This window comes from Trichoderma ghanense (assembly GCF_004382785.1).
Source record: "Trichoderma ghanense strain CCMA-1212 chromosome Unknown scaffold_12, whole genome shotgun sequence".
In the NCBI taxonomy this organism is placed as follows: domain Eukaryota; kingdom Fungi; phylum Ascomycota; class Sordariomycetes; order Hypocreales; family Hypocreaceae; genus Trichoderma; species Trichoderma ghanense.
In genome coordinates this window covers 266-133,741 of record NW_027395675.1, presented here as the reverse complement: position 1 = coordinate 133,741, position 133,476 = coordinate 266, and the positions used below count along the sequence as shown (strand labels likewise).

The 133,476-nt window shown below is 54.4% G+C and overlaps 34 protein-coding genes across 34 annotated transcripts; 15 read left to right on the top strand and 19 right to left on the bottom strand.

Annotated features, from left to right (window-relative positions):
- Positions 1-341: 341 nt before the first annotated feature.
- On the top strand, positions 342-1,490 carry CCMA1212_008406 (Pre-rRNA-processing protein IPI1; the record flags this gene model as incomplete). Its single annotated transcript, XM_073705540.1, has 3 exons — positions 342-399; positions 457-529; positions 583-1,490. Exons 1-3 carry the CDS (start codon positions 352-354, stop codon positions 1,488-1,490), a joined length of 1,029 nt encoding a protein of 342 aa, XP_073555947.1. The 5' UTR covers positions 342-351.
- Positions 1,491-3,163: 1,673 nt separating this feature from the next.
- Positions 3,164-5,180, top strand: CCMA1212_008405 (ATP-dependent RNA helicase DED1; the record flags this gene model as incomplete). Its single annotated transcript, XM_073705539.1, has 5 exons — positions 3,164-3,423; positions 3,475-3,668; positions 3,720-4,161; positions 4,361-4,710; positions 4,768-5,180. The coding sequence occupies 5 exons, from the start codon at positions 3,164-3,166 to the stop codon at positions 5,178-5,180; spliced, it is 1,659 nt and encodes a 552-aa protein (XP_073555946.1).
- Positions 5,181-5,671: 491 nt separating this feature from the next.
- Positions 5,672-7,577, bottom strand: CCMA1212_008404 (Putative aldehyde dehydrogenase; the record flags this gene model as incomplete). The annotated part of the gene is made up of 2 exons (XM_073705538.1): positions 5,672-7,442; positions 7,501-7,577. 2 exons carry the CDS (start codon positions 7,575-7,577, stop codon positions 5,672-5,674), a joined length of 1,848 nt encoding a protein of 615 aa, XP_073555945.1.
- Positions 7,578-9,246: 1,669 nt separating this feature from the next.
- On the bottom strand, positions 9,247-13,986 carry CCMA1212_008403 (Phospholipid-transporting ATPase DNF1; the record flags this gene model as incomplete). The annotated part of the gene is made up of 3 exons (XM_073705537.1): positions 9,247-10,144; positions 10,207-13,406; positions 13,483-13,986. The coding sequence occupies 3 exons, from the start codon at positions 13,984-13,986 to the stop codon at positions 9,247-9,249; spliced, it is 4,602 nt and encodes a 1,533-aa protein (XP_073555980.1).
- Positions 13,987-19,928: 5,942 nt separating this feature from the next.
- Positions 19,929-21,808, top strand: CCMA1212_008402 (uncharacterized protein; the record flags this gene model as incomplete). The annotated part of the gene is made up of 2 exons (XM_073705536.1): positions 19,929-21,149; positions 21,203-21,808. The coding sequence occupies 2 exons, from the start codon at positions 19,929-19,931 to the stop codon at positions 21,806-21,808; spliced, it is 1,827 nt and encodes a 608-aa protein (XP_073555944.1).
- A 375-nt stretch (positions 21,809-22,183) lies between these two features.
- CCMA1212_008401 (uncharacterized protein) lies at positions 22,184-23,039 on the bottom strand (the record flags this gene model as incomplete). Its single annotated transcript, XM_073705535.1, has 3 exons — positions 22,184-22,334; positions 22,409-22,931; positions 23,006-23,039. 3 exons carry the CDS (start codon positions 23,037-23,039, stop codon positions 22,184-22,186), a joined length of 708 nt encoding a protein of 235 aa, XP_073555979.1.
- Positions 23,040-24,262: 1,223 nt separating this feature from the next.
- On the top strand, positions 24,263-25,956 carry CCMA1212_008400 (putative magnesium transporter NIPA8; the record flags this gene model as incomplete). Its single annotated transcript, XM_073705534.1, has 2 exons — positions 24,263-24,304; positions 24,409-25,956. The coding sequence occupies 2 exons, from the start codon at positions 24,263-24,265 to the stop codon at positions 25,954-25,956; spliced, it is 1,590 nt and encodes a 529-aa protein (XP_073555943.1).
- Positions 25,957-26,768: 812 nt separating this feature from the next.
- On the bottom strand, positions 26,769-27,625 carry CCMA1212_008399 (uncharacterized protein; the record flags this gene model as incomplete). The annotated part of the gene is made up of 3 exons (XM_073705533.1): positions 26,769-26,875; positions 26,964-27,129; positions 27,224-27,625. 3 exons carry the CDS (start codon positions 27,623-27,625, stop codon positions 26,769-26,771), a joined length of 675 nt encoding a protein of 224 aa, XP_073555875.1.
- A 333-nt stretch (positions 27,626-27,958) lies between these two features.
- Positions 27,959-28,300, bottom strand: CCMA1212_008398 (uncharacterized protein; the record flags this gene model as incomplete). Its single annotated transcript, XM_073705532.1, has 1 exon — positions 27,959-28,300. A coding segment is annotated over one exon (342 nt), but the record flags the coding sequence as incomplete, so codon positions are not given.
- Positions 28,301-32,459: 4,159 nt separating this feature from the next.
- On the top strand, positions 32,460-33,594 carry CCMA1212_008397 (Transcription factor of morphogenesis MCM1; the record flags this gene model as incomplete). Its single annotated transcript, XM_073705531.1, has 3 exons — positions 32,460-32,705; positions 33,025-33,159; positions 33,304-33,594. The coding sequence occupies 3 exons, from the start codon at positions 32,460-32,462 to the stop codon at positions 33,592-33,594; spliced, it is 672 nt and encodes a 223-aa protein (XP_073555869.1).
- Positions 33,595-36,548: 2,954 nt separating this feature from the next.
- Positions 36,549-37,189, bottom strand: CCMA1212_008396 (uncharacterized protein; the record flags this gene model as incomplete). The annotated part of the gene is made up of 2 exons (XM_073705530.1): positions 36,549-36,657; positions 36,717-37,189. The coding sequence occupies 2 exons, from the start codon at positions 37,187-37,189 to the stop codon at positions 36,549-36,551; spliced, it is 582 nt and encodes a 193-aa protein (XP_073555868.1).
- Positions 37,190-38,658: 1,469 nt separating this feature from the next.
- On the bottom strand, positions 38,659-39,278 carry CCMA1212_008395 (uncharacterized protein; the record flags this gene model as incomplete). Its single annotated transcript, XM_073705529.1, has 2 exons — positions 38,659-38,903; positions 38,990-39,278. 2 exons carry the CDS (start codon positions 39,276-39,278, stop codon positions 38,659-38,661), a joined length of 534 nt encoding a protein of 177 aa, XP_073555867.1.
- A 4,726-nt stretch (positions 39,279-44,004) lies between these two features.
- CCMA1212_008394 (uncharacterized protein) lies at positions 44,005-44,223 on the top strand (the record flags this gene model as incomplete). The annotated part of the gene is made up of 1 exon (XM_073705528.1): positions 44,005-44,223. One exon carries the CDS (start codon positions 44,005-44,007, stop codon positions 44,221-44,223), a length of 219 nt encoding a protein of 72 aa, XP_073555866.1.
- A 770-nt stretch (positions 44,224-44,993) lies between these two features.
- CCMA1212_008393 (Zinc finger protein 740) lies at positions 44,994-46,081 on the bottom strand (the record flags this gene model as incomplete). The annotated part of the gene is made up of 2 exons (XM_073705527.1): positions 44,994-45,095; positions 45,170-46,081. The coding sequence occupies 2 exons, from the start codon at positions 46,079-46,081 to the stop codon at positions 44,994-44,996; spliced, it is 1,014 nt and encodes a 337-aa protein (XP_073555873.1).
- A 951-nt stretch (positions 46,082-47,032) lies between these two features.
- On the bottom strand, positions 47,033-47,254 carry CCMA1212_008392 (uncharacterized protein; the record flags this gene model as incomplete). Its single annotated transcript, XM_073705526.1, has 1 exon — positions 47,033-47,254. The coding sequence occupies one exon, from the start codon at positions 47,252-47,254 to the stop codon at positions 47,033-47,035; it is 222 nt and encodes a 73-aa protein (XP_073555872.1).
- A 4,909-nt stretch (positions 47,255-52,163) lies between these two features.
- CCMA1212_008391 (uncharacterized protein) lies at positions 52,164-52,671 on the bottom strand (the record flags this gene model as incomplete). Its single annotated transcript, XM_073705525.1, has 2 exons — positions 52,164-52,516; positions 52,665-52,671. The coding sequence occupies 2 exons, from the start codon at positions 52,669-52,671 to the stop codon at positions 52,164-52,166; spliced, it is 360 nt and encodes a 119-aa protein (XP_073555871.1).
- A 6,340-nt stretch (positions 52,672-59,011) lies between these two features.
- Positions 59,012-60,928, bottom strand: CCMA1212_008390 (uncharacterized protein; the record flags this gene model as incomplete). Its single annotated transcript, XM_073705524.1, has 4 exons — positions 59,012-59,069; positions 59,192-59,422; positions 59,519-60,497; positions 60,568-60,928. The coding sequence occupies 4 exons, from the start codon at positions 60,926-60,928 to the stop codon at positions 59,012-59,014; spliced, it is 1,629 nt and encodes a 542-aa protein (XP_073555870.1).
- A 2,505-nt stretch (positions 60,929-63,433) lies between these two features.
- Positions 63,434-67,204, bottom strand: CCMA1212_008389 (putative serine/threonine-protein kinase HSL1; the record flags this gene model as incomplete). The annotated part of the gene is made up of 5 exons (XM_073705523.1): positions 63,434-63,654; positions 63,713-64,003; positions 64,067-65,754; positions 65,814-66,536; positions 66,600-67,204. The coding sequence occupies 5 exons, from the start codon at positions 67,202-67,204 to the stop codon at positions 63,434-63,436; spliced, it is 3,528 nt and encodes a 1,175-aa protein (XP_073555978.1).
- A 2,787-nt stretch (positions 67,205-69,991) lies between these two features.
- Positions 69,992-73,677, top strand: CCMA1212_008387 (Structural maintenance of chromosomes protein 5; the record flags this gene model as incomplete). Its single annotated transcript, XM_073705522.1, has 5 exons — positions 69,992-71,275; positions 71,367-72,257; positions 72,317-72,389; positions 72,456-73,191; positions 73,305-73,677. The coding sequence occupies 5 exons, from the start codon at positions 69,992-69,994 to the stop codon at positions 73,675-73,677; spliced, it is 3,357 nt and encodes a 1,118-aa protein (XP_073555970.1).
- Positions 73,678-74,968: 1,291 nt separating this feature from the next.
- CCMA1212_008386 (Tip elongation aberrant protein 1) lies at positions 74,969-79,729 on the bottom strand (the record flags this gene model as incomplete). Its single annotated transcript, XM_073705521.1, has 4 exons — positions 74,969-78,602; positions 78,661-78,928; positions 78,995-79,370; positions 79,418-79,729. 4 exons carry the CDS (start codon positions 79,727-79,729, stop codon positions 74,969-74,971), a joined length of 4,590 nt encoding a protein of 1,529 aa, XP_073555971.1.
- Positions 79,730-80,125: 396 nt separating this feature from the next.
- Positions 80,126-80,380, top strand: CCMA1212_008385 (uncharacterized protein; the record flags this gene model as incomplete). The annotated part of the gene is made up of 1 exon (XM_073705520.1): positions 80,126-80,380. One exon carries the CDS (start codon positions 80,126-80,128, stop codon positions 80,378-80,380), a length of 255 nt encoding a protein of 84 aa, XP_073555972.1.
- A 2,412-nt stretch (positions 80,381-82,792) lies between these two features.
- On the top strand, positions 82,793-87,874 carry CCMA1212_008384 (Target of rapamycin complex 1 subunit mip1; the record flags this gene model as incomplete). Its single annotated transcript, XM_073705519.1, has 4 exons — positions 82,793-82,799; positions 83,306-83,811; positions 83,968-87,572; positions 87,655-87,874. 4 exons carry the CDS (start codon positions 82,793-82,795, stop codon positions 87,872-87,874), a joined length of 4,338 nt encoding a protein of 1,445 aa, XP_073555973.1.
- Positions 87,875-91,142: 3,268 nt separating this feature from the next.
- On the top strand, positions 91,143-93,514 carry CCMA1212_008383 (Long-chain-fatty-acid-CoA ligase 1; the record flags this gene model as incomplete). The annotated part of the gene is made up of 4 exons (XM_073705518.1): positions 91,143-91,638; positions 91,761-92,182; positions 92,240-93,363; positions 93,422-93,514. The coding sequence occupies exons 1-4, from the start codon at positions 91,193-91,195 to the stop codon at positions 93,512-93,514; spliced, it is 2,085 nt and encodes a 694-aa protein (XP_073555974.1). The 5' UTR covers positions 91,143-91,192.
- Positions 93,515-94,387: 873 nt separating this feature from the next.
- CCMA1212_008382 (Ubiquitin carboxyl-terminal hydrolase 4) lies at positions 94,388-97,537 on the bottom strand (the record flags this gene model as incomplete). Its single annotated transcript, XM_073705517.1, has 2 exons — positions 94,388-95,263; positions 95,363-97,537. The coding sequence occupies 2 exons, from the start codon at positions 97,535-97,537 to the stop codon at positions 94,388-94,390; spliced, it is 3,051 nt and encodes a 1,016-aa protein (XP_073555975.1).
- Positions 97,538-99,549: 2,012 nt separating this feature from the next.
- CCMA1212_008381 (Vacuolar protein sorting-associated protein 27) lies at positions 99,550-102,007 on the top strand (the record flags this gene model as incomplete). The annotated part of the gene is made up of 4 exons (XM_073705516.1): positions 99,550-99,623; positions 99,686-99,818; positions 99,908-101,024; positions 101,082-102,007. 4 exons carry the CDS (start codon positions 99,550-99,552, stop codon positions 102,005-102,007), a joined length of 2,250 nt encoding a protein of 749 aa, XP_073555976.1.
- A 1,265-nt stretch (positions 102,008-103,272) lies between these two features.
- Positions 103,273-104,180, top strand: CCMA1212_008380 (uncharacterized protein; the record flags this gene model as incomplete). Its single annotated transcript, XM_073705515.1, has 2 exons — positions 103,273-103,849; positions 103,978-104,180. 2 exons carry the CDS (start codon positions 103,273-103,275, stop codon positions 104,178-104,180), a joined length of 780 nt encoding a protein of 259 aa, XP_073555977.1.
- Positions 104,181-104,474: 294 nt separating this feature from the next.
- On the bottom strand, positions 104,475-105,460 carry CCMA1212_008379 (uncharacterized protein; the record flags this gene model as incomplete). Its single annotated transcript, XM_073705514.1, has 2 exons — positions 104,475-105,360; positions 105,417-105,460. 2 exons carry the CDS (start codon positions 105,458-105,460, stop codon positions 104,475-104,477), a joined length of 930 nt encoding a protein of 309 aa, XP_073555842.1.
- Positions 105,461-106,681: 1,221 nt separating this feature from the next.
- Positions 106,682-108,194, bottom strand: CCMA1212_008378 (Mannose-1-phosphate guanyltransferase; the record flags this gene model as incomplete). The annotated part of the gene is made up of 4 exons (XM_073705513.1): positions 106,682-107,578; positions 107,754-107,900; positions 108,050-108,093; positions 108,188-108,194. 4 exons carry the CDS (start codon positions 108,192-108,194, stop codon positions 106,682-106,684), a joined length of 1,095 nt encoding a protein of 364 aa, XP_073555841.1.
- Positions 108,195-112,174: 3,980 nt separating this feature from the next.
- CCMA1212_008377 (uncharacterized protein) lies at positions 112,175-113,049 on the bottom strand (the record flags this gene model as incomplete). Its single annotated transcript, XM_073705512.1, has 2 exons — positions 112,175-112,521; positions 113,019-113,049. The coding sequence occupies 2 exons, from the start codon at positions 113,047-113,049 to the stop codon at positions 112,175-112,177; spliced, it is 378 nt and encodes a 125-aa protein (XP_073555846.1).
- A 2,450-nt stretch (positions 113,050-115,499) lies between these two features.
- On the top strand, positions 115,500-116,104 carry CCMA1212_008376 (uncharacterized protein; the record flags this gene model as incomplete). The annotated part of the gene is made up of 2 exons (XM_073705511.1): positions 115,500-115,690; positions 115,996-116,104. Coding segments are annotated over 2 exons (300 nt in total), but the record flags the coding sequence as incomplete, so codon positions are not given.
- A 1,302-nt stretch (positions 116,105-117,406) lies between these two features.
- Positions 117,407-117,651, bottom strand: CCMA1212_008375 (uncharacterized protein; the record flags this gene model as incomplete). Its single annotated transcript, XM_073705510.1, is given in 2 exon segments — positions 117,407-117,632; positions 117,647-117,651. 2 exon segments carry the CDS (start codon positions 117,649-117,651, stop codon positions 117,407-117,409), a joined length of 231 nt encoding a protein of 76 aa, XP_073555848.1.
- A 3,958-nt stretch (positions 117,652-121,609) lies between these two features.
- CCMA1212_008374 (Dynein light chain) lies at positions 121,610-122,351 on the bottom strand (the record flags this gene model as incomplete). The annotated part of the gene is made up of 7 exons (XM_073705509.1): positions 121,610-121,674; positions 121,774-121,843; positions 121,919-121,945; positions 122,001-122,035; positions 122,121-122,154; positions 122,215-122,237; positions 122,303-122,351. 7 exons carry the CDS (start codon positions 122,349-122,351, stop codon positions 121,610-121,612), a joined length of 303 nt encoding a protein of 100 aa, XP_073555847.1.
- A 3,237-nt stretch (positions 122,352-125,588) lies between these two features.
- Positions 125,589-128,697, top strand: CCMA1212_008373 (uncharacterized protein; the record flags this gene model as incomplete). Its single annotated transcript, XM_073705508.1, has 4 exons — positions 125,589-125,597; positions 125,821-126,099; positions 126,167-126,970; positions 127,201-128,697. The coding sequence occupies 4 exons, from the start codon at positions 125,589-125,591 to the stop codon at positions 128,695-128,697; spliced, it is 2,589 nt and encodes an 862-aa protein (XP_073555844.1).
- Positions 128,698-129,775: 1,078 nt separating this feature from the next.
- Positions 129,776-132,509, top strand: CCMA1212_008372 (Conidiophore development regulator abaA; the record flags this gene model as incomplete). The annotated part of the gene is made up of 3 exons (XM_073705507.1): positions 129,776-130,199; positions 130,274-130,504; positions 130,594-132,509. The coding sequence occupies 3 exons, from the start codon at positions 129,776-129,778 to the stop codon at positions 132,507-132,509; spliced, it is 2,571 nt and encodes an 856-aa protein (XP_073555843.1).
- Between the last annotated feature and the right edge of the window lie 967 nt (positions 132,510-133,476).

The following is a 133,476-nucleotide window of genomic DNA, read 5'->3' as shown; positions in this document are numbered from 1 at the left end:
GTTTTGCTAGAGGTCCGGCATGCGATTCCTGTGCAAGAGCTCCAGAGTCCGGTATGTTAGTAAATGCGACCAGAGGCGTCTCTCGGGGTGCGACACAGCTGCGGCGCATTGACGTATTAGCCCACAAGCGCATCGCGGCACCTCGGGATTCTGCCGCGCGCCACCGCCAAAATTTGCAGACCCACGTCCAACGTTCCTTGCGCCTACAGCAGATGTGAAGGATAGAAGAGCCATTCATCAACCAAGAACGTTGTATCTCATTGTAAAAGAGTTCAAACCAAAGTCAGAATATTATCTGATACTTTATTCATCTACCCTTTACAGAGACTGTTACACTGAAGAGTCGCCAAGATGGGTTCCAGCGCCAGGAAGAAGCAGGAGAAGAAGAAGGATTTTCAGGTACAGACGCTCACATGTTCTGCTCGTATGAGTGCCATGTCGCTAACGAAATGCCAGAAACCCAAATACAAGGTTGGAAAGGCCAAGCCAAAGGCCTCAAATTTCACAGACACAAGCTTCAAGTCCAAAGGTACATGACATTTCAACTACCGTCGCCAGCACCCTCACTGACGTTCTACCCAGCAATTGTTATGAACCAGCAGTCGCTATCTACGGTCGCCCCAGATGTCGTTCAGCAATTCAAGCACAACCTCTCTCTAGCTTCGTCGTCACGGTCTGACAAGCAGCGGCGTGACGCCTTGGCATACCTCACCAGCCAGCTCTCCTCCCATCCGCCAATCAATCCCGTCGGGACAAACATCCTCCTCTCAAAACTCCTTCCTCTCATCTCAGACAGCTCAACGCCCGTTCGAAGTCAGCTGTTGAAGCTCCTACGAGTGCTCCCCGAAGAGGAAGCCAAGCATAGCACCGAGCAGGCCATCATGTTCATCCGGGCAGGCATGACGCATCTGTCGGCCGATATCAGCGGCGACTCACTTGGAGTGATGGAGTGGCTTCTTGACGTGGCTGAGGATGAGCTCGTCACCATCCCTGGCGGGTGGGTCAAGACTCTGAGCACATTCTGTGTCACTATGGGCTGGTCTCTTTCATCCGCCGCTCATGGCTGGACCTCTGCTGCTCGAAGTAGTCTTCGTGCCAAGGACGCTCAGACACTCGCACGCCAGATATCCATCCTATCCAGATTTCTTCAGGCTGGACTCAGATCGGAGACAGCAGCTGTTCCCAGCACAGAAGAATACTGGGACAGCTTCTATGGACTGCCCCGTTCTTCAAACGCCTTTGAATACCTCAATTTGTTTGGTTCAAGGCGGGACGAGGAAGGGGAGATGTATCCGAATCGAGAAGCAAGGCAGCAGGTCTTCTATCGGAGATTCTTCGAGCCCGTCACAAAAGGAATCGAAAAGGTCAAGAAAGAAGGCGGAGCGGCAGGGAGAGCAGCTGTTGGGCTTGACCAAGTGTTGAAGGATGGGATGGGCGATTATGCCGCCTCCGCTGGGATGGATGCTCAAGATTTGTTGAACCTGTGGTAGAGCCAGGTTGTATTAGCTGATACCCTTTCTGTATGCGTATGCCTTCTTGGAAATACAGACCACCACCCTCCCTCGGCTTCCTACAGCATATCCACTGAATGAAACTGTGATGTTTATCCATCTGATAGGAAAGATTTTTCGTAGCCTTGAGAGATCTGGTCACGCTGGCAATCTCTTTTACCTTTTGTCACTTGACCATGCCGTCATTGATGTACGAACCCGCTCAGAGCGGGCGGTGGCAGTAATGCTATCGAGGATCTTCAGCTCAGAGCCTGTTATTGCGACGAGTACAAGCCGATATTGTAAGGCAATATTGACCGGAGGTCTGATGCCTAGGTGCTAGAGCTTACTGAGCAAAACTTGGGGAGTGATATAGCTGTAGAGGAGAGTAAGATCTCCATCTGACCCTCAGTCCGGCGCATCTCCCCTCATCTTCTGGAAGACCACCTCTAGTACATTGCGCGACAGATAGCTTCTCGAAGGGTTTCCCAAACAAAGAAAATAAGATAACAGACAGAGGAGAGTGGTGTAGGGCATCAAGGAATTCATCAACTATGCATGCAGCTTGGCTTCCTGCAGAAAATCACACCGACCAGCAGTGTGTCACCAAGGTAAACCCCCCTGATGCAGCAACGGGCGGCGAATCTTGGAGTCACTTCGTCCAGAGACTGAAACCTGTGGTCTCTACCTAGTGCTTTGGACTAGACAAATTGCAGTCACTTGCTCTATGCTGCAGTCCTGAGCAGAGGTTCGTTATCAAGATTGTTGCTATAGTGGATTCTCTCCGTCCTATAGGCTTCTCCTTCCCCTATTTTCCTCGCTTCGTTCATCTCTAGGCATCCTCCTCGCCCCGAAGCCTCCTCCTCAGTGCTGTTCATTCACTAAAGGCTGCACATTCTCTAGTGGTTTCTTCCTTCTTCGAGAGGACCTTGAGGGCACGTGCCGTTGCTTCTGCCACTGCTTCCTCAGGCAGAACTTCACCGCCCGCTGGCTTTATCAAGGCCAGCTGCTCCTTCTCTCTATCTCCCTTTCCTCTCCCTCCTCCTCCTTTCTTTTCCTTAGCCATTCTCATCTCTTGAGCGAAGAGGTCGAGATTCCATCCACGAAAGCACCGGCATTCGGGCTACTTTTCATCAAGGCCGGCTGCTTCTCTCCTATTCTCTTACTCTGTTCTCTTTGTTTTCTTTTCCCTTTCTCAACTCACTTGTCTCTTGAGCAGAGAGGTGCTCTGTCAACAAAGCTCTGGAATTCTAGGCTATAACTCATCAAGGTAAGTGGTTCCATCTCGTCATCCCCTCTCCCAGTCGCTTTTGAAAGTTAGACTGGTGTGATCTGGCTCTCTCTCAGGAGCATGATATTATCCTATCATCCTGCTCTTCTATGCTAGTCTGTCTGTTTCCAACCCTTTGTGCTCCTTGAGGCACATATCTGCTTATGCTCTGTTTGTGTGTGATTCCTCAAGTCGTCACATCTCATCGCCAAGGGCACAGGTTTCTTCGCGTTTCTCATTTACCCATTTTCAGTTGATCTTCACTCACCATTCAGATGCTTCTCACTTTCCGTAACACATGTTTTCCTAATCAACGTCGCTGCTCAACTGGATATCCTCTCTAACGCTTCCCCGTCTCTAGTGTTTCGAAAGCCTGCACGTTATCCAGGGCATCCTATCAATGATGGCGATTCCTGAGAACGGCTCGGTCGTTGGCGATGGCGGCCAACCTGCCCCTCCCGGCTGGGTCGAGCCCATTGCGTTCGACTACACGGCCATGGCCGATCCCCAAGCAGGCTCCACCTGGGACGGAAATGCTCGTGTATACGTCTGGAGTGACGAATACGGCGACGTCGGTCCTGAGATTGCTGAACTCGAAGCCGAGTTGTTTGGATCTCCTGAAGACCGCGATCAGCGTCTCGGCGGTGGTCTTGATTTCTCCGCGTCAGTCTCCTCTCTCCATACAACCTGGCCATGCTAATCCAAGACACACAGTATCGACAGCATCGAGGTCATCCAGGAAGGTCCCCAGCGGATCGAATACATCAAGACCTTTGAGGATGCCGGACTTCATCCCGTGATGGCGAAGAACGTTGATCTTTCGGGATATCAGGTCCCGACCCCAATTCAGAAGTTCACGATCCCGGCCATTCTTCAGGGCTATGATGTGATTGGCATCGCTCAAACTGGTGAGTCTATGTCTCTGTTATTCTGATGTAAGTGACTAACATGTTTGCCAGGTTCTGGAAAGACTGCTGCCTATTTGATTCCAATTCTGAGCAAGTTGATGGGCAAAGCGAAGAAACTTGGAGCTCCTCGTCCCAACCCCCTTACGTTCCAAGAGGGTATTGACAACGTGACTGCGGAGCCACTTGTCGTTGTCGTTGTGCCAACTCGAGAGCTGGCCGTACAGATCTTCAACGAGGCCAGAAAGCTGTGTTACCGATCGATGCTCCGACCCTGTGTGGTTTATGGCGGCGTTCCGATTCGTGAGCAGCTGGGACTTCTCTCCCGCGGCTGTGACGTGCTGATTGGTACCCCTGGCCGTCTCAAGGACTTCATCGGACGCCCTGACAAGGTGACTCTGCGTCGCCTCAAGTACATGGTGATTGATGAAGCCGACGAGATGCTGAACCAAGATTGGGAGGACGAACTCCGCCCCATTCTGTCTGGAGGAGGCAAGTGATCTCTTCTCGAAGCCTATCGTTATTGCAATTTACTAACGGGTTCTCAATACAGAGCAAGACGAAGGCAATGTCAAATACGGACTCTTTTCCGCCACTTTCCCTCGTGCTGCTCGTACTCTCGCCAAAGAGTACTTGTCTGCGTCCCATGTGCGCTTTCGAGTTGGTCGAGCTGGAAGCACGACGGTGAATATCAGGCAGATGGTTATTGAGACCACCCGGGAGAAGAAGAACGAACTTCTGCTCACGCTCCTCGAGGAGATGAATGGGGTCCGCACCATTATCTTCGTCAACAGCCGCCAGGCAGCCGACACTCTCGATGACTTTCTCTACAACATGAAGCTCCCTGTCACTTCCATTCACAGTGACCGAACCCAAGTCGAAAGAGAGGCAGCCATGCGAGCCTTTCGGAGCGGCCAAGCCCCCATCCTCGTTGCCACTGGCGTCACGGCTCGGGGCATTGATGTTCGCAATGTGATGCACGTCATCAACTATGACTTGCCGTCTATGGAATATGGTGGTATCGAAGAGTATACTCATCGAATCGGTATGCTTCCACCGCTTGGAATATCTCTCAGTCGACACGGACTAATCTTTTGACTAGGTCGTACTGGTCGCATCGGCCATCGAGGAGTGGCAACCTCCTTCTTTACCGATCGCGATGAGCCTATTGCAAGCGTCCTCACCAGGACCTTGTTGGAAACCAAGCAGGAGATTCCCGCGTTCTTGCAGCCATATGTCCCCGAGGACTACGCTGAAGGCAGCAAGGTGAAGTTTGAGACGGAATCAGACTTCGACCCCAATGACGTTGCGGGTGCTGGAGATGCTGCGGGCGGTGTCTGGGGCGGAGACGACACTGGCAACGCCGGCAACGCTGACTCCGGCGGCGGTGCATGGGGCAGCGGCTCTGCGGCCAACCCTGATGCTGCGAACGCTGGAGCCAGTTGGGGTCAGGAGACTAACACCAAGTCCAACGACAACTGGGGAGCGTTGAACCCCGGTTCTACTACGTGGTAAGGGCGGAATACTCTTTACTAAGCTGCCGTCATCAACTCTTTCGGAACGGATTTTACTAGGGCAAACGGGCAAACACAGGGCACAAGGGATAACGGTTATGGAATTCTAAGTCTACGGTATTTCAAGTCTAATGAGATAGTGAATGGTCTAGAGACCGTCTTGAATTTACCTCAAAGTATGTATGAATTCTCGATGATGGTTGACGCAAACATTGACTCGTGATCTGACGTATTGTGACACGAACTCTCCTTGGAGATGTATCGCAGTCAAAGACAAGAGCGATCATTCACACTCACGTCGTGCACTCGTAAGGTGATCAGGTCACGATTATTTCCCTCCTTTGTTACTCATGTCTATTAAGTTGATCAATATCTTCGAGGTGATATTACATGTACACGGGTGGGAGGGGGGTAGATCTACTCCTATCCAGTTATAGCAAGCCCAGTATTGCATTCCAATTAAAGTATAAACGTTTCTAGATGCATGGACATCTACATGTTCTTCAAGATCTTGGACAGGCCCGCAACCTTGGTGGCCAAGGCCCCATATCCCAACTCGACGACGCCCTGCGTGAAGCGCCAGGAGCGGTCCTGGTTGGGGACGGGATACTGCACGGGAGGCGGGATGGCCGTCTTGATGCCGAGCCAGCCGAAGCGGTCCTCGCAGACGGCCTTGATGTTGCAGAGGCCGCGCAGGCCTTCCTCGCCGGCGAAGCGGCCGTAGCCGGAGCCGGCGACGCCGCCAAAGGGCAGCTGGACGGCGTAGTAGGCGGCGAAGTCGTTGACGGCGACCATGCCGGCCTTGAGGCCGCTGACGATGGGCTTTAGGGCGGGGTCGCGCTCGGAGCCGTGGACGGAGGCGCCGAGGCCAAAGTCGGGGGCGTTTGCGACGGCGAGGATGTCTTCTGGGGACGAAGACTTGGCGCGGAGCATGGTGAGGACGGGGGCGAAGCACTCGTTGCGGGCGATGCGCATGTCGGGGGTGACGTCGACGAGGAGGGTGGGCTGGAAGTAGTGGCCGCGGGGGTAGTCGGGGTGGGCGAAGCGCTTGCCGCCGGCGAGGAGGCGGGCGCCCTGGGAGACGGCCTCGGCGATGAGGTCCTCGAGGCGGGCGAAGGAGGCGTCGGAGATCATGGCGCCCATGTCGGCGTCCGGGCCGAGGCGGATGGCCTTCACGCGGGGCTCGAGCAGCTGGACGAGGCGGTCGTAGACGGGGCCCGAGGAGATGACGCGCTCGATGCCGATGCAGTTCTGGCCGGCGGCCTGGAAGGTGCCCCTGAGGACGACGTCGACGATGCGCGGCAGGTCGCCGGCGGCGGACTCGAGGACGATGAAGGGGTCCTTGCCGCCGAGCTCGGCGACGACGGGGGTGAGGCTCTTGGCGGCGCTGGCGGCGACGTGGTGGGCGACGGCCTGCGAGCCGATGAAGGTGATGTGGCTGATGCCCGGGTGCGACGTCAGGTGGCCGGCCGTCTCGGGCCAGCAGACGACCGTCTGGACGAGGCGCGGGTCGTGGCCGTGGGCGGCGAGGGCGCCGCGGGCGATGTCGAGGAAGTGACCGCTGGACCAGGCCGTCTGCTCCGAGACCTTGACGAGGATGGCGTCGCCGGCGAAGAGGGCGCTGACGATGGGGCCCATGAGGTTGTGGAAGGGGTAGTTCCAGCTGACGAGGGCGGCGACGACGCCCAGGGGCTCGTAGTGCACCGTGTTGCGCTTGTACGCCATGAGCAGGTTCGTGGGCCGGCGCGACGGCCGCAGCGCCCGCTCGCCGTGGGCCAGCGTCCACTGGATCTTCTCGACCGTGACGAGGATCTCGCCCAGCTGCGCGTCCACCATGGTCTTGCCGCTGTCCAGCCCGGCGACGCGGCAGATCTGCTCCGCGTTGTCCATGACGTACTTCATCAGCGACCGCAGCACCGCCTTCCTCTGGTCAAACGTCGTCGCGGCCCAGGCCCTTTGCGCTTCCGCGGCGGCGGCGACGGCGGCGTCGATGCCATCCTCCGTCGTGGGCTCGACGGCGCCGAGGAACTGGCCCGTGGCGGGCGCGTAGCACTGGATGGCGGAGCTGCCGGGGATCCTGATGCTCGCGTGCTCGACGACGGTGGAGGTGGATTCCTTGTTCGAGGGGAGGGCAGGCGGAGGGACGACGTAGTGGCGCGGGCGCGAGGCCGTGGCTGCGATGGCGGCGGCGCTGGCGGCGCGGACGATGAGGCCGCAGATGAGGGTCGCGACGAGGGCGATGGTCGCATGGATCGCGGCTGGTCTTTTGGCGTGTTAGCTGTGGTTTTCATGGTTTTGAGGTCTGGCGGTGTTATACGCACGAGATGTCGAGCTGGGCGCCCAAGCGGGTGCTCAAGGCGCCGACGAGCGACACGAGCTGCTCCACGAGACGCTCCATTGTCTGGTGCTTCCGCCTTGCAACCGCCTACCAAGAGGACTTGCAAGCAGAAACAACAAGACAGGAAACAAAAGACAGAAAGGAACAGGAGGAGTGTGAAAGCTCCTGGAAGAAATCAGGCGATGCGCCACCAGAAAGTCGTTCCAAGTTCAGGTACCGACTGCGGGGCTGATCCAGGGGTTCCCTGTCGGCAAATGAATTGGCCAATCGTTGGCGAGAGGCGTCACTCAGCCTTGTTTGGTTTGACGACGTTCCGGCAACTTCAACTTCACATTTCGTCTCTGACGACTTGCACTCCATACAAACGAGTCCATGTAATCTGCTTCATGAAGCCTCAACACGAATGCAAGAAGTCATCCAGTTTGGAAACAGGGAAGCAACCGGCTAAATATATGTAGAGTATCGGTAGAAAACATGAAGTTTTTCTCATTTCCACCTTGAGAATAGCTACAACGCAAAGATTCGATATACGCTCGTAGGCACAATCAATTTCTCTCCAGTTAGCCTGACCTCAGTCGTCCCTCCTCTCCTCTCTTCTGCATTCATCCCTCACATTGCTCAATACCTCTCAACCATTCAAAGAGTGCACCAGTGAGGTGGCCTAAAACCCCAGAGAGACGGGGGAAAAAAGCTCAAAGGGACATACTTTCTTCAGCACGCTCACCTCTTCCTCCAGCCCAGCCTCAACCACCCTTACAATCACGCACACGTATTCGCAATCGGCAATCCCAAATGGTGTCCATACGAGAACTCACACCATTATAGGCAAACGAAATGGAAAGTAAATATAATGGTGCTTGTTCGCTACCTTGCTCTCAAGTCTAGTATGCAACAAACAAACGAAAGACCCTAAGCCACCAACAAGTCAAAAAGACCAGAACGAAGCATCTCAAAGCAAGAGTCACGAAGACGAGAAGAAAGAAAGAAGAATATATATCTCAAACAGTAGAAACAGTAGAAACAGAAAAAAAAGAGAAAGTAAACAAGCAAAAACACAGAACCCCATTGTTCTCCTGATTTCCTTTCTAACGCCATGCATAAAAAAAGACAAAGTGACGAAAAGGCAGGTCTTCCTTCCCTCCCCTTGTTTTTTTTTCCTGTCAAGGAAAATAGTCAACTCCTCCCCTTTCTCTCCTTTCCTTCCCAGTAGACATCGTTTCTTCCTTCGTCTCGTTTCCTCTTTCACCTCCTACCGATAAGACGGCAGGTCGTATCGTGTGTCTGTGCACGCGTTACACAGTCACACATATCAGAGTCTGTCATTGTTTTTAGGCTTTTTGTGTGATTTTTTTTTTGTCTTCCATTTGCGTGTGGTTGCAAACTGTGCGGCGCGTTGGGTCAATGCACGCCCATATGCGGACGTCATCAACCAGAGGGCGGTGGTGAAAGGGAGGCGGCGATTCATAGATCGCTCATGCAGATCGTCAACAGCATGACATGAATGGGCCCGATGCAGACGGTGCAACACAAAAACATCTTGACGGGCGGGAGGTTGTGGTGTCTTGTGTTGCTTTGTGTCTTGACAGTAGAGAAAGAAAAAAGAAACAGATATGAACTAAAAGTGGGAATATAGAGACTGTATCGTGATGTAAATATACAACGAAAAACAAAACAGGGCGCATTATGTTCATCTCTCTCTTCTCTCTCGAAGCACACAGCCCAGCACATTCTATACATTAGCGCTCTTGGTCAATGATAGCCCGCGCAACCGTGAGGTGAGGCCTGTGGGAGCGTGCGAGCGACTCGACTCGATGCGAGACAGCCGTGCAGCAGACGTGAAATCGCTGCTGGCCTCGTAACTGTATCGTATGCGGTCCATGGACTGTCGCATGCGATCATATGACGGTCTCGCACGGTCTATGCTCGGCCGGTTCTGCTGCGCTGGTACTTCAAGAGAGAAGCGGTTGCCCGTATAATTAGTGCTGTCGCTGCCGGTCTGGCTGTGGTAGTTTTGCGTGGTTGTGCGCGTCACCGTCGACGGAGGGTAGATGGGTCGCAGGTCCTCGTCAACGCTGGCATACTGGGCGTGCTTCGCTCGTGAGCTGCCGGACGACTTGGACTTCTGGCTCTTCTCGTCACCGACCGCTTCTACCGTGGTGGTCTCTGGCTTGAGATGAGCAAAGGCGCCCATTCTATCCTGCTCTCGGATGATATCCACATCGTAGGGGAAGAAGACTTTCTGCAAGGACTTGATGGCAAATCGCGGGAAGAGGCAGATGACGGGAACGAGCACGAAGACGGCCCAGAAGGTGGCCTCGCCGTATACCTCCTTGGCAGCCCCGTAAAACTGGTCAGACGAGGTAAACGATGTGTAGATGCCGGTCCAGAAGAAGATGAAGATGTCACTGAGTGCCACAATGAGCAGCATGAGCCAGTCCCATCGATACGTGTTCATCAGGATGTAAGCGTTAATGGTCAGGACTGCAGGGTGCGCGACGTAGGCTCCGAGTCGGTATCGGTCATCTATCCCCAGGCCGTTCATCGTCACTGGCCGTGCAGGTCGGAAGAGCAGATATGGAATGTAGAAGACCATGACGGACTGATAGATACCGTCCAGCATGTATAGCCTATGCATGGTTAGCTCCTTATTCTGATATGAAAAGGGGGTTAAGTAGAAGGAGGAACCCACCAAAACTTCTTCTGTGTCCATTCTAGTCGTTCGATGCCACGGCGATACATCTGCGGCACGGCCAACGAGACGGCATCCGAGACATCCTGATCAAGCACGCCCATAATGGCGACCGGGACCGAAGTGAAGAACAGGTTGAACATCAAAATGTAGGTATAATCGAATAGATATGTCATGTCGAAGTTGGTGTAGATGGAGAACCAGAAAATGCTAAACGTCCACACCATGTTCTTGTAGAAGAAGTTGGAGATGGACTCGGCCAAGCGGCGGTATGACCAGCGTCCATGAACCAGCACCAGCCGCTGCAAGAACCGGAACTGCGCAATGGCGTAGTCGGAAGACATGGCGGCCTGTCGACCCTCGACACCAGCGATACCAACGCCGACATCGGCTTCTTGGATCATGGCAACATCGTTGGCACCGTCGCCAATGGACAGAGTCATGACATCCAATCCGTTCTTGACCATGGACACAACGGCGGCCTTCTGCGCGGGGCTGACACGGCAGCACAGGACGGATCGGCATTGCTTGCAGAGAAGGAGGAACTTTTGCTTCAGGCGCTCGTCCAAGGCCCATCGGAGAGAGAAACCGTCAATGACCAATCCGTGCGTGGGCGCGGGGGGCTCGTGGCTTTTCTTGGCGGCGGCAAGGTCGTCGTCGTCGCCAGTCAAGCCAAACGCCTTCAGGCCCTCATCCAGCATCTTCTCGATAAGGGCGACAAACTCCTCCTCGGCACCCTCGCCTTCGGCGGCATCCTCCTCCACCTTGACATGGATCAGCTCCATGTCGTTGTTGAGCAGGTTGCAGGAGAAACCAATGTTGATAGCAGTCTCGACCTTGTCACCGGTGAGAACCCAGAGCTTGATACCAGCCTCGCCCAACAGTTGGATAGTATCGGGCACACCATCCTGGAGACGATCTTCAATGGCGGTGCCTCCGAGGAGCATGAGGTCTTGTTCGATGAGCTCGGCGACGGCTTCAAGCTTCTCTTCGCGGTTTTCGAGGGCAGAGGCAGCGATGTCGTGTTGCTTCTTCCATTGGCGATATTCCTCTTCGGTGAGTTCCCTTTGGGCGATGCAAAGGGTACGCAGACCCTCGCGAGCAAACATTTCGAGGTGTTCGGCGGTAATACGACGCAGCTCCTTTTGTTCCCCCCTCTTGAGTCGAGCGTAGATGACGGAGTCGGCGCCCTTGCAAAAGAGCATAATTCGTCCATCGGGCATTCGGACAATAGTGCTCATTCGCTTTCTGGTAGAGTTGAACTCGATGGTGTTGAGGAGCGGGTAGTGGCGCTCCTCGCCCATGACATTAACATTGATTCCATCCGAAGAGTTACCCAACACAGTAAAGCCCATATCACGAGCGGTAGCGACCAGAGCTTCTTCGTCGGGAGACTGCGCCTTGAACGTCATTCTAGGCGGATCGCCGGGCGTGCGTTCAGCCATGACCGTGTGGCAAAGAGCCAAAGCCAGCATGAAGTTCTCGTTGGCCTGCTGCTGCTCAGTTCCATGGTGGCCAGCCAAGTCCGCAACAAAGTCGGGGGCAATAAAGGTCAATGCATCGTCGTGCAGATACGGGTTGTCGTAGATCTTGCGGAGGCCCTGCAGCGCTTGCACCTTAGCTTCGGCGATTTCTGCGAGAATCCTCTCCGACTCCTTCTCAACGTCGACACCAAGACGCTTCTGCATGCCAGCTTGGGCTTCGGTCCAGGCCTCGCCATATGGCTGTCCGTTGATGGTAGCCTTCTTGAATTCCATGACGTTTTGTGTAAGCGTTCCAGTCTTGTCCGAGAAAATGTACTCAATCTGGCCGACGTCATCGGAGATGTTCCAGGACTTGGGAATGCAAGGCTGGTCGATCGGCTCGTAGTACATTTCGACGTCGTTGAAGATGAAGACGGCCTGCAGCGTTCGCACGATTTCGAGCGTGATGTAGAGCGAGATGGGGATCAAGTTCTGGAAGACAATAATGGCGGCCCAAAAGGTGACGAAACCAGTAACGCCGGCGCTTCCGCCTATGGAACCGAAATCGAAGAAATGCTGGGAAGCGTCATCCTTTGCCCAGGACACGCCATTGACAATGGCCGCAAGCAAGCACATGATGGAGAGGATGACGAAGTTGCAGATGACGGTCCAGTTCATTTCTCGGGCAATGCGGGCACGCTTGCTGGGGGTGACACCAGCGTTCATCATGATCTTGGTGTCGTGCCCAGTGAAGACAACAACGCCCAGGATCCATTCGGTGTTTCGCAGATTGCAGCCTCGCAGCAGCAGGTTGTCAATGGTAATCGGCTCAGTCATCTCCTCGGGCTCCTCGTCCGAGTAGCCAGGAACTTTTTGTCGCCACTTGATAGCACCGTTGTACTTGTATAGATTGGCTTGAGGAGCCTCGCTCTCGATGCGGAACTGGGCACGCTCGCAGTCACGGGCATGCCTGATGCCGCGCCCACAGCGAAGGGCCTGTCGCACCTTGAGATTCGTTTCGCCGTCCAAGTTTTTCGTTTCGACATAGCAAGCACCGTCGGGGTCCGAAGTGGAGAGAATGATGACATCGGCGGGAAGCTCGTCGTCCTTGTAGATACGCACGAAATCACCAACCACGATGTTCTTCCACGTATCCCTTGCGAAGCGGGCGCCCTGACTCTGGCATTCGTAATTGATGAGGTCCGACTTCATGCTGGATACAGCCTCGGCTCGCTTGGCGTCGCCCTGGGTGGGGAGCTCGAAGGTGATGACATTGGGGTTGGGTGAAGTGACGGGCGTCATCTGGATCTCGTCGGCGTCTGTGGTGGACACGTACGAATCGCGGCGTTCAAAAGGAGAGGCCATGGACTCGCGCATCGCTCGCCTAGTCCGCACGGTTTCGATCGAGGCTCGGGGTTCATCTTCCACGATGGGCATTTTCCGTCTCTGGCGTTCGGCACGAGCCTTCTTGGACCACATGCTCTGGATGGCGCGCCATATGCGGCCGAAAAAAGCGGAATTGGCCTTCTTGAACTTCCTCCAAGTCGAGACATTGTCCTCTTCGACGTTGACATTGTTCCAGCCGTGAAGACGGTGGACCGGTGCATTGTTCAGCTCGTTGTCGAGAACGGTTCTTCGGTAGTCCTCAATGGCATCCTTGACAGCAGTGAGGGCGACGATGACAATAAGGGGGACGGCGTTGAGTCCCGGATTGACGGTACCGAAAATGGAAAAGAACTACAGGAAGAGAGATTGTTAAATCAGGGGAAGGGGGAAAAGTGGGAGCGGAGGGAGGGTTGAAAGAGGTACTTACGCCCAGAATGATCAAGAATAAGAAGAAGATGTTGGCAATGTTGTGGAATTGGAACCACAGGTTCTTCGGCACGAAGGAAAGGGGAGTGTACTTGGCGGTACGGATCTTGTTTCGCGGATACTCGTTGATGGGATGGCCATCCTCCAGCATGTCGTCGGGCAGCGGCAGGTTGAAGTAGAGATAGCGGTTCTCCTTTTCATCCTCTGAGCCGTCATCGGAGCCAGCAGCATCACCACCATCGTGGTGCTTAGGGTTCTCGCCGTCGTGCTGCTGCCCATCGTCACCACCCGACGAGCCGCCAGCGGTACTGCGGCGCTTCTCACTCGAGCTCGACAGCGTGCGATTGTGCATGCGGTTCAGCAGCGACGTGCGTTTGTTGGCGCTGCTCTTGACCGTCATCTTGCGAGTCGCCCACCTCGCCCTCTGCGTGTGCGACAGCTTCGACCTGGGCGGACTGCTGCTACCGTCGGGCGGCGGCGGTGGTGGAGGAACCGTGTTCGTCATGTTGGCTGTGATGTCGCGGGCAAGCGCCCGTTCAGCCGTAAAGGGCCAGCCAGGTCGGAATAGACTTCGGCGTCGAAGCGAGTGGCGCAATCACAGCGTTGGTTGAACAAAGGACGTCGTCTCGAGGCGGCTGCGTGGTGGAAGGCTCGACGAAGGGACTCGCGCGGGACAGTCGCAGACGCAGATGCGGACACAAGACACACAAGGCACAGACGCGGCCCAGGGTCGAAGGGCACGTTTCGAAGCGAATGGCGAGCGAGCGGCAGAGTCGGGAGACGGCAGACGGAGCGACCCTGAGAGGTGCAATGACTGAGGCGCACCGGGGGAGCTCGACAGAGACGTCGACGATGCACGTGTCGTCACAACCGACAATGGTTTCTAGTTGGCGAGGAGGAGAGGCGGAAAGGAAAGGAAAGGTGTGCAAGGCGTGAAAGAGAAAGGGCGAAAGGGTAAGGTAAAGAAGGATTCCGATCTACTTGCTGGCTGGGGCCTGTGGCGTGGGCTGGCCAGGCTTACGGGATATGGACGGTAGAGGATTGGAAGGGCAAAAAAAAAAAATTAAAAGAGGCAGCGCCTTTAGCGGAGGTGACGGTGCTGTGGCAGTCGAACTGTTTTAGTTCCCGGACCATCCGACCGACCGAGTCCGCGGCACTCACACGAGGCGATTTCTCCACTAGAGCATATATTAACAGGTACGAGTATTGCAGCCAGAGGGGAAAAAGAGACCGAGGATGAGAACGATATGGAAGGGAAGAAAAGAGACTCAGAAGTGGACGGGGCGCGGTGTAGCGTGTGCATTCGGAGGGGAGGCGGCGCTTGTAGTAGTTGGTACAAAGCGCAGCGTACAGATCAATGCACCTCAGACTGGTACTCCGTACAGCGCTGTACAGAGGGCGCTGGGAACTGAGTGCGAGTACAGTGCTGTAGAGTTGCGATGGATGGAGCCTCGAGATGAAATCGGTCAGCATGCGACCTGCAGCCGCGGCCGGTCCGCACCGTACCCCCCAGGTACTCCCTAGCGGCCAGTACCTGCGGGCAGCACGAGCGTCCAGCGCCCCTCGTACTCCGTACCGCTGCACATCAACCTGAAATCGCCGCTACGGACTACAAGGCGCTATCGTGGGAATGGGCGCAAATCCATGTCGCTGGGCCCCGAAAATCCGCCTGCGATGCTTGCCAAATCGGTGCATCGTTCGGCCTGCTTTGCAGCAACGTCGTCATCGCGGGTTGTCCTGCTCAGCTATCAACATCTTATGCCGCTCCTCTTCCGTACAGCCTGAAATACAATCCATCCATTCAGCTGCTCACTCGAGGGCTTACGAGTACTGGCACCAGACCCTCCCGCAATATGCAGCATGTCCGGCGTCCCGTGGCCTTTTCCTGTGGGCGTCTCGGACTTGCCAGCCTTCGCCCTGCACGCCGGGCTTCGCTCTCCGGGCCTCCCAGCGACAAAACGAAGACGCGAGCGCCATTTGTACGTGCATACAGCGAGCGATTCGACGGGGCACGGAGGATCCCAGGACGGCGATCCAGCCGCTAGATCGCCTTAACATGCTGTATTACCGCTCCCCGGAATAAGGCCAGCAAGCCATCGGGCGAGTCAGGCAGTACATGCTGTCCGGGCACATGCGAGCATCCCAGGTATCGCATCCAGCGCGGTACCTCCAGCACCGTACGACGGACTAGAGCCCCTGTTTGTCTTGTCTCTCGACCTGCCTGAAGCACCGGCCGGAGTGCCAGCAGGCTGGAGAGGCGATCCTACGCTGCGGTACAGGTACTCCCGCCACCTGCCACCTGCCAACTACCTACGAGGAGCACCGCCAGCCACGGGCAGGGATGTCATCGGCACCACCACGTTCCTGCCGGTACCACTTGGTACAGTCCATCTTACAGTCCATCTCACAGTCCGATCCGTCAGAGGCTGAATGAAGCCAGCCTTTGTTCATTGTTTGGACCCCAGCACCAACCTCCGCGGAATACAGCATGCTTGAGGCCTTTGAGAATTTGCAAATCGGCGAGGAAAACTCTTCCCAGACTGTGCGACTCTGTACCAGCGCCTCGTGATCGGCTACTGTACCTCGACGAAGACAGCGCCAACTGCCTCGAAGCGCTCCGCATAGCCTAATATTCCTAATTAATACCCCCGGGCGGAGGAGGCAGTGTCTGCACCGGACTTCTGAAGCACCGGCTTCGACGCGGGTCAAATCAAGGCTAGAGGGGAAACAGGCCGTAAATACGATACGAGGCCCCGTCATCGTCATCGAGGGCGTTCGTTGGCGGTTGCTGCTGTGCTTACAAAAGGCGCCGCCCATGTGTCAGCCTTTGGACGATGTATGTCAGCCCGCCAACTGGTGCGAGTGTGATTGATTCCTGATCCAGCTCCTCATCCCTAGACTGTGATTTCCTTGGTTGCGATTCGCTTTCACCCGCCTGTCAGTGCCGAGAGGCGTAACGCAGCCCAGACAGAGTTTGCGGCAGAGGCTGGCGCTGCTCGCTCTGACACAGCCGCGCATCACGACAGCCACGCCTACAGCTGCCAAGAACGCCCGACACTCCGTGCCACCGGTACGCATACGCATACATATGAATTAGGCCGCCTGCACAGGTGAAATGCAGCATCGTTGCGAATAGGGGCGCACGTCCTTTGCTGAGACAGTGGATTCCTCCCAGGGGACGGCGGGTGGGGGTGGTGCGCTGTGGTTCACATTGAAATTACATGCTTGGGCGCTGTCGCTCCCCCATGTCCATCACGATACTACCACAGGCTGCCACTCCGTACAAACTACCAACTACAAGTTCGGACCACGGAGGATTACAAGGACCAGGAGCGACGACGGCTGATGCGCCGTGAGAATGAGGCGCGTTCACTGGCCACCCTTGACTCGACCGGTTCCTCGTCGCGTGCATTCTTGCCCTTCTGCGGAATCTGGCGAGAGGACGTGCTCGACGTTTGCCGGGGTTCATGTTGGACGATGCAATGCAATGTATGCAATGCTGCAGATACAAGCATTCGGTACAGTATGGTCCAGGCACGTGGGCTCCTGCTTGTTCATGTTTGATGTTTGACGATCCAAATGTCCAGACTCGAGCCTCGCAAGCTAAGGCGCCGTCGATGCTACACGTACCGAGTCCAAGTGCAGACAGCCAACCGCTTCGTGCCAATGCTGACAAGTTTGGTTCTCCGCCAAGCGCCTATCTCTGACTGTGCTCCATCGAGGGGAAATTATCCAGGCACCAGTTCAGCCCTGCTGCTGCTCAATCGCCCATCAATACGATGATCCTCCAGGGATGCCTGGGCCTCGGGCTTCTGTTGGCGATGTTTGCCAGCTGATGGGCTTTGAAGAAGTCGCCCTTCTCTTCCCCCAGTGAGTGCCGCAGACGAGGGAACCGTTACGAAGCACGAGGGACACTCATATCTGATGGCAGATGTCTGATCATGTGAAAGGGTCCCCTATATTCGAGCAGCTCCCGCTCTCCGTTCAGTGCTTCTCACTGTGGTCGCTCACAATCCACGAAACAATACTTTTTCAAAAACAAGCTCCGGCCAAGCCTTTTTGCTCCGCTTCCCTCGAGGCCCTTCTTTTCTTTTCTTTTTCGCCCTTTTTACTCCCAAGCCCGGTGACTTATTGCTGATGAACCTAGTCAGTCCGCTTCGTGCCGACCTGATTCGTACGGAAGGGAAATTTGGCGATTGCGCCAAGAGGGTCCTTTCAGGGGTGGTTTCACGGAAAGGGATTGCCATTGACCAGGGATCCAGCCAATGCAAGTCAACTCTCTGCTTGACATACGTGCTTGTGCGCCTTGCGGGATATGGTTCACACAATCGACAAAATTTAAGGTCAGGGCACCAATGCTTGGCTTCGGAGCCAAGACTTGCCCCTACTGCCTCTCTCCCTACTAACAGACACCAACGACGAGCGCTTGCGGCCAACATTGAAGATGTCAATTTCGGAGGTGGAATTATTACCTATTGCTAACGTGTGCCTATTACTAATGTTCTCACAGTTGAGGAAGAATGTGCTTCTGCTGCTGCTTCATGCAGCTTCACACCGGTACTGTACAGCTTCAGACACTGATATGTATCATCATCTTGCACAGGCTCATGGCACTTATTCATGTAGGTCGATCAAATCATCCAGTCATTCACGATGCACAAAGAATCGCTCATGGACGACAATGAACCCTATCGGCAACGGACTTTGATCAACTTCCCACTCCCGTCTTGCTCTCCTCCACATCAAGTACTTCCTACGGGTAATACTAGCCGACCCTTCGCGTTCCTCAGGGCGGCCGGCTGCTGCCGGAAAACCATCCTATCCTGCCTGACCTTCCACAGCCCTTCTCCGCCAGAGCGTGTAGCCGAAATAAGGCCCGGCCCAAGTCCCAGGGATGGCACGAGGTTCTGGACGCAGATCTCGCCGCTGCCACTGTCCTTTTTTCCCTCTTGGCTGCGAAAGGGGGACCGCGTGCCCGTTCCTACCTTGCCCTGCTCGACTTGCGTGGTTGCTTGCTATTTTTGTATACTGCCGGCCATCGGACCCCTTACCGAGGCTAAACGAGCAAAAGCTTGTTGAAGCTACCGGTGATGGTATCCCTCAGCATACGGCAAGGTCCTCCGTAGGCTACAGCCGCTTGGCGTTGCGGCGCAGACGAACGTCTCGAAATGAGCCTCCACCGAGGTACCAGATCTCGCAGTGTTCCAGACACTCCGTACTCCGTAGTAGCCCGTCCAAAACCCCGAGTCCCTGTATTACTTGCACTTTGTCGCGCCATGCTGTACGTACGTATGCACCCTCCTGGTGCACGAGAGACAGGAGGCTCCTTGTATGACAAACCTATGTATGGAGACGTGCCGCCCAACGAGCTTGGCTGAGGCTGGATGCTTCCCATTAAATTACAAGACATCCAGCCTCTCTAGCTTTACGTGTCTCATGTGCTAGACAAAGAGACAGAGACATTCCTTTTTCTCTTGGCGCAAGGCAAAAGCTTCCCCCCATTCTTTTGGTGCGACATGGCATACACGGACGCGAGCGTGACATCGCGCGTCGTCACTTTAACGACATTACATATTCCATCCCACCCATTCAGCAGGACTACGCGACTGAATGTGCTGTTGGGAGGAACAGCCCTACAAGATACGGTCTCAGGTTGAGCCACGGCTGAGATCCTCCTGGGAAGCAGAAGAACATTAAAGGGTAGTGTTTCACGGAGCCTCTTGTCTACAAGAGGGAGATTGAAACGGGTGAGGTGTTCGGATCGCCTTTTGGGGGTTTGATGTAGTGTGTGTTGAAGCTGAAACTTGCGAATGGGCAGAAGTGGGAGTAGCCGTGTGTTACCCGGCAAGAGGTTCGTTGTTTGGGAACGGAGAGAGGAGGTGTTGTGGTGACGGCATTTAATCGACATGAGAGCTCTTTCGATTGGAGTGTATGGATCAGGACGAGGCTATAGAGGGGGTCGATGTGGTTAAGTTATACGCGCATGAGGGCTCGTTCATGGGATGCTACCCTGATGCTTGATATGATAACGTTCAGTGGCTTCGATTTTTTTGGGTGGCGCTGTAATGATTGAGCGCCACAGACAAAGAAGAGATAATGATTGAGGAAACTCAGATACCTTCAAGAAACTGCAATCAAAGCAATCATTCACTATAATGTCTGTCGTAACGCTCCTCGGAAATGATATCCGTGCTGTACTGTATCTCGAATGAGGCTCTGACGCCCACCAAAAGAGGCGGGACCCTGCACTGATCTGTCACCGCCTGCGCCACATCTGCCAATCAGGTAATACTGCAAACCCCAGATGCTGCGCCATGCACCATCCACACGCGCCGCTTCACCACCGGACATCACATCAAATGCGTCTGATGCGAGGCATCTCAACATCATCACAAAGGAAACAGTTACAAAGAGGATTGATTGACGCACGCAGGCGCGGCATCTGCCATGTCTGGAAGCCAGAAACCAACCCCAAAACCCAACAAGAGCATCCTGTCCTACTTCCAGCCCGCCTCCTCCCAGCAGACGCCATCTCCACAGCGCTCATCACGTCTGTCCTCGTTTCAGGACTTCTCGCCGCCTGCGCCGTCCTCGCCGCTCAGCTACAAGGCCACCCCTATCCGGAAGAAGCCTCCGCCCCAGGAGATTCGCGCCTCCGACGACGAGGGCAGCGATGATGGCTTCTCGGATGACTCTCTAGAGGACCTGTCGGCTCTCATCGGGCGAGGACGGCCCAGTGCCGCGCCTTTAGGGAACCAGCCCTCATTCTCTACTCCCAGGGCTAAGAGGACGGCAACGGGGCCGTATGTGTCGCCGCTGACCATCATACCCAAGCACAGGTTCGACATCAAGGCTCTGGCCAAGGACGCCCGCCGTGATAACGCCATAAGCGCAAGCTCGTTGAAGGCAAAGGCCTCCGCAGACGTCTCAGAAGCCGCATCCCCTCGCCGAAGGGAGAATTTCGACTCCGCCTTTACTGATATCGTCAAGGAGAAGAGCGGGCAAGATGCGCACAGAGTCCTTAGAGCGGTTCAGAGAGCAGAACCTATCCAGTCGCAGACCCGGTACTGCTTCTTCAATAGCGACTACAGGGCTCCGCCCAGCTCGCCTGTGCCCAAACTGCCCAAGGGCTCGCCGTGGAATCTGTTGACGCAAGGAAACTCTGCAGCAAGGGAGCGAAACCTCACCTCTGGGATGCCTCAGACTATTCTGGCAAAGAATGGTGGGCTGCCGGATGCCTTGTTTGAGTGGATGCTGGATGAGCTGTGCATTCAGAAGTCCTCGCTTGTTCGGAGGGAATACTGCAACATGATACATAGCTGCCCTGATCAGGTCGAACGACTTTTGACTCTGGAGCGGCTGGAGGAGCTGTTCCTTAGATTGGGGGCTACCGACGACATCAAGTTTTGGGGTCATGAAATTGCCGTTTCGAAGCCAAGCCAAGAGCCATATCAGGACCACGACTGGTCAAATCTGGAGGCTATATTCGTGCTCTTGGGGATGATTTCAGACCATTTGTCGGCTGCGTCTGCCATCTACGCTGCGCGTACTCTGCTTCGGCTGTCCATGGACAAGGTGCTGATATACAACACTGATCTTCTGATGGCGTATGAAGAGGCGATTGAAAGCCTGGCCAATGCCATCCCTAGTTCATCTTGGGACTCTTTCGTGAGTTGAACACCTATCATACGGTATCGCTTCGGAAAGCTAATGTGTTTCAGTGCGGTGACGCATGCTCAAACTTACACGCAATCATCAAGACGCAACACATCAGGGCGAATGCGTTGCAGTGTCTTTCGATCCGCGACGTCAGAACCCACGACCTGAGGAGAAGACTAGCCATCTCCTTTTTGTTCGACGACCCATCTCTCGGCCGCCACCACCCCGAGGCAGTCTTCACCGTCAAGAAGGCCATCGATCGCCTCAACGAAGACGACTTTAGCATCACGTCCCAGACAGACTTTGCCGAGCTCAAGGCCATGATCACCACCCTCGACATCGCCGTCGACGACGGCTCCCCGCCGGAATCAGGCAGCCCCGAGGACGAAGACGCCTTCAACCAGGACATTGACCAGCTCGCCGCCAAGCTGAGGGATATTTGGCGCAAGATCAACGACGCGGGCATGAAGATTACGCGCACCGAGGCCAAGAGCGTCGTCGAGTGGGTTCAGCAGCGGCTGTCCAACACGGTAAGGACGCGCAAAAAGGCCAAGAAGAGCATCTTTGATCTTCCCGGCCACGAGGACCGCTCGAACCTGCCCAAGCAGCAGGAGTACATGGCCAAGTTCTTCCAAAAGATACCCAAGCGGCAGACGGGAAGCGAATGAATGTTTCCTTTCTTCCTCAAGCTCAACTACTGTCTCTGTGTGGAAAAATTGATACCAATGGTTGAAGGCGGCGATTCGGGAGTGTATATAGGAGTGCAGACACGCGTACGAGCTGGCGCCGCTGGATACCGAGTTCAGATAACTTTCTTGTAATGACGTATGATACAACATCTAAGCTAAGAAAAAGGAAACGAAAAAAGCACAAAATTAATTCGACGAAATGCATGCCTCGATTGTCATCTTCTTTTCTCACAGCGTGACGCTCCTCTACTCTTGCAACACAGCAGTCCCGCTCCCCATCGCCTTCCCCCTCTTTTCCTCGTGTCAAGGTAATGAGATACAGCTGCCAAGTAATTACGTGGGGGAGTTGGGAGTCTAGTCGTAGTATTTGCGGTTGGGGTTCTTTCCGAACAGGTCTTCTCGCACGGCCGGCGCCGCGGAATACTCCAGCAGTTGCAGTCGGGCCTCCAGGGTGTTGTCAATGTCAATCTTTCCCTTTCCGCCGATGATGACGATGCCGCCGGCACTGCGGTATCCATCATGTCAGTCAATCCAGAAGAATAGTGGTCCATGGGAAACCAAATGCCTGGAGCAACCTACATTGAATCGTCCAGGGGATTGGCCTCGTCAATCGTCGCAGAAACGTCCTTGCCAACCTTGTCCTTGTACTCCTTGGCCGCCTCCTCAATAGCCTTCCTGACGGCGTCGTAGTCGGCCTTCTTGGCGCGGACCTGCAGCTCGGGCTCGTTCATAGCCTGGAAGCCCTCGAGCACGAGCCCGTTGAGCGTCTTCTGGTACCGGGCGCCGTCCTTGACGACCTCGGCGAGCTGCCGCCGGGCCTCGTCGAAGATGCCGTCGAGCAGCTCCTGCCGGGCGCCGAGCACCTTGAGCCGTGTCTTGTTGGCGACGGTCGACCGAGTGATTTGCTGGGACATGGTGGCCTGCTTGAACTTCTTCTCGTACTGCGTGTCGATGGCGTCGGTTTCTTGGCGGACGAGCTTGGACTTTTCGATTTCGAACTCCTCGTTGGCCTTGATCTCGATCTCGCGGGCCTTTTCCATGGCTTCCTGCTTGATGAAGGCGGTCATCTTGCGGAGCTCATTGTCCACCTGCTCGGTTTGGGCTTGGAGTTAGCATTTTTGTTTGCTCATCCGTATTACCTTGAAGGCATAGCTATCGTGGCGTTGGGGGAAGCACTCGCCTGGGCATCGGATAAGGCGTGTTGCGACATCTTGGGCAGGCGGGGGGGACGGAATGGATTATCGGGGGTAGAGTAATTGGGAGGATTCGATCGAGGCCTGCGAAAGATCGGATGGCCTGTGCCTGTAGCGGCTATCGAGGAGGTGATGGTGCGAGTGGGTGTGCTGAAGCTCTTTGGAGTGAGGTTGACGGACGAGAAGCGTTGAGTATGTAATATCTCGGAGCTGTCGACGTTGGAGCAGCAGTGAGTTGCGCTACCACCTTGGCAGCTGGAGAGCGCTATTGGGTGCTTGTGCCTCGCACCTACTTCTGGGGCCGCGATTGCTGCACCGCCACAGTTTGTTTCCTTTACCTTAGTGCAAGGGACGAGGTGCAACTCAATTCATCCATGGTGCAATATCGCTGGCCCGAGAAGATACGTGATTCAGATTGTTCATTGTAATGAGCTACTAACTGGTAGTGGCATTGAGTAAAATAGTCAAACCTGAATTGTTTGGATTCGAGGCTCGCCTGTTGAACGTTGAACTGTTGCTCTCATCTCAGAGCTCTTCAAAGCTGGCGATGACGCGTATCACCTGACCTCATGTGACGCCTCACCAGCCACAGTTGCCTGTCGCCAGCAGTTGTCCCAGAGCAGCAGAAGCGGCCCGTGAGTGGCAGTGGCAGCAATACAGTCCCTAGCAATAGCAATATGCACCTCTGATGCACCTCTGGCGCGCGATGCTCCGTTCGCATACCGCTTGACGTCGTCAGGTGGCTCTGCATGTTTTATTGAGCGCCAACGCATTTCCTTCTGCACGGCACGCTGCATCGTCAGGCCCCGGCTGATTAGCCTCGCCATCCACGCGAATTACCAGCGCTGTCTGCGACCATAGCCGTGATTTGGGGGGCCGGCACCTTCAACCGACTCGACGACGCTCCCTCACCTCGGCCATCGCCAGCTCCAGCTCTCACAAGATCCTCGCAGGGAGCGCTCGACTCGATCCCCGATAGTACGGCTGCACCATCACTGGCGGAAGCGGCGGCGGCGCGGAATCGAGGCTGAGACTATCTACGACACGCTCGCTTTCTTTTGACGATCGCGGCCAGGGAGGGAAACCAGGGTGAAACAGCTTGCGGCCTTCGACACAGCTTTTCAACGTCTTCGAAACCTACGACGCTGCCCGACGACCAGCAGCCATCTTCCATGCGACAACCAAGTGCGCTCTTGTTCACGTCTACCGGTGGTTGACCACGGGGCCTAGAGACGGTGCCATGCCGCCTATCGGGAATATCTCCCCCGGAGGGAGCATAGCTGTATGCGCACGCCATCATCGCGGAAGCCTGAGGAGACTAGAGGGAGAGAGAGAGGGCGAGAAGGGAGAGAGATCTGTGCTGGTGCGCCTGCTAACATCTGGCAGCTAGGAATCCTCGTTGGCCTCATCTCGACTAGTGTCCAAAGTCTCGGCCTCACTCTGCAGCGAAAGTCACACATACTCGAAGACGAAAAGGGGCCGCACGATGTTCGCCGGCCGCCGTATCGAAGGAGGAGATGGCAGGTGGGCATGGCCATGTTTGTCATCGCGAATATCCTAGGCAGCACCGTGCAGATATCGACGCTGCCGCTGCCCGTTCTCTCGACCCTCCAGGCTGCCGGCTTGGTGTTCAACTCGATATGCGCGACACTCATCCTCAGCGAGCCCTTCACTCGATGGTCGCTCTGCGGCACGCTCCTCGTCAGCAGCGGAGCCGTCTTGATTGCCTTCTTTGGCGCCATCCCGTCGCCAGCCCACGAGCTGGATGAGCTGCTGGAGCTGCTGGCGCGCAAGCCCTTCATCGTCTGGATGATCATACAGGCTCTGTTTGTCGTGACGTTGGCGGTCGTCACAGATGTCACCAGCAGCGTCTCCAGCCTGTCGCACAATGCCAGGTTTCGCCTCATCCGCGGCATCAGCTATGGTGTCATCAGCGGCGACCTCTCTGCGCACTCGTTGCTGTTTGCCAAATCCGCCGTCGAGCTGCTCATCAAGACGATTGGCGGCAAGAACCAGTTCCTCCGCTGGCAATCCTGGACCATTGTCCTGGCCCTCGTCTCTCTGGCCCTCTGCCAGCTGTACTATCTCCACCGCGGCTTGAAGCTTGTTTCGACGTCCGTCCTATACCCGCTTGTTTTCTGCGTATACAACATCATCGCCATCCTGGATGGCCTCATTTATTTCAACCAGATGGGCCTCATCTCGGCGCTCGACGCCTGTCTCATAACCCTGGGCACCGTCATCCTTCTTTCAGGAGTCCTCGCACTATCGTGGCGGCTGAGCGACGAGCAGCACGCGCCGGCAGTTGGTCAGTCCTCGCTGGCTCCTGGCCTTGGGCTCGTGGACGATACTGAAGGCGAAGAAGAGTCACTAATAGGGCCAGAAGCTACGCTCGAGGTCGACGAAGAGCTGCCTTCCACGACGTACCAGACATTCCCCGTGATGCACGGCGAAGCCGGCCCGCTGCTCACCCCGACACGCAAAAAGAGTCTGAGCTGGGTAGAGCGAGACGAGATCTGGGGAGAACTGCAAGACCAAGACGAGCATAACACACCGGCTGGACGGCTTCGTTCGACTACATTTCCGGTAAGGACCGAGTCGACGCCGCTGCTGCCTCAAGTGAGGAGGGCGATGAGCGGCGTCAGCGTCACAGACCAGCCGGGTCCGAGCGCGGATGCTCCGCCTCGAAGATTTGCCCGACGGCGGAGGAAGAGCACTGGCTTTCCAGGATTGGTGGCGCGCCGAAACCTGCGCAGGGATTCTGCCTTTTCAGAAACACTTGGCGGTTTCTTCTCCATGAACTGGCTGAGGCGCAATAACAGGCGCGTCTCTGTGAGCAGCAGCATGCTGAACGAAGGCCATGCACCGCAGCAAGACTATAGAGACGAGCCAGAAGGGGGTTCTAATGGCAGGGCCCACGACCCCAGTGTATGAGCTCAAGTCGTCGGGGAGAAGTCATATGAGGTGCTTCAGCAAGTCATGCAATTTTTGATGTCGAAACCTTGAAACAGAGCATGTTTACCTAGACCATTTAATTACAAGGTGTTTTCTTTGGGGCCCAGTGTTATCTCGTGCGGACGAGCAAGGGGAGGCTCCTGAGCTGACATTTCTTTTCTTTTCTTTTTTTTCCCTTCTTGGAGATTGACGGCAGAGACTGACAGGCTTGTTTCCTTGTTTCCTTTCCTTTTTCCTTTTCTTTTCCTTTTAGGTCTGTTGCATTATACTACGCTGGCAATCTATTGTACTATGACGGGTTCGCACTGCACTAGATGCTTGCGAGCGACCTGTACGAGACATCTCTGGAGTTACTCTATGCTGCGTTTATTCACCCCCTGTTCTTCATTCCAGTGAGTTGAAGTACTCATAGCATGTATTTCTACTACTACGTTGAGGGAATCAAAAGAGCGAATTTCTTACACTCGAGCTACTCGCATGCAACCACCCATTCTGTATCAGAGCACAAAGGGGAGAGAAGTTGATTAGAAAAACGTATTAATGGAGTTATTTTCCAGACAAAGCAGAGTTGTGTGACGCTATGGACCTAACAAGACATTCAAAACATGGTATTTCACAGCCTTTTTTCTCGTATATATACCAAGAAAAATGGGAGGTTGCCTTTTCGACTTTTCCAACCGTCGCTATAACGCTTCCTTTCAAACCAAATTCGCTTCTTCTTTTTTTGCCTTATTTTTTTCTTCTTCTTCTCATTCACTCATGCCTATGCAGAACTCGACCCGTTGCCCCCCTTAAAATCGGCCGTAGTCTCGCTTTTGATCGATGATGTAGTAGCGCTCGATTTCCTTGCGCTCCTTGTGGAGGCAGGCGATGGCGAGGATGAGCAGGGCATCGATGCCTTTTTCAGTCATGAAAGATGACAACGTTAGTATGGATTTCGTGAGAAGACATACGAGGGTGTAAGCTTGGAGGGGGCCAGAACGTACCGACCATGCCAAAGACGGCTGTGAAGAGGTCGTTGATGAAGGCGTTTGCGAAGCTGGCCACGTTGGTGGAGCAGCCGCGGAGGAGGGCGGCGGCGGCTGGGCTGGGGCATACTTCGTCTGTGATGAAGGCGGGTGATGTGCTATTTAAGTAGCCGCAGCATTGGAACTGAGGTTCTGGTCAGATATGAAGTCATTTATGATAGCTGCAGCTGTCCGGATTTCTCCAGTCCCAAGTATTGAGATCGGGGGTTGAGACGCACCGAAGTCTGCATCATGGACTGCACAGTCGTATCCTGCGCCGCATAAAACGGCTCAAACGTCTCCTTGAGGCGCAGCGTCATGATCCAGAGGTACAGCCCGACGGCGAGCGTGAACACGGCGCAGAGGGTGATGAAGTAGCCGCTGATCTTGAGCAGGCTGCGCTTGGCGAGGGCGAGGGCGGGGATGGTGAAGAGGAAGGCGACGAGGACGAGGATGGCGTTTGCGATGCCGGCGGTGAGCGGGAAGTGCTGGTAGATGATGTGGCGGGTGGCGTCGCGGCCGTCGGTGGGCGCCTTGTCCTTGAGGTTGAGGGCCGCGATGGAGAAGCCGAGCTCCATTGCGCCTGAGGCGAGGAAGAGGGCGTCGGCCACGAGGGTGGCGACGAAGACCTTGTCGGGCATGGTTGAGGAGGAGAAGAGGAAGGGCGAATTTGATGGTACACCGAGGGCGAGTGAGCTTGTGTGGGTGATTTGGGATGTCGGTAGTCGGTGCTCGATTCGGAAGTTGGTGATGGTTCGTGATGGTGTTGACGACCGGCGTCTATAGGGAATGAGAGACCGAAAACCCCAACCAAGTCCCAAGCTCGGCGAAACGAATGCACAGAAAATGAAGAAGAGAATTAAAGAGAGGCTGTCACGAAGTTGAATGCCCTGCAATTCCACACAACCAGCGAATGTCTGTAAAATGAACCCCTTATAAAAAATAATAGACAAACAAGAAAAGAAGTTATGGCTTCAAAGAGTCACGTACATGCACCAGGCATGGAGAAGCGAATAAAAGGGCAAAAGAAGAAGAAGGAGGAGGAAAAGAAAAGAACCAAACCTAGAAGAAAAGAAAAAAGAGAAAAGTAAAGGGAAAAGAAGGAAATGAAGACAAGAAAACCTGCGACTTTTGCCAAGCGCCCTTTGACTCCCAATCGTCGTCGTCCGGCTTTTCCCTCGTAACAGGCGGCGTTTCAGGAAGCCAAAGGTGAGGCACGGGCAAGGGGGCGTCGCGATGCGGGCTGGCCAATCAGAGGGCTGGATCGGGGCCCTGGGTCGCCTGATTGGGGAGGTTTGGGAGATGGATTGGAAACGAAAGGCGAGGCGCTGGTTTTGGCTGGTGCGCAGATGGGCTGATGCCGTCGTNTTGTTTTTTTTTTTTTTTTTTTTTTTTATTATTTTTTTTTTATCTGATAAGAGAGATCTGAATCATTGAAGCTGTGTCTCGGTATTCTACCAAATTGCTCAATTTTTTCTCGTCTTTCAGTGCTGTTTTGACTGTTTGGAGGAGCTCTTCTGGTACATATGTACTGGCAGAACACGCATGAATCAAATCTGAGGCATTCCGCTTCCAGCATCGCTCCCGTCCTGACTAATCCAACCTTTCGACAGCCTCTCCTCTCCTCCACAGCCAACTACTATGGGAAAAAAAAACTGTCGACCCTCACATCTCAGGCAGCACTTCTTATCGCCTGAGACACCAGGCACAACTACCAGACCTGTGAGAATTTCGACATCTTCAGCAACATTCATCCCCCGCTTGGTTCATACCCGCGACACGCAAATCTCTCAGCCGTCGGCTACTCGCGTGTATGCACAAAGCGCGGACAGGCTGCCCCATAATCTGCGTGCTAATCACACTCGTGGGTAATCGACCAGATGAGGGACCGCACTGTACGGGATCCCAAGTGAGCTGGGGGGCGGCACAGCCCGAGAGGTGCAAACGGCCATCCAGCCCGGCAATTGAACAGGTCGTAAATCGCCGGTGAGCAGACCAACCTTCCAAGTCACTCGCTGATTGACCCGTTCATGCCAACAGACGCGCGGCTCATGCTGTTGCCCCTTCTTATGCTCCCAGTCAAGCTCACAAAGGACCGCTAACAACAGCAGACGCAGGCTGCGTGAGAGCTCAACGGTTCGAGCAGCACAACCCATCCCATCGTCTCGCCCGTCTTCGTCGCGGTGGAGCAACGACGGTTCTCGCTGCATCCTTCGGCGCACTGTGGCCTAGGCCATCTTTGCTCTGCTTGCTTGCTGTAGCTGCCTAAAGTAGCAATGGTTGCCCCCATTTCTGCCGCTGTCCGCTTCGAAGCTGCTGCTCTGACAGCCGGCCGTGGGTGCTATTCGTGCAGGTGACGGCGATGAAACGGGCAAACGCGGTCTGGCGAGGAGCAGCAAATCTCCGTTTTGGATTACGTGGACCTGTCTGGCGTCTGTGTCTGTGGGCGAGCCTATGCCTGTTCCTGTAACCTTTTCCTGTTCCTGTTTCTGTTCATGCTCCAAGCATCGGCTCTCCGTCCTGGCACTCGCGAATCGAGGGCCCAGCGCTCATACTGGACTAGGGGGGCCAGCCATCATCCGCATCCGGCTCCGCATCCTTCAGCAGGACCGTGCCAATTCATCAGCTCCAGCGCTGCGATACAGTAATGTACTACCCGTCCTGGCAAATTACTAAGGCGACTCGACAGCAACAGTCTGTGGGCCGCTGCAGCTTGGCCCGTGTCCCCCGTGTCAGCTTGGGGGGGGGGGAACACCTTGCTCGCCCTCCTGGGTGCTGCCATGGTAATATTGGTGGTACGAAGTGATACCTCTCCTTCGCGTGTGCGTCGAGTAGCATCTCATACTGCTCGGCGGCGGGAGACACACGCAGCTCGCGTAGCCTCAAGGTATCCGACATGCTACCCCCCCAAAAGGCGCAGACGAGGGTCCAGGGTCTCGCGTCAGCCCTCACGCGTCGCTTCTGCGTCCAAGAGGTGAAACCCATGGGGCCCCATGACTGGCACGAAGCCTCGTACCTGGACGGATACCAAAGCACCAACGACCGGCGCTCTGGCGTCTGGAATGGAGCCGTCCTTGCTTGCAGAGAGATTCAGCAGCATCGTGTTTCTCTCTCACAGCCGGGCCCCTCCTAGTAATTTCGCGGATAGCTTGACCATCGGTAGTGTGATATGGCCAGAAGGCTAGACAAAAGTTCGCTAGAGCAAGCAGCGGTGCCGAGGCTGCTGGTTGCAGAGTCATAATGTCATTCATGCAGCAACGCAGGGGCTTCTGCAGCAGTGTCTCTTCAACCCCATGCGGTCGTGCTGTTGGTCGCAGGCGATTTGCTCCGGCAGACAGAAGCGTGAAATTACCATTGAGCGCAGAGCAAGGGGGATAAGCGGCGAGCTGCCGCAGGTCTCACCCGGTCTGGAATCCAACAATGGTGCACCAAGCATCATCGAGTTGTCGTGCAAAATTCCAAAGTGTCCTGCTGCCCCCGACATAACAGAGCGCCGGCAGTTTCGCACGCAACAACTGCTAGGGTTGCCATCCGTGGGTACAATGTCCATGGCCGTCCGGTGCGACTCCGCCGCCTGCTTACAGGAACTAATGCTCTGATAGCTCTTGCACCAGAGAGGGATTCCGGCTTCCCCTGCTGCAGGAGGGTGGTCGGCAGATGCAGCAAGACACATCGGAGTGGAGGCCGCTGTCTGGTCCGACGCGCTGACGACCAAAGAACAGGTACTGCGGGATCCAGCAGCATCATGGAGGATGACGGTCGAAGCGAGTCCAGCCTCTGGCGCCCCTGAAGACTTGCCTTTTGGCGTGCGCTGAAGTGGAAGCAGGCGGGCCAACGGCACCTTGATCCATCCATCCACACCCGTGGTCAAGTGACGGGAGTCATTGGAAGCAGAGAGACGAGATGGAAATGGGAAAGACGATGGAAGAATCGAAAGAAAGAAACATTGGGCGAGCTGGATCAGCGGAGGTGCCACCAAGTACTACGGTACTTGGACGGAGTATCTGGTGCGAGATGCTTCGTGCGAACCCTGGAGCCGAAGAAAGAAGGCCAGCAGCCACTGCTCGCGTACTCTGTGATACGAGGAGGCGGAAAAGTCGATTTCAATTTCCCAGCCCTCTTGCATCAGCTCCCCTGTGTTTGATCTGTCAGAGCTAGCCGTTACGGAGAGGCGGCGCGAGCGTCCCGTAGATCTCATCACCTTACCTTACTTACCTTGTGCCCTAACCTTAGTTGAGCGCATCCCCATACAGTTGACAGGCTGTGGGAGAATTTGCTATCTCGAGGCGATCTCAGAAGGCGAAGAGCGGTTGACAGCCGAGAAGAGAAGAGGCTTCGTATTGCTCCGTAATAGCATGTCGATATCGCTTGCAACTCGTCTTCGCGTAGAAACAAATGACACATCTTCATCGTTCGGCGCTCATTAGTAAGGGGACGATCTCGAAGCTTCACGACGACGGAGCACTTTGTTCATGTCCTTAATCGGCCCATGAGAGCCACGGATCCACTCTTTTGTCGAGCCTCGAAGACAAGATTGCTGGGAAGCTGCCAATATTTCCACAGTGTTGAGAGATGACATGTTGCTACTGTGTGGATGATGGGTGCTTACTCTGCTTCGGCTGTCCAATCGAACGCCGCGTCTCCGCTTTTTCTGTTGCCCGGTGCCAAAATTCCAGCCCCGAGGCTTGTCGCACGGCGGCCACTCACAATGCACCGCCCGCGCTCGCACTCTGCTGCCGATGAATCTCTCGGTGGCCGCGCCCATGCCACCCCCGTCATTCTGGCAGCCACTGGTCGGGCGATAAGCGCAGGCGATGGCGGTGCCAATCGTGGCAGAGACAAGCCATGAGGTATCGCTGTGAGGATGCGTCTGCGGAAAGTACCGGCTCAGCGCAATCAGTAAGTCACTTTCAGCATGTGCCAATCTCGTTCCCCCCTCTTTCGTCCTCTCGGTCTGCAAGCGCCCCGACAGAGCGCTAGCGTATTTGGCACGTCTCGTCTACCCCGACTGATGGCAGCACCACCCGCTGCTGAAAAGTACCTCAGAAGTCTCTCACGTCTCTCGACAGCCCGCCCCCAGCCTCGCTCCGCGCCTTCCCAGGTCCCTCCACCTGTTTCGCACCTGCCGCACTGTCACCGTGCGCACCCGCCAGCACTGGCCGCTGCATCTTTTCTCCAGTCCCGCCCCAGCCCAGAAGTTTGATCCATCCCAACCAGGACCGGTTCCCTTATTTTGCTTCCCTTTCCCGCCTGTTCCCCTCTGCCCGTATAAAGAAAAAAAAAACCGCCAGATCCAGTATAGATCCATCGGCACCACGCTCAAAGCAGTATCTCCACCACTCGTTGCCTTTTCCAGCGCCCTTGTGTGATACAAGTCGACGACGATTGGTATCGGATTCGGAATTTGGCATTGGCATCTTATTAAAAAAAAAAAAAAAGCAGTTGTCGCATTTGCAACCGCAAGCAGCTTTCATCATGGCCGACATCACCGACCAGCACGACCAGACGTCTCCCACCGAGCTCGACGACGCGCACTCAGTAGGCAATGGAACTGCCAACGAGGGCCGCGGCGTCAAGCGACAGCGCGCCGCTGCCGACGACGACGATGATGACGACGAGAAGGGCGGCCGCGAGCGTCGCAAAATTGAGATCAAGTTTATCAGTGATAAGTCTCGTCGCCACATCACCTTCTCCAAGCGGAAGGCCGGAATCATGAAGAAGGTGCGTATTTCCTGCTTTGCTTTGCTGTGCTGTGCTGTGCTTTGCCTCCGCCAGCCCTCGAGTCTCACGAGAGACAGAGAGAAAGAGAGAGCTGCAGTGTTCTCCGCTCCTCTCCTCGCGCCTCGAGACACCAGGCGGAGAGTGAAGAGCAAGCTACTTCTGCTGCTTGGTTCGCATCTCCACCAGCTGCGCGAGCTCTGTCGGGGCGCGCGCGCGGCGTCATAGGCCGTCATGGGGACGAGACGTTTGAGCAATCCTCGCTTTCTCGCATTATCCAAGCCGGGCATCCAGCTAACAGGGAGATTTCCTCGGCATCTAGGCATACGAATTGTCCGTCTTGACGGGCACTCAGGTTCTGCTGCTTGTCGTGTCTGAGACTGGCCTCGTCTATACGTTTACCACCCCCAAGCTCCAGCCCCTCGTCACAAAGGCGGAAGGGAAGAACCTGATCCAGGTAAGCGATTCCTCCACGCCGACGGCTACTCTCTGTTTCCTTCTCCCTGTGGGGGGAGGTGGAAACCCGACCATTCAAGACGCTCTTGTTGCCTGCTGCCCTCCTCCTCCGAAATACTCGATGCTGATCTTTTCTGCTTGACAGGCGTGCCTTAACGCACCCGAGCCTGCGACGGGCAGCGAGAATGGGGTAGACGGCGGTGACCAAGTCGACTCTCCCGAGGAGCCCCCAAGCCATCTCCCACCGCAAGCCGGCCGTCCAGGCATCCCTCAGAACCCTCACATGGGACCTGGAGGCTACATGCCCCCGAACATCCCCATGGATCCTCAGCAGGCCTTGGCCTACCAGAGCTACGTGCAGCAGCGCAACCAGGGCTACGGCTCGGGTATGCCCCCTCAGCCGGGCATGCCCCCTAGTTCTCATCACCAATCATAACGAACTCAATAAAAAAACAAAACAACAACCAAGAAAAAAAAAGCGACTATGGAAAGCAAGCCGAAGTCTGAAACCGTTAATAACCGAGCTCTCAACAATCTTTGGAAGTGTTGTTCTCGGGCTTTGCTCCGCTGCCACTACCGCAGGGGATCTGATGGTTTCAATTCGGCGTTGATGACGTGCTGACGTGTGTATTCTCCTTTTACTCTTTCTTGTTTTTTTTCTCCCCTTAATTTCCTATTCGTTGAATTTTTTTCCCTCGAATCTTCCGTGCTTGAAGTTCTGGAGCTGCACGAGCCTTGGCGTCTTTCCTTTCCACCGGGACGGGGATCTCTCTCAGAGCACGGGCAAGACCGCTGAGTCTTGTTGCTGCACTGACGCGACCAAGCGGTCTCGGGGAAGTCTAGAGGCGTTCTTTTTGGAGCTCTCGACTCTTGCCACGGGAAGATTCAGGCGGGTATCGGTTACAAGCCAGAATGGATGTTGACGGCGGCCTTTTGTGCGGACATTTTTGACCATTTGTACGCAAGAAGCGCGCTCCCACTTTCCGGGTTAGAAGGCTCTAGCCTTTGGACGTGGTTTGAGCTACGACGCAGTCTCCCATGCTGGGTACGGTAAATCTGGAGATGGGTTGGTACTTTGGGCGGCCGGCAGGTTCTGGGCAGGTCTGGGTTTTGGAGGCTGGAGGATGGGACGAGGACTGTCTGAGAACTGCTGTGCGGATAATGGACACACGAGGGCTATGATTGTTGATGGCGGGACTACTACAGGGAAGAAAACATCATGTACGCCTGATGATTCTTGCTTGCCAATCAACCTTTTTTTACTTCACACAAGTCTTGATATTTCCGTGATGTTTGACGTGACTTTTTTTTTTTCGGTATTCACATGCTGGGGCCATGTCGATGCTTGGCTCTGTCTCTACTATTACAAGAAGGGCATCGTCTGATCTTCAATGGGATCCGATTGAGGTTAGAACGGCCGCCTTCCCGATCCGCCAACAATGGGACAAACAGAGTTTAGCAAGTGTCTTTGAATACCCAACGACCGGTTTTGGGGCCCGGATCAGCCCTCAGCCCTGCCCAGGTCTGTTTCTAGAATAGGCAAAGAGGGTGTTTTTTGCTTTGTGGTCCTAGCTGAAGCGGGCGGCCCGCCTGCCGAGCCTTGTTTTTGTGCTTGTTTCTTATTCTCTTTTGAGTTTTGGGCTTAAGAGAGGAAAAGGAAAGGTGTGTTGATTTTTGGGATGGACAAGATTGGGAGGTAGAGTGTGTGGTGTTTTCTTGGATGGGAAAGGGCGTGTGTGATTGATTTTTTGATTCGTTCGTTTCCCTTACTTGGGCGTTTTGCGATTGTATCCTATTTTTTTTTTATCTTGTTGAGTACTGATTGCTCTGTTTTCCTGGATGGGGAATTCTGTGGTTTTTGTTATTCGTTTTGCCTGACCTCTTTGTGTGTGTGTGTGTGTCTGATTTTTTTGTGGCTAGACGGTTTGGGGATGGAGGAGAGGATTTCCGTTTTCGGGGGGGCGGAGGTTGGTTGATGAATGTCGTTTGTAATTTCACACTTGCTCTTTTTCCTTTTCTTTCTTTCTCGGTTGCTTGTTTTATTTGATGCGTGATGGAGCGGTATGTTGTTGGGGCAGGTGTGGGTGATTCGCGCTGTATGTATTAAAGATGTTGTGCTGGTAAGTATCTTGTCTTGGTGATGAGACGGGATAACTGATTTTTGTTGAAGCGGTAGTAAGGTAGGCCCTTTTTGCTGGTCCTGTTTTTGATACGCGAGGAAGACGTGAGGAGGCTGTGTAATATGTCTTTTCTTTTTCCGAAACGGAATTAGTAAGAAAGGATTTGACGATGTCGTCTAGGGGGAGTTTGGCGGTTCTAACGAGTGATTTGATGTAGCGTCGTGCTTTGAGCGTGATTTGGTGGAGATGAGGTCATAGTGCGAACTGATTCCAAGGCGAACTTGATCGGAGAGGGATCTGCTCGGCTAGATGAAATGTCTGTTTATGGCAAGGTACGACGATGGATGGTTCGGGGATGATCGGTAGCAGATATGGAGCTATTTCATGATGGACGCCAAATCGAGTCAAGTGTTTGATCGTCAAAAGAGGTGCTGTACGCGGCTCTGCTGAGCAGATCTCGGGACGATGCCGGACCTCTGGACGACCGCACTGTCTTGACTTGACCGATACGGGGCCCTGGGGGGCTTACCGAGAAGTTGCAAAAACGTAAGCATTTCAACCTACAGATCGAACTAGCGGTTGACATGAACCCTCTACTCAGCTCATCATCTACGCAAGCAACAGGGATATAGCAGCAGCTCAAGCAAGCCATGTGCCTCACCAACTACACTTCTCACACCAATTCTTGCTCAACTTTTTTTGGGGGGGGGGGGGGGGGGACTCAAGATCTTACATAAGCGGGGATGGGAGAGCATTCTGAAGATAGCACGTGACTTTTGACTTCCAATGATCTGCTCAGAAGCGGTTGCCGTTTTCGGCAAGGCGCGCTGAGCAGGTTTGAGAAGGTTTTCCCAAGGCCCAAGTATTGGGTGTGGGATGAAGGTACCGGCTACTTTGCGGTACCTGCGGGAGACCTGAGGCCATCAAGGTCCAGGCGCATTGAAGAAGCATTACGATAACTCATACAATCTCTTGATAACGCTGTATGTTCCTTTTGATCTCCTTTCTTTGGGGTCAGAATCTGCCTGACATGATGATGCATCCCCTTAATCCCGTTTCCTCCGTCCAGACATAAAACCTATTGCCCGCTTTGCTGAGAACCCATGCCAGACACCGTGAACGCCGGCCGAAAAGGCGAATGTGTAACAGTTGTATAACCCGCCATGCCCATATTACCGTAGAATCATTGATGAAAAAGAAAAGAAAAGACGCAAAAAGCCATCAACCTTGCGTCTCGGAGCGTGAACATGCCTCTTCCAAGCTGGCATGTTTAGTGGTGGTAAACCTCGCTGTAGCGGCCGACGAGGAGGCTGCCCAGGAATGTGCCGCCGAGGACGGACATGAAGTATCCGACATTCATGGTCATGACAGCCAACATGCTACAAGACATCCATGTCAGCTACAGTCCTTTACGGACTTGTAAAAGAGAAACACTCACAGCAGGTATCCAACACCAACAATGACGGTATCCAAGGCCGCCCGCACCGGATCGACGCTGAACCGCCACGGCCTCGTCGCAGCATCCTTCTTCTCCACCACGACGACCCTCTCCTCGACCCCGTTCTCCGAAATCACCATTGTCGCGCCCTTGGCGTCCGAGTCCCTCGACAGGCGCTCGGCGACGGGCTCCTTCCCGTTGACGACGACGTAGCGCCGGTGGGCGTCCTGGTCGGCCCAGATGCGCTCCTGGCGAGCCCTAAAGGCCACGAGCAGGCGGGCGATGACGGCGAGGGCGATGAGGAAGATGCAGGTGCCCGCGTAGGCGCCGGCGTGGTGCGGCGTCCACGAGTTTGCGTAGAGGGGCGTTCGGATGTTGGTTTGGAAGACCATGGCCATGAGCATCGTCATGGTCGAGTTGGAGGCTGATGAGCCGTCTTGGCCGCCCATGTCCATGCCGTCCATGCCGTCCATGGTGGTTGTGTTTCGGTGATAATGTTTAGTTGATGTGGTGAGGAGAGAAGAGGTTTTGGACTCGACTAAAGCGGTGACAACCCAGTCTTGAAGCTTCTTCACCGTCTATGCTGTCCTTTGTGCGCCCCGAGGATGATGTGCAAACACGCGGAGCGAATTGTGCGACTTGGAACCCGTTTCGACGCTATACAGCCTCTGCGAACCTTGGAGAGATGACGAAGACCTGGCGGTGGTCTCAAGATGGCAAAAGTCGCAAGATGTACGTGGAAACGTTGAAACAATGGAATGCCCGCTGACAAGAGACAAACCAGACCCGCTCCTGGTTCGTGCAAAGGGCGAGAAGGCTCCTCTGAAGGAATTGTCGAGGAGGCGGCGGCAGGTGCAAAGTGTCAGTATTTGGCTGAGAAGCAGGATAAAGATAGCAGTAGGAGCTGCTATCGAGTAACCAGCCGCCTTGTTTACAAGACAGAATATGACCTGGCAACTGAAAGCGGGATGGGATTGTTGGAGTTGGCAAGGAGGGAAGAAGGACATCAACGCTATTTATTTGGCAGCGTTCCTGTTGGGTCACTGGACCGAAGGACAGAGCAGCTTCCCCGAAAATAGTCCTTCGTTTCACCCTCTGCAATGACTAAAGAAAAAAAAAGCCCCTCTCACCACCATCATGCTTACTTTCCTTCTCTTCTCCTTCGTTTCCGGCTTCTTTGCCTGCTGTTCTTATTCGTGCGCAAGTTTATGGACATGTCGGCGGTTTCGATAGGGTGGGGGTGGTTGTGGGTGCTGCTTTTGGCGTCCTTGCGGAGGTATCGGTACTTTGACCTGAGGGGCAGGATACTTGCGTGTACTTGAAAGTGATGCCTAGGTATGCTGCTGATGCTTTCATGTCGAGAGCTGCAAAAGGAGTATGCTGAACCTCAGCTTGAGATGGTGCATCTGCGACTACTCCCTAGCTTGTAAGAACATCCATTGTCTCACTCGCCTTCGTATCTCTGCCGGATTACCGACTATATGGATGCAATCAGTATTATTTTGCTGGCTGCCAGGATCTCACAGCTTGTCACCCCATCACCCCTCTCTGATATGACTCCATGAAACACGAGAACTCCCTCAATCAAGCTCTAATATGCTCCCAGTCTCTCACTGTTTGAATGGCCAGTCCATCTGACCACTGCTCAGATGAGCCCGTGGCAGTGAGGTGGGTAAGTATCCTGCCTCGAGGAATCATGGTGATGCTGCTACTGGCCGGAAACACATTAGCTACAGCAGCTTTGAGCTCCTCAAATGCCAGAGGCTCTTAGTTACGGCCCAGCCGTGGAAGCTTGGAAAGGTTATTCCAGTATCGGCCTGATCAACAAGACCAAGACGCCTTCCCTGGACTTGAGCGTCAGTCTCAGCGCTCCATAGGTCACCATGAAAGCATCCAGGGCATCTCAAAAGGTCCACCTTCTTCCGCGGGAGCAAAAGCAAAGTCAAAGATCCAAACCGGCCTTGAAAGCACCTGATGGATGTCCATCAGTGCCAGCCGCTTTCCGTTGCAGCCAAATGGGCCCATGAACAAGAACGTCAAGTTTAAGCGCTGCTCTCGAGCACATTACCCAGAAGCAAGGCTGGCTCGTTGAAAAGGGAGCAAACGCATCTTTGTCCTTGGTTATCTCTGGGAACTGATACCAGCGTTCCGGGGCAAACGGGTCTGCTTTCAAATAGACGGCTTCACCTAGAGACAGACAGCAATGTCAGCAGGTGTCAACACCACAGCGGGCTATACCCCAGGATGTGGGAAACTTGGCACAGCCGACTCACTCCTACCGACCGCATACTGTGAACGTGTCAAATTCATGCCGCCAGGAACGTGGACATCACCAACCACGACACCGCCGGGAAACGTGACACGCCATATCGTTGGCGGAACAGGAGGATGAAGTCGCAGTCTTCTTAATGACGGCATTGAGATGCTCGAGATGCGCCAAAACGTCTGGCGAGGGGCCAAACTGTGAATCTCGGACCAGAGGTTGTACGGAGAGCTCGATGGGGGCGATGCGGACAAAGGAGCCGTATTGCTCGTGAAGGGCGGCGACTTGTCGCCAGGCATCAAGGCCGCGGACGCGGCAGGTTAGCCAAAAGGTCGAAACGGGGGCGCCCAGGGGGTTCGGGGAACTTGTTGGGCGGGTGGAAGAAGAGGCGGCGCGTGAGGAGGCTTGAGGAGAGTCCGAGGAGGAAGCATGTGTGGAGGTTGGTTGACGAGCTGATGGCTGATATTCAGCTTACTTGGACAATGGGCTTTCCACTCAAGATGTACGAGATCACGCAGATGACGAGACTGTTTGCAAAAGCAACGACATAACGCTGGGCAGCGACATGGCGCTCTCCCCTATTGAAATAGAACAGATGAACGGTAACTCCAGGGGCGGATGCCGCAAGAAGCGGGGAGGACACGGGCATTACGATGCCGCCATCTATTGCCACTCCCTGAAGGAGGCATCTCTAGTCTCTCTTGGTTGATATTCCGGCTGTCATGCCTTGAACTTGGATACAGCTGCTTTTCAGGTGACGCCGGCCAATTTCTCCGCTCCCTTCCCCCAGGAATGTTCAGCTATCCTCAGTCCTCTGCGCTGGCAAGCTGCATAAACGTGATGTACGCAGAATCTTTTGAACAGCGATCTGCAATGGGACGCCTGTTGAATGAAGTAGCGGGGAAACAAGGTTATGAAACCTGATTGCCGAGGTGTATGATGGCAATCTGTGGCTCGAAAGCTGAGTCTGATGGCATGCAGGCTGGGATACTGTGCCGCGTTGCTGGCAGGGGCTGGGCCGGCATACTTTCAGCTGCGAATCCTTCGTGCCATCATATGAGGTTTTGATCGCTCTCTGTATGCAGTTGTCGGGTTAAGATGTTTTACTGGACGGATTACGGCTTCGGGACGAAAGACAATGCTGAGCCTGTCGTCAGCACATACATGGAGACTTGGAATGAGGACCTTGAACTAGGGGAGGGCGAAGAACAACCACTGCCCAGCTATTATCTCGGTTGTTCTATTGAAGCAGATCAATAACATGGGACAGATTTTATAGAAGTTGATGCAGTTGATGCCTTGGGCTGGCATCACCACTGGTGGTCCAGAAGCTGGACGAAGCACTCAAGAAGAATCACCATCCAACGGACGGAAACCGAGCTGATATAGCATGTGCATGCCCGGCAATTCTTCCTTAACGCGTCTATGCAGTAATCAGCTCAACCCTTCAGAGGAGTTTGCGATGATGACAGGAAATCGTACTTCTCCGTGTCCCTGGTTACTTTCTCTTCTTCTGTATTTCTTGTAGTCTGGAACAAGGGCTGTTTCTCTCTGTGTGTCAGTATAATGGTCAGAAAGCACTGTTCAGCTGTAAAATAGTCAGCCATCACTTGCAAGCTGATCTGGCCAATCTCCCGAGGCATCAACAGGCTCTCACTCTGACTCTGTTACTCATCTTACATGCAGTGTCTCGCATATTGTAGAAGCTTTTAAAAAGCTTCCAGTTGTAGGCTTTATTACCGAAACTGAAGCCTGATTGGGTTGACTCTGCTCAAATGTACCTAACGATTAAATCAGCGTCTGTGCTGTCTCCAATGAGTCTCGTATTCAGAAATCCAGAGAAGCCACTCTAGAAGCTCGAGTATGCTGATAATGACGCATGGTAGTTCCATGAGATGCCGTGGACTTGACGCAGCTCCCAGAAAGGGATTTAATATGCTTTGACAAGCACACGTTACGGAATATCTCCCGAGGTCAGACAGCAGGAATCATGCTCCAGGCTTCTGGACATGTAAACCGGTGCGTTTGCCCTCGAATGTGCCACTCCACGCAGAGGCCTGTTCAAAAGAGAAACTTGAAGACGCCTTACAGAAAGCCAGGGACAAAGGACCAAGTGATTTCGCCCCGCGTGCTGCAGAGGACGGTTTTCCAAGCTTTGGTGAGGGTTAGCTGTACAATCTCCTCCAGAGCTGAAAAGGCAAAGAGCCATCTCGGCCCTTCGCAGCAGCTCAGGCTCCATCAAAGCCGCAGCAATGGGATGTTGGTACAAACTTCTCCTTCATAAGAAGGAAGTTTTCTACTAGATTGAGTGGTATTGCAGCAAGTTGCATTTTGTAGAAGCTCTCTGCAGATGCTTCTCTCAAGGCCTCGGCGGCGTAGGCTCGCAATTCGATGACGGGTCGTGTAGTGGGAATATCATGAGCGATATTCATTGATAATATATGTATAGAATCAAAAGAGAGTATTTATCTCGCATGTTAACCCAGCTGACATGTCTCAATTCATGCCATATCACCTGGAAGCGAAGCACAACACCATGTACGACAGGAGTTACACACCAGATATACGCACTCAAAGACCGCCCACAACACCAAGCAATATACACCCATAGAGTTGATCTGGGATCTTCACCAGAATCCTCTGCGGCTACCCTAACCAGCATATTTCCATTACTATAAGCGACATGGCACAGGTTCCCTCTCTCAGGTCTACAACTCCCAACACCCAGCAGTGCGTCCCCTTGCAAACGACTAGTAGAAAAAAAAAAGACAAAAGCAATCATGCAGCCGTCCGCCGGCACGAATCTGTCCGAACCCTCGCAGGGCCCTGTTTGTACCCGTCGACGTCGCCGACCTGCAGGGTGCCTTTTTGCGTCTTCTTTTTTTCCCTCGCATTTTGTACTTCCCACACAACTCCCTTCTTAGCAAGAAATTGCAGCCCTACCTCGACAGCCTCTGGACGTGAGTACTATGGAGAACAGGAGAAGATATGAAGGCGCATCATGACGAAGAGGAAAAGTGTTCCGCTTGACCTTTCGATGATTTTCTGTCTTCTATTCGTCTTGGAACTTACGAGTACGACCGGGACTGAAGATGCTCTGTATAGGAGGGGTGAAAGAGAAGGATCGTCAGGCCAGGGGGGCGTGTTGTGTCACCCGCACTGAAGAACACAACGTCGGGGGTCAGAAAGTAACAAGAAGAGATATCTTGCAACTGACAAGGTGCATCTGTAAAAAAAAAAAAAGAAGAAGAAGAGCCATTCTTCAAGGGCGTTATGTCTTTTCCGGCGCTGTTATTGCTTGCGGCCTACTTGAGCTTCTTCTGCGTACCTGACGCCCCAACCGATGAAAAACAAAGAGCATGTCTAGAGAGCAAGGGACATAGAGGCTACCTTCGTGGGCAACACAGCATCCAATATCGCTTTATTCATGCCGAGATACCGCTTTTCTTTGCAGCCTACTGCACAGCTGGGCTCTCACAAGGCAGGTGGTGGTAACACATCGGAGCTATACATACCAAATAACAAAGGAGGTGGAGGGAGGGACACACAGGCTCCGAGATCTGTACTGATGCTATCTGGCTGCGAGCAGTCGGCGAGCTGAAAGGGACAAATAAATAAAGAAAAAGGGGGGGTTGGTCAGCTCTTGTCTGGGGAGAGCTTGGCAAGGCTCTTCTTTCATTCGGTGGCCGGGAGGGATGAGTTGTGTGATACACCCTCCTTTGTGAGCGTAGACGCAGCATATTGGCATAGCTAGCATTGCTATGAGATCAAAGCTATAGTTGAATAGAGGAATGTTATTTTGCAATGAATACTTTCCAAGGAGTATATTCAAGTATTGAGGCAATGCCTATTTACCTCGCAGAGACATGCAAAAAGCGTTGTCGCACGTAGACCCGGTACGCGACCAATAGACGGAGTAGCACCTAATGCAATGCATGTCTTATTTCTCCTCTCCGTCCGAGTCATTTCTTCTTTGTCTTCTTCTTTTTTCCTTTCATAGGAGAAGACAACAACCACATCAACTGAGCGAGTGCGAAGAGAGGGATAACAAAGCTTCCTAGCACCAGGGAAGCGAGAGGTGGCCGAACAGGGGGGGAGGAAGGGGGAGACTCTCCAAACTCGGATGTTGTACGCCCGTATCTCTTGCCACTATTCGCCTTCTGCAGACATTTTCTTTCTCTCTCTCTCTTTCACTTGCTTTATCATGGTCATCTCGAGAACTCCTGTCTTCAATAAACAGCAAAGACTCCTTTCATGTAGCTCAGCAACCGTTGCAGCAAAAGAGTCCACCAACACCTCACATTTCCACCCTCGAGAACCCACTAGAACTTCGTCAACACTCCCCATTCCCTCCAGCGTACTTTCGTTTGAGAAACTTCATGGGACACAACATGCACATGGGACTAGCCTCGAGAAAGTAGACAGCCCTGAGCCCTTCTAGCACAGAACAGGCAAAGGAGAAAAGGTTGAGGGAGGGTGTAGCTTACAGCAGAAGGTCTGCTTCGATCAGATCTTCGTGATTCACCGTATGTGCCCATACAATGGCAGGTATCCCGCCAATATCAACAGTCATCCTAACTCTCCCTCCTCCGCTCGTCCATCAAACATCACACTTCCTTCTGTTCTCACAAAAAGCAGTCATGCGGCTTCATAGTCAATACNCCCCCCCCCCCCCAGCAAACCCAACCTCAAACTGACGCCCGAGTCAGGAACCACATAGCCAAGCCGAGCTGCAGCTGAAAGCTGAGCAACACCTGCTTAAAAAATTCATCTCGCTTCCCCTCTGCCCCCAAGGCAGACAGATACGCTTTGCCGCCGTGCGTTCCTTCAGCCGCATTGTTTGCTAAGCTAACTGCTTTTCCAGCTTGCCCTTGTTTGCTCCGTCCTTCGTGCCCATCGCCCGGCATCTTTCTCTTCCGTTCTGTCCGCCCTTGCCTTTCGAGGAATGGCAGCAGTTCTCGAAAAGGCTTATCTCGTAGCCATCTATGAAGGATGTCAAGGTAGCTGAAACGTGCAGCAAGGCTCATGCAGTCGTGCAGATGGATATCTACGTTAGACATCCTGTTCTCACAAGCCAAATCTGCAGACACATTCATAGAAAGGACAAGTGCTTCAGTTCTTGTGGTAATACTGCTGCTGGCTCCGACCCTTAGCCAGTTCCGCCAGCAATCCAAGCACATTGTCAGATTAAGCAAACCCATTTCCAAACTCCCCCATACCACCCGTGTGAAAGGTACCTGGTAGCCTTCGTTTTGAACCCAATAGAACCCGTTGTTTGCCTTATGTATGCTCCCATAAGCCGCCTTGCCCAACCCGTTCCATCCATGCTCTTTGACAGAGGAAAAAAGACCCAGTCCGCCCGTCTTGAAACGCCAAATATACAAAGTAAAAGCAAACTGCGAAGTTGGGGGGAATAGAAGATGAAGAGAATCGAGAACCCAACAACACAAATCCCCGAAAGCAACCGATACCCCGTTGTTCCTCGGAAATGGCATTCAATGTCCGGACTCAGCTCGTTACCGAGTAACAGGTACCCCCCCAAAGAACATAAAAGAGCGTATTAAAACGAGAGAGAATGTAAGTAATAGAAAGAACCAAGTAGAAGTGAAGAAAGGTAGAAGAAAAGGAGGGAGTAAGAGAAGGCTAAACAGAGAGATCTCCAGGATCCTCAAAACTTTCCCAGGAATGTATTGTTTCGAGCTCGGGGAGTATGAGTCTTCAAGGCAGAAGCTGGCCATCCGTGGTCCAAACCCCCCCCCCCCAAGGCGTATCTGAAGATCGTTCGCGGGCCCTTTTCTCTCTTGTTGTCGGCAAAGCAGTATCGTTTTGTGTTCTCCCCTTGCTGTTGCCTCCTCCTCCTCCTCCTCCGATGGGTATCTTGAATCATAGGCGTACGCTCCATGCGTTTCCCGACGAAATGTTGTCTGCTGTGTAGAAAATTGTTTGTACAAGGTGATGGGTTATTCGCCAAACCCTCAGTGCTGTGAGCCTGTCCTCGGGCTGGAACTGCGCAATCAGCTTGCCTCTCCGTTCCGCTGGGCTCCGTCGTCAGACCCTCCAGGATTCTCGGCGTTCTCTTGGCTTTTGCTTTCACAGCCCTTGACCAGTCTGTGTCTCTGTCCATGGTGCAACATTGAAACGTCAGTAAACTGGTGCCGCAGCTGGAAGTAAGTGGAAAGGCAGTACACACCTTGAGGGCATCCTTTCTTGAAAAGCTCTTCGAACAGTAGTTGCACGGGAACGGCTTGACGGCCAGGTGAATCCGTTTGTGACGTTTGAGATCGTGGTTACGGCTGAACGACTGCACGCACTGGTCGCATTTGAAGGGCCGCTCAGGCTGTGACTGAGGCGGCGGGTGGGGGTACATCAAGCCGGGGCCGCCGTAGGTAGGCACCATGCCGGGAATCATTGAGAGCTGGCTGCCGGGCTGGTGGATGTTGGACATGATGGGGCCGCCCATTCCCCCCATTGGCGAGTGGTAAGTCGGATACGGAGCGCGATAAGAGGCCGGAGGCTCCAAGGAGGGCAGCGGATGCTGGCCGGACAGCGAGCCCAAGCCTCTAGGAAGTGGCGCCGCTCCCGAGGACGAGTGGCTGTTCGGGGAGTGCTGCGGTGCGTAGGAGAAGCCGGGCTGGCCCTGGGCACTCGACGAGGGGGCGTAGCTGGGCGCGCTGATGGACGACCGGCCGTGGCCGTACGGCTCCTGATGGGCGCCGGCCGTGTTGGCCAGCGAAGACGTGTTCGCCATGGCGGGCGGCTGGCTCATGGCGACGGAGGGCAAGCTGGTGGGCAGGCTGGAGTGGTTGTCCTGGCTGGCGGACGACTGGAACGGGTGGTGCTCATACGATGCCTCTCCGGCAGCGGTGGGAGACGGCGTGCTTCGCTGGGCGCTGTATGGCTGGCCGTAGACGGATCGCGGCGTGTACGGCGTCGTTCCCATCGGCGGCTGGGTCCCGTTGGCGGCATTGAGGGGATACGGCGAGCCCCCCGGCGTCTGCAGAGCTCCTGCTCCCTGCTGAGTCGACGTCGAGTTGACGCCGTAGGAAGAGCTGCCCGGCGTGGGCCACCTGCCGTGGACGTGGCTGTACGTGTACTGCTGCATCGTGGGTGAGGCCGGCGATGCAGAGCAGACGGGTCGACGTTTGTTGGAGCAGAACGGCAAGCAAGCAATACGAGTACCAGCAGAGGTCGAGAACCAGGGCACATGCAGGGGGGGGAAGGGGGACGGCTGTCTTTATACGCCTCCTGCTGGATCTGGGCAGGCGAGGCAAGAGATGGATGGAATCAGTCGGTGCTAGTAGTGACAAGAGTAGTGAAAGCGTGCAAGTTGTCGAGGTGTGAAAGTGTGAAAGCGCTCAACAATACAGTGGCTCAATAAGGTTTCCTCTGGTTCCGGGGCGGCGTCGATGAGATGGCGCCGGATTGGGGCAACTGGGACGGAGCATCTACTCGTACTGCAGCCCTAAACTTTTGCTCTTATACCTGCGCTTGTCTGCCGTTCCAGGCAACCGGCCAGGTATCCGGACAGCTGCTGCTTCTGTCTTGTCTCAAAGTTCCAGGTCTCTTAGCTCGCCGTGGGTGATGTGCGCACCCCCTGTGGGTATCCATTGGCAGCAGTCCCTGCTGGGCATTGGATGGCGGACGGGAGTACGTACGTACGTCTTGTCTGTATGCATGTGTGTATGTATGTATGCTCTCTCTCCGTACATACAGAGAGTGTATAAAGTGGGCATTGGCCTTCGTGGAGCAGAAAATGACTCCTGCTCCTCGGCCAAATACTAGAGCCCTTCCTTGTATCCGACACAGAGTACTCTTGTTCTGGCCACAAAAAGAGATCTAGAAGGCCCTGTCAACACTCAACAAGACGTCAACGCTGGACGAGAGCCGCGAAGAAGAGCCCTCACTCTGAGCCAAGCACAAGGATCGCGCCTACATACAGTCCGCAGGATGCTGGCGACCACTAGCAGCAGCCACTCCCTGCAAATGCTATGTACTGCTACTTACCTCTTGCCATTGCTCTCCATCTTGCGGTTAACCCTCAGCCCTCTCTCTTTTAGCGCCCCAGCGCTGGCTGTGTCAAGTCCATTTTTCTTCTCAGTTGGCTCTCTTCTGCGCTTCTTTTTGTCGCCGAGCCACTTCGCTGCTGCTTGTTGCCTTGGCCCTTGGGACGGGACCTGAAGGCCTTGGCCCCGATCCCGGTCGCAGGCCCCGGTTGTGGGTGCGAGGTAGCACTACCGTCATTCGGGTTCGAGAGCTGTATGGCTAGCGCTCTCATAGATTCGAGGGCTGAAGCGGAGCCATGGATCAATGTCGCCAGCTCGTCGCCGGGGGGGTGTGGTGTTGCTTGCTGCTAGCATGTATCGGTACTAGCCCGGCGACTGAGAGAATGATGGGACACAAGAGAGGAGAGAGAGAAAACGGACGAGATGACAGTCTGTGTGAGTGAGGAGGAGGCGAGAGGAGGCCAAGTGCGGATCCGGCGAGCAGAGAATCCGGGAATCCAAGGATCCAGAGGGCCGCCCATGTCTTGTCTCAACGATAACAGTTCCCAGCGGTAGGGCGAAGGGACTGCTGGTGCGTTGCTGCCGTCAGCATTCATCAGAGCGGTCATCTCTGTGTGTCCTCGATCGTCTTCCTTTCTCGTTTGTTCTTTTCCCTTGCTCTCTCCATCTTCTGCTTTCCTACCGGTACCAGTACCCAATTCCTCAATTCAAATACCTCCCTCCCACCCTCGCTCACCACTCACACACCTCTTCTCTCTGCGGTTGCTCAAAGTCACAACTTGGAAGCTGCTAGCTGCTGCTGCGGCTGCAGGGGAGTGCCGGCTGGCAGAGAGGGGGGCGTGTGCGATTCCTGTGAGAGAACAAGAGATAGCAAGGAAAGTACCGCTTCGCACACAATACAGTACATTGGATGCATGTACGAGTAATACTGCACCTTTCCGGCGAATGGCTGCGCAGGGCTGGCACGCAGCGGGAAGGGCTTGCAAAACTGCCAGCCCCCATGGTGCCAGTGCGCTAGCAGCAGCAGTCGAATCGTCCACTTGCAAGCAGCAAGTAGCATTCGTCGCATCGTGGTCCGTACAGCCAACTGCAGCAGCGAATAAGCTCGCAAATGCCACCTACCTCCTTACTTGTACTTATCAGGGCGTTGTGAGGCGCTCTGCAAGTGCTAACAGATCCTTAGAACTCATACATGTACGTCAGCCTTTCTCTCTGCCCCGTTTGGTGCCTTGAGTAATTGTTGATTGCTGCGTGGACGAGAGACAAAAACGGTGCTCGGCTCGGATCCAATCCTTGAAAGCGNAGAAAATCCGCCAAAGGGGGGGTTTGAAGAGAGGACAGGTTTCGGGCGGGGGGGCGTTGAGACAAGAAGACCACAGTCCCGCACGGAGCGTCGACACCAGAGATACTCCCTTTCCCTCAGCCGCCTCGCCAGAACCTGCGGCAAAGGGCTGGCACACCACGCGTACTCCGTATTCACAGCCCCCGGAGTCGGCACGGTGCACCCCTGCTCTTCCGGATGCCGCCGGGTACACGCTCGCTCTGGTCCCAAGCGGCCTGGCACCGTTTTCTCAGCCGCGAACAAAATGGTCAATCGGCTGCGTTCTTGGAGCCGGCACGGCGCATCTACCAGCGCGCGACCTCAGGCGAATCTCTCCGTACTCTGTACGCCACGGCTTGGGATTCTGCGCGTAATCCCCCCCATTGCCCTGAGATCCCCCAAGTAGGCAGTACCTGTGGCTGATTAGACAACTGCTAAGACATTGCTGCGTGTGGATGGAGAAACGGTCTAGCAGCGATGGGATGACACCCACACTCGACTGACATGCATTGCGAACCTTCCGAGAGAGAATGCCCCCTTTCCCGTCCAGGGCATGTCATGTCCATGTAGGTCGTTGGGTGTGAAAGAGCACACGAGCAACCTGGAGGAAGGGCACTGAAATCGAGCAGTACTTCGTGCCGCCAGTGTGCCCTGCAACAGTGGTCAGCGCAGACTCCATCTCCGTCTTCTTCTCTGCTCTCTGAAGAAGAGGGGGAAAGAAAGAGATAAGACAACAAGGAAAAAAAAAAAAAAAAAGGTCTTGAAAAATGTCTCGAGCATCGGCAATCAAGGATACGATCCTCAACCATCGCTGTCCCCGACCAGGCAATTGTAATCTCCAAATCCTCCCAGCAGCCCAAAGGCATGTGAGTCCGATTTACTTCACTGCCGAGCGCACCCCTACGGAGGTACTCGACACTTACCATACGTCTACTTCGAACTCATAAATCCACACACACCTCAGGCCCTCAAACCCTCCTCATCTTCCTCCTCCTCCACCATCTCGTTCAACTGTGCTGCTAGTAGTAGTACCGAGTAGCTTACCTTTGGCCCCCCTCCTTCAATGTTCCCTCGCAAGCGCCAAGGGGAAGTTTCTCCAGCCTGCATACGTGCATATGCTTGATGCGACTCCGTACCTGCAAGTCTGATAAGGATGTGTGTCTAAGCCATGCGCCCCTTCCCCCCTTATTAGCTGCCCGGCTCGTCGATCGTGATTCATGGCAGAGCCAACATGGTGCTTCTGTATTGTTCAACAATCTCAGCAGTGGTACCCAGCATCCCTCGGGAGCACAGCATCTGCAAGAGACAAGACAAATCAGGAAAGGAGAAAGCATGCTTCAGCTAGCACAAGGTCAATCAGGCTAGAAGCGCAAACGCACTCCATACCCTTTGCGGCTCTGGCCGGTAACGAGGCCTACCTGCAAAGGCACGTACGAAGTACCAGCCAGTGTTCGGTGTCCCATGCCGAATGCTTGCTCAACCACCCCTACCGATTCGAACAGGACCAGGTAAATGCTCCGATTTTAACGCGTCTCCGGTTTCGCCTCCCACAGTTCGGAGTGCCTCGTCCTGTGCTAGCACAAGTTCAACATCTCGTGCCAAAGCATCTCCCTCCGCTGTATTTGCGTAGCACCATTGCCCTCCCTTCTCCTCACTTCAAGTTTGCTTCCCACGCATGCATCTGCATGATGCGTCGCCAAATTGCCATGCGATTTTGCGTCATGCGACAGAGACAGATGACCGCTGTCCTGGAGCACGCATGCGCTTCGAATGTCATTTCCTCTGGCTGCATCCTCCGCTGGCGTGTCATGAATGAGATCAACGTGTCTGCGTCGATCAACCAAGTCGATTAGAATGAAACCTAGGCATCCTTAGCAGATGGTCTAGAACTCTGGAACTCTACATGTACTCTTAGAGCCCACCACTGATGCTCGGGAAAGGCGAGTTGCCAAGGTACATGGTAGACGTAGCTCTTCGTACCGCGGCGGCTCACTTGTCGTACCTACTCCATAATCTCTCGTTAGCACAAGTACAAGCACATGCAAGCGGACAGACAAGACCCGTCGCTAGACTGTCAATATCGCGCTAGGAGAGCCGATTGCTGAGATGCTCCATCATGGCGTGCCGCGTATTGCAAGGTACTGCAGAGCGGCAAGTCGCAGCCTTCTGTTAAGTCATGTCCGCGCAGCAGCGCATCCGTCCAAACGGGGGGAGCTGAAAAGCCGGAGAGCATGGGGTAGGAGGACCCCTGAAGCCCCCATCGAACCGTGCAAGTTATGAACGGCCAAGATGTCGACATGACATGTGCTGACGAACACTCCCATTGTTGCATGTCCATACTTCGTAGCCGAGGTACGAAGTAGGTAAGGTATGCTGTTCGGAATTTTGGCACGTCTTTTAGATTTGAGTGACGAGCTAGCGCCGCTTACCGACACGAATTGCATCTCTCTTTTCTTCCCCATCGAGTCATAGACTGATGTATCGATGGAGCTGAAATCAAGGTGCTCTGTATGACAAACACCGGACGCCTGCAGGAGTGGGCTTCATCACACCCAAACGGGCGACTTGCACTCGCACAGAAAAACGGGGTACGAGTACCTCCTGCATTAATCCTCACGGTATGGAGTAGGAGCCAGCTCGTTCGTCCACATGTTGCGGACCCAACCGATGGAAATCCCCTGTTGTGCGACGCGTCTTGCTTGACAGCCCCCAAGCCGCCAACGTATTCTGCAGGCTGTCTGCAGCCAAATCAATCACCCCCCGATTCAGGTGTCCTTGATAGCATGGCCTTGGCCGTTGTTGGACGTGGGATTTATATTCGTCACTCTGTCAAGGTAATGTAAGCTTATTATCACCATCTACCAAACAGCTGAAAGACAAAGAGAGTTCTTATTCTGATGCGTGAGGTACTTGGATGTACCGTATGGCCTACCTTGAGGTAGTAGGGAGTCTGTAGTCATCGTCTAACATCACCAGCAGTTCGTGATAGTAAGAGATGAAAAACAAGCAACTTGCCTCCATGTCCCCGTCCTTGACTGCAGGAGGCAGACGCCGCCACGTATCCACAACCCGAACTAGGATCTGTTAGAAAATCCGCCAAAGTCCTGCTCTGCATTCAAGTTGCTTTTAGCGGCCCCGTTCCCTGTAGCTATAGCGTTCGCTAAAATGAGCCCTCTTTATTTGGGCGTATCGATATCACCCCGTTTTCTCGCGAGATCCGTCCCCTCCGTACGAGATACGTACAGCAGGAGAGGAGGGAGAGGCATTGGTTGCACGAAGGATCCGTATCAGACGTGGTAAAAGTTCACTCCTTTCCGTTGCCTTCGTTGTCAAGCTGGCGGTTTGATAGTCAGCAGTGAGAGGATACAGCGATCGCGTAGGTAGTAACTGGCCAACCCATGTGAACTTGAGATACTCTCGAGAGGTCTCACCATCATTCCAAGCTTGCTTGAAGGTTTCTTTGTTGGCTGGACAAGTCGTCTGAACTTGTAGACCAATAGACTGGAGGGGGCCATGCACCTATGCAATGGTTATTCTGTGAGTATCACGTCATGTGTTGGTGGTGGTGCGGACAGACGGGCAAATGACTTGTCGTCGATTGAAGATACTCTCCTCTCCTCTGCCGGGGCCACCGGGCAATCGCCATAGCCGAAATCCCTGACTTGGCGGTAGCCGTAGTGCTTGCACTTCGTTCTTGCAAACCAATGCTTACGCCCTTTCACTTGGACGGATAAGCAGAGGGCAAGTAAGATCTTGACAGATGAGATTGTAGCATCCACGGGAGAGTCTGCAAGCTGTTGAAAGAGCGCGCGCACGGGCTGACAATCTGTCCACCCCCTTGCCCAACTCCACACCCCGGCTCACGACCCCCGTGGCAACCCAGGCTTGCTTCCCAGCGCCAGCCGCAGCCATCGTCGGATAGGCTCAGCCATGCCGACCCCGTGCTGGGGGATGGTTTTCAAGGCGCAGCTTTCTGTGCGCTTTGCCTTGGCTTGGCGTGGAGAGCACCGAGGCGTTTGGGCGTCGGTAGAGGCACAAGTCGTCGTTTTTCGGTCAGCCAGGATGGTCGCTTTAGGATGAAGAACACTATGCATGGCAAGGGGGTGTAGCGCTGCCCCTTCCGTCTTCTCCATCTGACCGTATTGTCGAAACCGAAGGCTCCTGCGTTGCGTCAAAACCTCGTCTTCTATGCCCTCCGCAGGCGCGCGATATCCTTGTCAGACATCCGAGTTAGCGGGTTCAGCTATCGAGGCCATGCGTCCAATTAGCATGGCCCAGAATGATCTGCTCCATGGAAAGCCCCAGTCCATCCATGGCGGCTGTCTCCACGTGCGGGACAACTCAACTTACAGTACACCTACCGACCATCGTAGCCAGTATGTAAGTTCAAGTTTTCATCTACTCGTATGCTCTGTATAACGAGTGAGAACAAAGGATGATCGTGGCATTGCGTTCATGCCAAAAAGCGAGTACTGGGCATTTGGAACCGTTCATTCCGTATTCGCACCTGTATCGACTTCTCGGCAAAAACCATGTTGTACCCAGACAGGAGCTTCGGGCATCGCCGTAATTTGTTAGTCGAAGCCTCTGCGATCGTCCTGGTGACGACCGTTCAGTAACATGTTAGGAAACACAATTGCCTTCCTACCTGCGCCGCCTCCCGACTAGCGATTGAGCAGACCGCGATGCCTCTTCCAACAACTACGGATCGGTAGATTCAGGTGCTGTTGGAGACGATGCGCTTTTCCTCCAACGCGGTCTTGAGCCCTTTACTGTATGCCGACAGTCTTGCGTCAAACATGTTGATCGGCTCCAAAGGATTCAAAGCCAATGGCCAATGTCGACCCCATGAATGACTCGCGTTCTAACCAGCTGGGTTGTTGCAAGGCATGCTCGCAATTATCGAGATGGTGTACATACCATCTTTCCTAGAGCAAATGCGATCTTTGAAGCCGGATACCTTATGGATATGAATCGGGTGCCATGTTGGACGCCATGGACAGCCGCAGGCAAGCAACAGCCAGGCTCTTGTGTTCCATATGTTTGCCAAAGGGTCCCTCACAACACAGGAAACCCACTCCATAAGTGCTTGGGGTCATGAGCGGTCTTGTGATGGGTTTGCGCCTAAACATCAATGAGGTTTAGAACTGGTGGATGGCGAATTCGCCTTGAACGAATAATAGACGAGCCAGCAATAGCGCAGACAGAGCTGAAAGGACCCAGCTGCTAGTATGAGTAAGAAGCCGCGCACAAGTGGACGACTGTGGGGGTTGCCGCGTGATAGTCTCCTGGAAGTCGTATCGGAGTTCGGCTGTGTCGGAACGTGGCAATTCTTTGCAAAGGTTGTACTCGGGACCTGTTGGAACGGTGATAACATTGCAGTGCGGGCTAGTAGGACCCTTCCAGTCAATCGCCCACGAATCTCATCACTTAGGGCATCGCCAATGCCGAACGGCTGAGCAGGCATGTGAGTCCTTTGTGTACTCGCGGAGCTTTAGTCCCTTTCGTACCGCCACCGTCTGATGGATGGAGGCTCGGATATCGACAGGGACCGAATCGTGGCGCACGGAGCAAACCACGCTGCATGGCGTTAAACAAGGTTGTCGCGGTTGAAAAGAGGTGACAGGGGTCGGCTCTGGAGCTTCTTGTCAGCAATCACCTCTCCTCGCTGAGGTATCAGGACCCTACTGACCATACATACGCATAGAGTAGTGTTCTGGATATCGATGCACATTCTCGGCTCGGTACTCCGTTGAGTGGGCTGAAGACTCGCAGCCAATTGAGTTGCGTGCATTGCAGAAGGATCCCTCATCCCCCTGGTCGGTCACAGGCGCAACTCATGCCGAGTGGAGGTGATTGCAGCCTGAACCCTGAACGTCCCCCTCTGTTAGTGTTGAGAGGCTTCGGAAACCAGCGCCACTGTCAGAAACCAAGGCGAAGGGCGGAATGGCGTCCCTAGCATCTGGGGTTGCAAAGGCGCCGCCACGACGATCCACCGGTATCGAGAGATCCTTGCAGTTTTTGATTAAACAGTGCAATATGTCGGCCACGATGGGACTGCAAAGCGGGTGAGGTGACAGGCAGATGGATGTGATATGTTCATCTGGGCGTACAGAATAAGGGAGGACGTGGGATGATGTTTCGGGGAGGGGGAAATTGAGAGAAGACAGAATCAAGTTTTATCGGTTCTGGTGAGGGGTGGCAGAAAGGCGATTCGGTAGTTGCTTCCTTGGAAAGTGAATGCAGGGCGGAGGGAAGGTACGGAAAGAATGTACTGAAACTTCCATCCACGCAAACGCGATTCGAGATGGTCCTGAGAAAACTTCAACTTGAGCGCTTCAATTCATCCCATCGCCTCTTTCTTGTCCTTGTCTCGTTCCTGGGTGAATGAGGGTATGCAGCCTGACATCTACATCTACCTACCTGGACCAGGTACATGCTCTGGAAATGATGCCGAATTCACTTTATGTCGTGAGCAACCCTCCGTCAAAGCACCTGGCGGACTTTACGCGAGAATCACCGAGACTTCAGCTTCTAAGGAATGGTTACTCTGTTCTTTGCAGGGGCGAGGTGGACAGCTTCCACGGTGATTACTAGTCACAAGCACCAACAGACCATCACTACCGCTCTTGCAGCCGCCGTGGCGGTAGGTATGTGAGAGCAGATGGAGGAATACAATACAACACTGCCACAAGTCCTGTGCTCAACGTCGGAGGTGCGGTATTCTCAGACGTTGCAGCAGCACGAAATATTGCTGCGGTGGCACACCGACTCGCCCTCCTTCGCAAAAGGCCTTCGATAATCAGTACCTGCAAGATTGTCCAGATACTGACTTTTCGGAAGAAGAGGCTTTTGGCAATGTCCAATGTCAGCTTCTTATCCATTGACAAATTCGTTCAGCAGGGAATCGAAGAGAGTACTGTTACTCTCAAAGCTTATAGTCGAAGCAAGATCAGTCATACTGTGGAACGTTTCTATGGCGGTATTGAGGGATGACGGCTTCGTGTCCTTGCAGAGCGCTGTGAATCCGGATCCAACCGGTGCAGTGCACACTGACTCCATGCCTCTGCCCAAAGCGCAGAGACAGGGTCAGATGACGACTCAAGCTACTCGGTAAACGGGAATGGCAACCATCAATGGCGGTAATGTCTCCCCCAGCATGTCAATATGTCGATTGTTTATGGATGTTCTTCTCTGATAAACTTTGGCTGATGGGCGTAGGTCCAGTTCATATGGAGCAATTCCCGCACCAACCGTGCTGGCCAATTGGGCATGCGATAATAGCAGCCAGTCACTGCTTCGTTCCAGAACGAAACTCGTCTCCATGCATCAAATGGGCGTACCGTGAGCACTCACCGGCTGCAGTTCTAGATGCAGGTGTATCGGCAGCATGATGCACTACGCAAAGTTCAGGCAAGATTTGACACGGAAGCTGGCAGCCCTGTGATAGCGGTATATGATGTTCTCAGAGAACGGAGTAATTCGAATCTCTCACCAGCCCACATAACGGTTAAACCCGCCTTGTTGCTCATTGCCACACGCCAGATTCCATTCGCAACTTAACATCAGCATAGGTATTCATGTTCTCTGAGAGTAGGTATGGGAGCAGTTTTTTCCGGGCAAGAGCTTTCTCCCACACACCCTGAACCGGCCTGTCGGGACACTTATTGGGCGCTGCATTTGTGGAAGACTCCCAGCAGAGCCTCCCAGGACATGACGACCGCATCAAGTCGATTTGCATTGGGTTGCCATCGGATCGAGACCGCCTCGCTGGGGAAACTCAATCCTTCCCACAATCGACTTGCCATACGCTGATGTAAGGAGCAGCAGCAGTCAGCTTCACATCGTGCCGCGAACACGAAGCTTCTGACGCCCAAATACGAAAGTTTCTGTGCTGTACGAAGTACTTCGTACAAGTAGCTGATCCCCACGGTACTAAAAGCTCAAGACAGGGGTATGCCATGCCACGCGAGGATCTGAGGCTACCAACGCCACGATATGCTCCATTCTCAGGAAGGGTACGAACACAGAGTCGAGAAACGATCTTTTCACTGAGAGATTCAAGATCAGCCGCCAGGGGAAAGTGAGTATGCTGTGGCAGGAAGCTGCGGGATTCACCCCAACACTGAGGACATATCGTCACATTCTGCTCCTTCTCGGCCAACAGCCGTCAATCACCTGCAATGTCAAGGTGATACGGAAGTCGCACCACCTTCACACTTCACCCCTACATTACTGCCGCTCACACGATACAACCTCCTGCACAGGTACGGCGTGCTCTCTTCATACAAGTGAGGTGCGTTGGGTAGGAGTACTTCGTATACTTCGTACAACTAGGTAACCCCCTTTCACCCCCTGTTTCCTTGCTCCTCACTGGCGCAGCCACCCCGCTAAACCATGGAAACGACAAGGATAATGACAGGGGAGCTTGGGGAGTATACGGAGGAGGAGTCCAGATATAACCTCCCATCTTCTATGCTTTTGACCCCTCTCCCCTTTCCAGCGTGGCATTAGCGTCAACCGTATGCAGTAGTCGCAATTCTCGAAGGAAGAAGGTGATCCGACAGAGACATAGACCGAACAGTTGCTGCCCGGAGACAAAATTGCATGCCTGTAATATTGTGATAGGGCTGGGTCAGCGTCAGCAGCGGCCGGCGCGTGCGATATTCTGGCGAAGAGCAATTTAGGGCCAGTTCCTGAGCGACCACGAGTCCGCAAATGAGCAAAGCAAGGACGTGACCGGGAGGGAAGCATGAAGGTCCTCTATCCCTTCAAGCCAAACGCCAAAAGAACGAGACGACACACCTAACAAGGCTGTAGGGACGACAGTCTCCGTAGTCAAGTCGTCGACGGAGCTCTCATGCTACTCCTGGTAGTAGTGGATATTGCTCCGTAACTACATGCTGCATACGACTCCGCTGCTACTGCCTGTGCAGCAGCAGAAACTACGCGCGCCGACACCCGGGAGCCGGGGAACGAGCGGGATGGCGTCCAAGCCTCCTCCACCGGAAGTACGCGGCCGAAGCCCTGCTCATCTGGCGGTTGTCTTGACGTGCTCGAGGCTCGTCTCAGGACAGCCAAAGTCATGCTGTGCATGCCGCAAGATCTGCCAGCCGTCAAGGGGGAAAGACGAGCACACAACTCCTCAGCAGTGTCGTTGGGATTCCCTTGGCTCTTTCTGTTGGCTGGATGAAGATGCTATATCAAGTTAGCCCCCCGCTCCCGGCTGCATCTGCAAACGGGATCTTGCCCAGGCGAAAACAAAAAGCAAGGCAACGAGTCAATCGACGCGTGGCTCAGAGACATGACCCTGGTCGGTCCAATCTGGTGCCGTCTGACGGGCTTCGGGATGGGATGAGAAAACCGGAGACATTTCCTCAGCCGTTCCGTTTGCTCGGCGGTGCAGGTCCTTCGAGATCTGGTGGGAAGAGTACGAAAAGTATTACAGAGTGGGAAATGAGTCGGCGGCTGAGCTGAGCTCAGCTGAACCGCGGGCAATACGAACAATTCTCAGGTTTTCCCCTTTTTTTTCCCCCCCTTCCTTTTCTTCCCCCCTCTTTTGCTCCGGGAGCTTTCAATAATCAACAGCTATTCGATTCTAGAACAGAGACTACACGCGTAGCTCAGGGAGGGCGCAAGATGCTAGCCGAGGGCCACGAAGCTTGGCCAAACAGCTACGAAGCTTGGCCAAACAGTAGTTTGCAGCGGCGGGCTTTCCGCGCCTTGTTGGTTTTATAACCGGGGCCAACGGTGGCCGGGGGAAGGGGGAAGGGGGGGACATGATAAATTCCGGGGCGGCTTTGAGATGAAGTGGGAATCATTGGTAGCGGCTTCGAACGATGCAACTCATGGGTCTGCAAATCGTTGGCCGAACGATTCCTCCTCTCTCTCCGATACGGGATATTGAAGATTGGCTGACCAACTCACTCTTTTATTGGATCTCTCTCGGTCGGAGGCTCAGGTTCCATAGCTTAGAACGTGGAACGCCGTGACGTGGGACGCCGGGACAACTGTGTCCGACATCGGGTTCGGGAGTCTCGGTACGGATCGGATGGGCGGACCGTGTGTGTGTGTGTGTTGGTGTCTCATCCCCCTGCTGTCTCGTGTCCCTGTGCTGTCAGGGCGGCCGGGATTCTTTTCATTCTGGCTGTCTGATTGACTGAATGGATGGTAAGACTTGCGGAGTGCCAGCGTCAAGCAGAGGCATCAGAAGTGCCGACAAGCGTTGCCTGCGTGCTTCCGATCTTGGGCGCGCCCGGGACTCGACTACCTCGTTCCTGTGAGCCGGCAGTGTAGCTTCGCAACGGTCTGCCATATAGAAGTCAACTGACAAATCTGGCTTTGACGTGATTCTCATGGTTAAGCACTGCACGTGGACATCGAGACCGTGAGAGCTCAAAAGTTTCAGATGCAGTTCGACAAAGGGGAACACCACTTGGACCAAGCACTGCGCATATTTGAACGAATCTTTGATATGGACAGTTTGAAGACCAATACCTACAAAAGGCCTATAAGAGGCAAGCTGCATAAGAAGCAAGTTGCTAGCGAAGACACTCCGATATTCCCACATGTTGATACAGAAAAGGCGAGAAACAATGAATGGTAAGGCGATCCGCATTTTCGCCCATGGTCATTTCGTAGACTGGTACAATTTCATCCTTTCATCTCATCGTACTTTTACAAAAGTCAAAACGCATGACGAGGGCTTCTACAGCTTCGATGCCGGGGAAGGAGAACCAGGCTTTGTGATTTCATCGTACAGGAGTCTATTCCACCAAGCAAAGTCAGTCAAATCAGTTTATTGAGACAGTGCAGATAAGAGAAGGATCGTGGAGAAGATCAAACTCGGGGGGGGAGGGGAAGCAGAAGAAAAGGAAAAAAAACTCACGTCGTCAAAAAGTCAGCATAGTCCTCGCCGGTAACCTGGGTAGCAAAGTACTGCGCCGCGAGCTGGAACTTGTTGCCCTGGGGGGCCTTGGCGGCGAGCGCGTCGGCGCACTCCTTGAGCAGCCGCAGGGCGTAGGCCTTGTCGACGCGCTTGCCCTCGGCCGTGGACACGCCGTGCTTGACCCATTGCCAGAGCTGGCTGCGGGAGACTTCGGCGGTAGCGGCGTCCTCCCTTTATTCGCATCTATTAGCGATCCGTATTCGTCAAACGGGGGGCGGAATTGTTTGGCATATGTGATGGGTAAGCGGTGAGTGGTTCGTGACTTACATGAGATAGTTGATGGGGACGCAGCCGACGCCTCGGATCCAGGCCTCCATGTAGCCCAGACCGATGTTGAGGTTCTTCTTGATGCCCTCCTCGGTGATGCTTCCGGGGACATTCATGTTCAGCAGGTCGTTCTGGGTAATCCTAACGTCCTCCCGACGGACAAACAGCTGGTTGGGAGTAGGCATGTACTTGTTGAAGATCTCGGTGGCGATGCTGGCGAGGGCAGGATGAGCCACCCAGGTGCCGTCGTGGCCGGCGCGGACCTCGCGCAGCTTGTCGGCGCGGACGTTCTCCATGGCCTTGTCGTTGGCCTCCTTGTCGTCCTTGATGGGGATCTGGGCGGCCATGCCTCCCATGGCGTGGACGCCGCGCTTGTGGCACGTCTGGATGAGGAGCTTGACGTAGGCGTCCATGAATGGGACGGTCATGGTGACGGCCGAGCGGTCGGGCAGGACGAAGTTGGGGTTGTTTCGGAACTTCTTGATGGTGCTGAAGATGTAGTCCCAGCGGCCGCAGTTGAGACCAGAGCTGTGGTCGCGGAGCTCGTAGATGATTTCGTCCATCTCAAAGGCCGCAAGAATGGTCTCGATCAGGACGGTACCCCTGATGGTGCCGCGGGGGATGGCGATGTAGTCCTGGGCAAGGTTGAAGACGTCGTTCCACAGACGAGCCTCGAGGTGGCTCTCCATCTTGGGCAGGTAAAAGTACGGCCCGAAGCCCTGCTTCTGCGACTCGACGGCGTTGTGGAAGAAGTACAGGCCAAAGTCGAACAGGCTGCCAGAGATGGGCTCGCCATCAACGAGGAGGTGCTTCTCCTCCAGGTGCCAGCCTCGAGGGCGGACAATCAGGGTGGGCAGCTTGCGGTCGGTGCGGAGCTTGTACTCCTTGGCACCCTGCTTGAAGTCGACCTGACGGCGGACGGCGTCGTACAGGTTGACCTGGCCGTTGATCATGTTGTCCCAAGTCGGGGCGCTTGAGTCTTTGACGTTGCTTCACGTTAGCCGATGCGTCTTGACTGCAACTAGCCACATCTTTTTGGGCATCCTTACCTTCGAAATCAGCCATATAAGTCCAGACATCCGAGTTCAGGGCATTGACGACCATCTTGCGATCCGTCGGGCCCGTGATCTCAACGCGCCGGTCGACCAGACCAGGCGCGGGAGCGGCGCCCTTCCATGTGGGATTCTCGCGGATGTGCTTGGTCTCGGGCAGGAAGTCGGGCAAGACTCCGCGATCCAGCTCGGCCTGGCGCAGCTTGCGGCGCTCGAGCAGGTTCTTGCGGGTGGGGTTGAAGGAGCGATGGAGGAGGGCGAGGAAGGCCAGGGCGGGAGGGGTGAGGATCTTGCGGTGGGCATCGTCGATCTTGCCGAGGATGGTGACGCCTTGGAGGATGCTTTCTGTGGAGGCCATTGTGATGGATTTGATGGTGGTTTGAAAGAAAGAGGGTGTCGTTTGAATGGTGTTTGAAGGTGGTGGTGAGGGGAGGCGTGAGAGAGAGTATGTCAAGAGGATGAGATGAGCCGAGTGAGACTCCAATAAGGGTATTAAAGTTCAAGTGGTCGGGCTGGAGCAGACGGCAATGGATGATGGCTAGGCAAACTTTCACATGTCAGTGACACTTTGTTCCACGGCAGCTTCAAGCTCAGCTCCCCGGGACTGGATTGGAGTAGCTGGGGGATTTGGGGGTACATGGACTCACGGGAGATGTCGAGGAGGCTGTAGTCCGTCTGGCCGCGATGATATTCACACAAACAGCAGAGGAGCTTTGGATTAGGAACAGATAGATGCTGAGCAATAAGAAGCAGAAGAAGAGAGAAGAAAGAAACAGCGAACCATGGCTGATATAGCTCGCCGGCTCTCACAGCTTTCCCTGAGCTTTGTCCTGGCCCAAGGTATGACGCACCCACCAGCAAAGTGCCCAAGTGCCCCAGATCGGCAAAACGATTAACCCTCCGCCTGCCCTTATCGTTTGCCGCAGTACGTACTCTGTCTGTGCTTTTTCTCATCAGACACACACGAATCAACCGTCTCCCTTCCATTGAATCAGCTCTACAGCTATACATTCACTCTGCAATGCCCCCGTTTGCCCATGCCCGCTCCATTTACCCTTATCCTCGTCATACTGCTCACTAACCAAACAGGCGCTATTCCGTACAAGCTACCAAGCGCTACAGTACTGTACATCCAATCCAATCGCTGCAGCCGTCAGCCCGGCCATCTTTTTCTGGGGTTTCGGCACCTGTCGGTCGGTCTGGCTGGTCCCACCTGGAGAAACAGCCTCGGGTGGACGGATGGAACCTGGAAGTACTCGGTACCTGCAGGGCGGGGCAAAGGCTGTTTTGGCATGTGCTCGCAGCCGCCCCGAATGCCTGAAGAGTTGGCTGCAAACGGCCTGGAAGACCGCCTGGGACGAGACTGCGGGGTAATCTGCCGAGAGGTATCGTGTACAAGGTTGGAGCTGGCACCAAAGCCGGACAACCTGCAGATGGAGACGACTTCACTTTTAGAATGGCATTAAACGTCATGTCATCGCTGGGAGCTTTTATCGATAGCCACGGGCACGGTTTGATTCGCATCTGATCATCTGATGGGCTGTAATCCAAGGCTTTTGCCGAGGGACTGGGAGCTGAGACCGAAAGTGTACGAATCCGGCATCACGAAATGACACACCTCGAACATTAGAAACGTTATGGTCAGGCAACTTTCAGTTCTTCCCACACCTGTAGAATATACCAACTACCATTCAATATAAGCAGGCAAACCTAACTTTATGGAATCAGAGTCGAGCAGAGTAATCAACCACACAGCAATTAACTTCATCCCCTCTACAGACTTACCGTCTCCCATCCATCCCATTCCATTCCATCCCATCCACACAACCGAGTGGCAAAATCGCACACACACACACACATCACGACTCATCCAACTTCTCGTCAATCAAGCTCAGCCCCAGACTACCTTGCCCCAAATCCTCAACTTACATGCAACGGTTTATACACCAACTAACCGAGGCTCTCCCTCCCCGGACCCCCCCAAACCCGTTTCCTGAGCCGCAGCTTTGCCAATGGCCCGAGACTTTCCGAGATGCCGCCATCCTCCTCCCTTTATATCGTATCTGGTACTCTTGCATCGTTCATTTTGACAATACATACTCGTACCAAGTTATGTTCGGCATCAGCCGGTTTGGCCCATGTCTTCATCTCCAGCTACGGAGCCCAGCTCACTAATAATGTACCCCATGCTAACAGTGTCGCCCCAGCTTTCTCCCACGCTTATTCTTTCATCCGACCATCTTTCCTCTATTCTCCTTTGATCAAACCAACCTCTGAATCGTTCTCATAATACTTAACTCTAACAAATGGAATACAGTCCAGCTATGGGAAGCAATGCTCGCATCTTTTAATTACAGCCAATTCCACAGACCAGCCCATCGACCTTGCTGCCATCTCCCTCCCGACTTCTCCCAACCCCGAGAACAGGCCATTTCGTCCAGGTTCCATCAAATCCAGCCCTCACTGACAAGCCTTGTACAATGAAGAAAAAGCCAACGGTCAGGCTGTACATCCTTTTCCCGTCCATTGATTCAACAGCATTAAAAAAGTATCCTCAAACCAGCGTTGCTGCTGCCACATCATTCCCACTCCACGTTGGAAACCCATTGTGGCTCTCCGTTTTGAAATGTTGATTAAAAGAAAAAGATCAGCTTCAATCGTGTCGAAATGTGTCGCAAACCGTAGCTCGAATCCAGACAAGATACCATTCTCCACAGCCGCCGCGTCTAGGAAAAGTCTTTTTCATGGTGTTGTATAATCAGTCGTCTTCGATCACTTCACCACGTCCACCCCGTGATGCATCCCAAGCATCCAAACAGGGGAGGTGGAAGAGGATGTAGAGAAAAAGTCAGAGCGCGCGGCGTTACGAGTTCAGAGTCTTGATCATCATCTTCTGCTTGCTTGGGTCCTTAACCACGAGATTGCGATCGGTGAACACAATCCTCATCGTGTCCACAACTCGGTGGAAGCTGCTCGCGGCACCTCGCTCTTGGGTGAAGCGGATGATGCTGAGCGGCTGTTTCTTACCGTGCTCAATCACCGTCATCACCTCCGCGGCGAACGCAACTGGTTTGAGGTTCAGGCCTGTGTTATCGGTTAGCATCGTCAAGAAGACGCCAGGGGGGCAGCTTCAGGTACTTACAATTGTCAGTCCCGACTCGCGCAAAGATAATGTTGCGTTCCTTATCCACCTGTATATCCGTCATGCCGTATTTGCGCCACTTGCGCAGCAGCATGGCCACCTCCTGTCGGGCGCGCTTGCGTGACAGCGTCATGCAGATGTGGCTCGTTGCAGGCTTGACGCGGAAGAGCCTAGTAAGCCAATTCTGCTTCACCTCAATGTTACGGCTGCTGCCCGACGACGACCTATGCCATCCTTGTCCTTTCTTATTGGTTCTGGCCGTGGCTGTCTCCTGAGCTGGGCTCATGTCATCTATCGGAGCAGGGTTGGTCAGCTCAAGAATCTGCAAAGGAATCAAACCGCGGTCATCCTTACCTTCGATTATCTTTGAATCCCTATTCCGATTGCTCTTCCAGAACGGAAAGCTAAAGTTTCTCTTCTTGGAGGAGTTGGCAGTGGTAGAGCTAGAGGCAGACTGGCGAGTCTCGCACGAGACGGTTCGCTGCTTGCCATCCTTTGACTCTGCCGAGGTCTCGCCGTCTGTTTCGGGCTTCAACGACCGCCTGAACCATGATCTCTTCCTCTTCACCGGGCTGTGGATACCAGATTGGGAGGCATTTTGTCCCTGATTTCTGTCTATATTCTCTCTTTGCTTCCGCTGGGTTTGTAGAGGCTGCACAAGGCTCTCTTTCGTTGGCTTCTTTCGCACGTTGAGTGGTTCCGGAATCTTGACCGGGCTGAGTGCGCTTGGTGAGTTGACAACCCTGATCGAGGTTTCAACGTGGTTCAGATAGTCGACGCCACTCATGGGACGGCTCGCCGCCTTGTTAGCAGGCGTTTGCGGTGGCGCCGATACGATCCTCGTCTTTTCCGCGTTGGCAGTGGTGGCAACCGGGTTCTCGCTGATGCAAGGCAGGGTGCCCGTTCGTCGACTAACATGGCCGTAGGCCGGCGCGGACACGACGCGGCGGTCGGATCTGTTTGAAAGTATCAGAGGTAGAGCCAGCCGATCAATCTGCTCCACCAGAGTGTCGCCGTCGCCGTCTCTCGAGGCTGGTCGAGAGTTCACGGCAGTAGTCTGCTGACTGGGAAAGGCACTTTCAGACGGAAGTGGCGGCAAGGGACGAGTGCTCCATGACTTGCTAGAGAACTCCGTGGGCGCCGTCGCCTCCGAGGGAGTATCAATGGTGAAAGAAAGAGGCGTCGAGTCCCGCTGCTTTCTATCCACATCTGCCACCGAACCCGTAAAGGATTCGTCCTCGATGAGGGAGCACCTAAACGCCTCATCACAGTCCTTGGCGATGTTGTTGCTAAAGTGACGCAGCTCTTCGTTGAAAAGAAGCGAGGCGTCCTTGAAGACGGCGCCGCCTTTTGCTCTTGGATAAGTACCATCCGGCAGCTGGGGCATCTCAGGGGTGGAAGACCGGGCTCTCGAAGGAACAGGGGGTGTGAGACCATTGGCGACGACGGAGTTTTCACGCGAGGGGTGAGGCCCTCGCTGAACTTGCGCTGCAGAGGCCGATCGCTTGCGAATGTGAGAGAAATCGACGCCTCGCTTGTGCCGCAGGCCAGGGCCGTGCCTCTGTGGCGTGCCTTGTCTGGTGTGCAGGGAGCTCATGGATCCCCTCGACGAGGGAGGACGGCCAATGTTTGTTCGCACAGAACTGGCTCGTCGACGACGAGTGGCATTGGATACGCTGCGTGTTCTAGTCGACTGCGGTGTCTGAAGCATCTCGCCGTTGCGATGGACGGTGATCCTCGCATGGCTAGCCTGCGAACCGCAAGTCTTCAGAATCCGGCTGCCTCTGTAGGGGTCGTAGCTCTGGACAGTCCCATCCTCGGTCTCTGCTGCTGTCGAAATGACTGTGAAGCGGGAGATGGATCTACCGTGACCATTGGCTCTGGGCTGGGAGAACTCGCATGTCGAGACACGCTTCCTCCAAGAGTTTGGCTTGAGATGGTGGTAGTCGCTCATCGAGTGAGACAGCTCCGGCTTGAAGTCCTCAAGTTGCTGCTCACGGTAGTTGTAGAGCAGCCAGTAGAATGCCTTTTGATCATTTGGCCTAGATTCAGTCACCGTAAGCAATGGGCTATCGCAAGACAGGGCATCTGTTGCACTTACTCTTTGGAAGCCAACTTCGTCTCCAAGTCGTCATCGCTGAACATGTGCCACAGCGAGCGTAGCTGTCGCAGCAGCTGAGGGTCAATCTGGTGCCGCGGAATGGGAGCATACTGAAAACCCTTGCGCGTGTCCGGGGGCTGTCCAGTATTATGGCCAAAGTCGTCCAGATAGTTGTACTTCTGGATAAGCGGGTGCTGCCAAATCTGCTTCATCGTGATGCGTTGATCAGGATTGACCTGGAGCATGCGGCGGATGAGATCCTCGGCTTCGGGGCTGAGAAAGTCAGGCATCTTGTATTGCCCCTTCTTTGTTTTGCCCATCATGACACGCAAGTCGGGGTCGTCAAAGGGCAGAGTTGCGGACAGCATGGCGTACAGGATGACCCCCATGCTCCAAATATCGGCCTTATCTCCACGATACTGTCGATTCTTGAGGAGCTCAGGCGCTGCGTAATGGGGACTGCCGCAAGCCGTGGCCAGTCGATGGGTAGCCGTCTGGTGGAGAGCAGCCATGCCAAAGTCGGCGATCTTGATCTGGAGATCGGCCGTGATCAAGATATTCTCAGGCTTCAGATCACGGTGGCAGACATTGAAGGAGTGGCAGTAGGCAATGGCGCTGATCATCTGGCGGAAGAAATAAACAGCCACTTCCTCGGAAAGCCGTCCCTTTGTGTTGATAAAGGTAAAAAGATCGCCTTGGTCAATGTATTCAAGTATGAGGTAACTGGAGTGTCGTGTCAGCAAATCGATCAAAAGCCAATTCGGCAAAGAGGAGGAAGCCACGTACATCTCAGAGCGATTCTCCCATATGTCATAGAGCTTCATGATATTGGGATGTTCGATAAGCTTAAGGATGGCAACTTCGCGCTCAATCGCCACAGGAACACGCATCTCCCCATTGACTTCGGGGAGGCTCGAATCCCACTTGCTCAGGGCAGCGAGGCTGCTGTCCTGGACAAGATATGCCATCCGACGGTTGACAATCTTGACGGCGGCGAGCTGCTTGGTGATGCTGTGGCGACATAGCCGGACACGAGCCGACGAGCCTTTTCCAAGCGTCTTTCCCAGCTGCCATGGTCCAATGTGCGTCTTGTAGTTCTTTCTGCTGTTGCTGCTGGAAGTGGAGGCGTAGGAGGCCTGGGAAAGGCGCTTTGCAGCCTCTGCTGGCTGCTGTCCTCCTTGGACAACAGGAGCATAGGCGTCATAAGCCGCTGCCTGGGGATGCGGGTTAGGCTGCATGCTTTGGCCAGGATAGTAGTTGTAGCATTGGGTGGCACCAGATTGACTGCGTCGTGCCTTGTAGTTCTGATGATCGTGAGCGGGCGCGGGAATGTTGAGGCGGTTGGTAGTCTCGGCGAGGGGCGCACGATGCTTTGACATGTAGTCCGCCATGTTTATCGCCGCGAGATGCAGAGTAAGCACATAATACTCGAGATCAGCACGAAGAAGGAATTGGCTGCGATATGACTGCGAAGCGGCAAGATGCTGATTACTTGGTAAGGTAATTGGTAACTGACGATGCGTGAAAGGGAGAAGACACAAGCTGATGCTGCAACGAGATTGGGATGGCTCGGGGAAGACAGGAGAAGGAAGAGTCCTGCAGAGACTGGAGGGGGAAGACGTGGCAGGCGACGTGTGTGAGGAGAGAAGGAGAAAAAAGTAGCAGTAGGGGAAAGGAACCGAATGGAAGGGCATGCCAGCTGGTGCACAGGCGAGGAATGCAGCGCTGGACCGCTGGCAGTGGCAGCGTTTGGGTGCTGGCAGAGCAGCTGGCGGGCAGCCACAGGGGGCAAGGCGCTGGAATTTAGGATCGGATGGGGTCGCGTCGTCCTTCCGGGACATGTAGCTGGAAGTTTTGCTGGTTTGCAGCTGAGGAATCGCTTGGACGCGCGTGGCGTGTATTTTCAGCTCATACATGTCGCGATGCATTCCACATGTGGGTGTTGTGTGTTGGAATTCAGGACTGAGACGAGTGGGACGTCCGATCGCATACAGTCCTTAGCTATATCATCTAGATGCTAAAAACACAAAGGGCAAGCAGTAATGTGGCGAGGGAAGATCTATTACAATTTCATGTCCAGAAACGAGATGCAACGAGTGTCGACTTGTCGCATTACAAGTCCTATCGGATGACTCGTTCGCAGCAGAAGCCGCGAGCTCCAACGCTTGAGCTTCACGAGATTCGGTCCAACACGCTGCCCATGACAAAGACAAATACATCAGATACATCCCATCTTTAATATTATGCTCTTCATTTTGTTCCTCAAGCTTCCAAGGCCTTCGTGACTAGGTATGTGGAAATGACGCTTTAGATAGAGTCATACCAAACATTAGCAAGGAGCACCGTGAGCGAACCAAGGGTGTAACACGTCTCTATATCAACATCGACTCGAGTCGTTATAACTCCACGATTACTATTATACATCATCATATACCACCTCTGTATGGTAGAGAATGACACGATGGCAATTCAGGCAAATCTTGGCCGCAGAGCCCATCCGTTTCCAAGAAAAAAAACTACAAAGAAAGGGACGAAACCCAGCAGATGCTCGCAAAGCAAGGGATGAGGTTGAATCTTGACTAAGCCATCTCTGCCGCCGATTGGCCCCTCATGTCCAAGTTTGGCATTCAAATGCCGAGCTGCTTAGTAATCAGGGCCCTTCCCTCCGCACGACGCCCACGACCCTCGTCTGCAGCAGATGCGTCCTTCAATATCCTGCCCTTTTGCTTCTCTAGCTCTTCCCTGTCTTTTGTGGCGAGCACAAATTCGCCCATCTACCAGTCCGTGCTCGGATGAACGGCAGTGGCTGCCGACAGCTCAGCCATATCTGTCACTCTACCAATTACCTACCTATGGCTTCGGGCACGACGGTGTCCTTGATGAGTTCTGTGAGGACGCCATCCAGGATGCTTCACCACGCATCGGATGATGGGACCTGTCGCCTACTGCTACCGGTCGATGTGCTGCATTCTCGCGGCCCTTGATGCGGCAGAATATAACCTTCCATGGGAATAGCGCCAAGATGCAGTCGTGGTGGCTCTAGTCTATCTTTCCCACGGCCTTGAGAGCGCCGGGCTACGCGTGGTGATTATGTACATGCCTCGCACATTGTTGTCGATGTCTCTGGGGGATTTGGAACCGGTCATCCTTGTACTAAATATCCACCCAAGTTCCACGTAAAGCTCAGTATGCCTCCATGGAAGCACTTTGAGTGCTGTCAATGACATGTTGAACAAGCAATGAAGCGTTCACGAACCTCTGCTCGAGTATTTGTCAGTATCCGGCCGCTTGGGAACATTTTATAGTGCCAGTCTTGGGCGTTCAGAGCATATCGGATACAGACATCTTGTATCAGTAACCAGCGTAATTGGTTTAGTGGTAAAATTCTCCGTTGCCATCCGCAACGTCGGGGAGCCCTGGGTTCGATTCCCAGATTACGCATTCCTTCTCTTTTTGTCTCTGTTCCGGATTCCTTCTTTTGTTTTGCATCATCGAGCGTGATGAAATCTGAATATGGTACAAAAAGTCGACCACGCTGGTGGAGGGGCGTGTTATGTTCCAATCATTGCTTTGAGTTGCTGTGATTATTTCTACAGTGGACGGCCAGGGGTGTATGTGGCAGTCATACGTCTCACCACCTCATGATGTATTACGAGGATCCTTGGGTAACTTAAGGTACTTTGGGTGTTCCGATTATTGGTCTACTCTTGGTAGTGACTTCATTATATCGACAGCAGTTCCTGCAGCATGTTTGAGCCTCCTTTCATCTGGCGCCTCCCGTTCAATTTACGTGTGTTGCACAAGCATTGAGTTTCCCGTGACAGGTACCGACCAAAACAGGCAGAACGATGTGAGATGGTCTTGCATACCAAAAGAGACGAGCGATCTTTGAGAAGAAGAATCCAGTGTAGCTCTCCAGTGCACACAAATTGCCATATAACTATCATGAACAAAGTACAGGTATTCCAGGGTTGGTGCTTTTAGAGAAGCTTTGGCGGGGGAAAGCGCTAAGCTCTGGCGTTAATGGGTGGTGGGGTCAAAGAAACGCGAACGCGTCTCACGAACTTTCCAATCTGCCTCTCATCACCGACATTGATGCAACCACCAGCGCCAGCCGCTCTCGAGAACCCTGACACAAACGCACACTCACCGGAACAGATCCGAGAAAGAAGCACGATATGAGTTCTAGCACCTCGCGCCGCCGCCGGCGTGAGGTCGAGGACGAAGACGAAGACGGCAGCGGCACCGAAGGCCACGGCTCGCCCTCTGGCGACAAGCGACGACGACTGGACTCAGATACCGCGGACGCCCAGCCACGTCGCAGGAACGGCACGAGGGTATCAGGCAGCGCAAATGGCAACGTCGCAGGCAACGACATGGGCAGCTTCCAGCCAGGCGCCATTGTCAGAGTCACCGTACACAACTTCGTCACATACGAACACGCCGTCTTCTTGCCCGGTCCGAATCTCAATATGGTCATCGGCCCCAACGGCACCGGAAAGAGCTCTCTAGTCTGCGCCATTTGCCTTGGGCTCGGATACAGTCCTCGACACCTGGGTCGCGCGGGCCAGGTCAAGGAGTTTGTCAAGCACGGCAAGGACACGGCGACCATCGAGATTGAGCTCTACAAACGACCCCAAGATCGCTCCAACTTTGTCGTTCGAGTCCAGATTCGCCGCGAGCAGAACATTCAGAAATGGTGGCTGAACGGCAAGGAGACGACGCTCAAGAAGATACAGTCGTTGATGCATGCGCTCAAGATCCAGGTGGACAACCTGTGTCAGTTCCTCCCGCAGGACAGAGTCGTCGAGTTCGCTGCCTGCACGCCAGTGCAGCTGCTACACGAGACTCTGCGCGCGGCCGCTCCTGAGGAGATGCAAGAGTGGCACCAGCAGCTCCAAGGCCTGCACAAAGACAAGAAGGAAATGGGCGACACGGTGCTTGCCGATACTGAAACTCTGAAGAACCTACAATCTCGCCAACAAGGCTTACAAGCCGACGTGGATAGAATACGCGAGCGAGAGGGGATCCAGGAGCGAGTTGAAAACCTCAAATGTGCCCTTGTCTTTGCTCAATACCAAGAGGCTCGCAACGACTACAAGGCGGCCAAAAACCGCAAGAAGGAGGCCGAAAGCAAGCTTAGGCGCCTCGAACGCGAGAGCGGACCGTCCCTGGAAGCGGTCAACCAGAAGCAGGCATACGCCCAGGCCATCGAAGCCGCGATCCCCTCGAGAACCAAGGCCCTCAAGGACTCCCAATATGCGGTGCAAGTCCTGGCGCAAGAGATCAGCGCGGCAGTGGACGATGTCAAGGAGTGGTCCAACAAGATAAGCGCCGAACGCAAGAGATTTGACGAGAAGAAGAAAGAGGTAGCGGCATCGAGATCGAGAATCACAACGCTACAAGCAGAATTGAAGAAACGGCCATCAGAATTCAACGGAGCCGAATGGAACCAGAAGATTGTGGGTTTCCGTCCTTTCTCTTGTGGCATTTCTTCTCAGCCACGCTTCCATCTTCCACCTTGTAAGCTAACACATCTGTGATCTGGTGTAGCGAGCCGAAGAACACAACCTGCGTGAAGTTGAAGCGGAGCAGCGTCGACTGCGCGACGAGATGGGCAGAGTCAAAGAAGAGGGGAAGAAGAAGCAGGAGGAGGCGCATAAGATAAAGGCGGACATAGAAGCTCTCGACACCCAAGAGGGTCAGCAGCTGAGCTTCATGCGAAGACACTTTCCCGAACTCGCTCAGGCGTGGGACTGGGTCCAGGCGAACCAACACGAATTCGAAAAGGAGGTTTTCGGCCCGCCCATGTTGTGCTGCTCGGTCAAGGACGAACGCTACTCCGACCAGGTCCAGGCCCTGTTGCAACAAGACGACTTCCTCTGCTTCACGGCACAGACAAAACATGACTACAAGAAACTGACCAACCAGATCTACCGCGAAATGAGCTTATCTGCCGTCGTCAGGACTTGTTTGCAGCCTCTGGCTGCCTTCAGGCCCCCTACCAGCAACGAAGAAGCTCAGTCGCTTGGTTTGGATGGGTTTGCCCTCAACTACCTGGATGGCCCTGAGCCCGTCCTCGCCATGCTCTGCGCTGAAAAGAGGCTGCATCAGTCCGGTATCTCGCTGAGGGACCACAGCGATGACGAGTATGAGAGACTCGTCCACAACGGCAAGATCAACCAATGGACAGCTGGGAAGCAGCAGTACCAGGTTCGTCGCCGAAAGGAGTATGGACCTAATGCAATGACAACGATCACCAAGAGGATCCAGCGGGGAAAGTTCTGGACGTCACAGCCTGTCGATTCGCAAGAAAAGGTTGAGTTGAACAGGCGGCTCACAGAGGTCAATGGGGAACTGGAGATCTTGAAGACGGAGATTAAGGAGTTGAGAGAAAAGAACGGGCCCTTTGAGGAGCAGAAGGAGGTCCTGCAGAAAAAGATAGTAAGTCGCTCCTCCATGTCAAACCAAGGCATACGAACGTCGTGTTGACTCCAGCAAAGGAACACTTGAGGAACGAGAAGAACGCGCTCCAAAGGGAGTTCAGCAAGTGGCAATTAATACCGCAAAAGCTGGGTTAGTATTCCGAGGACTCTCAATCCGCAATCCCATTCTTGTCCCTCGATCTGCTGACCAAGACAGAATCCGAGGAACGTCACAAGGAGGCGAATGAAGAGGCCATGCGCGAGGCGCGGGAAAAGATCGTGGACCACGGCTTTGAATGGGACAAGGCGGTAGTAGAGCGAGCGAAACTGGTCCTCCGACATCAAGAAGCCCTCGGCCGGATCGCAAAGGCCCACGACGACCTCATCGAGGCCAAGATACGCCTCATCGAGGCCAACTCCGACGTTGAGGGACTCAAGGCCCGCAATTCTAGTATAATGGAGGAGCTTGAAAACGAGAGGAGCATCGTTCAGCAAGCTGCCGAGGATAGCGCTCGCGCCAGAGAATTGGCGACGAGGCTGGGCGACCAGGTTACGGGAATACTCAGCGAGAACCGCGACAAGACGGAGATATACCACTCGCTGGTCGCTGACAGAACAGCGGCGGAGATTGGGATGGAGATCTCTGCCGAGGAGGCGAACCTCGAGCTCATTCACGCAGCCAACCCCAACGTCATCCGCGAGTTCGAGAAGCGCGAGCAGGAAATTGCCAAGCTGCAGAAGAAGATGGAGGCGGCAAACAACAAGCTCGCGTACTTGAGCGAGCAGCTGAGTGACCTGATGGGCAAGTGGGAGCCTAGATTGGACGCCCTAGTGAGCAAGATCAACGACGCCTTTGCCTACAATTTCGAGCAGATTAGCTGTGCCGGCGAGGTTCGCGTCAACAAGCACGAAGATTTCGACCAGTGGGCATTGGACATTATGGTCAGATTCCGGTACGTGTTGGCCCCCTGATTGACTCTCCTTGATTCTCACCAACCGTCCACCATATGCCCCCCCCCTGTCGCAAAACCTCAAAAAGGCTAATCAAAGAACAAAAACCAAACAGAGAAAACGAGACGCTCCAGCAACTCAACGCCCACCGCCAATCCGGCGGCGAGCGCGCCGTCTCCACAATCTTCTTCCTCATGGCCCTCCAGTCCATGGCGCAGTCGCCCTTCCGCGTCGTCGACGAGATCAACCAGGGCATGGACCCGCGCAACGAGCGCATGGTGCACGAGCGCATGGTGGAAATCGCCTGCCGCGAGCACACGAGCCAGTACTTCCTCATCACGCCCAAGCTGCTCACGGGCCTGCGCTACGACCCCAAGATGAGGGTGCTGTGCATCGCCAGCGGGGAGCACATGCCCAAGGACGGGACCAAGCTGGATTTTGGCAAGTGTCTTAAGATTCAAAAGAGGCTCATGGCGGCTGCGGCGTGATGTTGATATGGTTCCCGTGACTTTTGTTTTCTTCTCAAAGGACTTCCTTTGGAAGGGCCTTTTGAGATTCTTGTTTGTTCTTTTTTATGTTTCTTTTTTATGAGTGATGAGAGGGCGTTGGGGGGGGGGGGGGGGGGNGGCTTTCATGTATATGAAATTTCCATCTGAACTTGTACAGGAATCGATTGAGCGACGCGAAAGATAGCAACTACATAGATATTGAAGCCCAAGCAAGCATGAAAGGCCAGAAATGCTAAACCTCATGCGTATGGTGCGACTCAAAGGCCATCATAGAAAGCCGCCATGATGTACCGTGTGACACTTTTATTTACCAGCACACATCATCCACCATACCAGTCACACGTCACAGAAAGCAGGGACAACTTGTGGTGAAGTTTGCTTATATAGGACCGGGCAATTCATCTCTCATCATTGAGTTAAAGTACTTTAAGTAAGCCAAACCATGCAAAAAGGATCACACGGTTTACAAACAGAAAACAAGGGGCAACCAACCGGTCGAAAAAGTGTAGAAAACCCACTTCCCCCTTTTGCATGATTCTTTCCTTGAACTGTCCCCCTGAAGCGGGATTCCCCCATCGAAAAAGGAATAAGAAGGGCCAGAGAGAGAGAGAGAGAGAGGAAGAAGAAAGTGAGGCCAGGCGAGGGTTGAAAAAAAGACCATGCATTTTTTTTTGTTGCCTCCCCGATTATTGTACAAACAAAGGCAAGGATTTCCCCCCTCCCAAGGTAGGAGGCAAATGGGGAAAAACAAAAAGTGAAAACCAACACAAACAGGAGCACGACACGATAGAGAGAGAGGACGACAAAAAGTGCAAGAAGATAGAATGGACAACTGAATGAGAAAGAAGACAGATAAACGATATCGCGTTTCAGAAATAACAAAAGATTCACATCCCCTCCTTGTAGAGAGCAAGCACATGCGTCGTACGCAACAGGCCGTTATGTGTATCATATCGTAACAGGTTAACCAAGGCTCGTCTTTAAACGAGCCGTGTAAATCGAAAATAAAACAGATTATACCGGTATTAAGGAGAGAATAGGAATCGAACAGTTCGAGGCGTACTGGTAAACAACAATGACATTGGGGGCATTTCAGTGACGTGGTATGAAGTCGGCCATTTCGAGTGGGCGAACAATGAGGGCGTTAGGTCCAGACGGAGCCTCTCCTTCAACAGATAACATGGGAGAGTCCTAACAAAGATCTGAGAGGCGTGGCAGAGGCGACGGGGTGGGTATAGGATGTCATGCAAACGTGGCAGTATCCAAAACATCAGCCTTGCTTGGGCTGATCCGTGTCAGGGTGGTTTTCCGAATCGAGTCGCTTTCTCCATTCCGCGATGCTGCCGCTCATGCCCAAGCCGGTAGGGGTATCGTCCTCTCTCTTGGGAGCGTTGGCGGAATCGAAGTCGAAGTTTGTGCTCAGACGGTAGTTCTTGTTGGTCGTCTCCCAGTGGTTCCGGAGAGTCTCGAGCTCGCTGGCGAGGTTGTCAAGCGCAGCGCTGTTTCTATTCCCTGCATTATCCCCGTACATGCTCTCGCCGTCGGAGCTTTCGTGGCGGTGGTGGCCCAGGAGGCTGCTGAGGCCGCTGAGGCCCAAGCCATTTGCCGCCGCCAGCCCTTCAGCGTTTATGCTGACAACGTTCCGGCTGCGGCGACGGTAGGTATCGACAGAGTGCTCGACTTGGTCCAGCAGCAGCGAGACTTTCTGCTCGGCGTCAGATGCGCGCTGTTCGAGGAGGGCATTCTCAGACTGCAGCTGCTCCAGCTCCTTGCGCTGAGCGGCCAGGGACTTTGTGGCCTCGTCCCGTTGCCGCTGACTCTCCGCCAGCTCGGCTTTTAGGTGTTCAAGGTTCTTTTCAAGCCGGGCGGCGGAGTCACGGAACTCGACTTCGAGGCTAGATATCTTGCTCTGAAGGTCAGCACGCTCCTTGTCCCACCCAACCGAACCAGGCTCGCCTGGGCCGGCGTTCAATCGATCCTCAAGCTCCACAATATCCGACTTCAGGCGACCATTCTCCGTCTTGTAGCGAGCCAGCTGCTCCTGGAGCTGCTTCAGCATCTTCTCCGTTCCCTTGACATAATGCACAGCTGACTGATAATCGCTCTCCAGCTGAGAGAGCTTCTCACGATATGCGGTTTCAGAATCCTGGGCCTGAATGGCGAATGTCTGCTTAGCCTCTTCATGGGCGGCGCTGATGCTAGCCAGCTGAGCCTCGAGCTCTCGCAGGCGGCTCTGCTGCTCCGGAGAGTTTGTCCGTGGGCTCTGGAGGCCGCGCGATCGAACAGCACCAGTGGGGCTGATGCCTCGCTCTATGAGGATATCCCTGAGCGCGTTGTGCTGCACAGTCATTGCGTTCGTCTCCAGCTGCTGGGCGGCCAGTTGGTTCTTTAGGTCAGAATGAGCGGCCTGGAGGCTCTGGTTTTCCCGCAAAGCGGACTGAAGCTGTCGTCGGATGCCCACACCCTCGCGGCTGGACTGCTCCTGGTACTGCTCAAGGCCGGCGATGCGCTCTTCCGCGCTACGGAGCCTATCAGCAGCAATATCTGCTTCCTGCTGGTACTTCTTGACTAAAGCATTCGCAGCAGCGAGCTGGTTCTGGAGGGCAACTGCGCGCTCGGCATCCGCGTTGTGCGTGACCGACTCATCTTTCAGAGCGAGCTTCTGCAGCCCAGACAGAACAGCTTCCCGATGGGTTCGTGCCTCGGTGGCGTGCTTCTCGGCAAGCTCTTCGGCATCTCGCAGGCGTTGGCTCACAGCAACTAGTTCTGCCGTGCGCGCTTCGTGCTCAGCCTTGAGCTTGTTTAGCTTGCCTTCAACCTTCTCTCTTTGGGCTCTCTCCTCCTCGAGCTTGGTCTCGAGATGGGTGCTCGCATCCTGCGACGCTACAATGGCGGCCCTAAGAGACTCGAATGTCTCCTCCCGATCATTCGACGAGTCGGCCACTTCGTCGAGCTTTCTCGAAAGAGCCTCCTTTTCGACCTTGAGCAGTTCCAGAGCAGCTATGGCCTCGGTGCTGGCCATTGCCTGCTCCCGGGCCTCGCGCTGCGCAAAGTGAAGCTCGGCCTTCAGGCGCTCGACTTCTCCAGACGTTTGCTGCTTGTACGCCTCCAGATCAATCATGCGCTTCTGGGTGGCCGCTGTTGTGTCGTCAGCAAGCTTACGAGCTCTCTTCTCGGCGTCAAGCTCCGATTTTGCCGACTCCAACTGCGTCTGGAGACTCTTCTGGTGATTGAGGGCAGACGCCAGCTTCCTGCTCAGCTCTGCCGATCGGGCACCAAAGTCGTCTCGCTCGCCATCGGGCTGGGGCGTGCTGGATGCGCTGCCACCGCTCTGAGCGGCCAGCTTGGCTTTGGCGTAGACTGCTTCTTGAATGGCGACATCTCGCTGCCTTTCCGCTTCCGCAATCTGCTTAGCAGCGACAATGGCCTGCTTGTCCACAGCATTCTGCACGTTTGCCAACTCTGTCCGCATAGCCAAAAGAGCCTCGATCAGGGGTCGGTCCTCGTCGTCGAAGGACTCAACAGCCTTTCCGTCGAGTGCAGGTCCCATGGAGGCGTTGGGGACATAGCCCGCTTTCCTGGCCAGCTCGAGCTCTGAAGCATACCACGCATTCCGATTCCGGGCAGAGTCAAGCTCCTTGAGGAGAGCCACTGTTTGCGAGTTCCGGCCAGACGAACGTCGGTTCAGCGAGGCGCTCATTGGCTTGGGTGCTGCATGCGGGGGCGATGCTGGTCGGGTTGGCGCGGGCTTTTGCATCCCTTCAGGGGCCGCTCTCTGCATCGCGTCTGCAGTGGCTCTTTGCGCCGCGTCAGGTGTCGCTCTCTGGGCGGCTTCTACCACGCTGTCGATCGAGCCCGGGTTGCCTTGACGAGGCTTGCCCCTTGGAGGTTCCCCACCCACGGAGCTCTGCCTTGATCCTGTCCTTGGCGCTTGGGTAGGCGTAGTCGGGCCTCGTCGGTCGTTGACGGGGCCACCCATAGCAGACATGGGGCCTGAAGGCGTGGGCGTGGTCGCCTCGCCCTCGGGTATTGTTTCGCGGGCTATTGGTGACGGGGCGATTCCCATTTGTGGTGAGCCCGTCGCCGCGGCGCGATCAACTGACGCACCCCGAACACGTCCCACGGCAGAAGGGTCAGGACCAGGCTTGGCGGGAGTAGGTCCTTGCGGAGGTGGTCCAGACGGGCTGGCAGTCGCAGAGCCTCTGGACATCTGCATCTTGTTTCCGGGACCTGGGGGACCTCCGTGAGGCGCTCTCGGCGGGGCGCCAGCGGGAGGAGGAGAGCCCGGTCCTCCTGCAAGGCCTGGCGAGCCACTCGGATCCATAGCGCCCGAAGCAGTTCTCCGACCCGGAGGGCCGCTGATGCTCGAGGGGCCGCCGACTATCGCATTCCCGGAGTCAGGGGGACCTCCTCCGTTGGACACATCGCGCATCGGTGGCTGTCTGTTGGGATTCGCTGCATCGCTGGGCCTTCGGGCCTGAGGTATCCTCTGGGGTCCTCCTGGAGCATCGTTAGGATACCGGATCTTAGTCGTATCCAAGACATAGAGGAGCCCAAGATCGTTGGTAGATGAAGAAGCAGTGCTAGGTTCTCCTCCAAGTACCACAATGGACTTTCCAACCGTCGTCATACTGTGGCCAGACCGCGCGGAGGGAGACGGGCCCATGTTCTGGAAAGTGTACCACCTCCGCTGCGTGATGCGGAACGCGGCAAGGTCGCCTAGATCCGTACCCTCCTCAGTTCTACCTCCGAAGATATACATGACATCGTCCACCAGAGCAGCAGCGTGGCCTTCGCGAGGCGCAGGAATGTAGCCGATGCAGTCCAGCTGCGCCCACTTGTTGACTGCAGGGTCGTAGCACCAGACATCATTGAACCATTGGAAGCCATTGGTACCACCAAACCTAGAAGACGTGGTTAGAAAATCGCCAAAGTCGTATGTGACCGGTGGACTAGACATACAGGTACATCTTGTCGTTGAATGTCACCATGGTGTGATTCGTTCGGGCGGCGGGCATCTTGGGGCTCGCTTCTGCTTTGAGGAGAATCTCCCATCGGTTCGTTGGCGACTGCAGTTGGTTGAGGTCGAACGCAGAGAGGTCGTTCATAAAAAACCCTTCGACCTGACCACCGAATATGTAGATCTTGGAGCCAAGAATGTTGAGAGAATGGCCATACCGCCCCGACGGACGCGGGCCTGCGGGTAGGGCACGGGACCAGTGCCGTGTCGCTAGAACAAATCACCGTGGTTAAGACTCTCGACGCCCCTGCTGTACGAACGGGAATGGAGGCTCACAAGTATTGAGTAGATATAGTGTCTCATCCAAGATGTCGTTGTCGTCAATTTTCGTATCACCACCATAAACAATGAAGGCGTTGCCAACCAGCAAACTGGCATGGCCAACTCGAGGTCCCGGGCCCTCAGCGGTTGTCGCCAGGGGGTAGCAGTTGGCGCTACCACCAGCCTCGATCATCCAAAGATCGCCCTTTACGGTTGAGCTGTTGATCAGGCCACCCATCATGTAGACGTCTCCCTCCTTGGAGGCGACTGCGTTGACGGCGGCGCCATATCGCGGAAACGGGCTCGGGTGGGACGAAGTGTATGTCAACCGGCGCTGCGACCAGGGATAGAGTGAGGCGTTGTTGTTGCTCACGGGAGGCGGGTTCCGAAGCTGTTTGGAAATTCATGCGTGTTAGATGTCACTCATGCATACCTCACGAGGTAGTCCCCGTAGTCAGACGCATTGGCTCCAGCTTCGGGGTCACTCACAGGCAAATCGCTCGTCGGCGGCGCATCCACGCTGCCCGCGCGACGGACGTGGGAGTGGCCGTGCTCCGGGCTGGCGGCGCTGGCGTCATTGTCGATCGAATGCAGGCTTCCCGTCGGCGTCGCGCGCTGCAATGCTGCCTTGTCGTCTTTGGCAACCGCGCGTCCGGGGGCGTTCTGGATGGACCCCTGAGATCCCGAGCTGCCGTCGCGACTGGTTACCGTGCGGTCCTGGTGCTTCTTGGACTTGAAGAGGAACGCCATGGTCGGCTGCGGACCGCTCGCTGGCGGAAGGTGAATAGTGGCTGGATCACGATCACTGGCTGGCGATGGACGACGATTGGGGGTTGTCGGGGCGTAACGTAACGTAACGAGCGTGGTGAAGGGCGAGGAGCTTCAAAGGAAAACGGCAACGAGAGGATGGCGCGCACACGCACACAAAGACGCGGACGGCTCAACAAAGGCCCAAGGAGTGACTGTGAAGAACTGCTATGAAAGAAGGGGGTCGACGCTCGAGTGTCGAGATGGCTGGGCAAGCATCTGTGGGAGATATCCGGGGGAGAATCGCCGAAATTTCAGTGGCCACCTCTTCTGGGGGAGGAGCAGATGCGAGTTCGGGGGGGGGGGTGTCGTTTGCTCTGCCGTTCGCGAACCTGCGGAATGGAGATGCAGAAGCAGACGCAGCTGAAGGCCCGCGAGCTCGCAATTGCTCAGAGACGGTGCGTGAGGACGGTCCAGCCCGGCGGAAGAGCGAGAGAAGAATCGAAAGCCTTGAACGAACTGAAGCCACCAGAACCAGTTGCAGTGGTGAACGAAGCTCGCTCAATGGCACGGGGGGCCAAAGGCGTGCAGTGCCATGGATCTCTCATGCTGCCTCCTGTCACAGCGCCAGGGCCTGCGCAGCGGGCCAATTAGCGGGCGACGCTGCCCTGAGCGAGCATTTTTAGGGGCTGCAGGCTCACCAAACGTGCACTAAGCTCCTGTAGGCTAACTACGTACTGCCGTGCCTCAGCACGGCTTTGTGGGGGGCGCCTGCTAACACCAGTGACCTGGGGGGTACGTGCATGCAATGCGGGCCAGGACTGGCGGCGAGGTCCCTCGGGCGTACTGCAGCGCTCTGCAGGTCGGAGATGGCGACGATGTGGAGCTGGCCAGAAATCAAGGGGCAATGCTCTCCGTTTCGTCTCGAAGCTCTTGAGCCCACTGCTGACCTCATTGTGCTCGTGCCTGCATGTCCCGCGTCGCTTGGTTGAGGCCAGACCCCGTCGCCACGCTTGACAACGCGGAAATGCGGTGCAGAGGCAATGGAACTTTAAATTGGGCGCCCCGACAGAGTTCATGGACCTACAGTCACAGGTCACAAAAGCGCTCCAGCTACGAGCAAACCATCGTCAGCAGCAGCCAAGAAGCTGACGAGTCTGGAAAATCGCCGTCCGTGTTCAACTCAGATTCGGTACAATTACTCGGTAAGGTACTAATAGAAGCACAGCAAAAAGCACAAAGCACGAGCACCAGCAACATCCCGCAGCCGCCCGGCAATTCCAGCGCTCATCATCCATCGCTGTTGGCATCAACCTCGAAGCTCCGGCTCATTTCCTCCCCTTTTATTGTCAGTGCTAGGTACTGTTACTGCAAAGTACTACCTAGTAAATAGGTATGTATTATTATTAGACCTGGGAAGTCTTGGCTGAGCCGGCTCGCTCCAGCCGCACACATTCTACGCTTTATGAGCCGCGCCCACCAGCAGGGGCAGCCTCGTCGATCACATTTGCCATTCTGCCCTAGGCCTTGGAATGGGGGAGATTTGATGCGTTGCTTCGCGGTCTCGGGCAACGCCTGAGGCCATCGCAGCCGAGCAGCGTCCATTTCTCGATGACTGGTGTTTCCATGTGCAGCGTCTATATGCCATATTTATTCAGGCACAATGCGCAGCGCAAACGTCCAGTTCTCACCAGCACACTGATCCTTTGCATGGCCTCGGCTGGCATCCGGTGCAACCTCTGCCCAATATTCGAATTCTATTCGGGCGCGCACAGACCGCTTCACCTTGATTCCTCCTTCCGGTGCTAGGCCCTAACGGGCTACCAGCGAATGCAAAGGGTTGAAACATTCCAGCACTGTGCGTTGCTGCTGCTCTTCCATCCTTGGCGCCATGCTTCATCAAGTTCACAAGGTTGCATCCCGCTTCGATGTTGTCCCGAGCCTGCCAGTCGCTCAATGCTATGAATTACCTAAGGTAGTAGTAACTCGGACACGGCTGTTTTGCCGATAACGGCTGAATTCTAGACCACGTGCCGACTCCTGGAAGAAGAGATGGCAATCAGGCAACGAGGCAACTCGCATTACATGCAAGTCTCCTAAATGGTGTATGAAGCATCATGATACTACGGCACTCGGTTCTTCAAGGAGCTGCAAAACGTACAGTACATGCCCATCCAGGCTTCCATGGTTTGAGCTTACAGGGGATGCCCAAGAATAGCTCGGCCTAGGGCATCGCCATCGGATTCTAGACCCCCAGAGGAACAACGCCAGATTATTAGTCGGGACGAGGGTCCGAAGGACATGTCGAGATGCAAGATCGCGTGCTAAAAATCGACATCCATTGGAAGCTTCTTCATACGTACCTACTTATGGGGTCAAGGGGCCGGGTTGGCTTTGACAAAGACGTAGTATAGAACTACATCAGATGAAGATATAGTCATGAAGCTGCGTCTTCCTGGTACTTTATGAGGAGTGACGTGCGCGAAAAAGGCTTGTCGCGGGTTGAGCTTCTTAGCGTCCTGCTCTATCACGCATGAGCAATGAGGAGTGCGTCTCTTCCTCGGTGATTCAGCAGCTCAATTTGTATACAAGCTTTACATTCTCAGTTACTTCCATGAAGCTACAAAGCCTTCAGCGTTGACTAACAGCTAAAGAGGGCATCCTTCTACATCAAAGATGATGTCGGTAGCCAGCACAGAGATGAGAACACTTCTATTGCTACCTCGGGCAAACAGCAACCGGGTAGGTACTACAGTAGTAGGTACTAGATCAAGCCACTCGACGCCAATGACATATAGCTCTGGTCAAGGAACGAAGCCTCTCCGAGCTGCTGCTGCTGCTTGTCTTGCCTCTGCTGGACGATTTTGGAAAGGCGGTGATACTGGGAGCCGGCAAGCCACACTGGACTGGGATAAGCCTGGCTTTGGGTAGCAATGCAAACATCGAGCAACTCGTATGTAGTCGTGCTAACCGGCACCATACCGATCGAATACTGCACTCTGCTCGCGGCTGTAGTAGCAGCCCGAAGAGGCACATATGCACGGCTGTGGGCTGTACAACAACCCAATGGCCAGTGAGCATCCCTCAGCAGGTGCTGCACCGTAGCACTGGCGAGCGTGGTACGCGGTTGTCAAGACCTGTAGCGTGTAAGGTAATAAGCCATCTGCCCAAGGTATGCGCTGGCTGGCTGGCCTCGCCGGAAGCCAAAAAAAAAAGCTGCATGTGCTGCCCTAGAGTCACCGCTGCCCTTTTTCCCTTCAACAACCCACGCCTTTTCCATCACTTCCATCATCTCTGCCATCGTCATCCACGGCATCGAATCCGGGCCGATGAATGGGAGCATCTTCGTTTGGATTCCACACGCACCGCGGAGCCGAGCCGAGCACACAGGGCAGCACGAGGACTAGCTTATACAGTACCGTACCTTGGCATGGGGTCTGGTGCTTCAGTATGACGATTTAGAAGCACTGAGAGCAATAGATCCACTTCTTTGGACCGCGACCTCGTCAATGTCTCTGCCTCACTCGCAACCTTCTTCGCCTCCTCGGCATCCACAGCAACGCGCTGCGAGCCTTGCAGGAGCCACGCCCGCGCACCCCGACCATCACCACTCTCTGCCCGCCCCGTTGCCCGCGCGCCTAGACGACCTGCGAGCCGCGGCCCATGGCCATCCAGCCGACATGACGCAGCGATCTGGTGCAAATGGCTCACACCCATCCGCCGCCGCCGCCGCCGCCGCAACCAACAACGGCAACGGCAGCGGCAGCGGCGGTGAGACGTCGAGGTTCAAGGTCCAGTCCGCCGCCAGCTCCGACCGCGACTCCCAGTCCAACGAGCCCGTCGACAAGCGGCCCTCGAGCGCGCCCGGCCGCAAGAATGGCGATGCCAAGGACGACCACAGCATCGAGCCCGAGCGACCGACCCGGCTAGTGAAGCCGGTGCTGCAGCGCTCAAAGAGCGAGTACGCACCGCGGCAGCAGGTCGAGGAGTCGGATCATGAGGAGGACGACATCCGCGAATGGGGCGCCAGGCATGGCTTCGAAGACCATTATCAGTCGGAGCATATCATTTCTCAGCTTGCGAATGTACGTTGTTTCCAACCTCTCCTATCCAAGCCCAGATTTCCCGAACGCCTCAAACGCCTTCCCCTCTACCCCTCCACAGCTGCAACGATGTGCAATCTCTCATTACTCGGGCCTGTTTACGCGCTTACCCAGGGTTCATGCTGACTTGGACCCTAGAATTGGTACATGTATTTCACAGACAAGCGACACGAAACAACCGCCAAACCCAAGGCGGTGCAGTACGAGCTCCAAGATTGGCGCCAGCGAGATAGGTTGAAGACGGTTTCGGCGGCTCTCGCCGTGTGTTTAAATATAGGCGTCGAGCCTCCCGACCAGCTCAAAACCAACCCGGGCGCGAAGCTAGAGGCGTGGACCGACCCGACCATCCCTCCCATCCAAAAGGCTCTCGAGAACATCGGAAAGTCCCTCCAGGCCCAGTACGAGACCCTTGCGATTCGAGCGCGTTACAAGCAGTACCTCGATCCCTCGGTCGAAGAGACGAAAAAGTTTTGCATTTCTCTGCGACGCAACGCCAAAGATGAGCGTGTGTTGCTGCATTACAATGGCCACGGGGTGCCCAAACCGACGGCGTCGGGGGAGATATGGGTATTTAACAAGACCTACACTCAGTATATTCCAGTATCATTGTACGACCTGCAGCAATGGCTGCAGGCGCCCACCATCTTCGTTTGGGACTGTTCAGAAGCCGGCAACATCCTCAACAACTACCACCGGTTCGTCGACAAGCACGAGGAGGAGGAAGAGGAAGCCGCATTGCGCGACCCTCATTATGTCAAAACCAACTACAGACCCTACATCCATCTGGCTGCGTGTGCAGTCAAGGAGAATCTCCCCACCAACCCCCTGCTGCCCGCCGATCTCTTCACGTCGTGCCTCACCACCCCGATCGAAATGGCACTCTGGTTCTTTGTTTTGCAGAATCCACTCAAGACCAACCTCACGCCTGAGCGTGCCAAGAAGCTCCCCGGACGTCTGCAGGAAAGGCGGACACCTCTCGGCGAGCTCAACTGGATCTTCACGGCCATCACCGACAGCATTGCATGGACCACGCTGCCTCGAGACCTGTTTCGGAAGTTCTTTCGCCAGGACCTCATGGTGGCGGCCTTGTTTCGAAACTTCCTCCTTGCGCAGAGAGTCATGATGGTGTACGGGTGTCATCCTCAGTCATACCCTGCCCTGCCAGACACCCACCAGCACCCGCTGTGGGCAACGTGGGACTTGGCCGTCGACATGGCTCTGGCGCAGCTGCCCATGCTGGAGCGAAAGGAGAACGAAGGCATCGACTACGAATACCAGAACTCATCCTTCTTCACCGAGCAACTGACTGCTTTTGACGTCTATCTCACTAGAGGCGATGCCATGGCCCAGAAGCCACCCGATCAGCTGCCGGTCGTCCTTCAGGTTCTGCTGAGCCAGCAGCACAGGGTACGGGCCCTGATATTGTTGGGTAGGTTCCTCGACTTGGGTCCATGGTCGGTGCAGCTGGCTCTCAGCATTGGCATCTTCCCGTATGTCCTCAAGCTGCTGCAGTCCGCCGCCACCGAACTGAAGCCCGTCATGGTCTTCATCTGGGCGAGGCTCATCGCCGTGGATATCTCGTGCCAGCAAGATCTCATTAAGGATAGCGGGTACAGCTACTTTGCGCAGATCTTGAAGCCGTCCGAGGCGCTGCCCGTCGTCAACGGCGATGAGCACAAGGCCATGTGCGCCTTCATCCTCGCCATGCTGTGCAAGGGCTACCGAAACGGCCAGATGGTTTGCAACCAGACGGAGATCATGAGCTACTGCTTGACCCACCTGCAGAACGACAACAACCCCCTTCTGCGCCAGTGGGCTTGTCTCTGCATCAGCCAGCTGTGGCAAGACTTGCCCGAGGCCAAATGGCGTGGCATCCGCGAAAACGCATATGCCAAGCTGGCGTTCCTCACCAAGGATCCGTGCTGCGAGGTGCGGGCGGCCATGATCCATGCGCTTACCACTTTCCTTGGGATCCCCGACCTGACGGAGGAGGTTGCACGGATTGAGGAGTCCATCGCCTGGACGATCCTCGACATGGGCAATGACGGCAGCCCGATTGTGCGCAAGGAGTTCCTGGTTTTCCTGTCCCATTTCATCGTTCGCTTCGAGAGCAAGTTCCTCGTTGCCGCCTACGAGCAGCTCCTCGAGGAGAAGGAGTATCTGGTGTTCCCTCCTCAAGACGACGGCCAGGACTACAAGATGGGCCTGCACTACGCCCGGCCGGACAACCGGCAGAGGGACGGAACCATCAAGCCGACTGCCCACGGCCTCTCCCACAACACCGTTTATATGGCGTTCTGGAAGCATGCCTTGATCCTGAGCGTTGACCCTCATCCAGAGGTGCAGCGAGAGGCTACCATTGTCATTGATTACGTCCACAATGCTTTGATCAACTCGACGCTCGGCGAGGCAGCCCACGCTGTGATGGCAGAGATCCAGAGGAGGGCAAACAGGGCGACGCGCAGCAGAAGTACGGTCAACTTGGGACAGAGGACCAACGGCACCCTCAGCCCCCAGCCATTGCAGTCTCCCGGCCTGCTACGACGAACGGCCAGCCTTCTCTTCCAGTCCTTCATCAACACCGAAGATAAATCGAGACCTACCACCCCCAATAGCCCAGCCCCGCCAAAGTCACCCTCGGCCAAAGTGTCGCCCGATCGGATGGCTGCCCCCCCTGAACAGAACGACTATTCCGGCGCCTCGGCGACGTATCACACTGCGCGGGAGCCTGTCTCGGGCAGCTTCGAAGAGCGCGACCTGACAAAGGAGCCAACCCTACCCCTCACGAGCAAGTTCCTCGAGTGGTCGATCGAGTACTTCCGCGAACCTCAAATGAAGAATACTGAGGCGGATGAACCCGGCAGCACCGACTACAATGAGAGGCTGTGGCGCAGGGCGAGGAACGAGAACATCATGAGGGAAACGCAACCGCTCAAGCACATTGCGGGCACCCACAGGTGGAACAATCAGCTGGGTGTCATCAACAACGGCGCGCAGCCTGCCAAGTTGACATTCCACCAGTTCGAAGACCACCTGGCGGTGGCGGATGACGCCAACACGGTCTACGTCTGGGACTGGAAGAAGCAGGGACGCCTGAACAGGTTCTCCAATGGCAATCCCGAGGGCTCCAAGATCAGCGACATGAAGTTCATCAACGAGGACGACCAGGCCCTTTTGATGACTGGATCATCCGATGGCGTGATCCGCGTGTATCGCAACTACGACTCGGAGCAGAACATTGAGCTGGCGACGTCTTGGCGAGCGCTCACACACATGGTCCCCAGCAACGTCAACTCCGGAATGGTGTTTGACTGGCAGCAGGCGACGGGCCGCGTCCTCGTCGCCGGCGACGTGCGCGTCATTCGCGTGTGGTTTGCCGGGCATGAGACTTGCATCATGGACATCCCAGCCCGTTCCGGCTCGTGTGTCACGTCCCTCACCTCGGACCAGATGACGGGCAACATCTTTGTGGCCGGATTTGGGGACGGCGCCGTCCGTGTCTTTGATACAAGGCTGAAGCCGCAGGAGTCCATGGTGCGCAAGTGGAAAGACGAGACGGACCGTCAGTGGATCAAGACCGTACACATGCAGCGCGGAGGAAAGCGAGAGCTTGTCAGCGCCAGCCGCAATGGCAAGATCAAGGTGTGGGATATTCGCATGGATAAGGCGCTGCATTCCTTCCAGACAACGCGGGACACTCTCCGGACGGCGAGCGTGCACGAGCATCTGCCGGTATTCTCAGTGTAAGTTGTATCTGACATCCCCTGACTGCTCACTCTATTAGAACGTCTAGAGTAGCGTATCCTGGCTAACATTCTCTCACAGAGGAACCTCTGCACATACCGTCAAGGTGTTCAACCTGAGCCATGGCACCGAGCTTTCTCGACTCGAACCGTACTCCAGCTTCCTGCAGCAGACCCGAGGGACTCCCATCTCGGCGACTGCATTCCACCCGCACCGCCCCATCCTCGGATGCGCAGCCCGAGGCGACCACCACATCAACCTGTTTACGTGCGAGAAGACTGAGCCGGTGCAGCTTGGTTAGCGGCCCAAGCCTCCCAGGCCGGCTGCCCAACGAGCGCCCCGTTCCTTTTCCTTGGTCCTCTGATGGCTGGATGATCACCTATCTTCTTCCTTTGCCTCTTTTTCCTTTCTTTCGATGATATCAAGCGGCCTCGCAGTAAAAATACGTCACTAGGCTTCACGTGCTTTGAATAGATGCATCGATGCTCTACACAAGGGCCTTGTGCCTGTCATGCCCGTGTTTTTTCTTCTTCAGTTGGGGAAGATTTTCTTTCTCTGGAGGACAGGCTCTGCAAGGGCCTCTCGGCTGGATTCTGGCGTTTGGGGAGAGAAGGGCATAGTACACCTGTTTATCGTAGGTATAGGTAGTGAAGGCAGATGAAGGATTTCCATTTCCATTTCTACTTTTTGCTTTTTGCGATTTCCTTTCTTCTGAAAGATGTGTTGTTTCATTATTGCGGGCGGCTGGAGCATAGGTATAGTAGCTTTTTGTAGATTACTCGGTAGGTAGTAATGAGGGTCTTCTTTACTTGCAGTCTGTCGCATTTGACGATGTAGTATACCGCGGTATTCAAGATGAGAATATATGGACGTTGTCACGGGGAAGGGAATTCCGTATACTTAAGAAGCGGAGATGGGAATAAAGTAGACCTCGGTATATTCAAATTTTGACTGGGACATGTGTAGATTTGCATGTCAAGTGCGGAATAGAGTAACCTTGATCTCTTTTTTTTGCCCTTGGACAGACGAAATTAAGATAGAGTAGCATTTGTCGTATTTGAGATAATTAGAGGGTGAGACTGCGATACGCGAAGCGGGACGTGGTGCATCTCTTTTCGCTCTTTTCCATGGATGTAATTTCCGAGGTAAATTTTTTTTGTTAATTTGTCGTGAAGATGTTTTTCTTGTGATTTGATGACGTATAGAGGGTTGGTGCATGGATATATGCCATCCGGGCGTTGGCTATTACTGCTTGGTATTGCGATACCTTGCTATTCATGCAATCGAGTCTTGTGAAGAAGGGAAAATCACGTCCGCAGTTTGTAGCGGGATGCTTGGTCGTGGCATTCATCTGCCGAGGCTAGAGCGAAGAGCGATGGTATGATTCTGAGGCGATGGGATGAAGGTTTGTGTGCCTGTTGCTGTGCGGTCTTGGGATGGCCGAGCCCATATGAGGACAATACATACGAAATAGATACAAAGCGGTTCTCTCCCGCTGTTGAGTCGGGATTCGTCGGTGAAGACACTTGTGAATTTTTTTTTTATCATTACCCTGGGAACCTAGGCATAATGCATCTTGTATTTCATCTCCTCGGTCGTCTTCAAAAAGCAAAGAAATGGCCCGAAGTACAGCATTTCGAAATGTTAGAAGCATCACCGCAAACAGGTAGAAACGTTGATGAGTAGGAGGTACCTCCCTGTCAAACGTTTGTTGACGCAGCGCCGGGAACGGCTGAATTGGCATGTCCGGATCTCGGCTGCTCGGGAAGCGTCTCAGCATCCATCAGCGTCGAAAAGGAGGCAAAAACTCAAGTTTGGGCTGATTGCTGGGGGAGTCGTATTGCTGAGGGGCTGAGATGGATGGGGATGATGCGGATGGAGAGGGCGGGACGGATGCTTACAGGATGTGTGAATTGATGGGGAGAATGTAGATTGTTTTGAGGGTGTAGGGAGTAACAGTGGTTGTGGTTGCTGCATACCCAGTACCATGCTGTTGTCCTTGTCTTGCTTTGATACCTCGTCTGAAGTTTTACCAAGTTCATTTTCCATCTTTTAAGTGATTCTCAGCACATATATATACCTGCCTACCTTGATATGCTGAGTTACGCCATATAGTCGAGCTTCTGCCAAAGAGTAATACCACATCCGAAGGGAGGGACTTTGGTCGTACGAAGTACTGCTGCATTTCTACAGTGCTCTCACATTCACTCTTGGGTAGCAGTGATAACATGTCATCGACTCATTTGAGGCGACGTACGTCTTTTCAATGATGCCTGCAGTTTTCGGTGTGTGTTCAAGTGAGTGCACATACAATAGTACCTACATACTTCACTCATCTGCTGCGGCATCCACGCGTAGAGCCCGCAGATTTTGGACTAGTTCTTCCTTATGTGACTAGGTAAGGTAGAAGCTTTCTGCTGCTTACTGCATGTGGCACAGAGTGATATGGTAGGGCATCCACGGGCTGTTGGGAACATGTGCAGCTGGCTGTCCGTATAGAGGTGGACGGCTTCGCAAGGTAAGGCATTGAGGACGACAGAGTTTGTCATCTTGATAGTCCAGGTCCCGTCCTGGTGCCTTGAAAAGCCACGCTGAGATGAGCTCATCCTCAAAGTCCTTAGTACTAGGTACCTTAGGTAGGTATCCTTCAAGTTGTTGTTGTTGGTACAAGTACATACGTCAACAGAATTCTACTACGGCCTTGATGAAGGGAAAAAGAGGAAGAAAGCTGGACAAATGACGAGGAATAAAGCAGCCTAGCGCCAGGCATTGGACCCAACAAAAATCTCCCCCGGAGCGCCACCAGCCCCGGCAAAAATCAAGCTCGAGGCCTCGTTGCATCGATGCGACAGGGGTGGGTGAGAGGGCAGGTAGAGGTACATCGCCGCGTAGCGCAGCTGTCTTCAATTGAGGTTGAATCAATGGATGGATCGCTTGTAGGGACATGGAGTAACGGTGATGGCGGGCGCTGGCGCAGCTCCAGCAACTGCCAGCTCGTCCGCTTAGGGGGAGGCTCACTGCGCTAATGCACCTGAGAGAGCTGCCCGGCTGCATCACTCCAATTGTCGCCCGTGTACATGTACAGCCACCGGCCCTCCTGTTGACCCGAGCCTTGGCCTGGACCCAGACCGGCTACGTAACGGTACGTACCTGCCTCTAGCTGTCGCCTTGCCTTGCCTTGCTTGTCTCTAATAAGGCAAGCTCTCTCTCTTGCCCTCTCCTCTTCCTCTTCCTCTCCTCTCCCTGCATCTGCCTTGACTGCACAACTGCTCGACGCCCAACTTGTCCCAATCTTCTTTGCCTCTTTCTCATCTCGACTCTTCTCCCTTCTTCTTTTCTTCCTCTCTGTCTCCCGTGGCCCAGCGTCTCGACGTCACCATCGTCACGTTGCATCATCACCAGCTAAAGCTGACTAGCTCGACATACTGATACAGAAGCCGGACCCTCCCCCCCTCCCCCCCCTGCAACTCCCCCGGCGCGAGCAAAGCTATCCTCCAGCATTGCTTAATCTCCTTCGTGCCTGTCTGGCCCTTCTGTCCTTCTCCTTCTCCCGCCCCATCATCCGACAGGCCAGCCGCCACACCAGCAAAGCCAGCATCACCAACAGCCTCACTTCACAATGACGGACTGGACTGTGGGCGTCATGCCCTTGACCCAGGTGCGCAAGCCGCCCTTCACCATCGAGGCTCCCGGCTACGAAAAGGTCCCCGGCGAGACCATCCCTCGTCGTCACCCGGCAGCCAAGGACGGCCTGCTCACCAAGCCCGCCGATGACGTACACACCGTCTTCGACATTGTCCGCCGCAGCGCCCGCGAGTACCCGAACCACCTCGCCGTCGGCCACCGGAGGCTCATTGAGCTGCACAAGGAGACCAAGAAGGTGCCCAAGAACGTCGATGGCCAGGTCATCGAGGTCGACAAGGAGTGGCAGTATTTCGAGCTCACCAAGTTCGACTTCATGACCTTCAAGGAGTATGAGACGCTCGTCCTGCAGCTCGGCTCCGGCCTGCGCAAGCTGGGCCTCAGCGGCGGCTCTTCCAGGCTGCACTTCTTTGCCACAACCAGGTAAGCCATGGTGCCGTACCCCGGTTGCTTTTTTTGCGCAGCAAGGCATGAAGATGAAGCCCTCCTTGGGGCGGCGATATGCCTATCACGACCAATTCGCTAACGTGCCGTCTCCTCTGCAGTGTGAGCTGGATCTCCATGTCCCACGCCTGTGCCTCCCAATCCATCTCCATCGTCACTGCCTACGACACCCTCGGCGAAGACGGCGTCGAGCACTCGCTCGTTCAGACCGATGCCGAGGCCATGTACATCGACCCTCACCTGCTCAAGACGGCCGCCGCCCCCATCCGGAAATCAAAGGTCAAGACGGTCATTGTCAACGAGGACTGCATCTTCACCGCTGGAGGCGAGATCGAGAAGTTCAAGCAGGAGAACCCTGATATCCGCGTCATTACTTGGGAGGACCTTCGCCAGCTTGGCGCCGACAACATGGTTGAGCCTCAGCCTGGCAATCCCTCGGATGTCTTCTGCATCATGTACACCTCCGGCTCCACTGGTCTTCCCAAGGGTGCCTGCATCACCCACGAGGCGCTTGTTGCGGGAGGTGCGTACCCCTTGGCCTATCGCCATGTGATTCAACGCTGACTTTCTGCTTGCTTAGTTACGGGCCTCCTCGCCTCTGTCGGCGAGACCGTTAGCGACAAGGAGGTTGTCCTTGCTTACCTGCCGCTTGCGCACATTTTCGAAATGGCGCTCGAGAACCTCGTCTTGTCCATTGGCGGCTGCCTAGGATATGGAAACCCCAGAACTCTTTCCGATACGTCCATGAGACATTGCGCCGGTGACATGCGGGAGCTGCGGCCAACCGTCATGGTTGGTGTCCCCCAGGTGTGGGAGACAGTCAAGAAGGGAGTCATGGCCAAGCTGGACACTTCCAGCCCCGTCCTGAAGCACTTGTTCTGGGGAGCCTTCAGCTACAAGAGCTTCATGTCCCGCAACAAGCTTCCGTTTGCCGGCGTCTTTGACAGCATCGTTTTCAGCAAGGTTCGACAGTTGACCGGAGGCCGGCTCCGGTTCACCATGAACGGCGCCAGCGGCATTTCAGACAGCACAAAGCAATTCCTTTCCCTGGTTCTCGCACCCATGCTGACCGGTTACGGCCTGACCGAGACCTGCGCCAACGGCGCGCTGGGTAACCCGCTCGAGTACACTGCCAACGCCATCGGCCCTGTTTCTGGCGCCATCGAAGTGAAGCTGGTTTCCATCCCTGACATCGGATACTCTACCGAAGCCAAGGTTCCCCAGGGTGAGATCTGGATGAGGGGTCTTCCCATCATGAAGGAGTACTTCAACAACCCGGAAGAGACCGCCAAGGCTCTTACTCCCGATGGTTGGTTCAAGACGGGCGATATCGGCGAGTTCGATGCTGATGGCCACTTGCGCGTCATTGACCGAGTCAAGAACCTCGTGAAGATGCAGGGCGGAGAGTACATCGCCCTGGAGAAGCTCGAGGCTGTTTACCGCGGCTCCCAGATGGTCGCCAACGTCATGATTCACGCCGATCCCGAGCACAACCGCCCCATTGCCATCATCATGCCCAACGAAAAGGTCCTGGCCGCCAAGGCGCATGAGCTTGGCGTTGACGAGCACAGCATGCACCACGATCCCAAGATTCAGTCAGCAGTCCTCAAGGATCTGCAGACCGTCGCCAAGCGATCTGGCCTGTCTGGTCTGGAGACGATAGGCGGCGCTGTGATTACTGACGCGGAGTGGACACCCGATAGCGTAAGTTTGCATATCCCCCTGGCTGGCAGTGATTGCATATTGACGCGTCTTCTTTCAGGGCTTGGTCACTGCTACGCAGAAGCTCAACCGCAAAGTCATTAGAGAAAAGTTCAAGAAGGAGATTGACGAATGCTTGAAGCACGCTCCTTGAGAATCTTTCTGCAGACGCAACTCGTCGCCTGCGTGCGGCTTTGGTATACATGGATATCAAGGAAGGGGGGAGACGATGACGATGATGCCGCCGTTGTAATTCGGGGCCAGGTAGCACGATGCGATTTTACTGTTTGCCTTGTTTGTTTTATATGCTCCTGGGGCGTGGACTTAGTAATGACATTTATACCACTTATATTCAAGACCAAGGCTCTCTCCTTTTCCCTCTCTCTTGTTTCTCTTGCTCTCAGTCTCTCTCGAGCGCGTCTTCTATCTGGTTCTGCTGCATAAAGATTTCAAATCAACGCTTTGTTTGCGCTCGCTCACACGCATACTTGACTATAGAAACCAAAGTGCATCAAGAGGGAAGAGAACAAAAAACGCCAATTAGATGTACTTCTCCCGACCTTTTGCTCCCCCCACCTGCCCAAATGCTGCTGTTACACCTAGGTAATAACATAGGAAACTAACTTGAAACGACATGAGGCGAATAATACCAAGAAAGTACAAAAAGGCTAGAAGGGTGAAGAAAAAGAAAAAGGCTGAATAGACCGAGGAGAGGGGAGCGAAAGGGAAATCGGCAATGTACGCTCGTTGGGTATTCGAAAAAAAGAGACACACAAGCACAAAAAGATGGCCGAAAGAAGAAAAAGAGGCGGCAAGGAAATACGTAGCAAGCCACATCCCCCCTTTTCTTCTCTTTCTAAGCGCGCTCTCTCTCTCTACTTTTCCCCTGTTCATCATTCATACACATTACAACGTATAGGCTGACTGAAAAGTGTAAAGAAGGGGGGGCGCTTTGCAGAACAGTAACGAACAAAAACACAGGAGACCATGCTTTTCTTCGTCCGTAATCATCGGCCTGTCGTCAGATTCAATTATCCTTCCTCCTGAAAAACGCCAGGTACGGAACCGTGTCTTTGCCGGACTTGAAGACGTGCTCCTTGAAGTCGGTGGCGTCGCCCGTGCCGATGCGCACCTTGGTGACCATCTCGTCCTCGCAGCGGAACCAGGCATACGGATCGTGCGTGCTCGAGTCCCGCACGTAGGCGTAGTAGTGTCCATTGTCCGTCCTGCTGCCGCTGTGGACAATCACGGCGTAGCACTCGTACTTGAAGGGCCCCGAAAACGCCCTATCGCTCGAGCCCTCGCTTGTCCGCATAAAGAACGGAGTCAGGTCGATCTCGTTGAAGTCCCAAGTGACCCTCCCCGTGTTCTTCCGGATGTCTCCTACAGATTTGTCAAAGTCAAATCTGCGGAAGCTCAGGCACAGCAACGGCGGCATGCGGGCAAAGCAGGTGGTTTGCATCGCCTGGGTGTTCCTCTTGCATGTGTCGCACGCAAAGTTGTCGAGCGTGTTGACCACGTTGTGCTCCCGGAACGAGTCCTCGAGAGTAATGGCTCGATTGTTGCCAACGGGAGCAAAGACCAAGTCAAACGTCGAGAATGTATGCGTCTGCTTGTGGCATCGTTGGCAGTCGACGGTTGAGAGTTCGAGGCCCCGCCAGTAATCATCAACAATGGACTGGTTCAGCTCTCGGTAGTTGGCCCAGTACTCGACAGCAGCCTGCAGGCGCGCATGAGGAGTCGTACTCGGCTGCGGGATACTGCCCTTGACATTGCGGCGGGTGTTGGTTTCGTCATGGAGATAGTCGAACAAGAAGGACATGAATTCCTGAGCGTCCTGTTGTCCAGTGCCCCCGAACTGGGGGACGGTGGGACTGTTACGGCAAAGGTTGAAGGAATAGCTCTAAAGGTAAGACAAAGTCAGCACAGCGTACATGGAGGGCGAATAGCGAATCTTGGTCGGAATGCAAAGGTAAGGTAGAATAGAGGGAAGTCGACGTACCATCAGCGTCGAAGCTTTCAGCGTCTGAAACTTGCCCATTGCCATCCACTGAAACAGATTGGATATTATCTTCGTCATCAGCTGCGGCTGTTCAATCTTCTCGCCGTCTTTCCTCGGCACTTGGTACCTCCCAGCCCACTCTGAGAGGGCTAGCAGTCTCCCGAAAAAGGGCGACGCAAGCAATGATTGAAGGATACTGTTTGCATAGCACCAATTGTGGGGATTGTTGAGGCCGGTGTAGTAGGTCTTCTCAAGGGGTGAGACGGCGACGGCCGTCGGGGCGCGCTCGTAGTACATGTCGTGCTCGTCAACTGTTTGGGACAGACTACTATAGCTTGAGCGTGGCAATGCCGGAGCTGGTCTTGTTGGGGGAGATGGGAGATCGTTATATATCTCAACCTGGTGCGAGGGGGCGGCGTAGCCCGGAGCCCTTTGTTCAGCGATGACGGGCGAGATCATTGACTCCTGCAAAGACAAAGACGGAAACCTCCTCAGAAAGGACTCTGTTGAACGGTGAAAAGCTTGTTCTGTGGCGTTCTCGGTCTCTTTTGCTTCAATCTCCACGGCTTGCTGCCAGACCTTGACTATATCAGGCCTGAGCGGCTTGCCCAGGTATTGAGAGGGCCGCCGTTGAAACGGGCCTTGCCGAACCAGAGAGACTTTCTTGGGGTTGGGCGGCGCCGTTGACTGCAGAGAAGCCGAGCCCATGAGATCGACCCAGGCATCCAGGCCGCCTTTGAGTAGCTTTGGGGCGTTTCGAAGCTCGGAGCCGTAGCTGAGGTGTACCAAAGCGCGGTGGAGGGATGACAGTGCGGTGTCTTCCGTGTTCCACAGCGGGGAGGGAATCTTCTCCGAGTCCTGGTCATAGAATACAACCAAATCGTAACTGGCTCGCCTTTCAAACTGCGTTTGCTCTTGACTGGGAGACAGAACAAGGCTTTCGGCTATCTCGTCAGCGGAGATGTTCGGCCTGGTGAGGATGCTGGGATCGATGCAGATGGTGGACGAGGACATGATGTGGCCCTCATCAAAGTCCTCGCGAGAACGGACGTCTATAATTAGTACCGAAAACCCCTTTGCTTTCATGGCTTCGAACAGCTCTTCTGGCGTGATCCTGTCTCCCTCTGGCACCCGGAAGCTACTCTCTGGCGGCTGTGGAGTGTCAACCCTTCCGTTTCTGGAGTGACTTCTTGATCGGGAGGAAAAGTAGTCGTTGCCCTGCTGAGGTAACGGCGTGCTTGTCCCGCTGTTGAGAGACACAATGGACCCTGTTCGGCTATAAGGTCCTCGTGGCGTGGTGGGAGGAAGGCGGGCAGGGTCTCCAGAGATGCTGCCCCGCGCAGGGCTGTAGATTGCATCGGGCATCTTTGGCAGCGCTGGAATTGCGCTGTCCAGGGACACCTTAGGACGAGGAGGGGGCATATCCCGGGGCCCAGCAGGCTTGTTGGGCGCTGGAACAATCTGGTGGGTTTTGATGCGAGGGTCCTGTCCCGGAGAGGGCTGGGGGCCCCGTAGGTTCGCGAATCGCGCCGCAAGATCTGACATGGCTTGGGTCGAGGAGGTAGCTGACGCGGCGGAGGCAGCACGGGCGTGGCCTGGCTTGATAGCATGGCCCGCCAGAGATTGTGGCTTGGGGTGCACAGCGGGTTTGGATTTTCCAGGGGAGCCATTTGCATGAGGTTCGACTGAAGGCGTATCCATGACTGATGCCGCCTGCGCCGAGAGGAGAGCGTTTGCGCCGGCTTTCTGCTGGGCCGAGGCAGCAACGGTCGGCTTCACACCAGTCCTCTCGTTGTCTGCAATGATATCCCGCTTAATCTTTTCGTATACATCGCTCTGCTGGGCTATCCGCTTCAAGAGGGTCTGATGCCTTCGATTCCAGTCCGCGCGGCTGTTTTTGAGCTCTACATAGTCGCTGTGGGAGGGAATGATCTGGATGGTGATGATGGACGCCTTGACATAGTCCCTGAAAGCAAGGGCAGGCTTCCCAAAGTCGCGACCCATCTCGGATTTTGCCAGGGTTGTTTCGGCCATGTCGAGCAGATGCTTCATGGGCTGGTTCCGGTTGATATCGTCGGGAAAAGCCACCATGTCGTCGATGTGCGGCAGGGGCGCGGTGGCACCAGGAGGAGGAGCATAGCCGCCATTTCGACCATCGTAGCCCGAGGGCGGCATGCTGTGCCTGGCATTGACGGCCATATGATTCCTCGCGCTATTGATAGGGTCCGCGGTTGTCATCGATGCAGGTTAGGGTTGGAGAGATCGGCTGGGAGGGGGAGCGGATATGGACGGACAGCTGCTCGCGTCGGTTGGATGGCGCTGCTTCGGCGGCGGTCTCGTCCGTTTTGTGGAAGCGACAAGGCGTCAATGGGGCGCGCAGATCGGATCTGATAGAGGCCTTGTCATCTCAGGAAGACAAGCATCGAAAGGCGCGACAAAGAAACGGCACGGCTCCTATGACAGCGGCTTCCTGGGGCCCTGATGAGGGGCTGAGGCAGCACAGAGCATTCTCGTATGACCGACGGTTCGAAGGCGCTTTTTTGGCTTCAAGATAAGAAAAGCAGTACCTATGGCAGTCTTGTTGGCGGACGGCGGGCGAAGCGGCCTGCTTTGTGTGGTGTGAGGGGAGGGCGAAGCTGGCGATGCTTGATGATGAAGGCGAGAAGAAGAGTCGAGGTCAGCTGCAGTGCTTGGCTGGGAACTTGGCCTATTGAGAGCGCCACGACTGCTAATTAATGCGACCTTGCCTGGAGTCCTGGGAGGTACAAGTGCGGGCCAGTCGCCATACGAACGTGGGGTATGAGGTACATTGGACTCTATTTGAATACTGCTGGTAGCTTGCTAATCTGCATGGGATGCCAAGTACCTTGCCCCCGGCAGTGCGTACCTGGAAGCGTCTCAGCATGTGGCCGCGGCTCTGAGCAGGTACCTCCGAGCGGCGCCCGCCAAAAGAGTGGACGCATCAGCCACAACCGTCGTCGTCATTGGCTTGGCTGACGCTCGTCTCTGCTTCTTGACATGTTTTCCGTAAAGAACCCGACATGGTACGACCTTGTAAATGCACGAGTAGCTGCAATACAACTTCGTCTCACTCATGATTATGCTGTAGATGGCAAGGCTATGCTCCCTCTTAAATCATCATCCAATCACAACTCAGCATCGCCGAGTTGACCGTCTCTCATCGCTACAGAATCTCGTTCACGATGTCGGTCATGAGCTTCTATTCAATGTTTGGAGCTCTCTTGGATATACCGCCTAGGATTTTGCGTGGTCCTTACTGTCACTGTCACTGGCAGAAAAAGAAAAGGCCGTGAATTGCACATGGATCTGAATGCGCCATTCATTTACCTTCCTTCATGGCAATACCAACAAGCTCCTCTTAACACGAGCCGCTCCTATCGCCAAACACAGGAGATATCTGCCATGACTTCAGCCAGACAATCAGAGTCTGCAACATCCTATAAGTAATGAGTGTAGTATCATAGAAGCCCTTATTTCAGTCCCTGATGTTCTTTGATACCCCTGAACCGCAAAGAACAAAGCCGCCCGGTAATGCCAATGGTAACTGCCTCATAAGGGAGCTGACAGAATTAGTTGGATTCCTGTGGAAGATCGATGCGATGGCTGCCTGTCCGTATCTTATACGACCCCGTTATTACATGCGGATGATACATGGTATACGCGGCTCAAAGGGCAAAAGTAACACTCGAATGAAAATGAAAGGAATAAAGGGTCCCGTATTGCAGTATGCGTCTGCAACAAGCACCCGCATTGCTGCAAAGACACACATTGTTCCGATTCACCACATGCACGGCAAGGCGACGCCCCATTTGCGCGGTTGCACACGTCAATTTACAGTTATTACAGGCTCAGGAACGGGCTGGCGTCTACAACGGATTAACCGCTATTCCGGCTGGTGCCTCCTCGGCGGCCGTGACGCAACCTCACGACGTCGTCAGCGGAGCCGAAGGAGGTACCTACCTACTAGCACAGGTAGACAAGCATCAACCGCCAAGGCACAACAACCGCCTCGTCCAGGCTCGCCATCTCGCTTCAGCTCTGCCGCTTCTTCTCCTTTTCTACCCTCAGCCTCTTGCTTCTCCTCGTCCTCATTGCATCTCCGACCCCGAAACATCCCGCTGTCCTTCCGCCGAGTGACGCGCAGCCCCTCCAGCCAAACCGCCATCATGATGAGCTGGTGGTCCACCTCGGCCAACACGGCCCTGGACGAGCAGATCGACAAGGCCACGAGCAGCAGTTTGTACGGCGGCCTCCAGCGGCGAACTTTGCGAGCGACTGACGAGCTGACCACGATGCGTGTAGGGAAGACATCGCGCTCAACCTCGAGATCTCCGACGTCATCAGGTCCAAGACGGTTGCGCCCAAAGAAGCCATGCGGTCGCTCAAGCGGCGCATCGGCAACCGAAATCCAAACACGCAGCTGAGCGCCCTCAACGTATGTTCACCCGCCATGCCCTTTTATTTAGTTTCCGCCCTGTCCAGCTGGAGCTCGAGCAATGATTTGACACAGCTCTCCACCTGCAGCTTACCGACACTTGCGTCAAGAACGGCGGGTCTCACTTCCTAACGGAAATCGCCTCCCGCGAGTTCATGGACAACCTGATCTCGCTCCTCCAAGCCGTCGGGCCCGTAGCCGTCAACGCCGAAGTCAAGTCCAAGATCCTCGAGCTGATCCAGTCATGGGCCGGTGCCACAGAAGGTCGATACGAGCTCTCCTATATCGGCGAAGTGTACAAGCGCTTGCAGCGAGAGGGGTATCAGTTTCCTCCGCGAGTGACGGTAGCGAGTAGCATGATTGACAGCAGCGCGGTAAGAAGTTCATCACCATCTTGGGCAGCACCGGGACTGTCAGCTAACGGCAGCGTCGCAAAGCCCCCGGAGTGGATCGATTCGGACGTCTGTATGCGATGTCGAACGCCCTTTACGTTTACCAACCGAAAACATCACTGCCGAAACTGCGGCAACTGCTTTGACCAGCAGTGTTCCAGCAAATCGCTCCCTCTGCCTCACCTGGGGATTCTCACCCCTGTGCGGGTAGATGACGGGTGCTATGCTAAGCTCACGAACAAGGGGTTCAAAGAGCCGATACCATCCCTCGATCGCACACCGACATATCCTCACAAGACTCGCAGCACATCTGCCATGCAGCCCCGGAATGCGCGCGTCGACGACGGATTTGATGAGGACCTCAAGAAAGCGTTGGCTATGAGCTTGGAGGAAGTCAACAACGGTTCCCGCGGAAGGGTTCAGCCGCCGACCAACAACGGACCCAAGACAGCGGGAGGAGATGCCGCCGCCACGAAGCAGTTTGAAGAGGAGGACGAGGACTTGAAAGCTGCGATTGCCGCCTCTCTGGCAGACATGGAAGAGCAGAAGAAGAGGCATGCTGCCGCGTTGAAGGAGCAGACCTCGGGACCCGCCGCCTCTTCCCCTGCCACTTTCACGCTGCCCAAGAACGACTATGAACTGACACCGGTTGAGGCGGAGAATATCAATCTGTTTGCCACGCTGGTTGACCGGCTCCAGACTCAACCTCCGGGCACGATTCTACGAGAGCCCCAGATCCAGGAGCTGTACGACAGCATCGGATCGTTGCGCCCCAAGCTGGCGCGGACATATGGCGAGACGATGAGCAAGCATGGTGAGAACGGCCTTGACAATCCCGCTACGTGCTATTGATGGCTAACGATGCGAATAGACACTCTCCTCGATCTCCATGCCAAGCTGTCTACCGTTGTCAGATACTATGACCGTATGCTGGAAGACCGCCTATCAAAGGCATACAGCCAGCAGAGTCTCGGCGGGTACAACCTGCCACCTCCTCGCCAATCCTCCGGACCCTACCCTTCAATACCTTCCCATGCGCCGAGCAACTCTGTCGGTGCCGAGAACTTTTACACAGGCCAGCAGCCAGGTTATGGACCATCAGGCCAGCAGCTGTACCAAATGCCACCTCAACATGCCATGCCGCAGTCCCCTTATCCGCCCTATGCTGGGATGCCAGCTCCCGATGCCAATGCCGGACCTTATGCCCCCCAGCAACAGATGCAGACGCCCGACGGCTGGAACAACAGGGCCCCGTCCGCTCCCGAGCCGTACCAACAGCAGCCGCAGGAGACCCCGGAAGATCAAAGACAGTACCCTCAGCAAGCAGCCGCGTCACCGTCGACAGACCCCAACGCCTCCTACTACTTCAACACCGCACAGCCTTTACAGGCCGCTCCCACGGGACCATCCGCCCCCGGCTCAGCTCCGGACGCAAGTCCATCGCCGTACCCCAACCTGAACCAGTCGCCTGTGCCATACCAAAGGGGCTCAGTGTCTGCACACACGCAAGCGACTCCTCTTCAGAGCCCGGCTCAGCTCTCACAACCACCACATGCAGCACCTCCTCACATGCCTGCCCACTCTCAGGCTCCCTCTGCTGCGACACCGCCCCAGCCGTTCCAGCAGGATATACCTCAAGGATCCCCCTACCAGGCTGCCATGCCACAGCAGCAGCAGCAACCGCCGGCCCCTCCGCCTGACTGGGCTGGATACTCGCAATATTCGATGCCCTCTGTACCCCAGCAGGAGCCTGTGCGCCAACAGCCGGTTCAGGAGGAGGCACTTATCGAGTTGTGAGTTTTCTTCATCTACAATGTACCTTGGTGGTGAAAGGAATAAAGGCGGCAATTTTTATCATGATGATGCGGGCTAAAAGTGACAATGGGGAGTTTACTTATTACTATACTTTTCTATATCACTCTGATGTGGCGTTTTCTCTACGACGGCTGGGCAGTAAATTGGTGATGTTGTCATGGAGTGTTTCTGTAGCCCTGTCGGAATGAACTTTTTCTTCTTTGACGAAACCTGGGGATGTTTCTTGTTTAGTGATCTTGTCCGAAATACCATTTCAAAAAGAGGTGCTCCGATCTAGGGAGGCAAGATAGGCCCAAGCATTCATCCTGTCCACTCATTTATACACGGGATCTCTGACACTAAGAGGTTAGCTCACTCCAACTAGCCAAAGAGCCTGAGTGTATGTAGGTCCCCGTCATCACTCAAAGTCGGAATTTACCAATTGGGATAACCCGCGTTGCCCGTAGTCTTAGCACGAAGCCGCAATAACTTGCTTGCAATTTCACACATTGGACGTCAGACATCTATACTACTAAGCGTTGGACAAAGCAACATCTTACTAAGAGAAACTGGTTCCCTCGTTTTGTCCCAGCTAAATGTAAGCTACTATAGTAAGCTACCTACCAAGGTAGCATAGCATCCCAACCAGCAAAGCAATAGACTGGTAACGTAGTATCTAAGTTGGTTAAAGAAGGCAAATGTCGTTAACAAAGCGGGACCCTCGCCGGCTCCGGAGCGCAGAAAATCAAACAGCTGAAAAAGAAGGGGAATGGGGGAAACCTTGCCCTTGGCTTTTCTTTCGCCCTTCGGAGCCGGGCGACCCTCTCCGCTGCCCAGTCTTTTTTTTGGGGGGGGGGCTTTCGAGTCATCGGTGCCTGCCCGTACCAACGAACTTGCTCCGTAAACGGGTGGATTTTTGCGGGATTGTGGGTTTTAGCATGTTCAGATGAGGTAGTAGGCGAGCCGAGTGCCAAGTTAGTACAGTACATAGTTAGATCAAGTAGTAAAGTGTGTTGGTGCCTTGTTCTCGGTGGCCGTCATCGCGATCCTTTTTCTCTCCATATATCGTATTTCATATCTCAATACTTCAACCACCTCTCCTCCCTTTTTCTCCCAGAACCTCCTCTCAAAACCTCTCATAACCCCATCACCAACAACCCCTCCCCCTCCCCCCTCCTCATCCCTCATCCCTCATCCCTCATCCTCCATTCCCTCCAACCCACACACAGACAATACCTCTCATACATACACACAACACACACAACAACATGCCTCCCACAATCCACCTCGTCCGCCACGCCCAAGGCTACCACAACCTCTCCCCCGAAAACGAGAAGCTCCCCGACCCGGACCTCACCCCCCTCGGCATCCAGCAATGCGCCTCCCTCCGCTCCTCCTTCCCGCACCACGCCCATCTCCGCGCCCTCGTCGCCTCCGGCATGCGCCGCACCCTGTACACCTGCCTCCACGCCTTTGCTCCCTCCTCCGACGACGACAACAACCAAGCCCACCTCCTCCCAGTCATCGCCCTCGACACCCTCCAGGAAGTCTCCGATGCGCCCTCCGACACCGGCTCGTCCATCGACAAGCTGAAAGAGGAATTCGGCGAAAAGGTCGACTTGAGCAGGATGCGCGAGGGATGGAACTTCAAGGGCGAGGGAAGCTACTTTGAGCCCACGCTGGAAAAGTTGGCGACTAGGGCAAGGGACGCGAGGCGAGCGCTGAGAGAGATTGCCGCTGGATTGGGAGACGACGGCGACGACGATGCGCATGTTGTCGCGGTTTCGCACGGCGCGTTTCTGCACTTTTTGACCGAGGAGTGGCATGGCATTACTAGCACATATCGTAAGACGCAATCGCCCCCCCTTTTCACTTCCAGCACTCTGAATTTGAAAGAAGAAGGATGAGGAGGAAGAGGTGAAAGAAGTGGGAGAAACTCGGCTGTCGTCCCACTAACCAAAGTGTCAATATAGCCACAAGCTGGACGAATTGCGAATACCGCACCTATCAATTCGTCGATCCCACCGGCCAGGACCCGGACGCTCAACTGCGCGAGACGGACGAGAGCTGGCGCCGGCGTCACGGCAGCCTCAAGGTTCCCTCCGAAGAGGAGCAGCGTGAGCTGCGCCAAATGATGGTGCGGGAACTCGCGCCCTTCTTCAAAACGAGAAACTGATGAGACGTCTTGTGTTCTCCTTACCTATTGAATGCACGGAATGCGACTATAGACTCCAAAACATACACAAGTACTCGTAGAGCAGGGTCGGTAGATGCCTCACTCTTCAAGGCAAACAAGGAGATGTGAAGAGAGATGGCTAGAAAAGAGGCTGTAAAATGCCATTACATTTAGAAGTGCTTTCAGAATAAACAACATAGACGAACGAAGCAGCAATATGAATAGAACAACAGCATTCTGCGAAAGGATGATGTCGCATCCAACCGCACCTCAACAGGCTGGGAAACAAAGCCTTCACCAAAACTCTTCGCTCACGCTCAATTTGGTCTGTCTCTCCACCACACCATCGTCCGTCATTTTCCCCATATTGGCATTGGCACTCAGCATCGTCTCCCAGCTGACAGGCTGCAACTCGTGAATGAGGAGAGACCAGCCGAGCTCCGACTGTCCGTCTCGGACAACTTCGCAGAGGCAGTAGCATTTGTCATCGGCCTTTGTTGCTCTGAGGATCTCACTTGACTCATAATAGTCATGATACGTGAACGCCTTCAGGCCTGTGATATAGGGCGGTCCTCCAAACAAGTCTTCCAATTGGAAGAATTGAAACTTCGGACCCCAATTGTCATGACCGCTACAACCAGCGTGGGCGACTGCTGCAAAAAGTTCGAATACAAGGGGCTCCCCGTCGGCCCCTTTCACTTCGTTCTTGATCGAGTTGATCATCTCGTCGATGTAGAAAAATGTCTTGCCAGGAAGAAGTTTCATGTCCTGAATGGATATCTCGTGGAGGCTGCATGGCGGAGGATGGCCCTGGTGGATTGGCCCCATCCTTTTGTACCAATATGCTCCGTCTGTATCTTGGGGCCTGGATATCCTGATATACTTTTCCATACTCAATTCCTGGAAATACCCCGACCCGAGTGTAGACGAACACTCATCATCCATTGGCCACAATGTCGTATCACTAAACGCATCCTCTTGACGCCATGGACGCTTCTGCATATGGGGGCATATCGCAACCCCGGCCGCAGCCTCACTCATCGCAACATCTTGCCTCGCAACAGCCTCCAGCCTCTCCGCAAGCGCAGGACGCTTGAAGGCAGGCTCCGCCTCATCTGCCGCGTCCATCTCATCGCTCGACCGTTTCTGAACGGCACGCGGGTCTCTCGATGGAGGAATCCTGTAAAAAGCATCAGCCCACGGCTCCTCACCCAACTTGCGATGTTCAAGACAAACATGCTCGGCGGCGCCCAATGAGCGGGTCTCAACCACTCGCCCATCTTGACGAAGGATGTCGGCTTGTTCTGGGTAAAACTGTGGACGTTTCGGGGGAAAATGTGAAGTGCTGTAGTGGAGAGGCTTGCAAGTGCTTCTCTCAGCCTCTGGGTGGGTGAAGAATCTCCGGGTATTGAGAAAGAAGCGGAACAGAAAGTGAAGAGAGAAGCATCAAACAAACAACGGCTTCGCAGAAGAGACTCTCGATAAAGTAACGATGTCTGTAGAATGCATAGAATGAGGAAGACCTGAAAAATGAAGAAAGAGAAGCAGAGGGCAACAAGAAAAGTTTGAGTGGGCAGGCCTGCGTTTCCCCTCTTCTCCTTCGCTCCTCCCCTTCTTCGCGGCTTCCCAATTTCTGTATTGTGCCAGAGGGCGCATGGGCAAAGTCTTGCAGAGCTCCTTCCCTGACGGAGCGTGAAACGCGATCATGGGCTTGGCGATAAGGCACCTTCTTCGTCCTTGCTGCGATAATCCAAAGGTACATTGCGTCATGGCAAGGACTTGACAGCACCTACAGTCACCGAGAATCTTGATGGAAACAACAAGTGAGCGGAAATAACGTCTCAGCAATCGAGATGAGAACTGCTCGCTTTTGATGGACAATATCTGTAGAGTTTGTTGAGGCCGCCATGGAAGCGCCCGAACTTCGTCTTCGAGCAGTTGATCTGGTTGAACTGGATCATCTGACCAAAGCAATCGCGTCAACGAAAACGAACACGTTCGGCGCAAGCGTAAATTCACTTCATTCGCTACGCTATCATCTTTTCATACATGTGAATCTCGAGTGCCTCGTCCGTCATAGCTCTTCTCAACCTCAGCCCCTTCTCCCTGTCCCTCCAAGAATGCTTTGCCAACCGGTTCCCCGAGACGCCAAACAATATACTTGGGGCTCAACATAAGCGCACACGACATCTTTTTCTCTGAAAAGGAGAAGGAAGAAGAAAAAGATGTCGAGACTAGTAGTAATAATATATAAAACGTGGCTTGGTTTTTTCTCTCAAAGACTGTTTCCCCCACCGATATAGGGTATCTTTTGAGAATAGCGGAGGAGTGGTGAGTGTGCGGGAAGGCGTAAATGGGGTTTAAAAAAGAAGAAGAAAAAAAGATAAAAGTCAAGTGAAAAGAAGAAAGATGGGTTCCAAAGGGGAAACAAAGATCATTGCGAAAAGCAGCGCATGGGAAATAAACATGCGAGCTGAGGATGCGTGACGACATGAATTAAATCACATAATGATGGCGGGGACGTCGACGTTGGCCTTGATGGACTTGTGAGGCAGGACGCTGCCGCCGTTGACGTAGATCTCGTCGCCAATGGTCACGTCGTCACCGAGAACAGTCACGTTCTCGAGGCGGGCCCAGCGACCGACGGTGCTGTTCCAGCCAACAATCGTCGACTTGACCCAAGCGTGGTCCTTGACCTTGGAGCCCTTGAGGAGGACGCATCGCTGCAGGCGGACACCGTCACCGACGACGACGTCCGGGCCAATGGTGACATTGGGGCCTATTCTGCAGTTCTTTCCAATCTTGGCCGAAGGGTGAATCAGGACGTTTCCGCCGTGGACGTAGGGCTCGGTGGGAGGGGTCAGCTCCTTGCTGCCCTTCTTGGTGAGGGAGGACAGATACAGGCAGGTGCCGCTGAGGAAGTCCTTGGGCTGGCCAACGTCCATCCAGAAGCCCTCGAGGTCGAACGAGTGCAGCTGGTTGTCGGCAACCATGGCGGGGAACGTCTCCTTCTCGATCGACGTGGGGCGAAGCTCGATGCGCTTCAGGACGGAGGTGTTGAAGATGTACATGCCGGCATTGATGCGGTTGCCGACGAACTCGACGGGCTTCTCTACGAAGCGGTCGATGCGGGACGGATGGTTGGGCTTGTGGACGACGACACCGTACTTGGACGGCTCCTCGACTTTGGTGACGACAATGGTACCCTCATCGCCGTGGGCCTTGTGGAACTCGAGAAGCTCCTTGAAGGGGTAGTCGCAGATGACGTCGGAGTTGAGGACGAAGAAGGGCGAGTCGTCCTTGGCAAGGATGCCCTCAGCAAGCTTGAGGGGGCCGCCGGTGTCGAGGGGCTCCGACTCGACGGAGAACTCAATGTTGATGTTGTATTTCTCCTCGTACTAAACGGTCGAGCGTACGCAATCAGCGATTGCGTCCATCGTCATTGGAGGGGAAATGGGGGGGATGCTCAGTTGGAAGGGGAGGGGGCACAAAAGCTTGGTGCAGCGAATGGGCAGGCGAAAAGGCAAGGGTGGTTGTAGTGAGGGGTCAAAGGGTGTGATGTGCAGGACTCACCTCGGCCAGGAACTTTTCCATGATTTCTGGGCGGTAGTTGACGGCGAGGACAATGTCGGTCACGCCAGCGGCGACAAGAGCCTCAATCTGGTGCACGATCATGGGCTTGTTGCAGAACTCAACCAGAGGCTTGGGGAGCGTCAGGGTCTAGATGGCGTGGCACAACGGTCAGTGGAGATTCTCGGGGGTGAGAGGCTGCGCTTCTAATGGTTCCCCTCCATGTCTCCCCCCATTCGCGACAATGCGGTGGTGGTGGGATGCAGGTCGGATCGCTGCTGGCGCTGGCGTGGACGTACGAGAGGGCGAAGGCGAGTGCCAAAGCCGCCGACAAGAATAAGTCCTGCGCAGGGGAGAGAGATTGTCAGCAGCAAGCCTTGCCATTGGGGCTGGGGCGAAAGCCAATGAGAGGCAGACTGGGAACAGGCGCGTCCTACCCTTCATGGTGAATGTATGCGACGAAGCTGGAGTGCAAAGGATTCGTGGTGTTCAAAGGGGGTAATCGTTAAGAAGCAGGTAGAAGAAGGCAAGAAATAAACTAGTATGTTGGGTAAGTGAGCGTAGAGAAGAACGAGCGACGGTGCAATGCTCGCAGGGCAGAGACTCGAGAGTCGGCTCGGGAGGAAGAAAAGACGCGGTGGTTGCGGGAGGATGGAAGGGAAAGGGGGAGGAGGAAAATGAGGTTCGGGCTGGATGGATCTAAAGTACGACCACCTGCCAGCACAAGGTGTCCAGATGTCACGACGCCGGTACGCGCTGCGGGCAGCAGATGAGCACGGCGGCGCAAGTACTGCCGCTCCGTTCATGCTGCAGCTGCCTGTACCTCATTTCGAGACGGATCGAGCGAGGCCTTTAGCGCGCTGGGCTTAGCGGCATGCCGACCCCAAAGTGGCCCCTGAAGCCCGGGCTGAGGCGCTGAAGCACTACCTTACCCAGTAATCCATTGGAGGGGTCCATCCCGGCCGGCGAATCAGGGCTCTTGTGCGACGACAGTGAACATCCATGGAACCCGAGAGCACTTTGAACGGGGCTTGACAAGACGGCCATGCTCAACTGGTTGCAGCTCTCGATTGGGGTGACGACCACAGACATGTGGCAACTAGGCAAGGTACCTTGGCTACTCAGGTAGGCTAGCATCCCGGGTTCTTTCTGCTGCACGGCAACACGAAGCCCTCGAGAGCCATTTGATCGCATTCGAATGGAGCCGACAGACAGACCCTCGACCGTCCAAGGCTGGGGCCCGCCCTGTGATCAGTGGGCACCAGCAGTCGAACGCAGTTGACGGGACCGGGTAGCCTGTCTTTGGTTCAGGGGCCCCCGGCCAATCAGCTCGACAGATGAGAGCATGAAAAATTTCAGGTTTCCACGAAAAGAGGCCGAAAAAGGGCTGGCAAAGCTGGAGGCGAAATTTCAGGCGGGATCCCCCGTAGGTGATGGTACCAGGTACGATACGATTGAACTGGCTACTTGCTGCATTCTGCACAACACCCTTTGGCGAACCCGTAAAGCTCGGTTCGTGTTTGTCTGCTCATCATGCCATGCGATCGTTGGCTACTGCTTCATCTCAGAGTCTCGTGTTCGTGCTGTGATGCTTGTACGAGGCTTAGTAGTTGTCGGCTTGCCGTATCGAGATATGTACAAGAAGTCAGTCATTTCCCATTTGAGCCCCATCACCCGTTCAAACCCGACACCATCAACCTCATGAGGTATACATACAGTTTGAAGTACGAAGTAGCGAGTGCGGCATTGCACGACTGGCGGTTGATCGCATCGTCTTGTACGACATACAACTGTTTCACACTGAACACATGGTACCCCAGTTCTGCCACCAAATGCAAACGTTCACTGTAAGTCTATACGACCTGAGCAGGGACTTGGCCGAGACCTGCCATGGGCAGCACACGCAGCACCTGCATTCAGCGATATCCCCATTCACACCGAGACATCAGGTTTACCATCCACGCAAACAGCCAACAAAGTCCCTTTCTCTTCTCTTCTTCTCTTTTTCTTCATGTCTTCTTTTGACAATCGAAATTCATATAATACGACGTATCGGCTTGGGGGCAGGTAGTAGTTCCAGTAGTTGTCTAATCCCTACCATTCCCTTGCGTACATGTAGTGCGATTCAAAAAGGCCGTCAGCAACCATTGGATAGCGTACCTGTATCTGCCCCTGACTTCAATCATTGCCTCACCCTTGGCGCTGTCACTCCTACATCGCGCCTCTCAGTGGGCCTCATATCTCAGCCTTGTCTTTGTACTCTTCAGCAACAGATACGTACCTACATAATCCACGCTGTCAAGTGTTGTCGAAAGCGACATTTATTCACGACCACCCCATATGAAACCCATACAAGTACATATACACAGCCGCAATCCCATCATGAGGTATCGCACCACCACCTCACCCATCACATCCATCCACTTGCCGCCCACCCCCGTTACGAGGTTAGCACACAACACCATCCTTCGCTAATCTCACGAAACACGAGACACAGCCATACCCTCGAAACGAGGAAACAAGCAATATGGCAAAGAAAGCAAAAGTTGCGGCGACAAGTCATCACCAAGAGCCAAGATACTTCCACTTCCTCTTTCTCTTCAGCTCGAAGAAAACCTCCACATCCGGGACTAGATAGTCAATGCCTTTGCAACAACGTTGTCACTGCCGGTAATAGCATTACCACTAATTTGCGATTCGACTAATATTCCCACAACACCAGAACAAGGGCCCCTTGCCCGACGCTTTGAACGCTCCCGCGGACCAGGGACCGCTAATAAAGAACCACACAAGCCATCCAATCCTCCCAAGGTGGTTCTCCCTCGTGGCGTGGCCTCTACTCATGACATTCTTAACCTACCTTGGCCTGGCCGTATTACGTTACCTGTACGTGGCAGATGTCCAAGGTACCAAAAAAAGGCGATGAGATTTGTTTTTCATGAAGAGAAATCTACGGCTAGGCGCCCATGTAATAGGTAGATACAGAGTGCATGCCACCACAGTTCAGCAAAGAACCTCACCAAAGTAATCCCGCGAGGGAAGACGTCATGTCAGGAGCCTTTTCCTTGACAATATTCTTCGTCGGTCCACAGCAGTCGGCTGCACGTTTCTCTTGAGGAAATTGCCAGTCATCAAATTGGACATATCACATATATTCATAAAAACCTCCCATCTAGAAACAGAACTCGCACCACTGAGTTGTGCCAAAGCACCGTCCCAAGGAGAAAAGAGGTATACCAAAGGGAAAGAAAAAAGAAAAGTCATTATCTTCATGTCATCATTATCGTTACTCTTAATTTTTTTTTTCTCGGTTTCTTTTTTTCTCCTTGTTCTCTTCCCCTCGTTTCTTTTCTTCGTATCCCCAGACCCGTATTCATCGCTTCATGTCATTCAACCAAACCATCGTCACCATCTTTCGTCTGCCTCCTGACTTCACCATGAGCATCATTCAGTAGCGAAAGCCGATCCGCAAGAAAGACAACAAATCACCCCAAGAGGGGTAACGCCAACAGATGGCATCAAATGAAGAAATAGATAAAGACACTCGCTTCGCTTGCTGCCAAACACCCAGAAGGAAAGTCATGGAGCCGTCCTCGCGAGAGGAGCAACTGCCTGTTCATGCGAGCGCGATGTCTTTTGTATGTCAAAGGAAAATGGACGTGGGGCAGGATGAAGAAACATTGGCGAACATGTTGAGCGAGCAGCCATGGAGCATCGGAACCTCCATGGTTAGAAACCCGTCATGCCGGAACGACGGCATGAACATTCCTAGTCAGGGTGGCCGCCCGTAGAACGCGTGTCCAAGAGACAGCGACGAGAAAGAAAAAAAAAAAATTGATCCCCCGCAGTTTACCTCGAGAAAAAGGAGATGAGATTTTCGAGGGGACTGCATCAAAGTCGTGAATGCAACGCGTCCATTCTGAACGCATTGCGAAGAGCACCAAGTTCAACATCTAAGTTGATATGAATCTGACCAGGCCGGCCATGCCGGCCGCTGAAAGAAATATAAGACGTGTCTAAAGGTCGTTTCGTGTCGTGAGAGTCGTTGCAGCATCAGCATTACAAGAATGCCATTTTCATCGCCGTATCTTTTGTACGCGCTTTTGTCCGTACATAACCCCTCTTTTCTTTAATTTTTTTTTCTTTTCTGGTTCCTTTTTTTCTTTTCCCCCCCTTCCTTGTCCCGCACATTGGTATAGCAAAATGAATGATTGCCGCCATGGAAAGAAGAAAACAAGGTTGGCGCGGTGATGGTTATATCCTCTGAGGGAATGCCGTGAAGCCTTTCAACCACATGTATATGTTGCGCCGTTCCGTGGCTGCCTGCGAAGGTCCAAGCCAAAGTCGAAGGGATTTGTTGGAAAACGATGTCGGGCAACGAGCGCCTTGAAACTCCGTGTCCGTTCAAGGGATCAGCGCCTGGCTTATTCGAACGAAGCAGTGGAACTGCTGCTCGAGTGAGTGCCGGAGCGCCGGCCGTGGCGCTCGTTGCCGTCCCTGGACGATGTAGGGCGGCTCTTGCGGCGGGTATCAGCATTGGCTGGGAGCCCCTGGACGATGCCATTGCGAGCGAGCATGCCGCCGTTGACCGAAAAGTTGCGGCAGACCATGAAGGCGCGCATGGCAGCGTTCTCTTGAGCCAGCACGTCGGACTCGTATGCCAGGTCGGTCTGGTACTCGCGTCCATTGACTAGGACAAGGCAAGTAAACCCATTGGGGTCACGGTAACACTCGTACGAGGGGTCTGTCCATCCTCGGCGCCGGCACAGGCCTATTCACAGCAGCCATTGGTTAGTATTCTCGTTTATGCTGAACTTTTTGGGCAAACGAAGACAAAGTGGAAAGACATCAGCTGTCAAGACAGGGCACGGTGTGATGGAAAGCAGGCACTTGAACCTGGCCGGCTGCTTGCAGCCCGCAGGGTTCCTGCATGAACCAGCAACCTGTGCTCGAGAGAGAGAAAGGGATAAGCGCGGAGAGGCGTGTAAGCATGTGCATGCCTGCGCAAACCCGCTTCACAGGAAGCGAAGGGCTGTAAAGGCTCAATTGGGCGGCAGCAAGCCGTTGAAATGCTCGCCGTCTCCCAAGAACCGGCAGTTCTGGCCGCCAAGGTCGCCGCGGTGGCCGCGCAAGGCTTGACTTGATTTATTTCCCCCCTCCCCCCAAATCTCATACGCCACCCCCACACGAGATTTCGGGGCTGTCGGTATAGTATCCGTCGGCGTGAAGTAAACAAAAAGCACACGGGAGCTCAATTGACCAACTTACTCTCAAGATACTGCATGTAGAAGCCACCCATGGTTGCGGAAAAGGTCAACGGGTAACGAGGAACGAAACGAAGAGAGGAATTGGCTTCAGGAAAGCGAAATTTCGTCCTGGTGGGCAAAAATAAAAGTGGAACAGAGCCCAGAGGCCGCTGCCGCAGATATGCGAGTGTGTGCGAGTGAGTTGGAGAGGAATTGGCGTGTAGCCTGTGTGGCAACCCTTTGGGGAGAGGCAGAGAGGGTGAGGTAGAGTTAAGGTGAGCAAAACTCTAAAGGTTGGAAACGAGTCGAGGTGTAACCGAGGGCGGGATCCAGGTTGGTGGGAAAGCTACAAGCAGAGGTCCCCGGCGGGAACTGAGAGGGAGACGAAGGGATTAAGAACAAATCGAACAAGAAGCGGGCTTCGGCGGAGGAGAAGGCGGAAACGAAACAAGTTCAAGAACAGAAGCTGGCCAATTCAAAGGTGGAGCACGAGGACGGCCGAGACGGAGGCCAGGCGCACCGCTCCGGTAGCAGCAGCGGCGGGAGACAAGATCAAGCGGCGAGGGATGTATGCGCGCGCGTGTACCCCGTACGCGGGACGTGAGAATCTGCCGCTGGCTGCGTGTGTGTATATGTCTGTCTGTACAAGCTGTAATATGTCGGCCGTCCTGGTCGGAAGCTGGCATGGGGGCCACAAGCAGCAGGACCAGCAGGAGGTGGCCTGTCCTTTGACAGGCCCCGATGGGCAATGCTTCGATGGATGTGTGTATGTACTCAGGAGCATCTGGGCGTGCATATGTATGTGGCTGTCTGTCCGGCCGTCTGTCTGGACGCATGTGGTAGTATGCCGCTGTCCTGATGCTCCGTTACCACGCATCCCACGGGCCCTGTCGCAGGAGGATGAGCCGGTCCTTTGGCGAGACGTGTGGGCTTGATTGCAAACGTCGTCCCTAGCGCGGGGCCCGAGGGGTGTCTGGAGAGACGCAGACGCGGATGGAGGTTGATGCGTGCGAGCAAAGAGATGCGGCTCTTGGAAAGAGTGTGACCCCATCGCTGATGTGTTGGCAGCTCCCATCGCCAGTGAATTTTGCAAACCGCTGGGGACTAGGTACGCCGCTCCACCACAAGTGTACAGTACTTGTGCACTCCGGTGCCAGACACGACGCACTGCCTAACCATTACTGTCGATGGTCGTCTCCCCGTCTCGAAGCTTTTTCGCCCCAGGGATGCGGACGAGTCGTAGCTGTGGTAAGGTACAAGTACGAGCACGCCCAGTTGCCTTGGGTGACCCGGCACCAAAGGCAGGCAGATGGCCTGGGTTTCTCTTCGGTTCTCCGTCAAGGGCCGTCCACCTAATACTTCGCATGGACGAAGCAAATACTTGAATTGCCTCTCAGCATGACTTCCTGGCCCTCTCGAGTTGTCTCCATTTGTCCATGCCGCTGCAATCATCCTCCTACCTGTACCGAGTACATGTAGTATGTCGGCCGTTCTGGCCGCCGGAAGGGTCGCTTCTCTAGGCGCCCAATCCCCTGTCTCTCTGCGGCGGGACCCATGGGTTGGCGCTTCGGCCATGTTCAACTCAGGTCGCACGAACGATCAATCAATCGACAACCTGAAATCATCAACGGCAAACATGGGCAAGGGCTCCCCCCGTTCATCCCGAATCGGCCAACAAGGTGGTGGCAAAAAGGGTAAAAATGTGTGTGAAGAGACCAGTGAGAGCCTTGACGATCCCTTCGCCAAACACCAACACTACAGAAATGCCAGCGTATCCAAGCGTTGATGATCAAAGAGCCAGTGAATGCTGACTAGCGGGAGAGGCCCGGTCCAGCCACGCAACAACGCCATGAAGCTGGGAGACGACATATCTCTCGGCAACCACCATTACCCAGAATATCCCTCCGAGATCTATGCTTTGGCGGCCGCTAATGCACAGCAGAATCCCACAGATATCGCCCTGTGCATATATCTCAGTGTCGTTGGGACCTGGTGTACTTGTACTGAAGTGTATGTAGACCGTGACTGCCCAGTGGTAAGATCAAGCTCGTCGACACCACAGCCTGTGAATAAAGCACGGCCGTGGAGAAGCATGACTGTCCCAATTACACCTATTGTCATTGTAGTGTGCATGCATAGAATCTGCGGACGAAGGAATCGCACTGCTTGGTGGGCATTAATAGTCCCGTGCAATTGCGTTCTCATCCCAGGATATTGGTGGTCAGCTCGCGATCGTTTGTCGGGATTGGTCCCCTCCAATTTAGCCAGCGGTGGCCTCGATCGTCGGTAGGGGGGAAAAGCGTGCGCTCAAAAATCTTGGGATGGGCCGTCACACATACGTAACGCGGACCTCGAACTTGCCCTGCTTCACCTGTGCCATCTGTATGTACTGCGTACCATGGCAGCAAAGGAAGAGGGGGCATTAGCATCTCCTTTGCGTCGACTGATTGGCACCGAGACAAGATGTGGACAGACCGCCCAACTGCATTTGGGCAGCTGACAGAGCATCAGTGGTCCTGGCCGTGGGGGAGACGCTTATAAGCGGAGGCTATTCCCCAAAGTTGTTCGGATTGCAGGCCGAGGCAGAAAGGAGCGTGGCTCGTCGGGGCTCCAGACGTCGGTGAAGAGACGCGAAGCTGCAACCACTTGCGTGGAAGTGAGCAGACCAAGAGCCTTCAGTGCTCCAGAGCACTTGTGAGGTCTAATCTCCTTAGCGTCGCAGTAGCTGGACTGGCGACCTGGTGGACTAAAGTTGGACGCAAGGTGATCCTGGCTGTGAAGAACCAGCCAGCGGCTTCTCGAGCTGCAACATACTAAATGGTTGCTCGTAGGTACTTGTACGAGCAAAAACAACAAATCAGACATCGCTCACATGCTTTGTACGGTGTATCTCGTGGCACAGGCTTGTACGTACCGATTCTCCCGTGGTTGTCTCGACCTGACACGGCGTGTCGTTGTCGAACGCACACAGGGTTCCAGACTTGACAAAGAAGCATCAGTGACAATTACGGTGAGGATGGCCCGATTGATTGGGTAGATCTGCGGAGAGAGGGGGGACAAGGCAGCCAATATGAGGCAGACGCCCTCGGACCCTTTGACCCTCTTTAAAGTCTCTTTTGTGAGGGGTGTAAAAGGCCGCATGCAACGATGAGCTGGCAGTGCCGCCGGTTGATGTTAAGCAAACACGCGCAGCGAACGGCTCGTCGAAGCTGCCCCCGAGGTGCCAAGTGCAAGTACTCGTGCTCCGTGGCTTGCACACCTGTGTCCCGGGTTCTGTGCGATCCGGCAACAGTTGGAGAGCGGCACCCTCAACCATCCTCGCATGCACGGGGGCCTGAAGGCTGACGCAGAAGGCTTGCAAGTATTGGTACGAGGACTCCGTTGTGGTAATACTAGTAGGTATTGCTTTGGTATGCCAATGGACCTGTGGACGACGAGGTAGATGAAGGAAATCCCGCTGCGTGCCCGGTAGTGGTAGGACCAGGCGTATAGACAAGCTGTAGGAGCAGTGCAGCTTACCATAAGTATATTAGGCACTACCTAGGTAGTAGCTGCTAGTAGTGGTACTTGGCAGTAGAGCTTGTAGTAGCAGCAGGTAGTAGTACCGAGACCGGGGGGCCTCTTTCGGCAGCGGTTCCTTTTGACGTGGTTTCCATGCCAATCGGTGATGCAAAAGCCGACGTCGTCAAGCCTTTCGGCCCAGGAACCCCCAGGAGGAGACGCCACCCACGCTGGATGGCACTTTGGTCTGGGGTAAAGATCCGTCGCGCCTGCTGCGAGACTCGGGGAAATACCTGTACCATTTGCTCCAAGGTCTCCAGTGTGATTTGTGTGATAGTGGATGCTAAAAACAGCATGGCAACCGAGCAAAAGGGGTTGACACCTCGCTCTAACACCTAGCGCAGAACCGTAGCTAGTGAGCGGATCGCCGTGCAGGCTTTGTGATGCGACAATCGGACAGGACAAGGCAGCTCTTTGTCTTGCCGAAACACCACTTGCTCGTGCGCCCAAGGGTTCCGCTGGTTTCGTACTTCGTACTGTTCCTACTCTGGTAGGATTTTGCCAGGTGAAGTCAGGACAGCAAAGTCCCTTTGCTCCGTAGCGCCGCTGGCTGCATGGCCGGGTCCTTTTGGTTGGCAAAAAGCGTCATGGTCAGGTACCTGACTGAAAGTACATGGACAGGGTGCGCATGAGCCCTTTGAAGGGCCAGTCGCTACCGTCTCGGATCCGGCCGTTGGTCCCAGCGACCTGGGCGCGGCGATGGGATGGAAACGAGAAAGATAGGCTTCTGGGCCGGGTCAGACGTTAGGCCATGATGGCGATCCCTCGCGAGCCGTCGAAACTCTCGCCAGAAGAGACGCGCGCCCTCGGCCAGACTTACAGGATATGTAGGCCTCTTGTGAGCATCGGTCAGATGCCGGCAATCGCTACTTCGTAGGCCGGCAGCAGCCTCTCGCCGTCCAGCCCTTGCTTCTGCCGCATGGAAACGCCAGGATAGTCACTGGACAACTGGGATTTGGCGGGATGAACATGCATCGCTGGCCGCCTTCTCCACGCCTCGAACGAAGGAGGAAGTGAGTCCAGGCCGCGCGACCTGGCGAGGAGGACCAGCTCAGTTGGCGGCAGGTACGAAGCACTGTGCATACCTACCTCATGATAACCGCATGTTGAGAGTAAGGCAGGTACCGCGCTTCGTACCTTACCTGGCGATCACGTCGACTTCCATTCCAAGGTTTGCATTCCAGTCGTGCCAGGTCGAGAGTACTTCCGACTGCGCCTTGCTTCGCGCACCAGCCCAGGTACTAATAACTGCCGCACCTGCCACTACGTCAAGAGGCCCATGCCAGCGGGCAGGCAGGGATAAGGTTAGCAACTGAGCAATCGCTGGATCTGACCTATCGGAACTCAGACAACTCGATACCTGGTACCTGCGGGCTGCCAAAAACGATCATGACTAACGGATGAGCCATTAATAACCTTGAAGGTAACATACAGAATGTCCTTGCTGGGCGGTTGAGACCTTCTGGCAGCCCACTGCCTTGACATCTTTCAATGGCTTCAAATATACATGTAAGTACCATCAGCAAGTCAGACCATGTTCAGCGGGCATTGGTTGAGTCACACGGGGCAAGCAGTGCTTCGTAGCTCTTCAAAGATGGCCTGTTTCTCTTTGCTTTTTGCCTCGTGTGATAACCCCTATGCAGCATGTGCCCATCAGGCCGGATAATCATGGCAAGAGGGTCTCTGCAGCCGGGGGGGGATGAAAAGAAGGACAGATACGGAGTAGAGACAAGGGGANAAAAAAAAAAAAAAAAAAAAAAAAAAAAAAAAAAAAAAAAAAAAAAAAAAAAAAAAAAAAGAGATAGAAGAGAATGGCGAAAAGGAAACCACAAGCCACGGTCCACATCATGCAGCTGCCCACTTCCTCTATCCTCTCCAATCCCGGCGCCCCTTGGTGGCGGGCGAACGATGAGATGTCCCTGTGAGCCCGAGGCGCTCGTGCTTCATGAATGCCCGGATGCAATTCATCGGCGGGGAAGACAGAAGGACGAGTACATGTGGTTCGTAAGTGGTGCAGAGGTATCTCCCGTTTGAAGGCAGCTCCGGACCTTGGGAGAATGGAAACAGTTGGCAGCATGAAAGGAAAGAGATAGGAGGGAGGGCGATCACAGCTCAGCAGTTGCGTGATACGACTCCAAGGCGTTATTGCCACAGCCTTGCTCGCATGCAGAAGTGCTTTTCCCTCCCCTACCTCCTCCTCATCCTGCTCCTCCTCAGAAGAGAAGTGATATCCCCGATTCCCCTCCCCTTTGCCCTCCTCAGCTCTGACTCGACTGGCGCATGCAGAGTGAAAACTTCAAAGCCTGTGTCAAAAGTGTCAGTGTCTTGATTTGTGCAAAAGCGTGCGAAATACAGCAGCAGCAGGCAGACAGGCCATGTAAGGCGGCCGCATGATATGCGGCCCTATAAGCGGAGGGGGGCGTGTGCGTTGAAGACTGTGCCATTTTCATCCCACAGAAGCAGAAGAAGAGGAGCAGGAAGCAATAAAGCCTTTCGTTGCCCTCTTCTCACATTAATAAAAGAGTGCATACATGCATGTACTCCGAACGGGCACAATCAGTTGATGATCCCGGGCGAGACGCCTGCTGAATATATCGAGCCCGTTGGATAGTCGGGGGAACTCCGAGGCAATTCACGCCACGGTGCTCATGGGTTCATCCTACGCCGTGGCCCGCCTTCCTAGAGGGTTTGGGGTGAGCTGAGGGCCTCCAGCTCAGTAGTGCAGAGGAGACGCTCAAGTATTATACCCAGAATCCGCATGCCTGCGTGTTATTCCTGGTGGCGTGAGTGAGACGCAAGGAGGTGATGTTACATACAGCTCACACAAAAAGTCTACGTGAGCTGGATGCGGTACGTCGTCACATCCATCCATCCCATGCCGACAAGAATCTGCTCCCAAGAGTAATATCAGCCCTCGATACAGTAACCCGCCCTTGACCCGGCGATGATGTGCAGACCTGCGAATGCGGTGTGGCACAAGGTCCCTCTCACGAGCCTTGATCCGAGACATGCTTCCCCCGACCACTGTATCACTAACGAGCCGTGAAGTGAGCGACTGCTCTGCGATCCAAATAGCGGGAATCAGCGTGTTTGGGATCGCCTCCCTGGGCAAGCAAAGGTTGGCAGTGGTTTGAGATATCCTGCCTTGACAACTTGACACTGAGTGTAACTTGTTTGTCCGCGTCTTGCAAGGCTCCATGTACCGGCGCAATTCCGTCCCATGAACGTGCTTGAACCGACATCTGGGCACGTTACACACATGCCGAGGGCAGAGGGCACCGCTTGCTTCATCCAGCCGCTTGAAGACTTGGCAATGCCATACCCTGAGCGGATAAAAGAGTGTGGGGAATCGTGAGTAGCTCAGGACCAGCAATTGACGACTCCGTAATGGCATGTATGTACATGCAATGCACGGCCGTCCAAACGAGGAGCCTTGCACCGTCCCTCCGTGCTGCTTCGGGATAGTCGCCCCCAGACAGCCTGCTTCGCGAAGAAACCAAAGCCCGAGGTATTCCATGCTCGTGCCTGTACCGACAGTTTTTCCCCTAGTTTTGACTTCTTTCATCGGATGCCACTTCGGTCAATTTCGACATGGGCGGAAGATCGTGGGTCCCACCGTTTGAAGCGAGCTGCTGGAGGAGCAAGAGGCACGCTGATACGATCTAGACGATCCGTGTCCACACATGCTCCGTCGTTTCTCTTTCTCTTTTGGCCCCCCCTTGCAGTACAGCGGCTAGTGAGCTGTCAATGTGTGATAAACAGAATGGAAAAGAATTATCAATCGAGCGGTGGCGGATTCCATCTGTTCCACGGGAGGTGGGCTAATTCGACCTATTGATGAAAAAAAAAAAAAAAATGCAGGGTGCAAACCCCGTGCTTTCCGATGTGTTCCTTGGACGTTCGGAGAATAGCTCAAAGGAGATAAGACACAAGGAAAACAGGCAGAAAGACTGAGGGAGAAGACCGGAAATGGGAGGGGAGGGTAGGACAGGATCGAGGCAGTCCCATCGTTCTGCCTGGCGTTGTGTTGAACCAGAACAATAGAAGCGGTCTTCCAGATTGCGTTATCATTTTGAGCTTCTTTGATGATAAGCCGAATGGTCCATTGGTGGCATGAGTGCTGAATACTCCAAACTTGGAAGCTTTGCGTGTACTTTGATGTGTAGCACGACTAGGAGCTTCTGCCATCCATTGTTTGACAGCGCGGAGAACTTGGGCTCGAGGAAGATGAGGGACCTTCGAAGTTTTTCGTCTAGCTGCATGAGCGGCTACTGCGCAAGCCTGGCTTGCCACTTCCCGTTCAAAACGACGTGGACACTTCGGGGCTGCCGTTTGGTGCCAGACATCCATGAATGTCGGTTGCGTCTTTTTTTGGCCTTGTTTTGAGTAAATGAAGCGGTTGAGTCGAGTGGCAGAAGCTTGCTGGCCACATCATCCTTTTTCCCCTCCCGTTTTGCACGGGTCTTGATGGTTAAGTAATGCTGCCTCGGTAGGTAATACGAAATGCTACCCAACGAACCGTGGGAGGCATCAGATTCCGTACCTCCGCGTCTTTGAAAATTGCGATCGTCGTTTAGCATGCCACTGCATGTTGGGGAAAAAGGATTTGAGAAAAGGCGCGTCGGCCACTCAGCAGAACACACGACAAGCCTTTCTCGTACAGCGGGAAAGAAAGAGAGGGAGACGCAGAGAGAGGAAGAGAGAGGAAAGAACCGATGCAACCCAGAGAAGAGAGCAACTGGTCAACATGTTTCGCCTGATAAGTCACATTAGTCCCTTTTCTTCACTTTGCTGTTCACTGATGCCCATGCTATGACAAAGGAAACGTTGACCAAGGAGAGCACCGAGAACCGGTGTTGAGAACGGAATTTATCTCTATTATGAACAATACACCCAGCGATGATTTAAAATCTCAATAGGAAGCCGGAGAGTGTGCGTCATGCAACCCCCTCAGTCCATGACGCTCCTTCCACGTCTCCAAAGGAACAAACCGTGGTCTGCAGCTCTCGCAGTTGTGTCATTATCCATCCCCTGAGCCATCCGCCCCGAGGTTTACTGAGTCTTGAAGAGCAGGATCGCGCAGTGGCCGAGGTAGAAGTATATGAAGTGCTTGGTTTCTATAGATACCGCTCATGTCAGTCAGATGCATCGCGGACCCGGCTGCTAGGTGCAGCTGTCAAGGCTTTGAGCGTTTACAGCGACAATCGTCCACGTACCGTGAGTCACGAAGCTGCCAAAGTTACGGCCAACAATGCAGTGCCAGGTTGGGCCCTTTCGCTCGTCAAACTATATCGTTCTATGTGGTTAGAGGGACGTCGTCTCGCATAGGGGCTGGCCAATGGCTCTGGCAGGTCGGCTAACCGTTCGCTTGATGTGCTGTGCAATGTCCTGTCATGCAGGTCAGTACTTCGTCCACGGCGGCAAAGTTGCGTTTGAAGCATACCTTCTCAATCGTAAACTTTGCCATGGCCTCCTGAGCTGTAGTGTTCCTCCATCAGCTTCCGGTCCTAGCTTATGGCTTTCTATCCCCTTCAGTTGCAGGGGTCGTCGAATTCCAACGTACCAACTTCTATACACTCCTGCTGCATATCATCCGTCTTTCGTCTTCGTTAGCTCGATCGTTGCGCGTCGTCGTCGTCGTTCGGAGCGGGCCTCACCATGTCTGCGGATTTGATCTGCGCTGCGATGCCAGCCGTCAGCCGGGCTTTCCCTGAAACTATTTTCTGGTGCGGGTTCGCGACTCACCTTCGAGCTTCTCCCGCGCCGCTGCGACTTCTGCCGGCTTGTCCGCCATGTTTTCTGGTTGATGCTCGGGTTCTTGTTCGTTTGGTGAAGACTCGATGCGGTTTCGCTGTTGAAGACGGACTCGTTAGCAAACGTTGCGTAGCAGCGCCTGCAGTCACTCCAGCTCCTTCTAGCTCCCCCTATGACAGCCACCGGCAAACGGACGCTGCGGAACCGAGGAGCGCTTACCCTCGAGAAAATCGTCGTTCCAAGCTGGATGCGCAGCTGGTCGTCGCGCCTGGATAAGTTTGTGCGGAATCGGAGAAGGTCGTGTGCGCAAAAGTTGCTGGGCTTTCGCGTCTCCTTAATCGTCGAGCTTGCAACTTTGGAGGTTGACAGAATCACAGGCCAAGAACCGGGGCGACGCACGAGCCATGCACTGCGGTGGAGGTACCGCCCGCGTACTTGCAGTTAGGGGGACCCGGCCATTTGGCGGGGCGGGCCTACCAGTGCCTGATGTGCAAGTACATGCATTTTCTGGCCCATCCGAGACTCGGGAGCTTCCGTGTCATGCCCAGCACATGCAGGGCCGCATTGAAAGAAGCTCGATATGTTGCAGAGGTCGACAGATCCGGTAAACAAACTGGACATACAATGCTTCTTTTTTTGCTCCGCCAGAGGAGGAACATGCTCGAATGCCTTCAAATAGTGTCTTTGCGAGTGTGTGGTAGCAAAAGTACTTCGTACCACAGCTCGGATGGCAACTGTTAAGCGGCCAGAATGTTCACAGGAGGTAGCAGAGCCCCCAATTGCCAGTTTGATTGTCCAAATCTTATGAGAATCCCACGCAAGGCGCTTACACGGCTCCTCGCCGAGGCTTGGGATAACTAGTAGGCAGTACCTAGGTATTGTACCTCACAGATATGATATGCCAGCTCGGCAGATGGCTCAGGTGGTATCGTCACCACGTCATGTTTCAAATCGACCTTACTTGTACTACGTCAAGGGTTGAGCCTCGCTGCTTCACTGGTATCATTGGTCGGAATGTTTTGGTGAATTGTGTTGCCAGGGGCGGCAATGCTCTCATGCCTAGAACGATGGCTCCGCAGGCAGAGATCTAGAGATGGTTCGTCCAGGAAAGGTGGACAACGCTCGATGAAACAGGGCTACGTTGAATTCAACACGACAGCCACGATCATCAACTTCCTTTGTGATCGAAGAATAGTTGCTCCAATTTTGGCTCCAGCATCAATTATTTAGCTGGGTTGGGCGAGATGACTTGTCCGTCTAGAGAAAAATGGCACAATCCCTTGCATCCTCCAATAAGAGACACTATCAATCATCAAGATCTACCTCAGGTACCTTCTGTCGTCAAAGACTACAACCTAGGTATGTAAGAAAATACGATGAACAAAGTCATGACTGATGAATAACTCCAAGCGAGACCCATCGAGTGGCCGATGGAATCTGCAATCGGCGCAAGTTATTGACTGTCTCCATTTTCGGACCCCATCGCTTCGAGCTCTTCCGCTGCTCCATCTACATCTTCCCAGCGGTACATCCCATACTGCTTCTGATTTCCAGTCTTGAAAAGTGCATGCCAAGAATGGATTCTGCTGACAAAGTGCTTCGTTGCGATTCGACCGATCTGTAGAAGGCGCGGCGCCCAGAACGACGTGATGATATCGTCAACTCGTAGAAGTAATTGCAGTGCTCAGAGTTGCTTGACACGACCGGGCACTATTCCACCATGAATTCGATGGTATTGTTCTGACAGGGATTGGGCGAACCCAGGTCAGTGTTGAGAAGCTGTCCGAAGCCTGGTTATAGATTCGCTTGTTCTTCGCATTCGGTTCAAGCCCAGGTGAAGGTCGGATCCACAATCATAACCAAACATCATCCTGAATATAGTTATGCTTCACCATTGAGAGGGATATTACCTGACGCTGAAAGGACAAGACAAGCCAGATGCCGCAAGGTAATCTCGCAGGTGAGTGTATTCATTCGGAGAGTTCACCAAGATGAGTTGTTCCTCGTTCTACTTAATCTTGCTTCATTGACATCCTTTTCGTGCGGTGGGCGGCAGGCTTGCCCCTTTGTGCTACACGTACTTAAGTCCGCATGGCAACTCAGTACATGTACTCTGTCCTAGCGTTTTAGTGCGTGATGTACGCAGTTGCAATGGGTTGATACCGAATCATGATCTGGGTCAAAGTGCGACACTACTTCTCAGAGGAAGCATCACGATATAAAAGAGGAAACACACCTATGACTTATAGTGTATACAGTTATTATACGTCCATTTCGCATCTAACACGGGCTTAGCAAGCTGTTTTATACTCATATCAAGCAAGTCACTCGAAGTCTGTGTGTAAAAATGATACGCGTGTGCTAGTGTGATTCTCGCGGTTTGTAGACGATATGGTTAGCGAGGGCCAAACAGGTAAAGAAGATCACGATGCCCCAACAGACACGAAAAGGTGCTTTCCGATCGACATTCAGTGCACCTAGGTTGTATATCGGCAGCGACGACAACATTGACACCTCATCTGTGCAACTCCGGTGGAGCTCCACATTGAGCCAGTCTTTAATAGGTAGCGGCGGCACATGAAACGAACAACAGCCTTCATGGATGCTTGACATTACATTATACCTTGCTTTATAAGAGACTTAAGGCGTATCTCTGGTTAGGCGGCTGTTGTACGCCTTTGCTGGTGATAGTCGGTATACGTCCGTTGGTATTGAACAGATGTCCCACCGAGGAATGTACGCACGAGCTCTGACTTGACTTCCAATTTTTTTTCAACAATCAAACTTGATCCCAGACGCCCCCTCGTTTCTGAACAGACATTTGTATCGTCAATTTCGTGGCTTATATATCAGGACTGCATAGATGGTGTTATGCCCTGCTTCTCCTTTGACCACAGAGTCGATGGGGAACGTAAGGATCTAATCGAAGTCTGCGCCTGCAGCTCAATGAGTTCACGCAAAACATGTTTCAATATAGTCCCATGGGGTTTGAGTAGTCATTTGTTTTCTGAAAAAAAAAAAAAATGTAAATCATCTGGCAGCTACTCTAAGATACTTTGTTCCTGCTGAGCCATTGTGCAGTCATTATAGAATGTATGTCGAGGAATTGGGAAAAGGATACGCAGACCTGTGCAGTCTTTTGACTCTACAACGCCGACGCCAGCCGCCTTGTCTTCCCAGCCAAAAAGAACTCATTCAATCCAATCACACAGAATTCCAAGTACTCATATAAGTTATTCACCCAGATATTTGTCGATTGTTAGGTAGGTAAATTGCAATGACCGAAGTTTCTGCTTCTATATCTAGGGTAAGGCTGTCTTCTTGCAGGAGGATTGTAGGGCGGGCACGGAGTTCGGTGAAACGCACGGGCCGTACAAATTTCTTTGCGGGCCCCACTATCCAAGCTTCGAAAATATCGACGTCCCAACTTTTTGTCCAACTTTTTTTTCCCTTTGTTTTTTCCAAGTTCAAGCTTCAAAAGCCACCAACATCGCCAAGCATGCCTGCAGGCTGACGTTTCTGCAATTGCTCTCACAATAACTGGCCGTATTGCAAATATGGAGACAACCAGGATCTTTGTGAAGGGCCTCCCGCCTACCATCACGGAGGCGGAGTTTCGGAAGCACTTTTCGGCCAAGAACCGCGAGATCACCGATGTGAAGCTCATCCCTCAGCGGCGCATTGGCTATGTCGGCTACAAAACACCCCAGGATGCTTCAGGGGCCGTCAAGTACTTCAACAAGTCATACATTCGCATGTCTAAGATCTCGGTCGAACCAGCAAGGCCGGTAGGTACAGCTTGTGATCCCAGCAATAATCTTAACACAACATGGGCGTATTCTGATGGAATGATAGATCTCAGACCCGGCCCTTAACAAGAGCCAGCGATTAGTCCATTCCGATCAACCTGCGGCAAGCACCCAACGCCCACGTCAGGACGATGAGGGCAGCTCGAAGAAGCGCAAGCGAGAGGACCTGGACGAGTCTGACCCTAAGCTGCGAGAGTTCCTCCGCGTGATGAAGACGGGCAAAGAGGGTGTCCTCGCTGATGAGACAAATCCTGACGCGGACATGACAGGACTTGCCACGGGTGGAGATGTCCTTGTGCCGGAGGGCGAGAGTGACGACGAATATGAGCAGATACCCAAAAAGAAAGAGAAGCTACGGAAGTTGGAGTCATCCGAGACGAGTCGAAGTCTGGTGATTAATCAACAACCATCAACGGAGACGTCGGATCAGGGTGCTTTGCCTGTGGCGGAAGGGGTTGTGGTCGACGGTGTGAAACCTCAAGAGGCCGAGAAGCTTCCCCAACTGGATGCTGGGGCGACGGATGACGAGTGGCTCAGATCACGCACAAACAGGTTGCTCGATCTCATCGATCCTGAAGACCTTCCACGACCCACCGAGCCGGCAGTGGAGGCCGAGACTGTCGTACGAGACGATAGGGAGGATGATGACGTCCAGCCTTCTCGTGATGCCACCGAGGAAGATGCGCCTGAAGAGGCTGATGACAACATGAAGGGAGCAGACGGTCCTGAGACGGATGATGCTGTTGCCACCATCTCGCGGACATCTCGCCTCTTCGTTCGAAACCTCCCTTATACCACCACAGAGGAAGATCTCCACGAAGAGTTTGGGAAATATGGTACTCTACAGGAGGTGAGCTAATACTTTTCCTTGTTCCCCCTTCCCATCCCCCCTGTTTCTGCGAGGGCACAAAGACAGGAAACATGATGAACCCCAAGATAGGGACATCTTATGCTACGGCATGTGATGTGAACCTGGGCGATTATTTTAGTAGATGCTTCGACTATCTGATATCCTGTTCCACTATTCATCAAGATAACTTTGCGATCTATTCTCGTGGATACAGTGGCTAACTTCGTCAGGTACATCTGCCGACCAACGCTTCGGGAGTTGGCAAGGGATTTGCGTTGGTGTTGTTTGACAATTCGTCTGATGCTGTGAATGCATTCCAAGCTCTTGATGGGGTAACTTTTCAGGGGCGCATTCTGCACATCATTCCTGCGGAAGCCAAGAAGCAGAGTCTGGACGAGTTTGGAATGTCGAAATTACCCCTGAAGAAGCAAAACATGATACGCAAAAAAGCTGAGGCAGCAACGAGCGTGTTCAACTGGAATTCGATGTACATGAGCCAGGACGCCGTCAACGCCTCCGTTGCCGCACGCCTGGGTGTCTCCAAGTCCGAAGTGCTCGATCCCACATCTGCCGACGCGGCCGTCAAGCAAGCGATTGCGGAGACGACCGTCATCCAGGAGACCAAGGCCTATTTCGCTTCGAACGGCGTGGACCTGGATGCCTTCAAATCGCACAAGCGTGGTGGTACGTCGATCCTGGTGAAGAACTTCCCATACGGCACAACCATGGAAGAACTCCGGAAGATGTTTGAGGAGTGCGGCCCGGTTCTCCGCGTCCTGATGCCGCCGACCGGCACGATTGCCATCGTCCAATTCGCCCAACTGAATCACGCAAAGGCCGCATTTGGCAAGATGGCGTACCGTCGAGTCAAGGACAGCGTCCTCTTCCTGGAGAAGGCCCCGGTCGATCTCTTCAAAGAGGGCGCGGCTCAGGACCAGGCTAAGCCGCTTGGGGACCAGCGCACTGGGGTCCAAAAACTGAGCGTCGACGAATTACTGTCGAGCGGCGATAAGGCAGACGAGCCTGCGGAAACCGCTTCGCTCTTTGTCCGCAATTTAAACTTTGCCACAACGACCAACCGGCTGGCCGAAATCTTTGAGCCACTTGACGGATTCGTCTCGGCTCGTGTCAAGACAAAAATAGACCCAAAGAGGCCTGGTCAGACACTCAGCATGGGCTTTGGCTTCGTAGAATTTCGATCCAAGGACCAGGCCCAGGCAGCGCTCAAGGCCATGGATGGCTACGTCTTGGATGGCCACGCGCTCGGTGTCAAAGCCTCACACAGGGGTCACGACGCTGCCGAGGAGAGACGGCGCGAGGACGCGGCCAAGAAGGCTGCGGCTCAGAGGACCAAAATCGTGATCAAGAACTTGCCTTTCCAAGCCACCAAGAAAGACATCCGCACTCTGTTCGGCACTTATGGGCAACTTCGATCGGTCCGCGTTCCAAAGAAGGCAGACTATACCGCAAGAGGGTTTGCATTCGCGGATTTCGTAACCCCTCGGGAGGCAGAGAATGCACTAAATGCATTGAAAGATACCCACTTGCTCGGCCGGCGACTGGTATTAGACTTTGCCGCCGCCGAGGCTGTCGATGCCGAGGAAGAGATCGAGAAGATGCAACGCAAGGTAGGAGGGCAGGCCAATAAAATGGCCCTTCAGCAGCTTACTGGAGGAGGGAGGAAAAAGGTTACTATTGGCAATGACGAGGATGAACTTGAGGTTTGAGGTAATGGGGAAAAATGGAAACCGAAAGATGGGAAGAACCAAAGGAAGAAAAGAACCATATTCTCTGGCCCTGTGTTACACTGACAAGGCTGAGCTGTACCCCTTAGGCCGCCGCTCTATTGAGCATATATCGCTTCTAGGACCACTCACTTCTAGCAACATCTGATGATCCCTTGGCAAGGGGAGGGGGGTGTCCAATGTCGAACTTCTGCAACGGCCCTCCCACGGGACGACGATGACAACGACGATGTTGGCGTGGGGTCACCCATCAGCTGGCGTGGATCTTCAGCGCAAGAATTCTGGCCTCGCGACGCCCCAGGGCCACTGTCTGATATTAATCTCGTTCCACATGCCTTGGAAAATCCGCGCCCCAAGACGACGACGGTGTGTGGTGGGCTTGTCTCTGGGGAGAGGGTGGGTGAGACCATGGCGTCCTGGGCCCCGCCTTCAGACTCCCTTGCATACCCTGCGCAAAACGCCCTCGTAACGGGCCTCACGCTGCCATGTGCAGGTGGGCGAGCCAGCTGTGCTTCATTGGCTGCTGGGAATAGTCTTCTGAACGTAGAGTTGCCGATGCCTGGGTCGAGTTCCCACCCCCGCCGGCGCCAGCTTCCCTGTCCCATCTGAGATACTCTTGCAGACGGGACCAAATCTTGATAGCTCCGGAGCCATGCGCATGTATCTTGGGTAGGAGGGGCCGAGAGGACAAGCTGCTAACCACCCCCGTCGTCCCCTTTGTCAATACAATCCGTTGGCCGTGTCCATATCCTCCCGAGTCTCGAGTTTATATGCTATCGGGCTCTCCTTGGGAATACATGACCCGTTCCAATGGCCGCTCTTTTGCCTCGTACAAAGTGTACGTTATCCCACCATTCCACGCTCCGAATTCCTTTCCACATTTCTTGTCCATCAGGCTCTGCAGACTCTCTATTCTTCATCAGACTGTGGGCTGTGTGTATGTTTGTGTGACGGAAAGCTCTCATCTCTTTGGGCTTGGAGCTGAGCTGCTGAGCATCTCCTGTTCGGGCATTCCTTGCCCCTCACTCTCTTTCATTCGTGCTCGTCTATTCATTCTATCATGGCTTCCCTCTACCAGCCAAGGCCGGTCCTCCCCTCACAGGTCATCCCACATGCGCCAGAGTACGTCGACGCAAGACGGAACGTTCACGGAGGCAGACAGCCACTGCGGGAGGCGGCTGGCAACGCCCAAGCACACAACTTCAACAGCAACATCCCGTGTTACCAGACACCGTCGGTGTCTTCGCTGCCACCGACCATTCCGACTCACATCGTTCCGTCACAGTCCATCGAGGTCTTCTACTCCAGGCTGCAGACTCCCCGCCACCAGCCCCGGCAAGTTCGCAAGAGCCGGCAGGACATCAACCCTCTCTACTACTGGCCGGCCTTTAAGCAGTACCGCAACCGACAAGCTCACAAGGACACTCAAAAGGACAAGGGCGGCGTCTGGCGTCGACCCGAGCTCGAAGATGCCTTTGTCGACTGTAAGTTCTGTTAATCACCCTTGTTGTGTGTGCGTGTATTGCCCGGGGAGCTGACCAAAGTTTGTGTGACCCAGCCGTGCTGCTCATGCCTCACATGGGCCGGCGCAAGTTTTCCATGGGGGGGAAGCTCCATGGCCGAAACATGCTCATCAGCGAGTACATCTTCGTCATCTGCGTGGCGCTGCTTGGGGACAAAGAAATCTTCCGCATTGACAACAGCAATGACAGCATCGAGCAGATGGGACGCAAACAAGTGTCGAGTCATATGCAGGTTGTCAAGAAGTTTTTCGAAGACCTCCGCTGCTGTTAGTTACCTATGCTCTTTTACCTTCCCATCCCACCCCTGCTGATGAAGGGTCCTCTTTGGTACTGACTGGTTGGAATTCTGCTACAGTTCACTTTCTTTTTCCTTCTGAGGAGAAGAAGGAACCCGGATCCACTAACTCTGACGATTATTACGATGAAGAAGGGCAGGAGTCATTCAAGTCGAACCCGATCCTCACGGCGTTGGCTGAGGGCCGCGTGCCGGAAGTGCGGCCCAACTACGAGTACTTCTCGCAGCTGCTGTCACTGCAAGGGCTGATCACGGTGCGGCCCAAGACGTGCGAGATCTATGTGTCCTCGGCAGAGATCAAGATCCGGGACGACGTGGCCTACGACGCAAACAACACGCCCCTGGACCAAGCTTCGTTTCCTCACCTGAACAAGTACACCAACTGCGACGACTTCCCCGATGCCCTGGGCAAGGACGTGCTGCTGCACGAGTACACTCGGGCGCTGGACCGGGCGACGTCAGCATGCCTCAAGACGGTGACACGGCGATGGCAGAAGGACGCGCCGGCCATGTACGAGACGCTGGACCTGCCAACGCGCGATGAGGAGTGCCTGCTGCTGGAGGTGTGCTCGACGCTGGAGCTGCACGAGCACGCAAAGTTCCCCTCGGGATCCGAGCTCACCGGCTTTGTTGAGGTGGCCATCACGCAGCCGGAGCTGCAGCAGCATCACTGGAAGTGCGTCACCCGATTGACGCGGCCGGATGAGCTGTACGGCGACGACTCCAAGCGCGGCGTCTACACCAATGAGAGCGGCATCCACCACCGGGGCTGCAGCGACTCCAAGATGAACGACTGCAATTGCCACATGCGGCCCCGGCAGGACATCCACGTGCCCTTTCCTGCGGTCGAGTGGGCCAGCATCCTGAGCACGGCCGTGCAATATCCTGACGTGGAGCACCAGCGGAAGCGGGAGAAGCGCCACGAGGCCAAGAAGCAGCACGATCTGGACAGGGCCGGCAGCAAGCGGAAGAGATCCGAGGACGAGGGCGATGCCGCCTCGTGGAGCCGCCGCGAGCCAACGGGCAGCGACCTGATCTGCAAGGTGGCCATGTACCAGGAGCTGTGGTCGCGGGCGCCCGACTCGACGCAGTGGAAGAGGCAGGCCATCATCTTCTGGCGCTTCAACACCACGAACCAGTGGTACAAGTACAGCCCCGTGTTCAAGCCGTCGGGCACCTCGTGGCGCTGGCTCACCATCAATGACCCCATGTCGCGATATCACCAACAAAAGGCGCTCATCTACCCCTCATCCTCGTCCTCGTCCTCCGCCGGCGCCGTATCCAGGGACGCCGTCATGTCACCGACGCCCAGTGTGAGCCAGCAGTTGGCGGGCATCATGAACGAGAACCTGAGCTCGGCGTGGGCAAGCGGCGCGCAGGTGCCCCCGGTCCAGACAAACATGAACGTGTTTGACTTTCCGACAGGGCTGGCCACACCACCGCCGACGGCGACCATGCATGGCCCCTATGCGGGCGGGAGCTTTGACCCTGTGAACAGCTACCTGCCAACAGTGAGCGGCACGACGGTGGGCGGCGCGGCGAATGAGCGCTCGCACTCGCACTCGCTGGCGTTGGCTCACGGGCCCCCGTACTTTGAGGGCCAGGCAGGCTTCGCGGACATGAAGCCCATGACGGCAACGCAGTATCTCGCCGCGACGACGGCGGCCCCCCTGGACCTGGCCACGCAGCTGGTCTACGATGACACGGCCGCCATCCAGGGGTGGGACATGGCGCCTCTCGATGCCTGGCCCGGCCCAGCCTCTGTGACGTCCGCGGGCGGCGACTGGGCGGCTGCCACTTCGTCGACACTGCCCAAGGCGGAGCCCAGTGACCATTCGGTGCTCTGGAACCCCAGCCAATGGGACATGCCAGCCTCTGCGGTTGGGGGCGAGCACGATGACAGTCCTAGGGCTATGAAGAGGAGGCGGACAGAGCCTTCGATGAATACACATGTGCCTCTTCCGGGGGCGTGGTAGCGGATTCGGGATCATGGGATTTGGGGGGGGGGGGTTTACTACGGGGGTCACAACGATAGATACACAGGGGGTTTCCGACTGGATGGCACTTTTGTTTTTTTTTTTTCTTTTCTTTCTCTGTTGATCTCTTGCATTTGGGTCATGATTTACGGCTGGAACACCAAAGAAATACGAAAAAAGGACGAAATCACATGAGATTTGGCAGATACCAGGAGACACTGTGATTGGAGGGGAACAGGCGAATACGCGGCGTTTCGTAATCATGTCTTGTCTGTCTTGTACGAAAATGCTCGACAGTGGCCGGGAGGGAAGATGAGAGGGGGGGAGGGCGTTGGTTGAGGACTTTTTTTCTTCTATTTCTTTCTGGGCACATTTTTAGAAATTAAGATAATACAAGAAATAAAGCATGAAACGCTTGCCGCGAGCAAGTTTACGCTTATTTTCCCCTCGACTTTGCAATCTACGTGATGATTCGATGGGAGAGGGGGGCAAGTAGGAGGCGAAGTGATTGAGAGTGAAGAGTGTGCTTGGCTTTGTTTGATGGATGACATACTGCATGTACACGGAGCTTGGACGAGGTCAATCACACGGGGTCGGTCACACTTGGCAGTGACACAGACGAAGGTTCCTTGTTTCCTTGGAAAAAATACAGGAAACAAAAAAAGTGACAGATGATTTGCATCTGTGGCTGCACGAGATCGAACTTTGTCGATGGGTACATTACATGTGCATGTGTACTTTTCGTATTCTGAGACTACTACTAAAGGAGCGAAAAAGAAACAAGATACTACGTTGCTGCTGTAGTCGGATGGGAAAGAGGCGGATTGCCACCGGAGAAGAAGATCCAGATCGAACGTGCTATTACTAAGACTGGGAATAAAGGTGGGATAGCATGGATGGATGGATGGATGCGCCGTTTGCGGCAGGACGTGCGTTTTGAGATGTGGGTGGTTTTGATCTAAGCCTT